Source organism: Apteryx mantelli, chromosome 5, assembly GCF_036417845.1.
Source record: "Apteryx mantelli isolate bAptMan1 chromosome 5, bAptMan1.hap1, whole genome shotgun sequence".
Classification (NCBI taxonomy): Eukaryota; Metazoa; Chordata; class Aves; order Apterygiformes; family Apterygidae; genus Apteryx; species Apteryx mantelli.
Genome location: NC_089982.1, coordinates 17,149,303 through 17,293,481, shown reverse-complemented (window position 1 = coordinate 17,293,481; position 144,179 = coordinate 17,149,303). Strand labels below are relative to the sequence as shown.

Genomic DNA, 144,179 nt, shown 5'->3' with positions numbered 1-144,179 from the left:
ACACTGGAAATTTTCCCAAAGAGAAACAGCTTTCCTTTTTTACTTAGTAAAGCTGATTACCATAGTAATTTTCTCTTTCATCTCAAAGCAGGTTTCTTTTGGAAGTCTTTGATGGCTTCCTCTGAGTGCAGTTATTGTCTTGCTCTGACTTAGTGATTTGCAGCTGGGTCATACTTGGTGTCCTGGGACCTGGAGCAGCGCCTGCCGGCACTTAGGAGCTGGTAAGGGTCCCCTAACCACTCTTCTGCCAAATGTGGAGGCCAAAAGCATTTTTTCCAGGTTATCCTCAGGGCAAAAATCTAAACTTGAACTGGGCGTAGCTTTCACATATGGAAAATAAACAGTGAGCTTTTGCATCCAATCTGATGTGATGAGAAGAAATACATAATTAAGACAGTACTCATTACTCCGAAATCTGTATTCCCCCTATCTTAATGACTCTCTTCTCACAACATTTCTTTTAAATGTCACAGCAGTATTAGCCCAAACTTACAAATGGAAAAATGGAGGGACATAAAGACATTTATTTTATATGTATATTTATTTATTTATTTATTTATATTTTGCTCTTGGTCTAAACAGAAATACACTTTTCCCCCTCTATGTTCAGATATAAATGTTTAAAAAAAACCCACAATATAGCTATGTTTAATCAATATTGTTTCAGTGTTGTGTGTGCCAATAGCAGATATACTACTCTAGATGCTCATACCTCATAAATATGAAGGGAATATTAATTTGGAAATGAGTTTTTCTAACATCTTGTGATATTTCAAGTATGTACTGAAGCAGCACTTACAGGTTCACTATTAATATTTTTATCCTCAGTTCTTCAGTGTGTAAGTCCTTCTCCTTTTATTATTAAGCAGCCTATTAGTCACATAAGATCAATACTTTCTGCACTTCTACCTATTATCTTAATGTCACTGAAATCTGGCTAGAACTTTCATACCACAGTTCTTGCTAGTACTTTAATTTCATTATAATGACATGTTTACACTGGTAACAGCTTAATCAAAATCGGATGTGTTTATAACACTTACTGCAGTTTAGATTAACAGTTTAGTTTAACAGTTTAGTTCTGCTTTACTGTAAGGAAACGATTAAATTGACTATAATTCCTAATCAATATAGCTATAATTCCTAGCATTTAAGTAGGTTTTTAAATGGTCTTGCCCATGCTGCTAAAGGTTACCTGGCTGTCCTGTAATTTGTCATCTAGTTACTACAGAACCCATTTGTTTCATTCTATTTCCAATTATCAAACCCAGCAAGACTTAATTACAGGCTCTTTTTTTCCATTTCTCACTCCCCCTTTTTTTTTTTTCACCTGGGCCTGGTTTAATGAATGGTGATGTTCTATCCTTTGTCCCTGAGAGCAATTTTTGAAACATCTCATGACGCATGCATGCCTACTGCAAAGAAGGAGATGCTGGTGCGGTACGTCTGATCGACTCTTTCTTTAACCTCTGGTCATGTTCTTTTGTACGCACCCTTTGAGGACTCACTAACCTTTCTCTCTACATCTTACCATCCTACCTGGATTAGTATAACTATTAACTCCACTCCAGACTTCAAATATGTTTCCTATTCCAAACCTGTCTCTACCAGTTCACAGTCATTTTTCTCAAAATCAAGAACAATTCACTGTGAATATCTTCAGTTCAAACTCAGCTCAGCACTGAAATTTAAGATCATAGCTCTCTCAGAGTGGCAAAATCAGTGCTCTGACCTCACTGGACATACCTGAAGACCCTTAAACGGTTCTTGTGATCACAATTTAATCTCCCTGTTCCCCTTTCTGTAGGAATAAAACCTAGCTACAGGAGACCAGGACATCGTTTGGACAGGTCACAGATCTAGACAACCAAGAGATTTCTGGATATACCTTTCGACTCACCCACTGCTCAGCTCACATGCACCCAAAGACACTTGGTCAGCTTCTCTTACTCTTACTTCACTGCAGTTACATGAAAGAAAGAATTTGGCATTGTATGCTCGAGCAAAATTCAGGCAGACAAATCTTGACTGACTGATCAGTATTACTATGGTTATCCTGATGCAGACTGGCACTTTGCAGGCTATACAAAAGTTCCCAGTGAAACAGGTACCTAACTCCAAGTGACATCACTTCTGTGGCCCCTCAGCTTTGTAGCAATGGAAGCTTTAAAGGATGTTTTGGGTCAGACCCTGCCAGATGTACTTGTGTTTTGGATATAGCTCCAGTGGAACAAACTGCTGAAGACAGGAGAAAAAAAGCTTCTAGACAGATAACCCAAGTCCAGAATGTTATAGCATTATGCTCATTATTTGCCTGGGGTATTTTTATTATTCCACAGCTTACCCTTTCTGAACAGAATGAAAGGAGATTCAGGAAAGCTTTTTAACAGCCTAGATACTTCCACAACTTGTTTTCCCAGATTTCCTAACAAAAAGGAGCTACAAAACCTCTTTCCTGAAACAGCTGGAACTAAACTTATTTCAAGGCCCTGTGATCCTCCCTGGAAAGATTGCTGCCCTCAGACTTTGGCTCTGAATTGCACAGTGAAAAGCCTAGAAACTGGAGCCCTGTTTTGCCAGTGCTTCTGGGTATTTAAGAGCTCTTTCATCAAGGAGATATGACAGCTTTCTTATCAAATCAGCTCATTTAAAAAAAAAAAAAAGGAGGAAGGGAAGGAAAAGCTCTCACTTCACACAGCATGAAACTCATTATACCTTTCATTGGAGACAGGCAAGATTTTTAATCCATTTCTCACAAGTGAGTCTGAGTTCAGTAAACCTGCAATCCTCTTCCACTGACAGAGAAGTGGTTAATCAAAAGCAGGTTTACAACAGATCCTGAATGTATCGAGCTGTACCCCAGCCACCTAACTTTAACTCTCACTTAAACTCTTAAGTACCTTAGGTGCACCAGTGCAGGCAGATAGATCCCTTCCCACAGGCCTGCAAAGGCACCTGCCTCTCTCTGCCGCCTCACTGCTTCCTTAGGCACCTACCGCATGGGTGTAAATGGGTGCTCAAGCTGGCTGGCTGGGTCCTATATCATCTTCTAAATAGCTTTTTTTGCATCTAATGATGGAAAAATCTTTTGCAGGTTCAATTTTTTCCTGGGTTCTGTGGCATCAAGATGGCTCTGGTTACTGTGAATGCCTTCTGCTTGGGACTGGAAATGTGAGGCCTTTTCCCAGTCAAGAAGCTTGACAGGTTAGCAATGGCAGGTTATTAATACTTATGATGACTTCAAGTATGATATCAGATTTGTTGTCTGGCTTGAGGTTTGTCTAGACGGGTTGTTTTATTAGATAGCAGATGGTTTGGAAATTGTTTGCGGTGACAGGGCTAACTGACTGGAATTTGAATTCTCTGTTCCCAGATCAAAAAGGGGTGGGGCAGAGAAAGAGGAGTGAAAAACTCCCATGCTTCCTATTCAGACTGAAAAATGCATATATATTTTATTGAGGGAAATGAGCTTAACTGTGCTGATCACAGATCCTCAAGCAACTCCGATCAACTGCAAAATGAATTTCCCTAACACACCATCAGTGCCAATATTAGGAAAGTAAATTTATGATCTTTGAGCATTTAATTTTTGCAATTTTGATCTAGATAAATGAGCAACAGCAGGGCATATTGGCTGGGCAAAAAAAATTGCATTGATTCAGATTCTGGTATCAGGTAATTGGATCTATTCTGTTTATTTGGACCTGTGTGGGCAGAAGTTTAGACTGCCTCCTTTGCAGAGAGTCTTACTGGCAATGATTTTGGATTTCTATTTAGTTCTAGGCCAATCTTTATGCATTCGAATGAATTCATTTGCAGGGGAGGCAGCAGTTCTCTCCCCTCAGAGATAGCACAAGGCTCTGCAGATGGTCTTTATATGTCAATATGGACTTAAGCGTGAAGTTTTAAACTATTTCCCCTCTGTCTTTCCTGACATAAAGGTCTCCTGGGGAGGAACTGGTTAGTGAGTCGAAAAACTCTAAATTTCCTGAAGTAATGCATGTTCTCTGAAGAGATCCTGAGCTTTTGTTTCTGGCTGCTCAGGAATGAAAAGCTGTGTTTTGAGCAGAAGCTGGGCCATCTGCGCCTTGAAGTATTTCAGATTTTATCCCAGGAGCCAGAGTATGTGCTGATAGAAAAAGGCAATGACAGTTTAAAATTGACAGCCCACAGCCTTGGTTAGTATAACTGTGGTAGCATACATCAACATTTTAGGGTTAGGATTCATGGCTGAATGCTGCTTTTTATTTCCCAATGCTTCCTGTCCGTATTATGAGTAACAACATGGAGTGCGTCTTGGAGCAAAATAGCTGTTTGAGCAGCAGGGAATTGAGGGACAAAGTCTGGGTGCCTTAGCTTCCCTTTCATGCCATATGCCAGCCAGCAAAGCTCAAAGCCTTGCCAGATAAGGCGTGATAAGAAATCCCTCATATTGCTTTCTTCACCATCTAGAGCAAGGGGAGAAGCAGCAGCTCTGAATGTGGTTCTTAATCTCTCAGGGGATGGCACAACTGCACACCAGCCTGTTTTACATTTTAGTGGACAATCACATTTTCAAAGAGGATTATGCATTCATTTGGCTATATCTGACTTTGTTTAATCACAGTGTCTGCTGAAATGTAACTTTAAAATGTTTGGGAACTCTCAAAGGTCACATCTGGTTCAGGTAGGCAAAAACTAACAGTTTTTGTATCATCATTTTATACTAGATGTTGGCAAACAAACCTCTAACTCCACTACAGGTGCATCCATTTAGAGAAAGAGCCACCTAAATGCAGGGCCTGTAGTTCTGGATTCTTTCTGGATTCATTTTTCATCCCAGGATGATCCTGAAGTGTAAGGTTTTGGATTGGATCTTGTGGGCACTGAGCTATCTGCCATATTATCTTCACTCAGCACCCAGCTATTAACAGTCTTTTTAATATAAAATAATGCATATCATTTATCTAATTAGTGATAATTCTTGTTATTATTTTTCGTGCAGAATTATGCCAGTGGCAAGCTGCTTATTCAGAGTATAAGAGATGCCAAATTTTGTAGTGATGTGCTAAGCAAATATTTGCTGACACTGACTGATATCTGCCTTGCTGTTGAGGACATGCAAACTATGTGTCACTTCAGTCTTCCAAATAGTTTTAAGGAGAATATAAGCCTTGTGCTAGTTTTTTTTCTGTACAAGAATGACTTTACCTTGCTTGACATCGCTTCACCAATCTATGGTTGCTACTCATCAAATAACTGAGTGGCAACACTCAAATTTAGCAAATGGTTCAGTTCTCAAATATCTGGCTGCATTTTTGACTGGTGTTAGCTCTGACATGAATGCATGTACATGATGAAGGGATTTAAGGTATATCAGTAAACAATACAGTGGCATCAGGATGTCTGGAGTTAGTACTGTTAATTTATTTAGTGCTATTCCCCAGGATGCGTAAATGCATTTTTTTCTGCACACTAGAAGCTAATGCCCAATGATAGCTGCACATTGCCATAGAAACCAGGACAGGTTCAGCTGTAAGTCAAAGGTTAATTTATAATTATTTTTAAAATCATCTCACTAACATGCATCAGTTTAGACAGAACTTGTTCAAAATCTGATTCCTTACAAAAACCCTATCGTTCTATTCAAGCACTTCTAAAAATATATTAACATAGTTCCTGTTTGCTTAAGGCAGATCCTCCATAAGGTGTTATACAAGATAACTGTCTGGTTTTGAGTGTTTGTAGCTATGTTTGCAAATGACAGAGTGACTGACAGCACAAGCTCTCTGTGGGATGGCTGTGGACCAGAGCACTGATGACTCATTGTGTATGATGTTGTTTCACACCAAAGTGTTTGCTCTATATACTGAACATGTGTGCGAGTCAACAGCAAAAAGTTCAAGAGCAAACACAGCTTAGGTGGAAATAAATTCACAATGACTGAAATCATTGTACCCAACTCAGAATGCTAATTTCATCGAGGGTAGATGACAAGCAAAGGAGCCATTTAAACTCCTTCTTAAAACAGGAAGTTTACTTGGGATGTTTCCCATGTCCTCTGCAAATGTTTGAGGGTCAGGCAGAGTGTGAACAGAGGCTCTCGACATTTCCTTGTAACAAAAGCCTTTTTGTTCCAGGGATGGGCAGGAGGGAGATCTGGTCCCTACTTGGATGTCCCAGATACAACAGCACTACCCAATAATTGGATACTATTTTTCTCTTGGAAACACAGACTTTTGCCAAAGAGTAGCTTTCTCTCCCACCTGTCTCTCCAACTGCCATTTCCAGAGTTCAGCAGAGATATAAATGGCTGATTTTTATATCAGGAGCTATTCATTTGCTTTGTTGCCAATTAACCCTTCTCTCCACACCTCCAAGTCTATAGGGCATAGTTTTAAAAAACTCTTTTTCGTTTGATGATGCTCTTAATGTCCTCTAGGGAACAGTTCCAGTCTCAGGTTAGCTCAGTGATGAGGAGGTGCCCCCCTCAGTTGGTTTGCCACTTCCCAACTGATATAATAAGGATCTGTGAGAACAACATTATGCTATTTCAGTCCTTCAGGGGCTCTTGACTATACCTCTGGGTTACCTCTTCTTTCATTAGGAAAACCCACCACAACATTTGTTGGAAGATTTCAAATCCTGAGGGACATTTTACAGAACATATGAAGGCAATTTCAACTACTGTCATGCTCCCTTTGTGACTGTGGGGTAGAGGAACACAGTAATGTTCCTTTTATCTGACTAACAAATAACACATTGCTTTTCTGTTCATATGGGAGATTAAACTGTACAACTTACTTTTTAAGTCAGGTTTTTCAAGGGATGGGGGTGTGAGCCGACACAGACATTACGAGTCTTTACTGGACTTGGAACTGTGTCTGTAAAAAACCTGTTTTAGTTGAGGGACTTGTTCAGACAGCACTGTCCAAAAGGGAGCAGAGTGGTGAATCACCAGTGCTTGCGTGGAGGCTCTTATGCATGATAATGTGCACAGAGAGCTGCTTTGGGGGAATACACATGTACCTGGAAGACACCTTTAATCAGAAATCCCCGAACTCATTCCCCAAAGCCTCTTGCAAAGTCTCTTCTGCAAAGCATTCCACAGCCCAGACCAATGGGTCATTTCTTGCAACCCTGGTGTTTCTGGAATCTGATAAAGCTGAGGAGTGAGGTACCCTTACAGAGTGACTTAAGATGCAGCTGAACCATTTGATCAGGACTCTGAGCAAGAAGGGAATTCCCATATATTCATGCCACAGAGAGGCCATGAGGTTGCAGTACAGCTCCTCAGTTCTGCTCTCCCAGACTCTAAGCTGAAGCAGTGGCAGCATCTGCCCCAGGCAAGCCACCTCCTGGGAAGTTGTGGCCAGCCTGAGGGACAGGTTCAACCTTGAGAAATTACCAGCAGAGTGTCATTGTGATCAAAGGGATATTACAGAGCTCAGCTAAGAGAGATCCCTTAGTTACTTTTAAAGCAATTTTGTTCACCCTTAACTTCCTTAAAATGGAGCATGGGTTCGCCCTGTGAAGACAGAAGAATAAAATAAAAGCAGAAGTTGGGACAGGTCCTGAGAAGCATGAGCACCTCTGAAACATTGCCATCTTTTGAACCGCTGTCCTCTCAGTGACTGTGTACTACTACTCACAAGAGGTTTATTATCGCTTTTATATTTTTTGAAATACAATACTGCAAAACTCTGAGGCTGGAAGTACTGCTTTGTGATTACATTTAAACATTTTAAATGTGGTGTGCATGTATCCAATTTCCCATGAGGTGTGCATGTAATGTATATGGGTGTGAATGAGGGAGTGAAAGAGACTACTTAAGAGCAAGAGGTTGAGCAGTTACTTTAGCATTTCATGTGTCTTGTTCAATTTGTTTTTAATGAGAGGGAGAATGTTTTTTCAGTTTCCATTCTCTGTACTGATTTATCAGTCTGTCAGTGGACACAGACATAAGTGCGTGTAAGTATTTGCATGTCAGTGAAGATTTCAAAAAATGTACAAGCCACAGTGAGCCATCATATTTCACAGTAAAATTTCATGTCTCTGATGGATTTCCCTACACTGTTGCTAGGAGATGAAGGCACTGCCTAACAAAGGATATATTGACAAAAAATTTTCCAGAACAAATCTATCTTGTTATGGTAAATACAGCCTCACATAAAATGGATATAGCAGGATTTATTTCCCTCGTGGTGGCACTGGCAAAATTGCACACATCAAGATAAGGTAAAATTTTTCCACATGAATGTGTTTTTGTTTTGTTTTGTTCACATGAGGACTTTTAGTGTGTTTAATGCCGAAAGCACTGTTGCCTTCCAGTATGTTTTGTTGCTAGGTTAATGGAATGAACACATCCTACGTTAGTATTTTTCCCCTCTTTCCTTCTCTGTTACTTCTCCCTTGCAGGAACAAATGTGACTTACTATAAAGGTTTCCTTTTTTTCATGACTATTCTGGGAAACATGGATTCCTTTGCTTATTTTAAAGCAGAAAAGAAGTGTGCATGATTCTGGACATGCTAGGATTTGGCATAGAAGTAGCATAGGGAATGCAATGGAAAAGCAGACCAGCCTCTTGCTTTACAGCTCTGGGCACCTCTACATAAAAAACAAAGTTGAATGGAAATCTAATGAGAAGACGAACTTCAGGAATTCTCATGGAAAGATTTAATTTCTAGATAATCACAAGCTTTCTCTCTTTCTTATGGTGAATAATGAACACACACACACACACACACACACACACACACACACACCAGATTTGAACAGCAAAACCAAATATGGCCTAAGTCACATAAAATAAATCTCTTTCCTGGAAAACAAGTTTAGCTCTGGTGTGGCAATTATATTCACTCATCCACTGCCATCCCAGCAGTTGATTAATGCCTATGCCACACTAAATGTCTTTGGCCCTAAACTCATGTAAGTAAACAGCCCACTGTCCAGAAAGATTTGCAGACTGAAAATGAGATTGCCTCTTACCTTGCAGGGGTGGAAAGGAGTCAGAGGGAAATAGAGTCCCTTTTGTTTTCCTACATGCATCACTGCCCAGTGGGAAGAGACAATCTAAACTTTTTCTGTTAGCAGCTAGTACTCCCCTTCCTCCACAGCTGTGCAAATGTTAGGCTGGTTTCATCTCCCTCATGAATCAGCCCGCCTGGCTGAGCTGCCATAGATGAGTTTGTCTGCAGACGTGTCCTGTCCTCCTCCATTTGAGGAGTGGTGTGGCAGGGGAGTTAGAAAGGCAATAGGCACTTCTTAACATCTCAGCTGCTTGGCTAGTCTCCTGGGACACATTGTTAGAAGATGCCTCTTACTCCATAGTAAAGGTGAGCACACCACCCAGACAGAAAAATGTGGGTGGGGAAGGATATGACATGTTAAGCCCGGAGCTGCTCTATTATCATCTATCAGGGCCATTCCTCTTTTCGTGGTGAGAGAAAGAAATGCTATTTTTGTGGTTTTGATGTGAATGCTTTTGAGAAGTGCTCTTTCCACCACGGTCCTGGTTGTCTGTGTGAACTTTTGCAGCACTGACAATCGCAAATAAAACCTACTAGAAGTCAGAAGCCTGTATTTAATTTCTCTATTAACTTGCATAGGATTTTAACTGGACACAAATGCACTCAGATTTTATCTCTATTTGTTTTGACGGGTCAGGGAGGGGAAACAACTGGGGAGGGCCTTGCAGCTCCCACTGTTACTGAACTCATCCGGTTTTCTGCTATAATATCCTGGTTTTAGATGCTTCCAGTTTATCCAAACATTAACCATTTAGGATTAGACTGACCATGCTGGGGTGGCAAAATGTGAGCCAAAATAAAGCAATGTCTTTTTTCCCAGATTAAAGCCAAGCAATGGCAATATTTTAGTCCATATTAAAAGATCACTGCAATCTCTTTGCTTTGAAATACAGCATGGCAGTACCATTTAGGTGACAGTGGTGCTGTTTGCTGAACATATGGCAAACCAAGCACATTTAGCCAAAATAAAAAATAGCAACAATAAACCCTTAAAGAACTGTAGCATGCTCAAGTTCAGCAGAGACTTTGACTTTCATGACTGCATTTCCTAAGGATTTGCTCTTGCCAGACATGCCCTGAGGGGGAACTAGGGAGAGTTTCTTGCTCTCGAAGCTCTGCAGGGTGGGCATCCCCTCCTGCTGGGCCTGTCCAGCGAGCCACCAGCGGGGTGTAGGATGCACCTCTCCTGACAAGGCAGAGGTCGCAACAAGAGACACAGCTAGAGGGTGGATAACAGAGCAGAGCTGGGAGATCAGGCACCCTCCAGTTGAGCTAAAATGAAACTCCAGTCTCTGCTAAAGAGCAGTGTCTTTGCTGGACTGGGGTCTGTCTGCAGTGGAATGACATAATCCAAACAAAGAGACACAGCCCGTACATTACGCTAGGCAACCTGGAGTGGGAGGTTTGGGAAACAATCTGTTTGATGGGAAAAGAAAGAGAGCCAAGGAAGAAGAAAAGATAGCCACGATGACAAAGGAGATTTTGGAAGGAGGGGAAATTTACTGGGTAAAAGCTAAAGGCAAATTGTGAAAAACAGGGACTTGAGGAGTGGGAACAAGTTGCATATTGAAAGAGGACTGTGGCACAGGAATGGTGACTATCAGGAGACAGTGAAGTAACAACATGAAGAAATGAATAAAATGGGAAAGGGAAAGGAAAAATAGAGGAGATCTTTTTTTCCTTCTTTTACATTTATGCCAAGTGCTTATTTTTTTTATCCAGCAAAGTGAAGTTCCTATCCAAGGGTGATTCATGTGGGTGGTTAAAAAAACAGTGTGAAGTTGTCTTCAGCTCTTTCCAGCTTTAGGCTGGGCACAAGAGTTACTCTCTTTCCCAGACTCTGTGGTCCATGCCATCTCGGCAGCACTGGTGACTTCTCTTTTGAAACATCAATAGGGAGGTGTTTGTAAAGCTCCCATTTTCTACTGCCTCTCCTAAGCTGCTCCTGAGAGCCATACCCACACCACTGCTAAACTTTAGAGAGCTCCCAGTATTGTGAAGGGCAGTGCTCCAGGCCCTGTTCGGCACAGTTGCCTATGTCTTTTGGGTGTCAGCCAAAGCTGAAGGAGGACTTTTAAAGCAATTGAGTCTCTGTTAGTTTAAATGGAGCTTAGACTAGAGCATCAGGTGGCATAACCACAAAGCATCATGGAAATTTTAGTGACTAGGGTGCATTCCTAATGGAAAAATTTTGCTTACCAAAGAGCTCATCTGAAAGATGCTTGCACATAGCAATGACTCTGCATAGCCGTCATGTGTCAGGTACTTACTGAACTTCAACAAATTGTCTTCAGAAGGCTTGAATCAGCTTGTGGTGAGTTGGTCAAATGTGGCTGAACTCTGTGGCCCCTTAACTGTAAGTTAAATATATTTTTTGTTCCACTGAGTGCTATTTGAACAAACATATTTTCCAGTGTGCTCCCTCTAGGATAGGGACTGCCATCGCCCACATATTTATTTAGCTCATTCATTGGAAAGTTAAAGTGGAAAAATGTCTTTTCACAGAATCTGCAAATAGAAGAAAATCCTAGCTAAATGCAAAATCCTATATCCTCTGTGATCTTGCACTTACAAGGAACAACCACAATTCTTTTTCTCATCAGCTATCAACTGCAGTCCCCATTTTTCATATTTGTACCAAATTAGATATTTTTCAGTACCAGAATATAGTGTTCATCTGCCATGAGTAGCTCCTGCCTTTGTGAAGAACAGGCACTATTGATACTACTGAGATACTCCACTGACCTTCTCACAGCTAGCTACAGAATGAGTCTACTTTAATTCTTCCTGCATTCCTACTGCTGCTCTTCCTACATTTTAGTTTATTAAGTTTGCCTTGGGCTACAGTGTTGTCTCCTTCTCTTCTGTTTCTCTTCCTCCTTGGCTCTCCTAAGTGCCATAATCCTGCACAGGTACAACAAAGCTAGGGATATATCCTGTCATAAACCAGAAACCTGATAGGTCATTCTCCTATCTCCAGCCACACGGGATAAGTACTCAGCTAGCTAGTTCTGCTAAAATGATCAGCTGTGAAACAGTGCTTGCTTAAACTATGACCAGTAACCTTTTGCATTAATATTCCTCTTAAAAGAAGAGTTGCCACCTGAACTATATAATTAGTATGTTTTCTTGGACAAAAGTAAGGGACAACCACATGAAAAGTAAGAGCTAATACTGTTTGTTTTATGGGACATTTTAAAGAAATGCATTTCACATAAACTTGTATGTATTTTTTTTCTGAAAAAAATACACTCTCCTCTAATATACAACCCAAGATAAAAATCTTCAATGCATTATTGAATATGAGAGTAACTAATCTGAATACGTTTTGGATACCTTTGTTAACTGAAATCAATTCATAGGGTTCTTTACATATACAGTTAGAGTTTAGTTGAGTTTTCCGCTCAACTCGCAAAAAATAAATGTTCAGAAGATTTCTGTGATCTGTTCAGGTATGTTGACATGAGGAAAATATTCCTTAAATTGCTATGTACGAGATGGGAAATCTCCAGAAACAGAGAAAACTAGAGTGGTGCACAATATTCTTCATACAAACAATTCTTGGCTCTTAAAAGGTATTACAATTTCCTAACAAGACAACTTTTTTTCAGAAAAAAATCTCTCTGTCAAGTTATGGTAACTTTTTTTCTGCTAGTCAGACAGTAAGAGCTAATTTCATTGGAAAAAAATCATTTCTATTTTTCTTTCTTTGCTGTGATGCATTTTTTTCAAATAAAGTATATTTATGAGGAAGTAATTAGTCATTAGTCGTAGATTTGTTGTAATCACCTTGGTCAATCTACTAGCATGAACTTCAGCATATATGAGATCAGTCTCTTCTGGTTTTTAAAGTCATACTATAAAATCCTTAAAGCACATTTTGAAAGAAGTATTAGTTGTGTTCAGTCACTAAAAAAGTTTCTCTATCATCCCTACTTCAATATTCTGAATAATTTAGAAACTGCAATTGCACAACCTTTATAAAATGTAAGAAACTAATTTCTAATAGCAGGAAAATAATTAATTCCTTTCCAAGAGAAGAATACAAAGTCAACCAGATTGTAGAATGTGTTCAAAGTAGACAGAATGGGATTTCAAATGCAGTTCTGAAATTCCTTTGAGAAGTAAGGAAAAGTATTCAAAAGATTTTGTTACACACTTCCACAATCAAAAAATGACTTATCTGTGACCTACTATCTGTATCACTGTGTATGAGCTGAGAATTAGCTAGAGGCAAATATTCATTCTTGTTTATCATTCATTTGTAGACATACTGGTGGTTACTAAAGTTAGTATTAGCAGTATCAACTGCAAATGATTATACATTGGTAAAGTTCAAACCCTTTTCTTGCATTGCACTTTAAAAATTTCCAATATTCCTAATGTGTTTTCACTTGCTCTTCATCAAAATAATCAAGCAGACAATGGATTTTTCTCCTTTCAATTATGTACTAATAAACCCAGTACATCTAATATACTAATAACAAATAATATTCCCATAAATTAAGGCATTATTGCCCATGACAGACTTTGCTTTTGCAAGCAAATCTTTACTTTAAAGGCGACCAAACATATTGCTGACATACACATTTCTACTTCTACTATCATTTTAGCTACAGAGAGCCCTCAGAAAGATCATTTAACTTGTTACAGACAAATGCTATACATGAGTGGGACTAAGAAAACTTTAATAGTTCTGCAAAGCTGCCTTGTCATTTTCTGTTTTTTCACTTTTCCTAGAACAAAAAATATTCTCAGTAGTTTTGTTCTGAGATGTTATATTTAAACCACTTCTCTGGTCCTCTCCACTTGCATACTGTCTTATATCTGACAATCCATTTTCATGAACAATGGAGAAACTTCTGCACTGACTACAGTAAACCTTTGGCAATTGTTCCTGTTTTGACCGATTCTGTACAAAATCATCCCTCTAGGCATTCTAGAAAAAACAAAATGTCTTCCTTAGCAGAGTGTCTTGAATTCTTAATGGGGCATTACTGGGATAGCATTGTTGTGGTCTTGATCCAAAAGGGATGTTACAATTAATTAAGAATTCACAAAGTGTAATATTTATAATTATTACACTGCATTATTATTATTAGATCAGTCTTTTTCTCTGCTTTGCATTTGTGTTATCCTCCTATATAACCACTGTTTAACTTATAATAATATACAGGATAAAATCATCTTTGGATACCAAAAAGTGTGGCATGCAGAGTAATCTAGCTGCAGTGCTTTTAATTAGGCTACAGCTATTTTGCATATCAAATATATCTGTTTGAATTTCAGCAGGAGGTGATGTAATTTAGATACAAAGACTATAAAGAAATGTGGAGTCCTTTGTGTTTAAAGATACTGCTTAAATGTAAACCATTGTCCTTTGATATCAAGTACACAAGGTTTGATCAACAAAGTGGTCTGGGAAACATCAACAGCCTTCGGTTGAGATGCAATCATTCAAGTCCTGACTTAGAGGTAAGTATCCCCTCTCCCTTTCTCAGCAGGCCCCTGTTTAGGGGCCCCTTGTTCAGGTCAGGTTCTTCAGTTTTCGAGTAAGAGCCTGGGAGAAGGACCTGAGGGAGTATCTAGTCTCTTTTTAATGAATTTTATATCTTCGTTCCTTTCTTTACTTCCCACCCAGTCTTTGCTGTAATATGAATGAACTGGTTTTCTAGCATGCTTCAAAGCATAATGCTGGATGTAGTACTTAATGAGCCTGTGCAAGAAAAACATACTGGTGCAGCTACGTGGCAAACATTTGCTGTTTACACAACCATTAATTATGAGAAGTTTTCTTTCTCATTTGCTATTTCCTTGCCAGGTTTGCAAGTGCAAAGACAAAGATCTAGGGAAATGTCATGCTTAAATAGGCAAAAACTCGAAAGATGAAGACACGTCTATGTTTTCAGGTGTGCAGTTCATTAGGGCAACACAAAGGGAGAAGATATCTTTTTCACTGGCTTCTGTTTTTTGCAATTAGTTTAATTAACTCAATTGGGTGATTTAATTAACAGCTAACTGCTTAGGTTTATTCTAAAAGGATTTGGGTGAGGCAAGTCTTCCCTTTCTTTTTGCAGCAAATCAATAAAATAAGGACCATTATTTAAGTAAGAGGGAGCTAATCATTCTAAGTGACAGATTAAGACAAAAAGGGACATGAACCCCTAAAAGTAGGAACCCATAGCAACAGTTAGCTACTATTTTTGGCTCCCTGCACTTTGTAAGAGAGAAAGCACCATGTAGCGTAAAAACAGAGGCCTTTCTAAGCACTGACAGGGCGCATACTTTTGTTTTTTAAATGATACCTTTACTTTTGCAAAAAGGCCTTTCCATTCAGCTTAGCAGTCTTGCCCACTCTAGCAGTTTAGCATTCAGTTTAGCAGTCTTGCCGCTCTTAGCAGTCTCTTACAAGCAAAAAAAGCAGAAAAAGCACCCCTGTAATCTTAACTAAATGTTAGTGCCATCTGGTGTGGACTGTAGGAATTAGCGGGAATGACGGAGTCTGTTCTGTCTCACTTTACTTTTCCTCTGTGTGTTGTTGTGGGGGACTAACTGGTTTATCTGAGAAGAGAAATAACCTCCTACAATTTTATAATCACGTTTCAGCCTAGGGATCTCAAAATGATTCCTGATTCGTTCTTCAGGGAATGTTAACTGAGTGATTTTTTGGCAACCCACATAAACCCACAGGTATCAAATAGGCAATTGCTTGTAGAGTCATTGTATGTTGACCTCCCTAGATGTATCTGGAACATGTATCAGGCAGCCCCACTCTGTTGCTAAAATTTACTCTCACTAGCCACCATCTAATTCCTTCACTGGCAGGTGTACAGCAAGTATACTCTGCCCTCTCTTTACTGTATTTATCTTTCATGAGGGTGGTTAGGCACCGATCTGCCCCTTATGTCCAGATCGAACATGGTATTTCAAACTGATATTGCATCCTGGCAACAAGAAGGGCACTGATGAACAGGCCAGAATATGATTTGTCTTTGGGAAATCAAAAGGGAATCAACATAATCTATTGTTTCCTGCAGAGACAGACATCACAGAAAATACTACATTTATCAGTGGTTGATGCCTTAGCCATATGACAGTGAGTGCTACCAAACAACTGCAGCTTCTCTTTCCAGAGAAATATCTTGGACTGTGTAAATTACATTACCAACTTGCCGTGTTTTTATTTCCTGCTGTTGAGCTATCTAGTGAGCACTGAGGCTTCTGCACTTGATTAGGTAAAAAATCAATCCTCCTCCTCTTTATCTGTGTATGTGTAAATATACATAACACTTCCTTCCTTCTCTTTTCTGTCTCTCCTTCTTCCCTACTGACTCTTGTCTGCAAGTGTGATCTCTCTAAGGCAGGGATGGCCTTTGTGTTTTATGCTGACGCATAGGGTTACTGGAGGTTTCTGGGCCTCACAACAAAACATAGATAAGGTGCACACGTGTGTGTAATGTGCTCAGAGAGACACCCCCTGCATAATTCTGGTGCCTGTGTATCCCACAATTTCATAATTATTAAAAAGCAATGATCTATGGTGTGACCGCCCATGCTAAAATCTGGCAAAAGAATGCTAACTTGAATCATTGATATATATACAGGGATTTTGGTTTGAAGAAATTATGGCATAGGAGAATTCCAAATACATCCAATTCCTGAGCTGAACAGAAATCAAAGCATGAGAAGGGACTGCATAGAGCATTTGTTATGGGAACGGAAGTGACAGGAGAGTCATGAGACTGCTGTGAGCCTGTAAATTACTGAACCTTCCTGGTAGTGCTGGTCACTTGGCATCCAGAAATGGAAAGGGTGAGGTGTGCTGAGAGCCTAAATAAGGGGTAGAAAAGAGTGCAAGAAAGTAGTCAAAACAGAGAAGAAAGAATCTTTCTGTTGATACTAGGAGAAATGTTATTTTATAGTTGAGCTGATGATTTTCTTTATTAGAATTACAGCATGTTCCCAGCTATCATGTTACTGAATCGTGACTTCTCAGATCTCAGGAGAAGCATCATTAACAAAGTTTAGATAGATTCATCTCTTTATCCTTCAAGGTGGTAGTTAAAGGTCTTTGCTGTATAGAGAGGTTTAAAGAGAAAGGCCAGAGGAGATGTGCATTACAATGTGGAGGTGGCATGGGCTAGAGGGTTGTGGGTTTTCTTGTTTGTTTTTTTGCAAAACAGTGTCTCAAAGGCACAGTGTTGAACCAAGGAGCTGCTTCAGCTTTCTATGCAGTGTTTAAAAATCCTTTGCATGGGATGACAGCAGTCATTATGGGGTAACACCACTGCAAATTGGGGGGATACCAGGCAACAAGGATGCTTCCTTTCCGTATGGTATGTTTTGGAGGTATATTTTGGAGGACTCTGAGGGGGAATGGATGACTCTTGTGGTACCTGAACTGTCTGATCATGTGGTTTTCGGCACTGACATTATTTTGGGCTGGAGCTCCCTGCCGTTACTGCCTGCTCCAAAGTCTGAGATGAACAGGGCTGTTCCCCCCTCCCCTTTCAAATTTCCCTTTTCTCATCCCCACCCATTACACACCCTCCCCTGCCATTTTCGGTGCTGTGTGCTTTTTCCCTCAGGACATTTCCTCTCCTCCAGTCTCTCCAGCTCAACGTTTTGCCCCTCTGCAGCAGCTGGCAGGAGCAGGCGGTGATGGCAGAAATGCAACTTCTTTTACACTCAGGTCTTTCACCTTTTTACCCGAAGTTTGCACACTGGGAAGGGAACTCGATTTAGGTTGTGCGAAACACGTTGTGAAGGGAAATTGCAGACTTCTTTTACAGCGCAGAGTTAAGAAAATGAAATGGGACTACCCAGAGAGACATTTTTAAACACCACTAATTACAGCTTGACCTCAAACCTCAATCTTTGATCTCTGAACCAGTTTTCCTCACGTATCTTTAACCAACAGGTGGGCTGGCGGTTTCACTGCCGGAGCCCTGTGAGTTGTGGCAAAGGGGAAAATCCAAACAACCAAACTTTCGGCTGCACTCTGACAGGATTTTCTGTGAAAACCTGCCCTTTGGCCTGGCCTGCCCTCTCCTTGAAACACACAGGATGTGAGACGGTGTGGGAAAGGGGGAAAAATATATATATATTTGTCAGTACCTGAGTCTGCCAATCGGGCGTTGGTGGCGCGGGCCCCGAATGGCAGTTGAGACCCGAATGACAGTTGAGACCCAAATGACAGTTGAGGCACCTGTTGCTGTCCATAACAGCCACGCCCCGGGGCAGCTTCTCCACACAGGCCACCCCGCTCGCCTCAGACTTTAAACACAGGAAGCCTTTTCTCTTTTCTCCCCCACATTTTGCCGAGCTAGCAAACTTTGGGGACGGAGGGGACCAAATGTCGGTGAGGGGGAAGCTGTCAATGCCGAAATCCTGTTTCTGAGCAAGCCCAGAGCGGAGCAGCGATTCGGAGGGGAGCTCGAACCCTGCAACAGCCGCGTGGCTTGGGTCCAAGCGGCGTGAGGGAAAAATCAACACCGGCCTCCAATGTAGCCTCTCACGGAGATCATCGGCAAAGCCTGGGGTCCGTTTCTGTTCAAGCAGTGTGGGAATAACTCATCCAGGTACTCTGTAAGCATGAAATGGTGTTTCGGTGGGAACAGAAACCTCAAATACTGCATGGAGGGATGCAAAGCGGCTCTGAGCTGCAGCTCGTCCTCGCTTGGTGTCGGCGGTTTCTCAAGGAGAGCGGACACGCGCCAGTCCCTTTGTGTGCTTTTCGTGTCTCTCTATTCACCCAGTAACTTTTGAGTTCATTGACTGACTTAGAATTTAACAGCTAGGTGAGGAACCTTAAAGATACAAAGTTCTCCTTGCATTTTAAATTGGAACATAACTGCATTTCTATAATTGCAAAAATTGGTTATTGCCATCCTGTCTAAAAATTTACTGGTATATCCACATATTACAGATTGTTTGTTTGTTTGTTTTTAGGAATTGTTCTTACTATCCAGACATTTTGGGATGTACCAGGGAGGCAGGCAGTGGCATTGCTTTTATTTGCCGACAGTTGTCATGATGGGTGGTGACAGCAGAGTTTACATCCTCTGTGTAGATACAGTAGTTATTTGAGTGTGACACGACCTTCAGATTAGATAATCATGGACTGTTATTTTTATCAGATCAGTCAAGAAAAAAAAATTACTTCCTTCAAAAACAAAATAGAATTCATGATTTTCCCAAGGAAACTGCATACTATTTTATATTAACTGGGAGGTGGTTTTGTGACTAAAATTATTCTTCTCTTATGTATACAAAGAGAGTAGAGTAAAATACGGCCTTGACATTCTTAATGAGGCAGCATATGTGATGCTGTGCAAGACAGCCATTCCTGGGATCCTGGAGCTTTAGCTAATATAGACGCAGGCTTGTATTTTATTTGTCTTTTAATCCACTGGGCAATGTTATACAAAGAAAATAGTTATTTCGCAAAATAGTCAAAAGCCTGTCTTCATTCAGGGGTTTTTGCAATTCATTTGTATGTGAGGAAATTAATCCAATAGGTGCTGTAACTCAGCCCACAATTTTTGCGTTCTGTGTCTAAGCCTTCTCTCTTTCACATTGCATATTTTGGTGTAAATTTTATCAAAAAATAGGAGTTTAGCAAGCTCGTCTGAACATTGTAGACCTTCGCATACTGTGTTCAAGCTATGCCATGATTTTCTTCAGGGAGTATGTGTTAAGTGCCAAATATTATGTTGACATCAGGAAGTGAGCCTTCCGCTACTGGAAACATGTGCTGCCAAGTATAGCATTCCTAAGTAAATATGGAAACAGAGATCATTGTTTATGATCCACCTATTCAGCCATCCGAGCCTCTGTGCCCTGATGTCCAAAAGCAAAAGGGAGTTTCAAGGTTAAAAGTACACAAGATCACTTTTCTCCTCAGTTGACTTGAGGCCTGATCAGGCTCCTCTTGAAATCAATATGCAGAGACTCTACCCCTCAGTGGCAGGAACCACTTCCAGAGGTTTCATTCCTTGTTTGGAAGTGTGATGCAGTTTAATGACCAGCTCAGGGTGACTGACCTGAATAAGTGGCAATTTTCAGCCTTATCCTAACTCTGATCACACGCTCACATGGGTGCTGTTTGAAGCATTTGGTTCATTGGTCCAAACGGACCCAAACGTGGCTTTAGTAGCCAAGGAGTCCTGTTTTAACATCTGGTGATGAGAAAGATGCCATTCTTATATCCAGATGGATCCTTGCTCTTGTTCTGGCCCGGGAGGACAGTGGGCATTTGGCATAGTGCAGAGTAATGTCAGAATCACTCAGCTACTACCAGCCAGCTCCAATAGAAGGAAACTGGGTTAGTGCCAGATTTGCTTGCCTTTCCTAGTGTGATATGCACCCAGCACAGCTCAACCAGTCTGAAAGAACTGAGACATTATTTCAGTTCATATCAGTCTCTTACAATTGTTAGCTAACATCATTTGTTTATTTGAGGAGATAGAACGCTTCATTGTGGTTGCTATGTTGTTTATATCCTATTTGGGGATGTTGCAGAATGTTCTTTAAACAAAAGACTGTGACCTTTTCTTTTTTGAAAGTCTTAGTGCAAAATAAGCTGTCATATATTTACATCTTGTGCTCATCCTTATTGCCATTGCTTTCACACCTGCATATACGTCTTTGTAGAAGGTTTTTCATTATATGTTTATATCATATGTTTATATAACGTTTCTATTATATATGTATAAAGTATATGGGGGCAACTATGGCATCCATTTCAATAGACATTTAATACATTTTAAATGTCCAGTTAACAAGCTTTAAAAGTCACAGAACTTCACACCTCAGCTCTGCCGAGCTTTATATACCAAGTTTTGTGAGGTAACTATTATTGTATTGTATGACTTGTTAAGTGCAGTTGAGTGCAATGGGAGCCAGGGAGGCTGCACTTTGATCATTATATTTTAATAGTGTCTGCTTTTTTTATGGAACTCTCATATACAGAGCCCCTTCTACTATACATCATGTACCCCTGTAGTCTGAGTTTTGGCTTAACATGCTTAAATATCAAATCTCTGTTTAATGGCATGATAAAGAGTGATATTTTTCTGTCTGTCCTAGGCAGAAAGCATATCAAAGGTATTGTTTTTGGTGGCAGCATGTGTACTATAGACACTTTCCATCTTAGAAATGGCTTGAGAGAATTATTAACTATGGTTTGTACTTGTATGACTGGAAAGAAAGAAAATCAATTAGTATTGGCCATTACATAGCCCTGAGCTAGTAATATATAGGCGACAGATCCTATCAGTTCTTTTGGGATTGCCAGTTATCCAACTTGGAAGATACTATTAATATTTGGGAGAAAATACTGTCAGGAAAAATCCTTCAGGAGGAAGCCTGGCGTCTTTTATTTCAGAATGGAAGGGCTGCAACAGGAAAAGGAAAGAATGAAGCTTAACCACATTTTAACTAAAAGAATACCTTTGAAAGTGAAAAATAACAGTGTTTCTATATTTAATCATTTGTCTATTTAAAAATATGAATACACTTTAATGTACACTGGCTAAAAAATCAGTGATGACACCCATCCTCTGTACATGTAATATCAGATCCAGCTACTTGGAATGAGGGTTATCAGAGGGATTTGGAAATGAGTGAGAACTGAGGTGTAACACAGGAGTTTAACCTGTAGGAACTGACAATGTTGTTGCTTGTACCCTTAACAAGTGTTTGGGAGGGCAATATCAAGCAACCAACCTAAATATATGAGAAGCTTCTCACTGTTTAAAATAACAAGTAGCCAATCTTTACTCTGTGTATAAAATCTCTAAGTGATGAGACTGGAGCAGACAGTTATTATGTTATTTCCGTTCAAGATGTGTCAGTCTGGAACAAGAATAAAACAAGGCTCTGCCCAGGAATTAGGAGTTGCAAAATTCAAAGTACCATACAGACTGCAGTCAGGGCTCTATGTCCCCTTCAAGAGCTCCAGTGGCATCCTCTTGATCCCTGCTGCTCTGCTGGACCTGGAATGGAAAACATGTTTTAGTGTCAGGGCTGTGAGTCTTGCTGAGAAAGGAGCCCAAAATGTGGGTGATTCTGTGGTGGTGGTGATGGAAAAGCTACAGCTTCCTGGTTCCCTTTCACCTATAAGGGAGACCCAGAGTAACAGTCAGCCCCAAATTAGCAAGCAGAGAAAAATGCTTGATCAAGGAAGAAGTGGGCTATGGGCTGAGCAAGCAGTCAAAAGAATTAAAAAAAGAAATCTCTGTTCTGCTATTCCGATAAACCAGCTGTGAATCTTAACACTGGTTTCATCATCCTGTGACAGCTGTGTTTTGAAACCCATGGTTATGTGGTTCTGCCTTGCCCCCTGCTCTTCTGTTCAGGCCATGGCTATAGCTACCCTTCACTTTCACATGCATAGCCAGTTCCAGTATCTAAGATAATTTAAATGTAAATGTCTGGAAATAATCCTTGATAATCAGGTGTGATTCATAATCCACAGAATTATGAAGGACCAGAGATACCTCTGGCTTGGCAGTTCCTATCTTATTCACGGTATCACTTCTGAGACCTCTATTTACAGAACATTATGCTAAGTGTTGTCTGTTTCATTCACTGATTGCTCAGGCTAAGAAACCTTGAAGAGCTGCAGGGAGAGAAATCATTTTATCAATTTTGTTTTTAAAGCTTTGGAAGAGCAAGCAGAGAGAATTCCTGAGAGAGTGCAGAAATTCAAGTCTAAGGAGCAGAGGAGTTGTAGAGGAAGGTATGAACCTGACAGTTATGGATCTGCATCCTGTTCACGTGGCTGGGATCTCAAAGGTAACATTTTACTGATTTTGTTGACAGCTGAGCCATATCCTTCTACTAGATAGGGTAGCATTATGCCACTGCAAATGGGGAAATAAGACTCTGAAATTAAATATACAGAACTGGATAGAGGGCGCAGTCTAGACAGGAACAGATGATGGATTCTGTTCAAGAAAGGGAAAATATAACAGGCAGTTGGATCATTCTTACAATGCAAATAAAGGATGTAGGAACCTGAGAGTAATCTAGGTTTCATTAAACTCAGTAGCTGTTTTGCCATGGATCTTAACAACACAAGTGTTATAGTAATTAAAGGCTACATATTGCCCCTTTCAACATTATTGGGAATATTCTCATTGACTTTAGATAGTGAGGAATCATGGCACTCATTTTGTAATGCAGAAATAATGTTTAGTCAATTTGTTTTGTGTAAAAGCTTCTAAAAGAAAAGAGCCAAGATATAAAAGGAATAATGAATTGTAAAGCAGCTGTGGAATGTTTTTTGTTATTCATATGTTAAAACTTTCTTTTGAAATAGTCTCACTGAGCTTGCATGGATTGTTTGAAGATAAAAGGAAAACTTAGGGTGGCATTTTCAGCAGGGACCTATCCTTGTTCCCTCTCAAGTCAGTTGGATTTCCACACTGACAGGTCAGGATAGTGCTGTATAGAGAGAGTTTAATCTAAGCCAAAGCCCGCTTAAAGTCGCCAGTCCAGTGGGAATCTTTCCACAATGTCAGTTGCTTTAGACAAGAATTTTAAAGATGGTTACCTTTTCTGTAATTTTCTACAGCTGACTGTAGAGATACTTGTAACAGTCCTCTGACCAGTAATAAAAACACACTGATAGTTAGAGCTTAGTGCTCAAGAAGGCTGAAAAAGTTAATCCAGACACCTTGAACTCTTTCTGATCTTGTTTGTTAAAATTACCCCATAAATAATCAGCTTTCTCCAAAGACACAGGCCAAGGCACAATTCAATTCCAGTCTATAGGTGACTGAGCTCACAGCTGGAGTATCAGGCAACCTTTCAGTTGGGGCACCAGGGTGCTGGTGTGTTTCCAGGTCATGAAATACCATATGAACATAAGCTTGGCTGATTTTCTAAGCAGGCAGTTAGGTGCAGTTGGAGAAATCAGCTCATCACAGGACCTGAAAAGAACAATTTGAAATGCTAGTTCAGGTACACCCTTATAAACATCACAAGCTCGTTTAAGCAGTGTACATTTTTGGGTTTTCCTAGACTGATGAATTGGGGGGGGGGGGAGAAAAAAAGGAGAAATCAGGGTTCAAGAGCTGCTTTGAAGATTAACTTTCGCACAGTAACACCCTAATGAGCACTTCTGATATAACTGGAATAGGAAAAACCTCTTTGGAAGCCAGGGCTCAGTGGGGGGATTCTAAGAGACACCTCAGAGTCATCCTGTATGACAGCTCAGAGAAAAGAATCACTTCAGATGTATTTTAAACTCATATTTTCTTATGCTTTTGCAGTAGTGTTCCTAAGTTGGTAATCAATCACCTTGTTTCTCAGAAATGAGGTACAGAGAGGTCTGGCAGACAGGCCATGCAAAGCAAGACAAGGCTGGCAACCACATGGTTGCGGTATGCTTATTTGTTGCAGAGTCCATTTTAGGGGATTACTGAATACCACTTAAAATGAGAAATATTCCCTAGAAAGCCTTACAGATCGCCAGGAGGCACTGGAGTCTCTGTGGGGTATAGCGCTGCTCTCTTGTGGAAGACGGGTAACAGGGTGGTGGCTCTATCTTGCAGGCATTCCATGACTGCAGCACTCGACACACTGCCATGAGGCTCATCCGGTAAAGCTGTAGTTGTGGATGGAAGGAAGGAAATCAATGAATCACCAAGAATCAGTGCACAGCCCTTCCTGCATTCTTTAGAGAGGTTTTGCTAGGCCTCTGACTAATCTAAGTACTGAAGACACACGTTAAGACTGGTAGTTACTGTGGGGCTCTGTTTTAAGCAAATCATAGATAGGGTGTTTTCTCTGTTCTAACAACGTTTGCTCATATAGCCTCCTTTGTTGCAATATCAAAGTGCTCTCTAATCTCCTCCAAAGCAGCCACATTAGCTAAGAACAAGCTCAATCACATTTTAGCTACTTAAGTTACCTTCCACTAAATAGTTCTCATGAATATACTAGGTGATGCTTGGTAGCTATCTTTATTTTACCAGCAAGGTCAGTGGAACCAAAGCCAGGATGTGACCGTCCCTGAATTCATGATACAGGTCTTGCATACATGGCATTATACCAGCTCCAAGGGGAAGCCCTTGAAAATTGGTCTGCAAAGTTTCTGAACTTTGTACTTAGGCACTGTGTACTGAAACCTATGGAGCAGTTGTGTATTGAAGAACTCTTGAAAATACAGCTTTGACAGTTCATTCTTTTTTTCCTTACATTATCTTTATCATCACTATACTACTAGCTCTTTGCTGCACTGGATTTCAGAGGATAAACAATTCTAGGAGATAAAACCCAAAGCCATTCTACAAAGTTGGAGCTCCACTTTCCTGTGAAAATGTTTTTTCCTTCTATCTGAGGGATATTTAAAGATTTCCCAGTCCTACAGCCTACATCAGATGTCTTTTAATCCCTATTTTGTAATCTTTTTAAGGCCTGTCAACACAGGCATTCGCCACCTTGCTCTACTCACTGAGTGGGGTGGCTACAGTCCCAAGGAAGCTTCCTCCTCATGCTATTTTCAGAGTCCCTTTGAATTAATTCCCTACCTCCTTGTAACCAGCCAAAACTATTATCCCACAGTCCACATTGCAATCCTGTAGACGCTGACTTACATGAATTCCTTTAGACATACAAGTCTTACACTGAATTCAATTAAGAAACTCAGAAAGATTCTTCCTCTTTGTAAAATTATTCAACTGTAGTTACTGAAAAAAATCTGGACAGAAAAATATATAGTATATTCACTCTGAGGACTCCAGAGACAAAAGCTGCTCTGTCTGTAAGGAATGAATTAAGACAAATCTGTGCAAGGTGTTCTGAGAATGACCTAAAAGGACGTGAAAAGACTATCCTAATCAAAATAAAACCAGGTTCTAAAAGGGGTTAGTGAAATGATTACAGCTTTTGTGTATAGGTGAGGCTTAAGAAAATAAGAACATAATTCCATTTTTGTTTGAAAAGAGGACTTTCTAGGAATAGAATTACACATTTAGTTTTGATTTGTACTTCTGGTTTGGATTTGGCTTCTGCTTAATACTGAGCCTAGGTTTTAGTTTCAAGTGTAACTGTACCCTGCTATACTAGTACTGTACCAGCTGTACCAGTACTGTACCAGCTGTACCAGTTATGCTTTCTATGTTCCAGAGACTCTTGACAAGAAAAACAAAGCATCTTTAAAAGTAACCAATTAAAATGGCTTATTTTTATTTTTATCTTCCAATCCCCCGTGAGGCATCCTGCTACCAGTTAGATAGTGGAAATTTATCCACCTCTTCATCAGAAAGGGGCAGGTTGTTCAGGCTGCTGGAGTATATGGGACCTCTGGGGAAGGTGGCAGGGCTGGAGCACCCTGGACTCCCTTGCCTTTTGCTGAATGGGTGATGAAGGGAGAAGCAGCAGCTGCAGAACAGGGCCAAGAAGGAGAGGAAGCCCTCAAGCAGGGGAGCTGCAGTAAGGGAGGTAGGAAAGCTGTGAGGTCTGAAAGCCCTATGAGAGCCTGTGGAGCTGTACTGAAGGCTGGGAAGACAAATAGGCCAGATGGCTTTTGGATAGATAATAGGAAGAAGGAAAGAAGGAAGGAAGGAAGGAGCTGGGGGAAACGCCGTGAGACCTGCAACAACTTTCGCAAGCAGCTAGTGGGAGGAAAGGAGGCAAGGCTGCGGCAGTTGTATTGTTCTGCTTCTTCAGGCCCTACCATCCTTCTCCATCCTCCACCTTGCAGTGCTAACCACTCTGCTGGATGTGCCAGAGGACAGACCACAAATGGCATTTACTGTTCAGCACAGAATCGTGCAGAGTAAATACAACAACAATGAAATTCTGGGTTGCATCTAAAATGGAGCACAATAATTAGACTCTCTCTGGTCTTGTATTTGACCTGGAAGTAGAACTCTAATAAGTTAAAATCCAGGCATTTTGCTTTGTCTGTGGTTGTGAATGCAAGGCCAAGATTTCAGGCTTGAATAACTAAATTTAGGTTCCTTAAACCCACATTTAGGTACCTAAATAAGCTACTTTCCCAGAACCTGCTGGGCAATTACCGGTAGCAAAGATCAAACTACTAATCTAGGTAGCTAAAAAGCATTAAGGAGCCTAGCATTAGACACCCATTTCTGAAACATGCTGACGTTGAGTTTTAGGCCATTTCTGATTTATTTATTTTTATTTTTACAAAGTTTTTTTTCCAAGTGCAAGCACTAGACACCTAGGTTTTCTTGATATCTTTTGTTAATAGACACTGCAAAAATTTGCCCTCAGCCTGCAGCCCAAGCCATAGCTGAACATTACAGGAGTTCTGACATTGGCCAAAGACTGCCAGCAGCTGTCCCTGCTTTTACTGACCAAGGAAATGCATTTGGCAAAAAGGTAATAACTGCATTAAACTGAAGGAAGATTTATTTAGTAAAATAGCCCCAGCTTTTCCACATCTGAAGTAATTTTCCATAGTAACTTGAGAAGGAATGTCAGCCAGCTACAGAAGTGTGAGCATTATCTTCGTTTTTTTCTCCTGGCCAATTATTTCTTTTGTTTTTATGATCTCCAAGAGAATAATTTGGCTAGTGAGTTCTTAACTGTGTAGGTTTGCCAGATAGTCATACGGTCAGAACCCACTCCAACTGAGTATATACTGCATTGCCTGTTGTATAAATAAGGAAAAATAGTCATTGTTCATGATGCAGGTAGGAAGGAGAGAAATGAGATTTGAACAACAACAAAAAAAAGCAGCAACATAGGAAAATAAGCAAAACAGAAGCAGTGCTCCATGCAGGGAAGTGGAAGACATAGCAAAACTCCTATCAAAGAGACCTGAGAAGCAAAATGTTAGAGGGGAACAATTATAAACCTGCAATACTGAAAGCAAGAAAAGGAAAAAAGAGTTCAGCTGAGTCCTTAGCTAGAAGGTGTTATGGGAGGTATACAGACCAGGAAGAACTAGCCACACTTGCCTAAGTGCCTTCTCTATTAATTACTGTGACAAGTCTATATTCCTTGGGATAATGTTTCATTACTCTAACAGTTGGGTATTCAGGTACCTGAAGGTCACATTAGTTAAGTCGTGTGTGATTGTGACAGCTGATTCCTGTGTAAGGAGCAGCTGAATCAGAGAAGGCAAATATCAGGTACTTTGATTTGACATGCAGATCACATCTACCTTACCTTTTGAAGCAAATGTGATGTGCGCTTCTTGTTCCACGTACTGCTTCTTAGTGTTGCCTATACTCACTTGTTTTCATGCACAGTGAATGTCACAATCCAATCATTCAGCAAGTCCATAACTAATTAAATCTAAGACCTAATGCGATGGAAACTTTCTGTTGTTGGTGGTATCTCTTCTAACTTGCAAGTTCCGTTATGCCACATAAATTGGCCTAATGCCCAGTGAAAATAAAGATAATCCCTATTTCATGTAACTCACGCTCTGAGTGTGGCCAAACATGGCCTCACATGGCCATGGGAATAGCCTCACATAGACATGGGAATGCAAGGCCAGTGTAGGATGCAGGAGGTTCACAAAAAATAAAAATACAGGACTTCTATTCACATGCCATAATTCCTTCTCTAGGCCTGATTCTGTAAACACTTGCACACATAACTTTGAATGTCGACATGTGTTTAATGGCAGCTGAGTTTAACAGGAGTAACAATTTAAATACTTGTGCACTCAATGTACAGAGTTGTTAATCTGTCACTAAAATAGGTGTTATGAGCAGAATTTTCCTAAGTGATCAGCCCTAATGCTTCTCACTGAAATCAGTGGAAGGGTGGGTTTTTTATTATTATTTTACTGACATCAGTGGGAGCAGAGTTAGGCCAGTTTGGAGGGGTCAGAAGAATCTGCCCTGTAAGGTTGGCTCGAGAGCAGATCTGCCCTGGCCGAATACCAGAAAACATTATTTTCAGTTAATTCAGTTAAATTCCTCAGCAAATATTGCTACTTACTCTCCAAGACATGTACTAAAAGAACAGCTCTGAAGATGATCAAATGCTCAAAAAATTTTGTATCAAATAAATCTTTCAGCAAGAAGTAGCAAAACTCACTAAATAGTCATCTTGACAAATAGTATTCCATCAGCTCTACTGTGACTCAGTGTTTGAAAGATTTGGGGAAAAAATCCATTTCAGAAAAGGGGATAAAATAAAAATATGGCCCGAATGAAGCATATTTCCAATGCAGTTGCAAATGTTGTCAGTAACCAGCAGACTATCCTGGATAAAGTCACCTCCCATTCATTGTTATTCTTGAAGGATTTTGTGACTCTTCCTGTTGTTTTGCAGAGGGTGGCTCAGTGACTCACCCCAGGGCCTCCCAGCCAAACAGCAGAATCCCAGGGAAATGAAAGTGTTTCTAACTCCAACTGCTATTAAAGGACTGAAGTGCAGGAGCACCCAACACCAAAAGTAAGGAGTGGTTGCTATGTACTACTTGATCAAAGTGAGGAGAGCACAGAGGAAGGGGTTGGCTGTGGGTTCTTGACGTATAACTCCTCGCATCCCTTGCTCCTTGGTATTCTGCTGGAGCAGTACTAATGTCTTAGCTAGTCCTTCCTGAAACCCTTGCATACTTCCCAATGCTTTTTTCTTTCAAGTACTGATCTGATCCCAGCAGTCTTGGTTGCATAGCAGATCCAAGAATCAGGTTCTACAGTGATTTCCAGCAGCCATAAGCTATGTTGAAGCAGTCACTTCCTGTAAAGCTCAGCTGTGCAATGAAGGTGATAGAAAATGGTTGTATCTATTAAATTGAATAAAATCCTAGGTTTTCTCAGTGAATACTTGAACAATTGCAATCACTTTACATTCTCCTAATGTGGATGAAGCTATTTGGCAAAACTGAACTTTCTCTCCATACAGTAATACCCCTACCATCTCACCTGGAAAGGAAGTTTTGTTCTGTAATTGCTTCTACTTTAGTAAACATGATGGTATAATTATATGCTGCTTCCCACGTCTTGGCTGTAACTGCCCATCTTTCATTAACGCATGGATTTGGTAGTCTGTATATAAGGAACTGCCAGCTCAACAAGCTCTTGATGGACCTACTTCATGTTGTTACTTGAATGGACTAACCCTCAGATTCCTCAGCTGTGATTTACACATACAAGCTGAGCAGAGGTCTGAAAATGGGCCTCCACATCTGTGGGTGATGACAAAATTTAAATAACCACTGTATTGATAAATTGACAAATGATAAATTTTCTAGACTGAAATTCTACCTCATAGTTTCTCAGGGCAGGAAGGACCTAGCAGAAGTGCAGGCCAGATCTCTGCCCTAAACCATCGTGCATAATTCTCATGTCATCTTTGACAGATATTTAACCTATTTTTAAACATTACCCATGATGGAGATACTCCCTCTCTCCAGCCAAACTATTCTTAGTGCCCAGCCAGGCCAAACAGGAGAAAGTTAGTTGAAAACAATATGCAGTAGTTTTACTAAGTGCTTACTTTCTTCATGGATATGCTTAGGGTACTCAGCCTGAAACTATAGTTTTGTGGATTGTATTGTCCTAGCCTCATTATTATTTCTCCCTTCTTTTCCCGTCCCTCAGGAAACAAAAATAACTAGTTTGTGGAAGCAGTTAATGTACACCTGCTATTCCTAGCACGGAACAAAAATGAAAACAAAGTAACGTCAGTATTTGAAATGTTGAACTTCAGACTGTGACTCCAGTTGAGTTGCCAGAGCTCACTGGGATTTTTGCTTTTCAGCTGAGACCTGAGAATTAACAGTGTGTAGTCTCCTAACGTGACCCAACACTAAAGGAAAATATGCTGTCTTAACTTGTCAGCGCATAATATGTAGGCTGTATGTGTTCTTGTTCTCCACGGAGAAACGCAGGGGAGAAGCAATTTTTTAATACCATTCTTTGTCTCGCTGTCTTCTGAAGATACCCTGAACCTATTTTGGTAGGGCTTGACTCCAGATCAGCATTTTTTTTCTGTTAAATTGAGATGTGTTGCTGTTGCTGCAAATACATGGGAGCTAGTATCCCTAAGCGTAGGTTCATAACTCAGAATATATGACAAACAGAGTATACGATAAAGTGAATTAAAAAAGGTGATTGGCATAATATATTGTAGTCTAATAACAGCTTTTTGTTACTGCAAGCATTTTCCATTGCTACTGGACAGTCGTAAATACAGTATTTGACAGCACAGAATGCTGGTAGTACATTTTAGGCTGTTTTTCTTCTCAGACCAGTTTTTAAAAAGTTGCAGATGAGTGTAAGCAGAGATGGATGTGACTAGGTACATTCCTGATGACAAACTGTCCAGCAATATAACAAATTACCAAAAGCATGTGCATGTGTGAAAAATTTTGTGCACTTTCCAGCTCTCTGTGGATAATCTAAACCTGCTTTTAGCAGGTGCCCAAGGTGCTTTTATTTTCAGTTGACTACTTACTGCCGTGGAAAACATTTCATCTCTTTTACATCTGTGAATAAATTGGAAAGTGGAAATTCAGGGAACAGGAAAATGTTTATGATATCTGCAAAGGGGCAGATATGAAATCTGCTAGGCAGCTGAAATACTGGGGGTATATTTTGGCTCACAGTACGGGGATTTTACCCACCTTTCTTGGCGATGTCATTTCCTTATTATCAGATTGGACCTCAGACCGGACATGCATTGTATTTTGCATGTGTCAAAAAGTGCCTGCCAGCAGGACTCATTCTGATAGCGAACAACAGGAAGTCTGAAATACACCAAAGGAACGAAAGCTTGGGAAGCCAGACACTGAGGAGCAGCAGTAATAGCTATTCTGGATAAGCAGTTTAAGCCACAAAGAGTTCAAGCCTATTAATGCTGGAAGTTGGATTGGAGTAGATGGTAGAGAACTGCAAAAAAAGCATGAAGAAAAATGCCAAGCAGAGCAAAGCTGTTTTAAGTTCAAGAGTGGCTCTGTGCAACAAAATGTCTCTTAGACATTTTGTTTTGGAGCATAACTTAGTCTCACATTCATAATTTGTGAATTCTGTGTTCTTGATAAAAGTTCCTGAAAAAGCTACTCATTATGAATCTTCTTGTCACCTCACTTTCATGACAGAGTAAGAGAAGTAGGAAATGAGTGTGCTGGCCTAGCACTTCCTCTATATTCTGTTTCTGTCCTATATTAAGTTCCTCCCAGCTCCCAAACCTCCTGTAACTCTCCCTTTTCCTGCTTCATGTCCTGCAGCTTAGAAGCTCCCAGAGTCTTATAAGAAGTGGCCCAAGCCTCTCACAACTCAAGATATTGATAAACAAACAAAAAGAGAGAGAAGGAAGCTGGACACATTTTTTCCAGTGACTCCCTTTATGAGTGGATGAAAACATAGTTTTATAATGGATGTTGGGATACTAATATAACCATAGTGTTGGCTCCTGAGAAAGTTTTAATACTGCGTTGTATTTATGTATAATGGGCTCTTTATAATCAGATATTCTGTAATATTCTAAGATGTACTTTTCTGGCATTAGTGGTCTGAAAACAAAGCTGACAGTTAAAAACTATAGCTTACACAGACCAACACACAGAGTATTCCCTCATGGGACTGACAAGAGACCTGATACTTCTTTCCTCTGCTTGTGCAGAGGAAGCCAAATGGAAAAGGGAAGCCACAGAAACTCAGCTCAGCAGAAGCTTAATATCCTTCAGCATCATGCCCAGGAAAACTGACATGTACTATTGGAAGAGAAAGTACATGTCACTCTGCAGTACTGAGCTCCACTGCAGGAATCTGTCCTGTGTGTTTTTTAACCAGGACCAAGAAGAATGAGCTCATTGCAGCTTAACACAACAAAGATGAGATATGTGTCTGGATAGATAGTGATTGGATTTATTCAGACTTTTGGAAAATTAAGGCATGGTTCAAACACATACTTCTGTTTTGTTTCCTCTGAGACAGCCAACAGTATAATCATTCCATGCGTTTCAAACAACACAAGAAACTAAGACTGACTCACTGTTTCCCATTTCATTAGCTCAGGACAGGATGCAAAGCTTATAAACACATTCTGTGAGTCTTTACATGACATGAAATTACTTGCACAAGTTTGCAAGCCCCCACTGTTTTATATTCTTAGAATGACTGTTTACGGTCTCTCCTCCAGCTCTGCCAACTCCCCATAAGCATGAGCTATGACTTGGGGCAATAGTATCTTTCCCTCCATGTCTCTCTCCTCTCTACCACTGTAGTCATGCCTAAGCTTCTCTGACCAGTAAGATAGAAATATCCACACATCAGCAACTCACAGATAGAGAGAGTGAACCTAGAAGTGTGTCCTTAGAAAGTTTAGATGGATGTTTGCTGGAAAGGAGCACATTGCAACTCCAAACTAGAAGCTCACAAAGTCAAGAGACAACCACAGTGTGAATTGTCAACAAAAACAGCCAAGTTCATCTTTCAAATACATAATCGAGATCTGAGCAGCTCCTGAAGCCAGTAAACCAGGTCATCAGCTAGGGGAAACTGGTGTCCTTCCATTAAAATATATTGTCTATTGGCTTAGGAAAATAAGGACTGGGCACAAATATTAGACTATCTTCAGTGATATCCAGGATTTATGAGACTGTGAAATAAATTGTGGGTCAGGCTGGAAAGACAGTTTGGGGGAACAGGAGCATGAAACTTGTAAGTACAAAGCCCTCTTTCTGTGTAATGTTTTGCTAGCAGCAGAATAGGGAATGGACAGTGAGAGAGATTCAGAGGTAGCTCTGGAGCACAAATCTGCTGTGTCCTTTTGACAGCGATGTGTATTCTACCGAATGCTTCAAACATAGGACATCCTTTGCAATCTGGCAATCTAGCAGAGTGGCAGCTGCGTTTCCTACAGATATGCTCCTGACTTGTATCAGTTGCTAAACAACTAGTTCCTTCGAGTGTATTTTCACTCCCTATAGTACATCAGTAGAGTTCCAGGTATGAAAGAATAGGGAAAGCATGCTCTTCAGTAACAGGTAGCCTTACAGAGTCTGTTGGCATGACAGAAAAGCAATACTCAAGTCTGATAGCTAGTGTTGCAGTAATTGTATTAGATATTAGATCTGGCCTTGAAAATAACTTTTGTAATGAGAGTACTGAATGCAAACTAACACATTTTGGTCTTTAGTGCCTACATAAAGGCATCTAGGCACTTACAGATTTAGTGGAATTTTTCACACTAGTGGCTGGCTCTGAATCAAATCAGTGACATTTAAACATTTCTGTGCTACAAACAAAAGGGGGCTATCTTGGTTTTCAGGCACTTAAATATATTTGCAAGTCTGATCTTTAATATTTTTAATATTATTGTGTGCAGAGGCATTTGGGCATTGACATTTCCATTCCCTGAGATGTTCCAACACTTCCATAAAAAATTCAGAACAAAATATCTACATTTTAAAATTTCCTTCAGCATGAATTTTCAGAGTAACTTCTAGGCATGACCGTCAAAATATCTTGTTTTAGCACTGCTGTATTCAATTTTTTGGCATTCTAGTTTATATTAAAATTTTAATATATGTAATAGATTAAAAGAAGTACTTTCTAAAACAGTGAAAAAAGGAATGGAAAATATAAACTAAACAATACATTTCTACACTATTTACAACTGCATATTTCAATGGAAATTTATTTTGTCTATGGGAGTATAACCAAGTCTACAAGTAAGTAATAGGTAAGTAATAGGTAAAAAAACAATAAAACAAAGATTGAGATTAACTTACTCTTTTTCTGTCATACTGCTATGAGAGTAAAATAACCATCAATGGAAGAGATAGTACACATCAATGGAGAAGGCTAGTACATTTAGTCATTGCTTTTGTTCTTTCACTTTAGAAAGTCATCAAAGACTCTGTATCTTTTGGGTTTTGCTTTTGTAAAGATTTTGACAAATGTAACTTTGGCACTGACACACGAAATTGCCTGTAGCCCAAAGCAAGGCAGCATGGCTGTCCCTATTATTTCCTGTTTTCTGCAGTGGTGCTTCAAGAATATTGAATGATACATTAAATTTTTACATTCTCTAAATCTGAAGGGGATTCTTTGAACCTCATAGGAGAACTGTGCAGAAGGAGGCAATGTTTTGCTCCAAGCAACGTGAACTAAGAAAAAAATATATAAATACAGCCTGAGACCAGTAAATCTGTAACTGCAAATCTGCTTTGGCAATAAGTGGTTTCCCTTTAATAACGAAATACCACATTGGCAAAAATAAATATATAACTCAGGCCTACCCCAACCATTATTGGACTACAAAATAACGAGATTTTAGAACAGAATGTCCTTTCATTCTCTAGTGTGCTCTTTGGTCATATTTCACATTTTCTTCTGCAACTATGAGGGCTAAAATCTTGTCATGAAAAAACATGGAAACTAACACTGTCACACAGTCACTTGTTCTGAGGCTCTAAGTGAAACTCCAGATATTCCAGAACTGGCAGTAATACCACGGTTGGCAGCATTACCAATGACCGAATTTCTCTTTATAAAACAAAGCACACGTTGGCACTGAAGCTAAATTTCTTAGTTTGAGAGAAGAAAGAAAAACATTTATTCAATAAAGGAAAACTTATTTGACAGTAGGGAGGAAAAGCGAAGAGGTTTTTTTTAGTGAACACGTAGAGGAATAATCTTTTGCTACAAGGATCTTAAAAGCTTATATAATTTCTTTTTAGGGAAGAAAATGTATCTGTTGACAAGAGTTGTGAGGATTTGCTTCTTCAGCTGACACTGTGATCTGCACATCAAATACGCTAAGTCAGAAGCTGCAGCTCAACTTTGGCCATAGTTTTTCTTTCAGTGACTTATTTGATTTGTTCCCTTTTATTCCTATTATTCCTTACTGTGTGTGCTGCTGCTGTTCATATCACGTTTGATCTAGCAAAAGTTAGCTGCCTTTGATGTAGATGTTAGGGGGTCTTATAGTGGGGCAGTTTTCTCGCTGCTCCAAGGAGGCAATAAATTGCCATAGGACTCTCTGAGGTACAACTTAAGTTGCCTGACATTGCAAGGCACAGAGGCTTGGCCTTCTCTTTTCCCTTCCTTCCCATCCACTTGCATGAAGTTGGAGAGCCTATTCTGCTTACACTCCTGTACCTGTGATATGGATAACTGCAACATCTTGTGCCCTTCTGCCCTCAGTGACTTACAAGTAACCACCACACTCAGCAGCAGCAGCAGCTCACTGGGGACTCCTTGCGATGCTGCTACTCACATCAATAGCACTGAATCAAGTCAAGTACTCTTGGACATTCAAATAGTTTCTCTGGGTCTCTACAAAACCCAAAGAAGGGTTCCAGTCCTCAGGCCTCTTAGATTTTGCAGAAATTTCACTTCAGTCAGCAAAATAATATTAACATTTCCTTTCTGAATCATTCTTCAGAATTAACGGTTCAGGTCATGGCTTGGCAGTGCTGCAGATCTAAGGTTAGAGCTCGTCTTATCACATCGGAAACAGCACTAACCTGGAATGAATTCACTCTCCAAGTTAAAAATCATCTTTTTTGTTGAAGGCTTTCTGCTGCAGCAGTTACTGCTTTTCTAGGCCTCTCTAAGTTTATGCCCTATGTTGGCACAAAACTAGCATAAAAACAGAATGCCGACACAAAATCCCTACCATATGCTGTGATCAACTTGACAGAAGTGTCATTGTATGGCCTACCTCTGACCTGAGTCAAATTTGTATTACTGTGTGATTCTTTCCAATGATCATGAATCACAGTCTCACTGTGGAGAACTTCATATTTGCATCTCTCATGCACCTACTGTTTTGAGTTTCTCCAGATGAAGTCCTAGAATTTTTTTTTCTGCCATCAGATTTCTGTTGAGCACTATCTTCTGCCATCTGCAATAGGCAGAGGATTTGTCACAACCTTAAGATGTGGAAATTAATTTATTTTAACTAAACAAAAGCTATTCCATACACGACGCTAATCTGATACTGTTTTCCTCATCAGGTTAATAAAACAGCAGTTTTGCTGGAAGTGCTGTGGCTTAGATCCTGGGAGTTCCTGTGTGTAAAAACATTCCAAAATGTTACTTCCCCTTACAGTAAGTGACATTCATGAGGAAAAAAATCTTAATTACTGCCATAAGTAGGGTTGACTATTTAATGCGTTGGGCTATTTGTGAGGTCAGTTTTTCCTCTTAATCTTCCTGAGAGTTGACAGAGAGGCAGATGAGCAAACATATTGTACCTTGTTCTCATTGTATTTGAACTCTTGTGATTAATTGTCATCAGCTGCATAAAATCATTAAGGCACAAAGCATGAGAATCTGACAAGATCGTGTTTTCATAGCCTCTAGCTCTAGAGCTCTACTTGGGTCTCTTCCACATAAGCCAGAGAAATGACTGTGAGAAGGAGAGATATCAAAGTTTCCCAGATCAATTGGGCCTGAGGAGAAGAGAGAGATTTTGTTCTGGTTCATCAGACAATCCATTTGAGAGCCTCACTCTGAGGCCTGTGTTCTTATTACATGGCACAGCAAATTAACATTGCAAGTACCTATACAGAAGAATAAAGATATGCTTTCTGTTCCTAATGGACCAGACCACAGTTAAAGCTAGTTGAAACTTTTCAAATTTTAAAAATAAAAAGTCTGTTTTTCATTTAGAAACAATGCTTGCTTAAAAAACTCTGCACTGCCAGCCCTAACCCTGTGGTATTAATTGAGCAAAAGTGGTTTGATTCCCTCTGGTTTTGATACAGAATGAGACTAGTCCATCCCCATCAGAAAGCTTTTTTCAGAAACACTCCATAAATTTTAAATGGTTGGCCGTTTTCTATCAAATGCAGACCAGAACTTGCATCATGTCTCTGCTTTCTTCTAGGACACCAGACTAACCAGCTTGAACTCTAACACGGCTAGGCCATGCCATCCATCACGTGCAGCGCCGTACCTCTTGGCGTACCGTCATGCTTGTGCAAACTGGTGGTTTGCAAGGTATGTGCAGGGCAGTTGTGTGTATGGAGATGGAGCATCTTGTGCTCTCAATGGAGCAGGAAGCTTTTCTCTCACAGCGGGAATGATATAGTCATGCGTAATTCATTTCAAAAGTGTATCTTGTGCTGGGACATGGCCTAAAGTTTGGGAAAGGCTGTCACGGATCTGGCTGCATAATCTGCCTCTGTGTTCGCTGTATATCCACACAACATGTGATGGCTGGCCGAAGTCTCTCTGCCCAGGGGTTTGGATCCCCATCAGTCAAAGTTGCTGCTTTAATGTTGTATGACTAGACTCTATTGTATTAAAAACAGATAGCAGAGCCCCTTCCTAAATGAAGCCATGAGGTATGGCATCTCCTCAAAAGAAGTTCATGGACAGAGGACGATGTGGGCTACTAGGTGGGGTGCAGAACACTGCTCATATTCCTGGCTCTGTCCTTTATCTGCTGGGTGACGCTGTGCAGGGCACTTCCTCTCTCCATGCCGGTTTCCCCTTGGGTCCTTTCTCAGCTATCCTGCGATGGCCAGCTCTCCCACTGACTTTAGCATGAAACAGCTGTGATTTTCACCAAAGGCTGCAGCCACCTTATCTAACAGAAAGAAGAGCCAGGGTGAGAGCTCCATTCCCAGCTGTGTTATCCCCCACTACCCAGGCTCTGTCACTATTAAATGTTCCCTTTAAAAGTATCCCCAGATACAGTATGAAAGTTGGTGATGTATAGCCTATTCTAAAGAAGGATTTGCCTCTGTTCGAAAACTTTCCTGACCTCTTGGCTGAAGAAGAACAAAATAACGTATTAACAAAAACACAGTTGGCTGCCAAAGAAAAGGAGTTCCTGTAAGGACTGAAACAATAAATCTCCTCCGTACTGAACTCCCAGAGGGAGTATGTTGTGTTTCCTCCTGTTCTTTATCAAAGTCCCCAAAATAAGCAGGAATGGGCAGTGACTAGGCACAGTCTCTACACACCTTTTTCCATGGAGTAATTAAGGCCTGCCTCAGAGTGAGAGAGCACTCCCTGCCCAGCTGTGCAAGGGAAAGCTGACACCACCACCACCACCACCACTACCAAGCATGAAGCTATTGGGGATTGCCTTTTTCCTAACTGTATGCTGTGTTTGCACTTTGGGAAGTAAGTTCTTTGGCTTTTTTTTTTGGGGGGGGGGGGGGGGAGGAAAGGGTAGACTTGTCACATCTGTAGGGCATTTTGTGAGCAAAAGCTTAGCTGTCAGTAGCTGGATGGTTTTTTTTTTCTTTTTCAGTGCAGTGATTGAAAGACTGTGTGTTGGAGGAGAAGAAGGTAGTAGTTGATAGTTGAGTTATATGTGTTCTGTGAAAGACTTTATGCCATTGTATTTTTGTGACAGCTCTTTTTCTAGGTATCATGAATTTCCTCAATCTGAGAGGAGTTAAAAACAGAGGTGTATTTACAAAGGTTTTCTGTTCTGTTTTTCTTCTTTAAAATAAAGCATGTTTTGGAGAGGTGTTTTTAAGGGAGAATTTAAAAAATCTGTCAGATTTTGCAAATACTACTCTTGCAAGTCAGATCTATCCTGATGTGTTCCCATGGATTTCCTTGGCACTGTGCCAGCAATAATTTTGGCCAAGGATGTTTCTCAGAAATAAGTTTGATTTTGGTCCCAAATATATAGGGACTTACAGTATTTATCAAATATCATATAATGAGGGATGCAAACCCAGGGGCAATATTAGTTACTGAGTGCAATACCTCCTTAAAGTCATTCTCAGATGCATAGATTTAATCACATTTTATGGTGTTCAGATGGGCACTGAATTGCTGTTTTCATTATTCTTCAGCTTGAAAGATGGTGCACTTTTATAGTAGAAGTAATTACTAAATCCTGAGAGGGTGAGCGAAACTGTAACAAGGACCAGTGTGTCATCACCTTTGTCAAAAGATACATTTGAAGCCAAGTCTGCTTTTATCTGTGGTATTCATTTGCTGGCCCTTTGAGCTGAGAACTCATAGCTAAAGCTTCCACAAATGCTTATAGATTGCCTGTGGGTGGGGTGTTTTTTTTGAATCAGATGTAGAAAATCTATAATACTAGATTAATTGATCAGTTAATGAACTTTTGCAGAGATTATGTGTTAAAATCAAAAAAAATGTCTTCTGTGGTGCAGCTTATGCTATTGCTTGGGCTCATTGCTGTTAGAAAAAAATCAGTAAGGAAGTTTGAAAATAACATTGTGCTATAGAAAGAACTGTTCTTCGTACTTACTTAGTAACACTTACTATGTTAAGTAAGTACAAGCTCTGAAAGTCTGTGTTGAGGTACTGTTTATTCTCTGTTTGCTACTCATAGTAAAAATAGTCTTCCTGTCATTGTTAAACCTTTAATTTCACAGCTTCTGAAAAGCAAGGTGGAATTGGATCAAAGGGGCAGAATCAACAGAACAGTCCATAAAGCTTATCGGAAGGGAACATGCAAAGGCAAGAGGACAATCCTTCCTTTAAAAAGGATTTTCCCTCCTCTGCATGATGTGAACAGGGCAGAACTGGTGACCCTGAATAAGATAATTTCATATAGGAGATATTTGCTCTGAACAATTTCTGTCCTGTAAAAATAATTTTTAAAAAATGCTTTATTGCAGGGTAGACAGGGTAGTGAATTTCTGTTGGTAAAATCAGATTAGAAAAATAAGACCATGTGTGGGGAAATCTGGATTATGTGTCTCCAGTGTCCAAATAAAATAACATAATCTGATCAACTCTCCTTCCTTCTTCTGCGCTATCATTAGCAATGAGCAGTGAAAAGTGGGCTACTGTGACTTTTCTGGTGTGTCCAAAAAATTATAAACCACCCGTTAAGATAAAGCAGTTTTATTCAGTTTTATTGTTTCTTGTATGAGGTTGGACCAAAGTCTTTAGGTTCCCATTATTTCTGGTCACTAAAGTATCCTGGTCATCTGAGCTGTAACAGCGGGATTTTATAATCTGAGGAGGGGGATGGATCCTAAGGAAGCTGACACACGTCTCCCTCATCTTGAGTCTCCCTGTTTTGAGCATTGGAGATGGTACACTCCTCTCTGGCTGCTTAGAAACACTTTTAGTATTTTAAAATTACGCTCAGTAAAATTGAGAAAGGGTCAAATTATACTCAGCATTTTAATATTGACCATCAAATCTTGGAGTAGTTTGCTCTGTCTTCAGTTTACCAAAACAAGTAATATGTGGGTTTGTAGCCTCTTCACATAATATACACTGTCTGTCTTTGAAGGTTTTGTAAATCTTGCAGAAGTGGACTAGGATGTTTGCATTGCGGTTTGTAGAGAACATGCCAGATCTTCTGCAGGACCTCAGATTTTTATGCCCTGCCTTCAACCTGTAAGCTGGCTGCTCTTTCTTGCTAATTTTCTAATTCATCTTGGGATCTTGCATCCTTGGAAGTCCCTTGTGTTTTGATGGGATCCACCCTTTGTCAGCAAATTACTAGAGGCTCTTTTACACAGAGATGTTGAGGCTGATAGTCCCCTGACAACTTGTCTCTGTTATTGAGGCTTTTCTTCACTCCTTCAGGAGCTCAATGACATGCTGAAGGCAGAAATTCCTCATCTCAAGGTGTTCAGTCCTGTCATCTTGCCCTCTATTTTTACCTTCTCCAAAATATATTTCAAATAGAAATGCTTTCTGAATTGGTTCGTAGCACTTCCAAGCTTTAAAGAACAGACAATGGTGGAGTAGGTCAAAGAACCTCTGGCCAAAGCATAAGAATCTAATAATGATGCTCCTGAGTCATCATTAGGGTGTATTACTCTTTAAAATGGATTAAGATGGAGCTTGTTTATAAAAAAACATTAGAGAATAGGAATTAGCATGTGCTTATAATTTAAGTGCTTAGAAGATACATCTTCGTGTGCCTCAGCCTTACGATACAGCACGGCTATGGCTACACTGCATAGCAGCTGAACTCCACAGAGGCCTCACAGAGCTGTTTTTTCGCTTGTCCGTCTTTGTAATGTGCTCGTAGCACGCCACAGCTTCCTTCTTGCCCCAACAGCCAGGTTTTTCTCCTGCAGAAATGATTGCACAAAAGAGTGGGTTTGTATTCCTCTTTGCATCAGTCTGGATGTGTTCAGGTTATGCGCTCAAAGTTAGAAGCTGGAATGTATTGGTCTCACATTTCAGCTGTACCTTGAACGTGTTTATTAATGTCTGATTAGTGACCCCTATTGACAGTTAGCAGTACTTTTCTCCAGGAGTGCTTTTGCAGAAATTGGTGGGACTGCACACAAAGACGGGCATTTTTCATTTTGAAAAGGTGGGAGCAAACCTTGGCATTGAGAGCGTGGTCCAAAAGCCACTGAAGCAATTTGAAGCTGTTCTGTTACACTTTGGATTAACCCTAACTGAGGCATTTCCCAAATGCCTTCCCCATTACGTGGGTATCGTGGAACCTGGGGTGTCATCCCATCCCTGTAACATGGCAAACTCAATCCCAGGTCTCAGCCCAATAGCTTGAGTTGGGCTCCACTAAACCCAGCTTCCCAGAGTGATTATGTAGATTTGTAGTTGCTTGAACTCTGGTACCATTGTCAATGTTAACCAGATGAGACAGATAAATAGCGTTTTCCATTTCCACCTCCTGTCCTCTCAGCTCACAATTTTAAAATGAGATACTAACAAAACCATTTCTGAGCGCTTAAAACTTTTGAGCATGATCTCCCCTCTTTCTAGGTCATTATTCATGGCTGTGTCCTGGGAGAGACACAAATATACAAGCTGTCACAGTCAGATCCCTGTTTCACCTCTGAAAATTTGAGAAATGTGAATAGGCTTTAGATAACCAGTTGCCTTTTTACGCCTTTAGCTTGCTTGAACTGAAACTTTGAATATTCTGGGAGTTTGCCTGTTGTTAAAAAATGTGTTCCAGACGTTTCCAACACTCCTGGCAATTTGCAAGACCAGCTTTCTCAAAAATCAAATTGCAGTGCTGGAGCTTACCGTAGCCTTTAATTGAGTTCTTGTTCCTGTGCAGAGCTTTTTTTCCCTGCTGCCACATTCCTTTAATTCATTATAGTTGCCTCACGTTGGGCCAGTTTTGCCTAATGGATTTTAAGGGTCTATTTACTACAGGACGAAAGGAAATCATTTGTCCTAGCCCCAAACCCAAATGCAAGTTTACTCTGTTTACTAAGGATAGAAATAGGCAGCTTGATACTTGCTTGATGAAAAGATTATGATTTACAGCCAAAACAAATAGAAGCTGACTCCTAAGGGCAAGTTGTCTGCAGTGTTCAGCATCAAACCCAAGAATACGTACTGCCATATAACATGCCTAACAAGTGGTTGTCTTGTCTGAAAATTTACCAGAATATTTTTTCTAGTTTAGCTATCTCTTTTATCTGGGTTAAAGACTAGAGTTATTATTAATCTTTACTGCTTTAAGTTAGGAAGAATGATCCACAGAGACTTATGCTTCAGTTTGTTTGTTTGTTTGCTTTTTCTGAATAAGAAAGGAGTAAGAACCTTACATTTGGTCTCTGATTGTGTACATAGCTATCTGTGTCCTGTGTGAAAACCTGCAAAAACACAAATGAAAAACAATCTTTAAGAAACTCTCATCCTGGAGGAGAGAAAGAAATTTTAACTTGTACCGTTCAGTAGCCAGGTTAACATCACAGTCTAAAGATGAGTCAGGCTGCATGGTAAAATCAAATGGGAAAGATGTCCCTATTTCTGCTCCTTAAGAAAGTTGGGGGGTGTTTTTTGTCTGTTTGTTTGTTTTCAGTGCAACAAATTCAAGAAAGACCCTTTAATGGTTTATTTTGCAATTTTGTAGATAGAGACAGAACTTGGCCTGTTGGATTTGTATGTGCAGCAGCCGTTATTTCCAAGTATAAGTCAAGAATTAAAGACCTGGCTCCAGTAGAAGATAAACATTTACTTTTGGTTTCAGCTAGCACTCTGAAAATAGGTGTCCCAGATTTAAACAGAGGATTCAACACACTGGGTTGTACCATGCCCTGCCATGCAAACCATTTGCATTGTTCAGTACCATGCTTGAGCTATCAGGGATACCTTAGGATTCATCTCTTGTAAGTGAGTTCTTGGATGCTGTAAAACCAGTGCATTGTATCAGACAACCTACCCGCCAGGAAAAATGGTTCAACACAATTTAATATGATGCTGTCTCTACATTGTGTCGTCTTAACCTGTCTCCTAGTGTGAGAAAGCTGCGCGTTGATGGTCGCTTGCTAGTATAATGGCTCTTAGGGATCAAACTCAGCAGACGTGATTTGTTGGGGTGCTGTCCCACTATAGAGGAGGGAGAAAGGGAGGAGGAAGCCCCCTTCTGCCACCCCACTTTCTACCAAAGGCTAGTCTGGAAGGGTCCAAACTCTCAGTTTTTTCCTCGGCAGCCAGGCTAGACAGTAGCCCCTTTCAGGCAAGACTAACTAGCTAATGCTGTAAAGATTACATTTTGAACTAGTAACAGGGCAAGAATTTTCTAACTGCTTTTCAGTGGAGAGTGGATGCTTGCCTGGCTTTGGTACAGGTGAAACTCCTAGCCTATTTGTCAATAAAGTATTTTTAAAACAATTTTTAATCTCCTTTTCCAATGGCACTAACATGCCCCCGGTGTTAGCTGCATGTTGTAGACAGCATCACATCTCAGATTGCTGAAACCACAGAGCAAGGGGTACATAGTTTTGCATCATATTTATCTGCTGTAACCTTTCTGCCTTGTCTTATCACTCTAATGAAATTGTGTGTTTTGCCGGGATGGGAGTGATACTCCAGCTTTGCTGTCCAAACATTTCTACAAGATATGTTATCATTTTTAAAAGCACGTTCAGCTTGTATTAATGCCCTGCGTTCACAGTTTGTTTGAGGAATGTCAGTGTAATTAAAACTTAAATTAATTTAAAAAATTAATTAATTAAATTAATTTAATTAATTAAATTAATTAAATCCCTGATTGAATTAGTCAGTTGTTTAGGCTTCCTGGATATTTCTTCTTTTATAATCTTTAGCAGAAGATTAATATCATATTTGGGCTTGACAGATTTGGCTATTGAGGCAACAACTGGTCAGCATGGCAAAATCTTTGGGTTTTAGTTAGTCCGAGGAAAACAACGTCAATAGATTTAGTAAGCTTCCTGCCAGAGCAGTTGCATTATTTTCTTTGTAAAGTATATTATCTATTTGCGTGACTCTGTATTCTTTGCATAATAATTATTTGAAGTCTTTAGAGCTCCGTATATTCCTCCATTTTTGACTAGTTTGCCACATTTTCTAACTTGTTTACATGCCCAACAGTGAGCCTAGGCTTTTACTTAAAAGACAGTATCGATAACCTTCTAAATGTAAATATGTGTGGTGCTATCTATCCAAGCACAAGGACAGTCTGAAATCATCTGTCTTTGATAGATGAATTACCCCTCCTCATCTCGGCATGGATTATATATCACACCAATGTAGATGATGTAAATGTCAGTGTTTGCAATCTCCTTCAAAGGCCTCTAAAGCCGAAGTGTTTCCAAACCTGGTTAGATGAGGTGCGGGAAATGCTGAGGATTGCTCTGGCAAGAAGTGAGAAACCCACATGTCTTCACCCCCAAATTGCTGCCACATCTAGAAGCGAGAGGTGACTCTGGTTATGGGGTCATGTATAATGCTCCTACTGCCTTTCCAAGTCCCCGAAAGCCAAAATACTGCCCAAGAATCACAAGTTCTCTGAAATTTCCATCCAGTTGTCCAATCCTTGACTCCTGCAGATGGTTGTTAAGGCAGAAGTCTGTGGCACACTAAAAAAAAATGTTTTGGGGCAGCATGAAATTTAATTGTAGCTACTCTTTTTTGCATGGGATTATTAACATTTGTTTCTGGAAGACTATTGAATTCTTTGAATTATGGAGCTTTCTGGACATTCTGCAGAATTTAGCTCAGCTTTGCCACAAAACACATGGGCTTTGGAAATTACAGAAGTTCAACTCTGAAAGGATGGCTGCCCAGGAAAGCTATTATAGTAAAGCAGCTTTAGGTTCTCTTTAGGAAGGTTATTCTTATAACAGCAGGTTGCTACATTGTATTAATATATTTGCTGTGGTTCAGAAGGCAGCAAATATGTTTACCAAACTGCTGGACTTCATTTGGAACAGCTCACTGGAGTGGTTTCCAGTGTGTAACCAGAGGAAGAACTTATTAAAAATATATGCCAAATAACCTAATACTTGAAATGTGCTGATGACAGAAAGGGAAACACAGCACAGGTATTAGAGGTGAAAGCCTCCCAGTGCAGGACTGTTTTTTGATCTCAGCAATGTTTTATCCGGTCTCATTCAAATGGCTTCAGAGGAATCCATTACTTTCCTTTGCAGGCTATTCTGTGCGCTAATGGAGTCATGCGGTTAGCACATCTTAATGCTATTGAATTTAAGTGGACTAGTGCACAATTTTATTTCATTGGCTTACCGATACTTTCTTATAGTGCACTGTCTGCTTCCTCCCTAATTGCTTTCACCTTACATTTCCCAGAATTGGCAGAAAATACTGTTTTCAAGTGAAAACACTCGGAAATGAGGATTGGTCATAAATGGAAAGAAATTGCCATGGGAGAAGATCAGAAGGATTTGAGTAGGAATGCAACAACTGATTCACAAATACTTGTGATTGTCATGGGGAATGAAATTATACTACTTGCACATAAAAGTGACAGCTAAATCTGTTGCATGACATGAGATCTTCAGTTCTCAGAAACACCAAGCTTTGCTCCCAGCTCACCATAACTTCCCAGTGCACCGACAGGCACCCAGAGTTTTGTCTAGCCTCACTGTCTTGATTTTGATCCACTTTCTGCTCACTAGGAAGTTGGTTATCAGCTTGGGTGCTGATGTGGCTATTGCATCAATCCCACTGCTCTTTGCTAGCATAACTTCTCATTGTTGACCCTCTGCCTGAAGTGCTCTGCTAGTAACCACTTAATTTCTTAATTTCCACTTTGCAATAAAAAGCTTGTGAGAAAAACATTTTGGTTTAACTTCTGAGCTCAGCTGCTGTATCAGATTGGTAGAAATTAAAAATAACATGAGTATTCAATCAGCTTTTCAGGATACTCACAGTTGGGGAGGACTTCCTCAGGTATGTGTTCCAGTTACAGAAACCAGACATTTTCAAAGTGCATCCTTCATCCTTGTATATAACATAACTCAAATGATCCTGTACTCCAGTCTCTTTTGGGCTTCACTTACGGGATATTCTATACCATTTAGCCTTTGTTTTAGGCATTGTAGAAAAGAGGAAAAGGAACTCAACTCAGTGTGGAATTACATTAATTATAGAAGCAATTTACAATGTTTCCACAGAAGTTTTCTGGTGGGAATAGGTTTTTGATGCTCCAGATGCTTTCAGAGCTTTGTCAGCAGCAGAGTGGCATGGGCTAGTGCGGCTGAAATGAGTGTATAGGCTGATCCAGGATATGCTAAAAATGAACACATCATAGCAGCCACTGCAGTGACCATTTCCTGAATTATACAATTAGTCATGTTGCTTGAGATGCATTTTGATCACAAACATAGAGCTAAACAAACACAGAGCAGTAAAACTATGATTTTACCAACAGCTGCAGCACCAGCACATCAAAAAAGATAATTTCTGACAGACCTGTGTTCAGCTTCTCCGTAGTTCTTTTATTTTTTTGTCCTACCCAAACACGCTCATTTCTGAGAAGCAAAAATATGCTTGAAAATAGTGTGTTAAGGAAAAAACATTGTAGGCATTACCCAGAGAACTACACAGTCTTCTCTCCACTTTCTGGGTGGGGGTGACTTACACCAACGCTCCTGCTCTTTCCTGTTGCAGGGGAAGGGACTCTACTTTTATTCTTTTTCTTGCTCTACTCAACAATGCACAATATGTAAAAAGCTGTTTCTATATAAAACTGCACCCATTCAAAGACATTTTGAAACTGATTTAACATGACTAACGCAAGGGGGGTGGTGGTTTGTTTTTCATACTATAAAATAACCTTTAGTAACTCCTACTTTTTATCTTATACGTGGACACAGAAATACATCACCATCAAAGGGTGACAATCTGGTGCCTTTAATAGCTTTAAAGGGTTTAATTAAAACCTATTAAATAGATTTAACAGGTTTAAATAAAGCGAAGTACAGAGCTTGGAGCCTTTGTCCCAGGCAGGCTGGAGTGGTGATGAGCATGTTGAGCACAGCTTTATTGCTTTATGGAGAGCAAACAATGTCCTCATCACTCTGTAGTACACAGTAATAAAGATATCCACCACACTTAATGTAGGAGCAGAAAGTGCAGAGAGAAAGCTTGAGATTAAGAGTCGCTAGTAGGCAGGTTTGCATTTCTTCTGAGTCTATAAGACAAACCATGAAACTGGCTAGTAAGTGCCCGGATTTCTCTGTCCACACATGCAGAGCGGTAAACCGTGCTTCGCTTGCTTTGCTTCAGATGCTAGATAAAACGTGTGGGCATTTAGCCCAGTCCTTTTTAGTATTGTTTTCAGTTGAGGGGGAGCCCTTAGCAACCTAAAGCCACATTAGCTGAGGCCAGCTTTTTTTCACTATTTCTCTGTGATGACTCCTTATGTAGGAAATCTTTGCTGCGTGCCCTGAGTGTGCTTTGTGGAAACTGTGCTGTTTGCTCAGGTAATAAATAATTCTCAGCAGTTGCCTGCTGCCATGGTGTGCCCAGTGTTTGGCGTGGGGTCGTGCTAGCCACTCGTTTGGGCGAGCAGGAGAAGCAGCTGGGGCAGTGCTGGCACCAAAGTTTTGTTTCCTGGCTTTTCCCTGTTCCCTTTTAGAGAAATTGCAAGGCTCCCTCCCTTTCCTTCCTCTCCTCAGTGGCTGCTGCTGTTGGGTTCCTCTGGGCAGCCCTGCTTGGGTTTCCTCTGCGGAGCATGAGTCCCACATTGCCCCATCTCCCGCTATCAGTTTCCAGGGGCAGCATTGCCCTTGCTTCCCTTTCCTGCTATGGAGGTTCACACTGACGCTCCCTCTTAACTAATTTCTTTCTCCCCACCACATTCACAGATGCTTCTGCTTTCCACACCTCCCACGAGGGAGCAGGGAGGGACCTGTGCCCCTCTGGCCCAGGACCTTCTCCTTCCTGTCTTGTTTTCTTCCTCCAGGCCTGCATTTTTTCCCCACTCTTTTATAGCGCATGGTTTTTGTTCTGCGCTACCACTCTGCAAACCAGAATCAGGAGCTCCAGTGGAGAAGTAAAAAGGGTACCTAAATGTAAGATCTCAGCATGCTGGATTTTTATATTATGTTTTTAGTTTGCTGTTTAAGAGAGATTTGACTGAAGGGAAGGTAACAGCTTGGCAAAGTGGAGGTGGTTTCCCACCTCCATAGGCAGTGGAGTATCACAGGCTTCCAGCTGATTGGCATTAGGCAGCAAAGAATGTGGCATCTCTCCCTGGCTTATATTTTTTTTAGCATTGCCTGTATTATCTGACTTAAGCTCACAGGGGTTCACCTGAAACATGATCGGTGTAAATTTGTTCAGGGTCCACATAGACCTTCCAGTCATTACTATGAGATATTAACAATATAGAAAATACTGAGGAAGAAAATGACATACATATATTGCAGAAGGCCCCATTAAGAACATTTTCAGAAGTGCAAAAGCATTGTGAGACCACGCTGGAAAGATACTTTGCAATTTTTACTCATGAATGTATTGCAGCAGTGGTGATCAGCATAGGATCACTATTAGGGATGCAGTTTTCTTTTCAGCAGCTGCTATTTCAGTGCAGATACTTGTGCTTAGATACTACTGCAAACACATCTGAATGTGTGTGTGAGGCATGCCACGTGCTGTGTATGCTTTAACACCCACAGAAGAAATGTGAAGACATGCAGGCTGTGTATTTCTCTATGAGTTTTCTTCAACTTCATGAAATTTGCAAGTGACTGGTTTAATTTATCACCATTGCTCCACGTTATAAGCGCCAGCCAGTGGTTTCACTGGATTACATCAGAACCCCAATTTCCACTTAAATTCTAGCTGATACAACTATAGAGGAAAGATTTGCAATGTGAGTTCTAAAAGATTGTCTATAGTAGAAAGACAATTACTTCTATCAAATTCTTTTAAAACACAATTTCTACAGAGTTTAATATTTTATTAGTTAATTTTGAGAGGATTGATTTATAGATTTTGCATTATTGATTATCTTGTTTGGTTTTAAACAATACTGCTAACATTGGGCTTAAACTTCTTCTAACAGTACATCCCAAATGGAAGGTTTTGCAGTTTGGGAATACCTATGCTTCTTCTAAGATTTTTGTATAGCCTGCTGATGTTTTAGATAGTCTGCCTAGTGTCGGTTAGTCATTTTTTGCCAACCAGCAATTAACTGTGACCACAGTTGAATACTGTTGTTTGAATTTTTTGGGAGTTTCATGCCGTGATTTCAATCTTAACAAAATAGCTCAGATGAAATTGGATGTACTGTAGGGAAAACTGTTCTTAGGTTTTATGCAAACATTATAGTTAAAAAAATACCCTTAAAACATGCCTGGAAGTCTTGAACCTGCATATTTCCTGGGAACACATTTCTCTTGATGCTGGGTAGCTTTTATTTGTGCTATTTTAATGAGGGGTAAAAGAGCTGCATCTAGTGGAAATAAAACTAGCTGCAGAAGTGCAGAGGGAGGACTGAAATAGCAACAGCTATCTAAAATGAATCCCATTCCTTGCTCTGGCCTAAATTACAGCTTTGTGCAGTATTTTCAGAGGGTTGGTTCTTCACTAACACATGCTCCAAACAAAGCAAAATATTGAGAAAGCTGAGATCAGTTGCAAATGCAAACTTTGCAGCTTGTATCCATATTATTATTCTTATTGTGGAAGATCTAAATGATAAAAAATGCAGACACAGCTGAGATCTTGAACTGTGAGTTTCTCTGTTCTTATGCAACTCCATTAATGATAGTGTGGTGCCGTTGTATGTTGCAGTTTGTAGTCTTCTAGGAAATAAGAACATACTATTATCCCTCTTTTGTGGATGGGAAAATGGGACACAGGGAGTGTCTACATGGCACAATATACCCAAGCTGATCTGAACAAGACAGAGTAAGTACCAGAAGCTCCATCTAACCTAATTAAACTGTATTGTTCTACATAGACATACCAAAGAGGCTGGAGTAATGTCTACTCTGCAGTCATAGCTGTTTATCTTATTTGGGATGATATATCTAGGACAGCTGTAAACTAGCAAGCTCGCACATTAATTATGGTAGTGCAATAATGCAGCACGGACTCCGGAGCCATGCAAGAAGTTGGGTCGATCCTTGGAGAACTAGCCAGGGCAGTGTCATTACTAAACAGCTGTGAGCATTGGTGCCAGCTACTGGAAAGCTAACTCATGTGTCTTGACAGCATATTACCCTGAAGCTCCATGGGAAACTGAGCTTGGGTTTGCTGAACCCTGCTTACAACACTCTGCCCTCTCCTCCTTGGCTGGAAAGGGAACCTGGGACTCCCTAAACTTTACTGAGGATGAAACCCCAAAAGCATGCAACTGCTAAACCTCACCAGAGGGAAACAGGCCTTCTACATTGACCTTCTACATCAGGAACTAAATCTCAAGTTTAATCCCTAGATGAATGCATTCAGGCACACTTGAGTTCTGTTTGGAGGGCCTGAATAGAGTTTGAGTGGTACCTGAAACTCATGTTGGGCCTCTGCACCTGGGAGAGATGTTTGTGCAGTGAATGTTGATGGGAGATGAACTGCTTGTCTAGGTAAATCATTTTTTTCTTTGGAGGATGTGCAGCCCTTTAGGCAAAAAATGCATTAAAAAGAAGAAAGAAATTTATCTCAAGATTTAGGTTAGAAGGCAATGAACCAGTACTGAGAGGTAAGTGAGGAGTAAAAACAAAAAATAAGGGAAGTGCAAGAACAACACTGGGCCAGGGAAAGATCAGATAAGAGAATAAAGAGATGAAGCAGCAATAAATGAAAATAAATGAGAAATCATAATAGACGTAGAGCTCCCAGCTAAGAATAAATGGATTGTGTGCATTGTCAGGCAACAGTTATTTATTGGGAATCCCGAGAATATCTACTAGCTTTTCTTATAAGGATAATTATACCTTTCCCCACAGAGGACAAAACAGTGGACAGTCTGCCACAGATACTGCTGGAGCAGCTGCTACAGGAGTCTCTCCTGTGGTCGTGGCAGGGAGCAGAATTATCATCTGCTTCCTGGAAAAGGATCACAGTTTATTTCTGATGCTGTGGTAAGACAGAAAGCAAGAAGGAGGAAACTTTGACCTCTCCATGTCTTGCATATAGTTGCAAAGGTCCAGGGTCACACACACGCATATAATATGGGAAATGCCACCTGCGGATTCCGCTTTATAACCTTGAAGCAGGGAAATAACATGTACAGAAGTGTGGGATCAGGTTTCCTCAGGACATGTCTTTGATATTTGCTCCCGTCTAAAGCCATTTGGGTATTGGTCTGATTTAAAGGGGATATCTTACATCCTCAGCGAGAAAATGGTAGTTTGTGATTAAAACACTAGGTTGTGGTTGATATGCCATCAACCCGATACAGGCATTGAAAAACCTGGAAAATTTCCTTAGTGTCTAATTCAAATTTCCCTTGTCTGTTACCTCTAGTTTTGTCCTCAGTGGACATAACGAGAAGTTTATTCCTTTCTCTTTATAGCAGCCCTTTACCTACTTGAGTGCCATTATCCCTCCTCCTGCTAATCTTTTCCTCTCCAGACTAAACAAATGCAATTCTTGTAATCCTTCCTGTGGGGTCATTTTTTTTTCCTAGACTCCTGATGATTTTTATTGTTCTCCATTAACCCCCCTCCAGGCATCCCACACTCTTCTCAACAGGCCTCCCCAGGTGGGACAGCGTGCTTCCACTGTGCCCTCACTAGTACTGATCTGAATGGAAGGATTTTAATATGAACATACACTCCTGTCTGGTTAGTGCAAGGTCAAATTAGAAAAAATCTAACAGGTCATTTCACTCACTATTTCTGTAGTGATAATGACTTCTCCAATATTTCTTTTCAAAATTAGATATTGATGCCAAAGCAGACAGCTTTTAAATACAGTAACTGATATAATGAATATCATCAATATATATTCAAAATAGTCTATTCATGTTTAGAAATGTTTTTGTTTTAATTTTGGTTTTTTTTTCATTCACTTTAATATTAGTTGTTTCATGTAATGTTTTAAACTTACTCATTGCCCAAATGAAGAAGGAAAAAAAGCAGAAATGACAGCCTGGTGTTGCATCAGCAATTCTGCTCATATGCTACAGCATACGAGAGGGCACAAAGCACTAATAAGCACCTAATTAACACAAGCTCAAGACCTGCTTATCTTAGTCTTCCCAGTGTAAAGGTAAAGACAGTGAGAGATGGAAGAGATGACAGCTCCAAGCTCAGACCTTGGAGGCTGAAGCCTACATCAAAAGCTAAAGTTTGAGGTCAACTGCAGCCACTGGTCTTTTCTAGCTGAATTTAGGGACTCCTGAATTTTAGAAAAGAAAGAAAATTCAGTGTTTAGGTTAGTTCACTTTGAAATCATGTCTCAAGACCAATTTTAAATGATTTTACTATTGTTTTAATTTTAGAACATATGAACCATTTCAGTCCAAGCCCCAAAAAATAATTTTTTGCACAACAAAGGCAAATTCTGTGAACCTGAAAAAAAAAAAAAGCAATTGACCTTTATTTTTTTTATTTTGGCCTCCTGACCATGGGTCAAATATTGGTCAAGCTCTTGTCTTCATTCTTTCACATCCTTCCCTGCCACAATTATTGTCTTACTGTCTCTGTGCCTTCCTGCCCTTCCGCTCTCACCTTCTTCCTGTCCTGTTATCTTCCCCTGCTTTGTGATTTCTTCTCTCTTTCCTATCTAGTTTTAGACATGTTTTTCCTTTTTGGATCTCCCACCCAGTAGCACCACCTCTGCCATCCTTAATTCAGTCCACTGTAGTGTCTTAGCACCTTTTAGCAACACGTATGTTCTCCAGACACAAGGACTCTGTATCACAGGCACATACACTCATTTGGCTGTGTTTATTGCCGGGGACACAGCAAATAAGAGAGGTTTATGTGAGGGAGCAGTTGCCAAATAGATTTGGGCTGCTCCCACAGCAGAGTACATCAGGACTCTCTTGTATCAAAGGAATCACTATCTCTGAATTCCCCCCAAACAGTGCAGCTGTAACTTAACTTGATTGCCCTTCGTCTACGACTGCAGCCAACCTGACATGATCAGAAAAATAAATCTTTCTGTCTGTGTCTCTCTCTCTTTGTCTAGCTAACAGTCTCTAATAGGCCAAAGATCTTTTCTCAATCATTTTTAATCTCTTGCTTTTATCCCCATAGGATTCTCCTTAGTCACAACTTAACTTCACAAATAAGAACATAATAAGCCACCAGCTGCATTACTTCTTTGAACCAACCAATTCCACCCCAAATCTTGGCTAGTTGTAAGCATGTTTTCATGTTGCTTTCAACTTGTTTTTAAAATAACTTAATTTTCCATCCTTTCTTAAGTATACAATTGATTCATTCATAAAACTCCATTTTTATTCTATTCTGCTAATCCAGTTTTTCTTAATTTCTCTAGATAAAATCCACAAATTGCGATTCGCGAAACGGCATAGCGAAAGCTTTAGGAAGTGGCAGCTGTATCTGCTTTCCCCTGCCTTTGACGCTGCTAAGGGAGAAGCAAAGGGACAGAGGCACTTGTGCAGCGATGGTATCCTACTGCAGGAGTGCACTGGGGCACTGCAGTTGCCTCTGAGGGGAATTCATGGAGTTAGTTAATAGCATTATGACCAGACATAACTAATATTAATAAAATGACCCAAATCATAACTGTGGCTTAAATTCTCTCTCTCTCTCTCTCTTTTTTTTTTTAATTTTTGAAGAAATCTTGCTCCATCATCATGGATATTAAATGCAGCATGTCTTTAAAAGATGAATACTCTAAAAATTACAATGGGCTTTTCACAAAGTCATGTTGAGTTAGACAATGAGCTAATTGGCCAGCTAGTATGTTTAGCTGGTGTTACAGACATGGTAGTTACTGAGAAATGTTATAATAAACCATATGAAATGTAGGCACTGTTGAACAAACATTCTGTCTTAGTGCTATGGCCCTGTGGCATGGGGAATTAGAAAAGCTTTGTCACTAGCTCTTAATGAGAATTAAGAGGCAGAAAACTGTTCCTTGTTTGGGAAACCCCTGACAAATACTTGCTTTTTGGTCTGTTTGGGTATAAATTGTTTCCAAAGTATAGGGTTACGAAATATTTTTCTGACTGGGTGACTAAATAGCAGGAAAACTAGATTTAAAATGTATTGATCAAGGGCTTAGCATAGCCTGACTGTATTCACATAACCTGGGGAGTAAAGCTGAGGCAGCAGCAGGTCCATAAGGAAAAGATTTAATATTCATCTTGTGTGAATGGTAAGGTTTCCATAGACAGTAGATCTCTATACTGCTGTGCCCTTTTGGTAATGCAGTGACAAAACTTAGTCTGGCTTTTGGTGAGAAGGGCTACAAATTTTCTGCTGAAGCTGCAGAAGGTAATGAGAACGGCGTGAACTTGGGCAAGATGCCCTTCCAGCCAAGCTGAAATCACTGCAACCTGCTCCCGTGGGGACAGAAAGGCTCGCCAGGGCCAGCCCTGCAGCCCAGCACATGTTGGGCTGAAGTCAGTGGGGGGGCAGGGGTGTACTCCAAACAAACTGGGCCAGTTTGGTGCGTGCTGGGACGTGACATGATGAAGGCAGCAGAATACCTAGCAGAGATATCCCATGGGGAGACACTGGTGTAGGGGCAACCTCCCAGCCAAGACCCATTAGAAATGTGTGGGGTGCCATCACCATGTCGCAGCTGAGAGGACTGGTATCACCTTAAATTCCTTAAACAGCAGTTGTAAGGGCTTATCTGACGAGGTCCTGTCCTGAATATGTGCCTGCAGAATTCCTGCAATTGTATTATGTATTTTTTTCCTGAATCTCCAGGTTAGGTCACTGACTCTGGCAGGCCTCAGATGGAGCTCGTGAAATGCTAATTAGACTGCAGCACGCTAAGCAGAGGGAACAAAGCTGACTGTTCTGCCCTGTAGCCAGAAAAAGAGAGCATGCCAGCAGATATTACCATGAATGGAGTCACACCAGACTAGTGACATCCTGTCCTGACTCAGTTTTGCAATGTCTATATTATGGCATTTTAATGCAACATGACAGGATGTCGCAGAACAAACCTGTAAGCACTGTGGGATTAATCTGTGCCATTCTGCTCTCCCATTCAGTAGCAGAGCTGATCTCTTCCTCCCCAAATGTAACTATCCTTGTCTTACAGCAGTGTACAAGGGTTGTTTCTGACTCAGTACAATTTTGCATCCCCTTCATCAGCCTCTAGTGTTAATAGAAAATAAAAGGACACCCCAGAAATGGGGCTGAAAATCTTCTTATTTGAAGTCAAAACTCTAGTTGAGTCATGCTTTTAGAATTTTTCTGCACAGCCAGGAGATGTAGAAATTGTTTTGCTTTTCTTTTTTTTTTTTTTAATAAAATTGCAGATTTTTACCTACTAACTTGACCTAGGATTTTTAAGATTGCTATCATTTACTGCAGTAAAATCCCAACAGCTGGAGCACTGTCTCTAGGGCAATGTGGAATGCCCATTGTTAGTCAACCTGATGTTTCCTGGACCATGTTCTGTAAATTCTCCTCTCTTCCTCACACAGAGGGATAAAGGTGAGGCTGAAAGCATCTCCTGTCAGAAAACAACCCACAGTCCTAGAGGTGAGGCTATGAAAGATGCTCCCCATTAGGAGCAGTGAGGGCATAGCTAACAGATTTAGGATACAGCTTGAAAAAGTTGCTAGCAGAGTTGTATGTCTTGGTTGCTTCTGGACTTGATTTTCTAGGAAGGTCCTTGCTATTCTCTGCCTTATATGCCTGCCTTATCTATACCATAATGCTAAATAGATCTGGAAGATGGCTGAACTAATGTATTTTTTTCTGTGTTTATTTCAGAAAATGATACTACAGGCACTACCACCAAGGCATCCTCTACCATATTAACATCAACATCAGGTAAGAGCTCAAATTCACTGTTATCTGGTACTCTGAAGTTCCCATCACCTTTTTAACTTTCAGCTTTTCTAACCACTGAGAGAAATCAGGTGAATTATTTCATCTAAGGTGACTGTAGTACACTCTATGTCTTTGCCCGAGATTCTCATATAAGTCTGTTGAGAAGAATAAAAGATTGAGGGTTCTTAGTGTGGAAAGGCTTAATTTGAGCAAGCTGGGGGGGGGGGGGGGTTGGTTGGTTGTTTTCGTTTTTTTTTCCAGATGAAAAAGGCTTAAATTCTTTGAGTTTATAGGCTCTCAAGGAGTGGTTAAAGTGTGATCAGGTACTAGCAAAGTTAGCTGAGACTCAGTTCAAGAGGTTGTCAGACTGAGAACCTGGAAAATGGCGCCAGCTATCCATCTAGGGATATGGCAGCAGAGAGTAACTGATCTTGATAGGGCTTAAAGAATAAAGAGTTATATATTTGACAGCACTGGGTTTCAATTAATGTAAGAGTATACATGTGCATAAAGCTGTCACTTGCAGAAATGCTACTGATAACTTCTTAAAACTATTGGTGTCGTGGTTTACATTTTATTGATTATTGATGTTTTTATGTGCACCAGTGCTTTCTGTTTCAGAAGATGCACTCTCTCTCTTTTGTTTGTGATTGTTTTAACTAAGTCAAACTTAAATTCCTAATACTATGAAGAGTTAACAGAGAAGCTCTCTGGCTCAGATGGTGAAAGTCTGTGCTTCTGGCTTATATCTTCAACTGACGCATTCAGTTCCCCTTATTCTGTACCTTTGTACTTATTAAAAATCAATGTTGATTACATTTCATACATGTGAGCTAATTATCAACTCCTTTAGTAGTTTGAATGTTGAAGACACTGCTGCATTTAATAAATGATGCATGTGACACGAGAAAACTTGGAAATAGACTGTATTTTCTGATAATCAAAGGCACCAATGAATCTGTTGCAGAGCTGGGAGCACTGAGATTATAATGATGTATACAGCTGTAGTGCTAGTAATGGAGGTGAATAAGATGCAGCCAAGTGAAGTAAGCATATGTTATGGTTACTATAGCACAAGAATTAGTCCTTTCCAAATTGTGTTGCAGTTCTTTTATGCTTCAAAAACCCAGATGTTTACCTCTGTTTCGAACATGTAATGAAGGTCAAACACAGCACGGTGGATGAGCTCTTCAAATGTTTTGCTGAAATTTGCCTGATAGCCTTTTGTCTCACAAGGGAATGCATTATTGTTACTTATGCCTATGAGAAAAGTCTCAGAAGTAACCTATGAGAATAAACATTTTGTGGGAGTGGAACAAGCTCTCAGGAAGCTCCAGGCCATTCTTCAAGATGTTGCTCTTCTAGGTGAACAGCCAAGAAACCGAGAATAGAGGAAGAGAGTATGATCAAGTATGTTTTAAAAGTTCTGGTGCAAATATTACGTTTAGAAGTACTAAATTCATATGAGGGAAAACATTTTCCCCATCTATGAAAAGGCAGCATGATATATGTTGGATTGTTGACAAGGACTGAAATGAGCGTCTATAGCTGACTGTAGCATTTTCTGTTTATAATAGATTACAGAATTGAAAGCTGGGCTGTTAAAATAATTTTGTTATGTGTTTCCATCCTGGCCACTTCAACAGCAGGTTGGCCAGTCCATTCCCTTGGCCATATGCAAGGGGCACGTAGGAGCTGCGGTATGCCACCCATGCACTGTGAGACACACCAACATAAAACTTTCCAAAACCTTAGTGATGTCTGCTCCCCTCCTTCTGCACCAGCAGCAGCTAGAAGTGATCCCTGCTGCCCTAGGGAGTCCTTTCTCCTCCTGTCAGCCTCCAAATCTTGCCACTCTGGAGGAGAAAACAGAAAACTACGATGAGCCTCAGTATAAAGGGCACAGAGTTCACTGCTGGGAATATCACTCAATAGCAAATATTCCTCTCATCAAGGATTTCCTACACTTTTCTGCACACCCTAGAGAAAAGCCTGCTAGGGGCTCTTTTTTCCCAAAAATCTGAGTACAGAGGAGGAGAATAGAAGACACAGGGAAAGTGGGTCTGGGAAAGCTAGCTAGCAGAAAAACTTAACCAGAGCTTGACATAATCAGCACAGACAAAAGGAAAAAGCTCCAGCAAGGTTAGACAGAGTCTCTTTCCCCTCAGTCCTTTACCTGTAATATGAAAGCTGTGTTCCTGCTTGTCACTCATACTTTTTTCTGTGGAGTTTACATCCTTCCTCCTTCTAAATGCGACAAAGCTCTGGTCAGAAATCCAGTCCAGCAGCTCAGCTAACCCTTCCACCCATGCCAGGCTCCTTTCCCCACGCCTCTCCCCTTGGCCCTGTCATGCCAAGCCCCTTCCCCTACCCACCAAACAGCATACGCCCCTTCCCTAGGGCATGGCTTGAGCATACAGCTGCTTATTTTCAGTGAGCAACTTGCTGGTTGTTTACAGGCCAGGTCTTCTCTGTGATACAAACAGTATGTGCTTTGCATCATCTTTAAAAATATATGGTTAAGAAAACTCTCTTAAGGGCCAGACTACAAAGAGACATTCATTACCTTTTTGCAAGAAAGCAGCTAGAGCTATGTGATATTTATTTATGCATGATAAAATAAATCAATAAACATGTGCATGTCTTTCTTACTGTAATGGAAGCTGTGAACACATTCACTCCACAAGTGAAAACATTGCCATCATCAGTACTGACAACAACTGCAAGAGAAGCTAGAAATGAATCCATCACAAGCAGTAAGTGAAAATTTCTTTGAGCCAATTGTTGATACATTTCTGAAGAACTGTGTGGAGGGGGAAATAAAAAAGAAGGAATCAGATGCTGATCAGAAATTTAAGAAGCAGAGCCTCTTGCCCTGGAAATTTGTTTTACAGATAGTGAATTCTATGGTGAAACCTTTCGGGTATACACAGTGGCTCTCTTCTGTCCGATTCAAGACAGCTCCAAAGCAAAGTCTTATAACTGCATTACCATAGGCTTGTCTTCAGTAGAATGACCTATCTGTGGGATGTGGGAGTGGTTTCTCTGCAGTGGAGGGAGCCCTTTTCATTTTGATCTTCAGTTTAAATTAAATATTCATCTGATAATTTAAAATTAGACTGCAAGCAGGCCAATAGGTATTTTGCACATACATGTGTATGCAAAAATTAATCAAATAACTTTAATGTCCTTCCTTTATTAGGCTCAACCCTTTCTTCAGCTAATGCTACACAACAAACAACACAAGGTACAACAACACAACCACCAGCAAAAACGTCCCCTGCAGCGGAAGATAAAAGTAACAGCACAACAAACAGTAAGTCATAATTTCATTGAACCATTTCTGATTCATTAGAAGCTATAGCTCTGAAAAACGGTGTGGAGCAATAAGAAGAGATCAAAGAGAGTAGTTTGGGTAACAGATTCAGAGGTTTTGAGAAACAGAGCTCTTCATCCTACAGTACTACATGTCCTTAATGAATCTTGCCCGAGAATCTGACGCAAGGAATATTATATCTTTAATTTGCAGAGGAGGTGATCTGGAGCCATTACATAGGATTTGAGTCTCCCTGTAACTGGAGAGATGAATTTGGAAGGGTTTTAACTTTTCATTTCTTCTGCTTTTTTTATTTAATAAGTATTTAATTAAAAGAAAATGATTCTATATGATCAGAATGGTGTCAAAACAGCCCCCTTTGTTATATATATATTCAATGCTAGAGTTAATTATATTCTGTATTATACTGAGTCATAGTACTGAAAGCACAGATGTGGTACTAATTACCCTGCAGCAATCTTAGGAAATACTTTTGTTCCCCATAAATCTTCAGAATAACATGTGTGTTGGCCCAGTGCATCAAAATCAATTTCATCTTAAATTTATTGTACGCCTTTGGGATATTTACATTGTTTACTTGTGTACATTAATCCAACTAGTTAATACAGTGCATTTCTTTAATTTTCTTTTCCTAGAATCTGATCTCTTTGTTGTCTGTGAACTACAAGATAAATGTTTGCTTAAGCCTTTTTCTGAACCAGAGCTTTCAAATACTCCATTTTTTGTATGTAATTGACTCAAAAAATTAAGAAAGAAATGCTGTAGATACTTCACTCAGCAGTCAGTGGTATACTGACATTCTCCAAATTGACATTTAGAGCATACGTAAATGTGACAAATGATTAGAACTTGGTTTTTCTTTCCTTGGTTCTCTTGTCTGAAAAGTGAGTTCTGTTAGTAGGCTGCATGCATGCTTACTCTGTCCAAATACTCTTTTAAAACCGTCCCTCATGGACCTGCCCCTGTTATGCTGCCTATGGAGCAATTTCTCTCTCACATAGTGGTTACATCTTCTATTGACACAGCTTTCCTGCTGTGATTGTCATAGGAATAGTCTGATCATTAGTCTGCGCTCTTTTGCATTTTGGCTTGCCTTTTAAATGCTAGTATTGGTGAATCACAGGATACAATTTGGCCAGTGCGCAAGCTGGTGAAGTGATACTGAAGGCCACAAAGAATCTTTTTAAGTTTGTACTTGTGATCGCATAGGCCTGTCAGGAGTCCACAGAGCATCACATCATGAGTGCAGTTTCTAGTCCTTTAGGTTTGACAGAGGTTCCTGACTTGCGGGTATCAGATTGGCACAGCCACCTGGAACTAAATCTTACTGACAGGTAGAGCTCTGAGCATGGGGAAAAATGCTAATAAGGAACGGCATGCCTGTCTGTGCAGCTTAGTTCCAGGCGCTGCTCTGAACCGATACCCTGAAAAAGTCGAGAGTAGGTCAAATTACAAACCTCCTGAACATTATAAGAAAGGGTTTTCCTGTGGGTGGTATAGTCCACCATGAAAATATGCATTTGTGTGGAGATACAAGCTTCAGTTGCAAATGGCCACAGGTGTAGATTCTGCAAGTAGGATGGCTCTGGGTATGAAGTTTTAATCAAAGCCCTTTTTTTCTGTTCCTGTTGTTTTCCCTTTCCACCATCCGTCATTTAGTCTGTCTCTGGCTGCTTGTATCGTGACTTACTTTTAAAGCCCCTCATTTATACCAGAAAATAAAAACTTTGAATAAAAATAGTTGATAAATGAACCTAAAACAGAAGGTTGTGTCTGCACAACCTACACCTCTTGAGTAAACAGGAACATTGAATAAGACCTTGAAAACTGGCCCAGGTTAAAAGACTTTATAATATTTTCATTCAGTTTTAAGAAATATTTGGAAAAACTGTGTGAGTGAAAACAAGTTTTAGTGTTTTAAGACAAAAATTTGGCCTGCCTTGCAAGAAGGTCATGGCTTGGCTTCAGTGCAGGGGCTTTGGGACAGGACACAGTGCAGGGGCTTTGCAGATGTATGGCCAGCCCTTGTGGAATACAGACAGGTCCCAGGACTGCTATATGGCTGGCTTGGCTACAGAAATCTGTCTGTTTTCACAGGCCAATTCGCCCCACACATTGGCACTTTGAAATATTATTGACTTTGCTGTCCAGTTCCGGGCTGTGTGTACATCCGCGATAGCAGTGCAGGGCAGGGAGGAAAGTTTCTCCCTGAAGACAACACAGGCCTGGCAAGACTTCTGCTCTTAAAAGCAGAAGAGAGAACATGAAAGTTGGCCACTATCTCATTTTTTTCACTAGCACTCAGCTTCTCCCCTTTTTTTTGTTGGCCTTATTGAACTGAGGCAGAAATTGAAGGTGCCTTCACTACACCCAATTTTTAGTAAAAGTCAGGTATTTCTGTTGTTTTCTAATGGAGGCTGTCACTTTCCCTACTTCAATCCTTGCTAAGAGCTTCAGTGAATGATCACATTGACACAGCAGAGGTTTGACAGGGCTTCCTGTCTCTGCTACTATTTCTGTGGCTGCTGTCACCATTCATTACAGATTCAGAAAGAGCCCCCAGTGCTCCATACTCTGTGAAATCATGCAAAGGACTTTTTTTTTATATATATATATATATATTCAGTATTCTTTCCTTCTGCAGGCCATAAGCACAGTCTCTCCCTCTTTCTGTTCATGCCCTGTTTGTTAGCTTGGAAGCCAATAATTAGACTTAGAGGGGTGAAATCCACTAGTTCACAACTGGTCAGAAGAGTGACATCACTTGTGCAGTCTAGACCCCAAAGCAAGAATTTTAAATAGTTTCACTCCACAGCAAGTTGCATCTGCAAACAAGAATGCCTAACCTGGGATATTTGGAGTTATCAAAGAGAACAGAAACCGAGATGCAACAAAACATATCTATGGAAATGCCAAAATATATGTGGATTATATGTAGGTTAAGTAGGAAATTGTACTAAGATCAAGTGAGGACGTGTGTTGAATTTCAACTGGTTAAAAAAAGTGAAGGACTCTCAGATCACAAATAGTAAGGAAAAACCTGAGACTCAGACAGCGGCTTTGCAGAGCAGCTTCAGGTTCCCCCTTGTTGATTATCCCTTTGACAAATATGTGTTGAGAACAGTGGTTAACACGCTGTCATTTATCTTATCAAAATATCAGCAGGGAGAGCTGCATCACCACCAGGGAGTTCTGCGACTGCAGCAATCAGCCGCATTCGGACAGCTATTCTACAGTCTTTACAGCTTTACAATTTTATTCATAATCAGCTGTTGACAACAAGCCCATTAAACGATGATGTGACTGCTTCTGCAGCAGCAGCCATCCTCTGCTGTGCTGCTTTTCTGCGAATCCAGGCCTCCCCCTGTCAGGCAGGCAGAAATCTCTGCTGCAGCTGGCTGAGCCGGAGCATGATGAATTACTGCAGGGATGTGTCAGTGGGGACAGCAGAAGTGAGTCACCGTGTGCCCGCACAGAGTCCCCCGCCTATTCCAGCACAGAATGCGGGCACCGCAGTAAGGGCTTATGCCATCTCCTACTTTTGAAATCAAATTAAACCTTGCATAGATATGAGTTAGGGGATTTACCAAAAAGGCAGATTTCTAGCAGGCGCACTGTGCTTTCAGTGCTGCTATTGCATATATGAGCAATGGCTGGATATGGACGCCTCTGTTCCCATAGGCTTTTGGCACAGAAGCTATTCGATCTACTAAATGTGTTGTTGGTAGAGCCTCTACTGTGTATGAGGCATAAGGTCTGGATACTGCTTAAGTGCCACTTCAAAGCCACAAGTCAGCAGAGAATTATGTTGCTAGGATTTAATCTTACAGTTGTATAGTGGAATTAAGGGAACTTTCCCTGTGAGGCTGCATTTTTCATCTCAGGAGTGGTGAAAACTTGCACACAGAATTTTGTACAACAGCATGTCCGCTTCACCCCTTGACATCAGGAGTGGAGCCTGATCTACAGTCCACTGAAATAAGTGTAAAAAGCTTCACACCAAGCTGTAGGTAGACGTAAGTCATATCTGGTGCTATCCATGAGTAGCAGGAAGAATTTCACCCAAACTGAATTAAAAAATGAAATGAAAATGAGATCATCCCTCCCCTCCCCTCCTGATCCCCTACTGAGGAATATACAGCGTACAGCACATGTTCCTGAGAACAATCTGTTCTCACAGCTCCTAAACACAAGCAGAGTGCTTAGAGCTGGGCTGCTGCCAGGATTGACAGGACGTGGAGAATGTGTGATCCCGATGGGAAAACAGCTCTCCGTGGGGTTACAAGAAAACTGGCTGCCTCCCTCCTCATTTCTCCCACACACCTGATTATTTTGTGCAGTTTGCAAGGCATATTTGTGTTTGAATGTCTCTGTGCATGAAGAATTGCTGCTAGCGTGGTTTTCTCTTCATTTTCTTATCACAAGCTTTTACTGACTTGCTCCTATGATAAGGGAGCCATAAGAGGGTTTCTGTTACTACTTTTACAAGCCTGCACATGTTGGGGGGTGGGGGAACTTTTTTTTTAATTGATGTAAGGTTAAAATTCAACATTTAAAGTTTGAGTCTGAAATAACTGCAGTAAGAACCAAAAGTGAAAAGTTTGTATTTAAAGATTCATTCATCACTTCCATGATGAGAAATCTACAGGTGTATCTGACCTGATTGTCTCATTTCCAGCTACACAAGCAAATGAAACACAATCAGCACAAAATAGGACTTTGGGTGATTCATCTACTAAGGGACCCTCCTTGCCTCCTACAACTGTTCTACAAAAAGCAACTTCTGCTCCTGAAACCTCAAGTAAGTCTTGGAAACATACATGCTATTTCCTTATCCAAATGGTTGAAAAGATGCAAATAATTTTGAATCCCTTCTTCATTTGTCATGTATTGTCCTGGAATAATGGCTCCTCCTTATTTATGCGTGATGTGATGATGGATCCATGTCATCTAGTTACGCAGTTACAATTAGTGATGGGCAAACTTCAAAAGATTCAGTTTGGATACTTAATGTCATTACAGGAGGATATAAATTATAGAAGATAATAGAAATCCTTATACGTGCTGCATGTGGTCATTGCGTAACATTCACTGCCACAGGAGGTCATTGAAATAAATCCTCTGGCTGCAAAGCAAAGAGGAAAACAGCTATAATTTTTATGACTGTTAATAAATCTGGAGGGCAAGCTAATGCATATTACCAATTAAATGACATTGTTCAAAGTACAACATGGTCACATGCAAGGTCAAAAAATATCAATCCTTCTCAACTCCCGTCTAACTTTGTTTTGCTGGGTGTGTTTATCCACTAAGCGACTTTGTGGCAAAGGTAGATGCCAGGTCATAAGAGTGATAATTTGTTATGCTTCTATCTGGCTTAGCTTTGCTAGATTTTGAAGAATAACAAATCACTTAGGTTTTCTTAAGGTCTCTTGAGCCCTCACTCAGTGCTTGCTCTCAGCTACACGTGCTCTCAGCTAAACCCAATGAGGACACTGATTTTGTTTGTGTATCCCAATTATTATCACGCAACATCCTCCAAGAGAGATGAGACCCTGTACAACTGTCTAGACTGCTGTGTGTGGGAGCTAAGCATGGAAGACAAGAATGAGTCCTCCATAACATTTTGTGGTGGTTAAACTGAGCGTGGCAAATGTGTGTGTACTGTGATTTTCTCATGGAGGATGGGACTGGATATAAAACAGCAGTAATATCATATGCTCAGTACATACTGAAACAGTTAGAAGAACACAGAAAGTTAATAATAACAAGCATTTTAGGAAAGTTGGGTTTTGTTCATTTTTTTAATCTAATGACACTGATTTAGGTATCTTCATAATTATTTCAATAAGTCTGTGCCCCATAATACATATGTTGTGAGCTGTAGTTACCTGAATATCCTGTTATGTTTGGTGTCTTTTGGCAGACACACACACAGTATGGAAACCATACCCTTGGTACATTGCAGTAACACAATAACTTAAAATATTTTTAATGGAAGTTTCTTCCCCCTCACACAGGTAAATTCTCCAGGTTAAAATGAATTTGTAATACATATATACCTATGGATCATGTGTATTGAATTACCTATTATATTATTTGTACAATTATATTCTACATTTAAAATTTCCCCAGAAAGCTTTACATCCTTCCATGGGTCTGTTTGTGAAAGTCATCATCTTACTCAGCTCACTTTGCTGTAAAACCAATAAATTTTCATTAGCTCAGGGACTATCCAAGAAGCCAGAACTCTAATTGCCTGTCTGGAAAGAAAGGGACCATCTATCCTGGGCCACTCAGTCTAGGTCCTTGGCATAGCCAATACTTCGAGTCCCCATAAAACTGCTGTTTCAAAATCACTTCCTCACTCACCAAGGCTTCCACATTTATACATTCCCTGTCTCCTGGCAGAACTAGCTCCAGGCTTCTCTCTTTCATCTTAAATATGCAAGAAATCCCTTTACTCACCTTGATGAGTTAGGTAGCTTATCCCTAATGGGTGTACCTTTAGACCACCCCCTTATTCCCTGTGCAAGTTAAAGACTTAAAAATATTTGGCTCGCTCTAAACAAGTTTCACCTCACATGTGCAATTGCTCAGGGCCCGAGAAAGCCACAGACAGCACCCTAATAACTTTAAAAATATTGCCAGTTGTTTTGTTTTGCACTAAGACTAGAAGAAATGCTGCATATCTCACTGAGATTAGATTTTTTCTCCACAGCCCTGTAAAATTTCACGTTCAGGTGCTTCTCTAGGGACATGGATACCTTTTTGTTCACAGGAGCAGAGGCTGGTATGCAAAAGGGGCTCATGCTGCAGCCTGTAGGGGATAGCAGAGCTTGGAAGCTGAAGGCGCAGCTTCTGTGTGGGAGCTCAGGGGAACACAAATTAGTGCGAAATTGGTCCAAAACGGAACATTTCTGTTTGGTTCGCTCAACCAAAATATTTCAGCTGGCTAACCTCAATCCAAAAGAATATATTTAGTTTTGAGGCCATTTTCCACAAAAAAATGCCATTTTTTGTGAAAATTTCCTTTCTTGCTGGGGAAAGGTAAAAAGCACGTTTAGAGGAGAAATTTCCAGCCAGCCATATCAGGGTGTGGGAGGAGTGCCACAGAGAGCTGGAGAGCAACTGAAATGAGTGGGGTAGCCTAGGAAAGAACTTGGAGAAACATCAGAGAACGGTATTGCTATATTAAAAAGACTGAACCAGCCAGCCCCAGAGGAGGGGCTGCATAGTGCTCACCCAGGCTACAGAAGGAAATAAGGACTGTTTTTAGTGGAGGGCAACCTGCATGCATGCCCTTGACATGTACACATCTTTGACTTTAGCTGTGTCTGTCATGTATAATATACCTCCTGCTCATTCTCTGCCTCCACAAAGGAATGCTTGCTAATATTTAATTTTCTCCTTTTGTTTAATTAATGAAAAATTGGAGATTTAATGGATCCCTCAGAGTCTAAATACACCTGAGAAACAGCCACTATTGTATCTTTTCATTGTGACCTAAACAACAAAAAATCCATAAAGCAGTATTAGAGTAAGTTCACCCAGCAGGGTGTTAAGATCAAATGATCTATTATAATAAACTGTCAGATGAATCAACCTGCTGCATCTATTGATATCTTTATTGCACTCCTCAAATTATAAATCCTACTCACTTGATTCACAGGAGGCATCTCCCTAAGAAAAATTCTTATGAGTAAGACAAGGAGGATTTGACTCTTTCTGTGCATAAACTGTATAGGAATTCTGGATAGTGATATCAGGTAAAAATTATTTGCCCTAGCTTCAGTGTCCTCACGAAGAGAGACACATGAGAATCAAAGAGCTTGGGACATGGAAAATGTAGCAAAGCTTCAGTTAATGCAGTTACAGATCTATAGCATGGTTAGGATAAGGAGGAGTTTTTAAGGTTCTTAATTTTGCTTTGATTTATATTACGGTATCCCCTCTGAGTAATCAGCCAAATTTATTCATTTGTTTTGCCAGTGAACACAATTTCATGTGGCTGCCCTCCAAAAACAGAAGCAGCAAACTGCAGGATATCAAGGCTGTTTAGGTAGCAGATCTCTAAGGATAGAGCGGGGAGAGGTTAGTTACCGGTCTCTTTCTCCATCTGTCAAGCTTCTAACCAGCTCCGAGTTGACTCAGGCAGGTATTTTCAAATCAAACCACAGTCATTGCCAAATTTTTATCCTTGTCCTCCTTACTGCACAACAAGGACTCGGCACAGCCAGTGTTGTACACCTCACTTTTCATGATGAATCTGGAAACCTTCCCAGATTATTTATGCAGAGCATCTGCCCCTCTAACTCCCAGCCCCAAAGATGTGGTAAGCTACAAACAGACAGCTAGAACAACTATAGTAAATATGTTAGCAGCAAAATGTTGCCTTTCTTTCTGTCTTTCTCTTTCTGTAGAACAGTAGTGCATGACCCCACCACCAAGAAGGGCACTAGATGGTTATTTAGAAAATGCAAGCTGAAAACACCTACTGACGTGCTCTGATAAGTGCACTTTGTTTATGTGGCAGGGCTGAGCAATCTCTGGAGCAGAGTGTGAGCTAACAGCTTGCCTGCATACTGGAGATGGTGGGGGGAGACAGGGAAGGGGGCAAAAGGTTTTTCTTCATTGCCTGCTTAATTTTTCATGCTCTAACAGAATCCAGATGAGATATCTTTGGGTAAGATGTTTGTAGTTCTATTGTGTATAGATGCATGTAGTTTTTAAGAATAATAAGGGTCAGGAGGCTTCTACAGTCCCTGAACTAAGGGAAAGGGACTGTAGTCATGCTGTCATGTTTACTACCTCCGATCCGCTCTGCCTTCTGGGTTTATTGAAGTGGTGAAAGCCTGGCCAGGATAGCAGCATGAATTCTGGATGCGCCCATGTGTACTGACTGTCCTAAGGTCACCTGATACTTCCCATTCAAAGATCGTAATATCATCTGCATACAATTTTGACAAACCTTAAGTCTTTCAGCTGAAATTGGATATCAGCCTCAGTCTTGATAGACTTTTTCTATTTATTTATTTATTCTGATTTCAGGCAAGATGGTTCATTTTGTTTGCAATACTGAAATCAAAGGAAAATGTGTTATTACATTAGAATCTTGAGAACTTTCCTTAGGAAAGCTCAACTCTCCTCAGACTTTGGAGAAAAGACTTGAAGTTTCATAGAGAAGTGACCTACTTCTAAGACTTGACAAGGTCTTCTCCCCATCTCCATGACTACATGTGTGCGTGCAGGTGCGCGTGTGCGCACACACACACACACACACACACACACACACAGAGTTTCAGAGTTTTAGAGTTTGCTTGATCAACCATTGCTACATGATCTACATGATCACATTATATTTTTTCCATGCAACCCCACTCTTACAGGGTGCAGGAAAGGCAGTATTCAGGTAACGAACAATCATTTCATATTTCAGTGTTTCCTTAATGCTGGCTATGTGTCCTGTTCCTTTCTGTACTGTGTGTTATTCCAAATCTCCTTTGACAATAGAGTTATTAACTTCCTCAAGCTCTTCTTTAGATCTTGTCATTAATATTGCCCAAACATGTTATAAGTGATACCTAATGAATCATCACAAATTTCCTCTACGAGCAAGGTGGCACTACTTTTTGCAGATGGATTGCTGAGATGATAAAAAGCTTATGCAAAAAATATCCACTGAGTTTTAGGAAGCCAGCATGAAATATAGTGTACCTCCAGAGTACTTAGTATTACTAATATTTAGTATGTTCAAGAAGAGCTCTCACTGCAGACTTTTGAGTGCTTGACTTTTCAACTTGAACAGGCTTTTCATGCATTCTTCTGATTAAAGTGCAGTTAAAGCTCTGTCACATATGTCATTAGCAGAAATGGTTATTTAGACCCCAGTGGCTCAAGTGATTCCTGTTTTTAATTGTGCATTGAGAGGAGGAAACACAATGGCACCCATTCTAGTTTGCAAAGAGTATATTCACAGTAGTAGAATAATGTGTTTAACTCATATTACAGCTCCTATTGTAAGAGCTGTCTTTGTACAGAGCATCAGTTCACAGCACTGAAAGTGCAGCAAGGGTGTAAAAGTGAATTTGTACTCCCTTGGGATCCCAGTCTGATATGGAATTGTGTAACCCTGGGCACACAGAGGAGATGCTCGATGCCTGCTCTGAGTTATGGCAACTTTCACACCATTACCTTTGCTGTCTCCCAACCTGGCACAGCTGCAATGCAGAGGATGTCATGGTTGGACATGTCCTTCCTAGGAGCTCTCAGTATAAGATCAGTTAAGCTATGTTTCCCCACAGTCACCTGGGCAGAAGCAAACACTGAAAAGATCCAGCGATGGGGTTTTTATGGTGATATTCAACCTAGAGGAAGCAAACCAAACACCCTGATTTACACCTCAGAATAGCAAGCAACTGCTGAGGATATAGTGCCTAAGGGTTGGGGGGTTTTTCCATGGTAACTTCAGCAATCCAGTGTGAGAGACCTCACCAGCCAGGCAGAGAGCCAGTCACTAGCCTCTGGCAAGAGACAGTCTGTCTCGTACAAACAGATAAATGTTTTGCTGCCAGTTCACACAGGTGGATATTTTCAAAGACACAGATGAGTTAGGTGCCCAGCTTCCTTTGACTATAGAGTGATCGTGGAAGAGATTTAATGTAAAATAATAAAAATCACAGTGGGAGTGATGGTTGTTTGTGGCTAGCCTCCAAATGTGAAATATTCACAACCTTCTTAATTTCCAAGCATGCTACAGTCTAGACACATGAAAGCAGCAGCATACTAACAAAAGCAGGAAATAGTGTTCTGCACCAAAAATATCTGAAGTGAATGGAGCAGCTGACAGTGGTGGGCCAGTAAGCATTATGCAGAGAGCAGTGTAAGGTCCATTTCCTCCTCATTAACAATGCCTCTTACTCCTGCTGCTAGGCAGTCTGCTAGCCAAGAACACTAAGATAATTAATGAAGATTCATTTTTAAAAGGTTTTGTGACACTTGAAGGTGTGTCTCAGGCATTTGAGTTTCTTTTATTAAAATGCTCATAATATTTGTCAGTTAAATGCCAGCTGTTCAAAGTACCTATTTGGTTTTGGCAGGAGAAATTTTTTAGGAACGTATCAATTAATTCAGGATTTTCTTCTCTTGAGTGGAATAGCAACCCAGTGTTGGCTGCGCTTTGGATTCCAGTTCCATTTATAAGCGACTTCTGCAGACTTTGATAGCTTTGATTTTCTGAGCTCAGGAACAGTGTCAGCAGGGCTGCCGCAGGCAGCTGCCGTTCCAGGACAGTGTTTCTTGTGCGGTTACAGAGCACATTGCTAGAGTCTGCCAATTTGCATGATATTGAAGACTCACCTTGCTTTCTCCTCCTATAAGCAAGGACATCTAATCTTAAAACAGTTACTAATAAAGCTGTTCCTTCTGTTTTATTACAGGCCTTCCTGTGAGCTCCACAGCAGAACCAACAAGTAAGAGTGACAGAAGGGCTTGATCTTTGCACACTTACTAAAAGGGCTGGCTTGAGGTGAGAGGGAGGCAGACTGAGAAGAGGAAATGCTGAGGGAACTAAGAGGCTCCAAGGGAAGAATGAATTGAAGTGTTATGTTGAGAGGCAAATGAGTGATGCTCAAGTTGTAACAGTGAGCAACTTTTCTGTGAACTCAACTGAATGGCATGTTGGACCAGGAGATACTGAAAAGAAAACAGGGCATGAGCACAAAAAAATCAGGCCCGGTGGATCACATGATGCAATGGGAAATTGATATAAAAGTACAGTGTTTACCAAGGAGCTTGTTCTTTCTGGTGGCTCTCATTGCTTGTGCTGTAGTTAGAACCAGCAGTAAGAATTGCCCAGAGTAAGTCAGCAGTTTCCTGTGCTAGTGAACCAGTATTGTGCTATTTCCCTTTCTTTGGGCTTATCAGGAAGCAGTCTCTTCTGTACTGGTCCCTGCCGTTCCTGCTGCTGCTAACGGTTTGTCCCTCCTGTTACCATGATGAATCTATTACTCTAATTAATTGCTGTTCTGATCCCACATCATTCCATAGCTGGAAAATATCTTCCAGATTCACTCTGCAGATCTAGAGAGTACAGACAGGATGGGCTGGCTTGTGAGAGAATTTTAACTAGTAAAGTGGATAACTGAATTAAAGGTTTTAATTCCTTAATCCATTTTATTAATTCAGTAGTGTTTCTTTTTAGCCATTGTATTTCTCATTGATAGTCTCATATAGTTAAAACACTGACATATGGATTCCTCTTTTCTGCATTACTCACAACTTGGTCATTTAACAGAGAGAGAGCTAGGAAAATAATCTGTGGATTTGAATCCTCAGTTGTTTCCTGAGGAGATGTTGGACAAATATGGAGGATACACATCATGTTTTTCAGTGTAATTTTTTCTGTTCCTATTTTCTGTCAGTATCCATGATAAGTCATTGCTGTGATAGTTGTCTGCTTGTCCTATATATCCTGTAGTATAGCAGGTAAGGTAAGGAATGGGGCAGTAGTATTCCCCTGGGAAATCTGAAGCAATCATATGGAATTATCAAAGCATAAGAATTACTTACATCACCTCCTGATGGTTCACACGTTCCATCCCTGCATTATCATCTCCCAGCAGATAGGCACCATGGGGGAGGTGACTTCTACTTTAAAGAAACATAGTGCTTTTTCAGAGATAAGGGCTCAGGCAATGATTGTTTCCTATACTACAGCATCAAAAGGTCTCAGCTAAGACTGTATTGTTTTGGCACCTTACAAACACATAGTAGGTGATCATTTCTCCCCAAGAGGTTTCACAACCTTAGACCAGACAAACCCAAAAAAAGGAAACAAAACAGAAAAAATAAACAACCTGCCCCAAATTCACATGGCTACACAACAGCAGAACAAATTTTAGAACACAGTTCTCACAAATCCTTACCTTTGCAGTACCAGCCAATCCATGTTACATTTTAAGCAGGACCATGTGGCTCCAGTTATCTGGAAAATCCAATGTACTTGCATATCCAGCAAACCTGTGGAGAAACTAGCCCCTGGCTCTTCTCTGCTTTACTCCTCTTGTATCAAGCAACAACATGCTGTTATGTATTTGAACGGACCAGTATGTTGTGAGAATGGAAATAGGGGTGAAAGAAGAAGAATGGAGAAAAACAATCTCCAAAACATTCATTGATACTGGACCTGAGTTTAGAATTAGTGCAGCAAGCAGAGAGAGTATTGGCTTGGCATTGTTTCTTACAATAATTCAGTAGACTAGAATTACAAGTACTGCCTATACAAAGGCTTCCATAGAAAAGATGGGCCTGTAATTCAGAGGTTCAGCAGCATGGAATTGAATCCTGGCTCTCCAAATGGCCCTGGAAATTGATTTTAATGACTCAGTTAATTTCATGACTCAGTTTCCACCCATCAAGTTGAACTGTCTTCTGTTCTTAGGAGGAGAACTGTGCATCCCTACCTGTGCACAGGGCATGTATGTACACCCTAGCAATGGGTCAGTGACTGGGACAAAGCCTCAGTGGGTGCTTCCCCGTTATAATTACTTATATACAAAGAGCTATACTCTCTGCTACTATCTCTTTTTAACAGACCTTCTCCCCCAAGCACTGTTTGAGAGCCACGTTTGATATTATAATGAGCAATAGAAATGTTTGGCCTTACTTTATGATGTTGATGCTAGGCATCTAGCTGTCCATTTATCCAGTTGATTGGCTTTTTCAATGGCAGTAAACACAGGTATACTCAAGCCTCCTTTCGATATGGAATATAATCCTGTGTGCTGTATAATGTTACTAGGGAAGCTTTTTCCTTTTTCTCTCTTGAAGCTCAGTGATTCTGTTTTTCTTCAGACTGTTTGCAACAAAGTGATAAACATCTTGTGATAAAGTGATAAACCTGACTGAAATTCAGATTGGCACGTGAAGATAGAAACACATTCCTTAAAATCTTGCCCTAAAAATGTCCCAGAGGCTTCCAACAATCATTGCTCTCTCCAACTATGGCAGAGAGAGAGCATACACATGCCTTTATAACACTTGACTCTCAAGAAAATTGCTAGCTACTAATATTTCGCCTCTGAATGCCTTCATTTACTATTAGCATTTTTTACTGTTAATAGTGAATTATTTTAGTCTTTCTTCTTTTGGAGGCAGGTCTAATTTTCACTCTCTTGCTTATTTATTTGTGTGTCAAGAGATCTCTCTAAAGTCAAACAGTATCTTAACCTCCTAAAATTGAAAGTTGGTAGCTCGTGATCTGTAGGTGAGTAAGCAGATGATCCTAGGGGAGACAATCCAAGTGAAGTGCTTTTTTCTCCTAGGCCACACTAGAGAAACTCTTCTATCTGCTTGCCAAATTATTCAGGTATTATTAAGAACACATTTATTAGTGGAGCACACAATGGCTCCAGAATTGGAAACACAACAATTGTATGAAAGGGTAAGGAAAGAGAGGGGAAGATGAGCTCTGACAATTATATATTAACCTGGCAGGCAATGTTTCTTTTGCAAATCTAGATTTTGGCAGTCCTGGAAGCAGTTCTGGAAACGAGAAACTGCCAGAGGATACCATCCATTATTCTAGTGAGTGTTCCTGCTTTATTGTCCATCTCTTGAGTTTTCAGTAGATCTGTTTGGCTCTAGGTGAGTGATCAGATTAGCAGAGAAATAAAACTGGCAGTTTTTCTTAGTCTTTACCAGACAGTAGACCCTATTACAAACCCATTTTAACTGCCTGTTATAAAACTCCTCTCAAAGAGAAACAGAGCTTAACAAGTTGACACCACTCTCACTGGAGAACAGCACAATTATTCCTAAGGACTGAGGTCAAAGTGATACAATTGGAAAAAATCTGAACAGTCATCTCCTGTGAAAGAAGACACAAGGAAACATAAGAAAATATTGTTCATATATTGTTAAGGGTATCTATTGTTATGGATATATTGTAATGAATGTATTATATGAATATATCATTCATATTGTCATGGGAGTATGGAGAGGGGGCTAGGAGGGAGTCTTCTGCAAACTCTCCAAGCAGTAAATATTTGGATGGTGCATATTATTTTAAAATATTGATTTTAAAAGTACACATCTCCAGAGTGAGAGTGTTATGGCAGGTCTGCTATCTAATACCCAGAGTACTGGCTTAGCAAATTACGTGGCATCAAGAGCCATTGAAGATGCCATTTCTAAATATCCTTTGCCTTGCTAGACCAGTCATAGTAATGTGCATCTTTCAGCCTCAATCCCCACCTCCTTTGACAACAGATCACATTACATTTAAGACTTCCTAAATCCTTCAGGGAAAAAGCCAACAGGCTGCCATACGTGCCCCCACTCTGCATGGGTGCTCGGGGCGAGTGCAGCCCAGCGAGGCGGGAGCTGGGGGGCTGCAAGGAAGGCTGCCGGGGGGCTCTGCCTCCTGGGGCCAGCAGCGAAAGGGCCGGCGCCTGCCCGGGACTCCCACTGCAGCCCCTGCACCCAGGGCAGACTGGCCCTTGCAGGCCAGCAGACTACAGCCTGCTAAATTTGAATGTGGCAGGGCACTGCCAGGAAAAAAAGATAAATGGAGAGAAACTGGGCCTGTATGTTTCCTGCAGCAAAGCTTCTCTTCATTACATAATTCTTTCCTTTTTACTTCTTGGCTGGGAAACACCTGTCAGGAAATGGCAGATGGTGGGAAATAATAAAAGGAAAGAAATGTCCTCATTTGAAAAAGAGAGCCTTGCATTTTCTATCCCTGCTTATAAGTGCTGTGGGGAATATTGCTGAATTATGTAACTCCTTGGTGTCTTTCGGCACTTACAACGTTAAAAGAGAAATAATTACTTTAGTCACTGAATTTCAGATGAGTCTTGTTTTCCAAAAAAAAAAAAAAAAAATCACATGCAGCAAAAATTTGGTCCTGAAACACAACTGTTTTGTAAAACCTTTGGGGGCCATCAGCACTGGGGTGAATCATGAGTATTTTGATTAAGATTACAGTGGTCCCCCCAGGGAAGATGTTAAAACCTCGCTCTCCTACAGAAACATAGGTGCAAGCTGGCTCTGAAGGGCTGTGCGACTGCTGGGGACGCCAGGCTGGGGAATGACTAAAGATGGGGGAAGGAAGGGGCCTAAATCTTCCCTTCAAAAAGGCTGCAAGCCTGACACTCGGTGGGTGTGTGAGGAATAACAGGAGCAGCAGGTTACTCCGCTCCCGAGAAATTCGTAGTGTTTGACAAAGTTGCTATGGAAGGAGAAGCTAGAGATTCCTCTTGCATTTGTGCATGTGAGTGCCTGTATAGGGAAATAATGCAAGAGGCAGCAGGCAAAATGATGTTCACCCTCTTTTGCAGGTGTTATCTTGCCGATTGTGATCACCTTGATAGTAATTACCCTTTCCGTCTTCTCTCTGGTGGCTTTGTACAGAATGTGCCAGAAGAAAACACCAGGTATTTTGCTTTCTCTGGGCGGGGGGGAATGAGAATCACTATGCTTTTTATTATTAAAAGAGCTCTGGTTTTTTTAGATTGCTGTAGCCATAAATGTTGCTGTAGTCTGATAAGAAATCTTCCTGATTTAAAAGTGTTTTGCCTAAAGTAGGAAAGTAACACTTCATTTTCAAAATCAGTGTGAAGAATAGAGGGAGTAAAAATGACTGTAATTTTTGAAGAACATATAATGCCATAAAGCTTTTTGTTTCCCCTTTTGCAGCTACAAAGAGGTAACAAACAGCTGTGCTAACACAGTCAGTCAACTTAGTGGAAAACAAAGATGCAAAATAAGTTTGGAGAGATTGTTTAAGAAAATCACCTGTATTCATTTCATCTCTGCTCCAAATGCAGGCAAAGGAAAACCAATGCTTTTTTTAAGGAAATACCCAATATTTATGTATGTATATTATTTTCCAGTTACAGTATACACATGGGCATGAAATCCCTGAACAAACACTATTTTTATAAATAGAGAGTCATTTTGTCAGATCAGCCAAAGCCAGTACCTGGCTGTCTATGAAATACTTAAGATAATGGAGATATAACTCCATTAAATTCTATTTGCCAGGTATTTTACAGAGTTGCCAGAGTGGGCCATAGGCAAATGTAATTCTCCATTAAATGGATACGTGTATCTGGATCCAGACTGTGTTTTTTCTCTCCCTATGAGCTGACATTAGTTAAGAGATCTGTGCAGAACTTTAACTGTGAAATCTCTGGGCCTCGGAAATGTAAACTCACAACAGGGTGTTGAAGCTGTAGATCAAGGAAAATAGTGCGTCACAACCAATTTAGCAAATGTCTTGCAAAACCAGAACTAAATAAAAAGAGGATAGTGATCCCTGCTTAGGAAATTACTGAATATTCAGAGTCAAGAGGTAAAGATATTGGTTGAAGAAAGTTTCTTTGCCAGGCCCCCCTCTCCCACATACAAATGCCTGCACACAGAGTACTAGTAAATTCACTTGGAAACTAGAGTGCACATCTGTGGTCCTTTCTTGCAGGATTTGCTCAGGTCTATCTGGTTTGCTTCCTCTGCAGACTGAAAGCCCTATGACTGGTGCAGTAGAATACGAATTAGTTCCATGTCCCTGATACAACCCCCTAACCGCATCCATCTGTCCACACTTGCACATTAGAATAAAATATGTTCAGTATATGATTCACTTTGGGGGAGAAGTGCATTTCTTGTTGGCTGGGATGACAGGCTACAACTTGGAAAACTTCAGAGTGTGACAACCGTAGCTGGTGAGCAGCATATTACCAGGCCCCTTGCTGCATAGTCTTTGCTCAAGGACTGCTAATCTAGACTCCATTCCCAAATTTCCAAGAACTAGTCCAAAGGTGAAAACTGGGCACTTAACTGCCAGTTTAAGAACCTTGGTCTAAAATTGAGAGCAAGCCTTACAACCACATCTCAGGAACCCCTTAGGCATAGATGTGCATAACCTCCATAGGCTACACTCTCTTATGATAAAATTCTCTGAGTACCTACAGGTCTGATTTGGACAGATAGTCCTGAGCTAGCTTGTGACAGGTCTGGTGGATGTTATGTCAGATTAAACCCCCTAAGTCTAAAGCCTGGCAGTTTGTTCCCTTGCTCCCCTTACCCCTTTATCTTATAGTTCAGTTGTTACATACTCAAGAACTGTTGTATACTCATCTCCTTTGCCCTAGCTAGCAGGGGATTTCGGAGCTGCAGGGAAAAACATGTTTTCACCAACTCCTTCCCCTCTCCCCAAAGTCACTGAACATTTGCGTAGTAACTCTTGGGTACGGGAGTTACAGCACTCAACTGAGCAGGAGAAGAACTAGACCCTAGCCCCTACCCTTATAATAGCATGGCAGAAAATCCTGCCCCAGCTTCCCTCTGGATTATGAGGAACGCTGGCCAAAGCACTGAGGTCAGTTTGGACTGTGTATCCTGAGTGGAAGAAGGCTGCTTTTTGGCTTTTTGCTCTGCTCAGCGTGCAGGCATTAGAGGCTACTGTTCATGGGCTCCTATCTTTCCCCACATGGTCTAGAGGAAAGCCTTGGTGTCCGGCACCACTGTGGGTTACAGCAGGGCAAAAGCACCTAACAGCTAGGTGCTGCGATGCCAAACTGAAGTCTAACCTCAAATGACCTGTGCTGTGCACTTTCACAAGCCGCGTACCTTTCTCCCTAGTTTCCAGAAATACTGGTTTGAACAGTGTCAGTTCACTTACAGAACTGACATGGCGATCTTTTGAGAAGAGGAACCAGAAAAGTGCCAGTTACCATTCCTGCTGGTTGATTGTGTTAAAGTACTTAATGCAATACCATGGAATCGCACCAAGTCTTCTGCTGGAGACAGCAATAGTTATGTCTAAATGTTTTACTTAACTGAGTTCTAGCAGTCAAAATGATATTAACTTTGTTTCTTTTTCCAGAGAGACAAGAAAATGGAACTGAACAGTAGGTTGAATCCTGTCTTTGTGTTTAAGATCTATCACACAGCGCTTGTGAATGCAGCAGATTCTGCATGTACTTTTCTTTGATCTTTCTCTATTTAAACATAATAAGCGCTTGCTGCCCCCAAAAGAACTGCTGTTGAAAGTGATGTGCTTGCAGTTATTGTACACCTGTTACACCTGTAGGCATGATAACCAGCTGTCCCAGCAGGAACAGAAATGTGATGCCTTGAGCTGATTTGCAGGGGATCCTTTTGAAACAGATAAATGGTTTATCATGTGCTGCAGGGCCCATTGGCCAAGTCTTTTTTTTTTTTTGCCCTTTCATTTTTTTTTCCCCATTCATTATTTTTTTCTCTTTTCCTTTCTCTTCTCCTTTCCCATTCCTCTTCTTTTTTTGTAAGTTTTCTCTTTCTTGACTGCTTTTTATTCTGGATTTTTTTTTCTTTTTCTCATATTCACTATTGTTTCATATTCTTATGTCACATTTTCTCTACGCTGTCCCATTTTCTTTACACCTGCCCATTTGCACAGGCTCAGCTAAAATGGTATTAGCATAAGGAGTTTCAAGAGAGTGAAACTGCAACAGATTCATTAGAAATTCTTACTGTGCTTGAGGCCACTGAGTCTGGCTGCGGTCTCTGTGTTTTGTATGACCAAAACCGAAATTTGAGCTGGTGACCAGATTCCCTGGACACCTGAAGAGATCCTTCTTTCATTTCAGCATGACTAGGAGCATTGTATTGACAGAGGGGAAAGATGACCCCCTCTTTCCCCACAGGTGTACTTCTGCTGAGGAGCATTAGATTGCATCTGGAGTCATGCAAGTTGATTTATTACATATTTCAAGAGAAAGGTCTTTTCAGAGATACTGGTATATGGTCTTTTCCAGCAATGAGTCCTACACACGATCCTATGCAAAGCCCAATTCAAGCCCATAGTGCTTTTCAGCATGCCGGAGTGCACTGGCATAGATGCTATCTCCTCATTGTAATCTTAGAGTTTTGTTTAACTGACTGACATACCAGAGCTGCATGCTGACTCTCTGCTTAAATGTCTTTTGACTTCAACAGGGCCCAATCAGATAAAGAAGGTGTAAAACTTCTTTCCGTAAAGACAACTTCTGTTGAGACTGGTGAGTGTTCTGCACGTGCACGTGTGTGTGTGTGTGTGTGTGTGTACCCACAGAGGAGGAGTTTGGAGATGTCAATTCCAATAGTAAAACCATCTTCAGTTCCTGTCAGGTCAAAGTCACTGCAAAGGATTCCTCTACAGTATAAATCCCACGACTGGGAGGATGTGAAGCTGCAGTACAGCTGCACGGTGTGATACTTGGATTAGGGAGTGAGAATTGTGACAGTTTTAGGGAAAATCGTGTTTTTAAATCATTGATTGTAAGTGACCTGCTGCTAGGCACGTTTGGGAGTAACAGTGACCATGATATTTATGAGCTAGATCTGGACAAGCTGCTTGTCTGACTGATAATACTCCACTGGCCAAAACGTCTGGGAGCCAGTGCTGTATGTAAACAGCCGTCTGCTGGAACTGGTGTTTACCACGTTCAGCCAGCTCTGCAGCCAGCCATCCCTTATATTCAAAATCCTCCTCTTTTTACAGATTCCTCTGTTCTGTACTTAGCTGATCTAGTTTCTTGCAAAGTATGTGTGTAATAAAACTAAAGGAAGAAATAGAGGTTATAGATAATGTGCACAAAAGAAATTAAAATCTCATCAATCTAAGCTAAGAGATGGAGGCAGCAATAGGTCCTGCAAGAAATAGGGTAGAACAAAATGGGACTGAAGCAGACCAAAACTCTGCCTAATCTGATTCCCAGCCCTTCAACTAGAAAAGTCAAATGTGCCAAGGCAGATCTTCTTGTGGTGAAACTTCCTCCCTCACCCATTGCAATTCCCTCTCTTAGCCTTGTAGCTTCCACTCTTGTTCCTGCTGCCATCTTTCATCCGTAGAAGTCCTCCAGGAAAAAGGCTTCTTACTTTATCCATCTTTCTAAGGTTTTTGGCTGTCTGCTTCCCCAGTGACATTTCAGAGTTTGTCTGGTAGCTGCTCTCCCCTTCCTCTAAATTCTTGGGAATCCTCTGAAATGCAATAGTTGATTTGAACTATCCTATACATGTAGGAGAAGTACAGTCTGCACTTACAGGCTTCTCTGCAGCTCCCAGAAGCTTTTGCACAATTCAAAAGACCCTCAGGTCAGCTCAGGCAGCCCTTGCAACTGAAGGGTGTCGTCTCCAGTCTCTGCTGCCTTGCTCGCACGGAGCGGCACGCTGTAATGCTAGGGAGGAGGAGAAAGCTGTGGTCCATCACAGGCTGGCTGATTCTTCCCACTGCTGCAGAGCAAATGCAAACTAGACTTTGGCAAGTAAGAGACTGCATTTCAGAGCTTTGTTATTTGGGATGTCTCTGTATATATTTCTTTGGGAATGAACTTGTAGCTCTATTTTAAGGGGTATGGAGTTGTGTGTATGTTTACATTAAAATCACAGTAATTCTTTTAAAAGCTGATTGAAGTTAGAGAGCAGGATTCCTAGGCATTCTTGCATTGATTCTCCCCTCACACAAGTTTCAACAGTAAAGTTACTTCATGGACAGCAGTGGAGTTATTTGTGTTTTGCATCAGCATAAGTGAGAAAAGACTCAGGCGCACTGGTTTTTCACAAGATGAGGTCTGACACCTATTAAACAGCTACTGGTTCACAAATGAATTTCTTCCATCTAGAGGATGCTTGATATTCTTTTTTACTGAAGTATGATGTATGAATGCTATAATTGGAAGATATGAGTCATAACCACTTAGAAGATAAGATTCTTGCCCTCATCTCATTAATACAATTCATATTTAAACCAGCTGTCATTTTCTCTTGAATTTTTACATCTTTATATGTTTCAAAATTAAATTCAATTTCATGGAAATTGAAGTCCATTTTTTTCCCCAGGTTTTTAAAGACACTTTACTTCTTAAATTAAAAGCACTCCGGAAGGAGGGTCTGTTTCCTTACAAAAATACTCCTTACTCATTCAAGTATTTTCAAGTGTTTTAGGATGCCTATCCATTTGAATAAGATTTACTTTTTTTCATTAAAAGTTCAGGCATAAAGGCAAGCATTTCTTAACAGTACAGATACACAGGAACATGGGAAATGTCTGCCTGATGTGATCACTGTTACAGCTACTGAAAACAATTACACTGTGTAAAAAGTTTACATGTGTTCTTTTTTTTCTCTTTTTAGACACATAAAAGCCAACTCAATTAAAAAGTGAATTCATAGTCCAAGCATTTAGAAAGTGTATGTTATAGCCACCTTTGATTATACATACAAACAAAATTACAAAAGGTTTAGGCTAGAACAAGAAAGTTCTTATGAAGAGTCTTAACTTTATGGACCTGCCTACATCATCCTCTCAGTATAAACAGAGCTGCTCAGTTGCTCAGTCAAGCATGCGCATAACAAAAAATTCTGCTTTGACATGCATGCTAATTAAACTTTATTATAAATATACTTCATATTTTCTACTTTTTACTTGTATTATTGCAAACATAAAATGTGGGGATTTTATATCTGCTTCAAAAAATGTGTAAAATATATATACAAAACAAATAAGGATACAATGAACAACTCTGTTAAAGTATGCAACCTAGAAAACCTACCTGTGTCATGATATGCATGACATATCTTGATCAAAGGTTACGGTGGGTTTAATCTCACCTTAATTTATCTATCTAAAAGCTAAGCCAGCCGCATGTAGTCAATTGAAACAGACACATATTTTCAAAGGGCAATTTACCCCATCTATCTTAGACACGTATCTTGAACTGAAAGGAGCTGACCTATGGAGGTGTCTGTTTCTACCTATTGACTACTGAGGATCCTATTTTAGGACTGCTAACATCGGGTTCTGACTATAAATTAAAAGAAAAAGACTGTCCTTTTTTCAGAAGCATAGCTGAATTAAATCTGATGATATAATCAAGAATATTATTACAAAATACCTACAATTAACATGAAAGAACACGGGAAAATAACAGTGTTTGATTAAGGCTGGAGTAACGTGGTAATTACTAATGGAGACATATCACCAAGAACACTAGGTAAAACTGAGTTCTAATATTCTTCAATTTTTAAAACTCTTCTTTGAACGGTGGAGTTGCCAATGGCCATGAGCTCTAGGGCACCACTGGTTAAGAACTGATGTAAAATAAAAAGCAAACAGACAAAACTAAACACTGAATTTCTCGGACATGTTTGCCAGTGAACTGCAACACCTGATGCAAGATAAGCACCCCTTTGTGCAGCTTACAGGGAATACTGAACTTGGATAAAGAACTTGTATACTGAATTGTCTCAAAGGTTTTGCACTAATGTGCAAATGCAGAGCTTACTGCAGCCATTCCATGTTTACTATGTGGGCAAGTTTAGGTGATTCTTCCTAAAAGGAATAAATACTGAGCTCTAGAAAGTCTACCCACAAAAGTATTTCTTATTTGGGATTCAGTATAACCCGCAGAACTGCATGTTTGGCTCTTCAGTGGTAGATATGTTTGCCGAGGATGTATGATGAAGGTTTTTACACAATAACTAAGAGGTCAACACATTCATCAACCGTAATGTTATTGATAAAGTATGCCTAACCTGAAAACATATCTAGCTTTTGCTGTAATGGTTCTTGCATATTTCCCTGGAAAACAGTGTGGGTATTGAGCAGTCTTTCAGTACATAAACAAAATAAATTGAGAGACAGAAATTCCTCAGTAACAGAAAGGTTGAGGAAAAGAAATTGGGGTAAGGCCACTCCATAAATGTGAATGATGAATGATAGAAATATTGACACCTAAATAATAATTTGACAATTTTCTATTATGGTACTTGCCTGGAATACTCGTTCTAGATCAGGTAAAATGTATCAAGGGTCTTCATAGTAGCACACCAGTTCGATATTTGATGTAAAATTTCATAGGAATGTGGCAGATGACATAATATTTCAAAGTTTAGGTGTAATTCTGATACCTAAGTGTGAGGTGATTCATAAGGGTATGTTTTCTAACCAATGTGTGCTCATTTGAGATGACAAGGTGGAATAAGGCTTACTTGGCTTGTACGGGAATTATAGGTTGTGCACTGAATTTGCTGGAAGGATATTAAAAGTGGGTCAAAGCTTATGTGACTTAGATTTTGGTGAGGCATGTGGAGTGGAAGGTGGCTTGAGAGGTGGTCCATGGTACGTGTCTGCATTAGGGCTTCCCAAGACACCCTCTGTGGACACAAATGAAAATTCAAATGTTGCTACTGAACAAAGGTGGGAAAATGTATTAGGCAAACATGGGTATTTGAGAAGAGACCTGTCTTGTCGTGTCTTAGACACCCTTCACTTGCTCTAAGCAAATTGGAGAAAGGGACCAGTGAATCTCTGCACTCTGAGACAGCAGCATAGCACAAACAGTATGAACCAAGGACAGAACAACCAGCATTCCCCATATACCCCCTATTTCTTCCACAAATTGCTTTTCATTAACAGTGGTAATAATCTTAGATCTGTTGTCTGCTGCTTCAATTGAACCTACTTCCAGCCTGTAGATTTTCCTAACATGTTTCTTGGTTGTGTCCCTTGCACAAGACAACCTACCTGCCTTGAAGATAAGTGGAAGTTCATAACATAGATTATTTTGACCCCATAACTTCAGTCACTTTTGAGATGACCTTAGTATGTGCCTGCAGCAGTTCATGACATTCTTCTGCACTCTCTGAATTTCTGAAGCCTTCTCTGCACAGGCTTCGAAGATTTCTAGTACTTGATGTCAGAGCTGATGACAACTGTACAGTACATAGTGACCAAGCACCAAAATCATCACAGAACAGAAAGAACTCTTGTTCTCATTCAGCACAAGAACTTGCCTCGGCCATCGGAGTGCACATGAACTTTAGCACCTTGACAAGAAGATTCGTCTGTGTAGCTGGGTTTTGAACCTGATTAATCCTGTGGTTTTCTGAAGTGATTTGGTTGAATGATGGTACCTTGATCACCACTTTCCATGAATCTCCTGATGCTGAGACTGTTAATTATCCTGTTTCACACATCAAACCATAGCTTTGTCTATGATAGAATAGGACAAATCTGGAGCTGTGACCAAGGATTATTCCCCCTGGTATCAACAGGCCTGGTTTCTATTACACTGAGCACATCTGAGCATGGACAATGGTGTTTAAGGAGGTAAGAAAACTTTGCATTCTTGGCTTATTTTTTTTAACCCATTTGGGGCTCAACCCATGGAAACTTGCTCCTGCCAGAGGGAGTGCAGCTATATAGGGCATGGTTCCACAGTGGGCCATGATGCTTTTCAACATACATTAGTAGTTTCATCTTTTTCTCCTTTGATTTTGTCTAGGATCTGAATGGATGCATCTAGGATCAGGCAAAGAAGCCAGGTCTCTAGGTGAGGCCCTCTGTCACTGAAGATTCCCTTCCCTCCTCCTTTTGCTTGCAGCCGAGAGCAGTCTGCTGTTATGCTATGTGCTTAGAAGTGGTAAGAGCTGATGTTCCTACTAATTTGAGGCTATAGCATTGATTATTTCTTTTTTCTATTATGAGCTGTACTTTCAGTGTCCTATTTTTTTCCCTGCAGGTAGAAAACCTAGAAGCTGCTTCCTAGAAAAGGATCCCCTCGCAACAAAGAGATAGATCAAGTACTTGCTTCGCTTTCATTTTCTTTCTTATTTCTCATCCTCCACTTTTTTTAACCTTTTGTTGTATAATGGCCTGAAGTTGTGGTTTCTTTCTTCATAGAAACTGAAGAATAAATTTTCTCTGCTTTTTGCAGTCCATGGCTGGATTCTGTTTTGTGTTTATTTGCACCACAAAGATCTGACTGTACACACTTGTGACTGAGACTTTTTGGTCAAAACTGTAGTCAAAATATTAAATAGCACATGCTGCCTTCTGTCCCTGCGGTTATATTTCTAATTCAGTTTGTGAGCTGTGTATATTTGCAAGAGTTTTTAAAGCAGCCTCTTAAAATCAGAGACTGCTGAGGGTCAGATGAAGTTTGCGTCAGTGGAGCATTAGCAGACTTCCCAGCCTGCTGCTTTCTGAGATATCCCCCCCTGGGGAGGATCACCTCCTATCTTCCTGCTGGCCATTCAGCAGCAATTGTCTTCCTATCCTTCATCTGAGCATTTCTTTATGCCCTCTCTCTGACGTGGTGAGCTGTACAGATCCCTCTGTCCTGCTGGTGGTGGTAAGAAGCTATTTGCAGGCATCTCACAGGGGTCACAGGTGGCTGGTGTGGCAGGGGAGCGCTGCAGCGCATCACCAGTTCGGGACCCCACGGATCACACTAACCTCAGCCAATGCGTGCAGGTGTTGGGTCCTGCTCACTGCTGCTTTCGAGCATCTCTAATGCTCCCCTCCTTCTTTTATTTCAGTATTGTAAAAGATAAACCTTTAGATCCCATCTGTCTACAGAGGTAGTTTTATACTTTTATAAAACCCAAGTCTCTGCAATCATTTTCTTCAGAGTGAAAGACTTATGGTAATTCTTTGTTCCAAACCAGATTGGCACTTATGAGCAATTTCTCAGCAGCAGATATTACCGTGAAGTAACAGTACAACTTATTTTTTGTTATAGACACTGTAATCTGAGATGCAGTACAACCTACTTTTATGTCAAAGCCAATTTCTTATGTCCTCCTTCTTCCAGCTTTCCCACTAAACTCAGAGAGGCCTTTGTCCAGGTCAAAGACTTTCTGTACTTATAACAATATGACCTGTTAACTCTCGTATTTTTATTGTCATGCTCTGCGGTGTATGTGTATTCTGAATAATACATTCAGCTTCTGAATCAAATGGGAAAAATAACAATTTTTAAAAAGTGAGATTAATTCAACAGCCTGCTACAAAGGTGAGACAAAAAAATGTTTGTTTCAGAGTTTCAGAATTCCTCTTATTCAGTCTCTAATTTCAGCTGGTTATAAGCCCCTTAGTTAATCACATAGACTAGCACTGGGATGCAACATTAATATTCAGAAATTAGTATATTTGTGAGTGCAATGTATACCACTCTCCAAGTCCATTACTGCACAAGTGAAAGTTTAATTTATCATTAAGTCTTGCATTTTCATTAATGTACTATTGCTTTCCCAGTTAACCCTTGTAACTTTGCAGAGTCCTCTGTGTACTCAGTCTACTTCCCAGGCCCTTTAAACAAGTATGTTGAAGGATCAAGAGCTATGAATACAAAATTTTCCTATTACAACTTCCCCATCCTCATCCTCTTAAAGGATGACAACTTCTCACAGGAGGATGCATGCGGTGTGTATCAGATTGTGTCCAGTGCCAGACTGCCAACTAACTTTGGTGGTGAGCCTGGTATCAGGCTCCAAAAGAAGTGTTTAATGAGTGCCACAATCAGATGCTGTTCAAATGAAAGACCAATGCTGTACTACAGGAGTTGCTAGAGCACTGTCTCTTTTCAAATTGAAACTAAGGAGGTATACTGACAATGGCCAGCAGGAGATGTCAAGGGAAGAATAAAAACTAGGGAAGATGTACAGGAATACATCCTCCACTGTACCCTTCCAGCAATCTATGCCTTGGAGACTTCCTGAATCCAAGGCTGTAGCTCTTGTGCTTAATAGTCCTCAGTGGTTTTTACTTCCATGAATTTGTTTTATCCCTTCTGGCATCTACAACATCCTGTGGCAGTAAGATAGTTTAACTATAGATCTGTCTGTGCTGTATTACAGTAATGTTCAGAGACTTCGTTGTGCCTGTGTCTTTGTGTTTACAATCCAATTTCAGACAAAAATCAACAGATAGATGCAACATTGGGGGATGAGAGGAACAATAAAAGGTTAATAGAAGGGTTTACAACCACTTGTCAAATATAATTTCCATGTCAGTATTAGTATAATTTCATTTTCCAAATACTCTACCTAAGGCCTCTTTCTCAAACTGTGCATCATTTCTTTCAGTTTTTGTAGAAGTGCGTGATTTATATGAGGTTGGCTTCTCACTGCCCTCTGCTAATCTATATGAGCTCACAACTCCTAATCCAACAGGAGAGGTGTCACAAGGCAGGACCACAGGTAAAAGGGGTCACATTGCACTTACAGCTGCGCAGTTGTCAGCGCTTGGTTAACTGTGCCAAATAATTTTTACCAGTTCCCTAATCTCCCACTTTTCACAGTTTACTCAATTACTTTAACAGAGTAGAGAGGCTCGCAATGAGTTTTCCACATATTATCAGAAAATTATTGCAGTAGTACCTATAAAATTGAATCAACTGACACTAGGCTACCTTTATGCTAGATGCTGTACAACTAGATTGGGAGAAGCTGATGGTTCCAGTCTGTCTTGATATCTTTCATCTACTAGTGTGCACTGCTAGAGTTTTAGGTGTTCATCCTCCCCTGAATGCACAATCCAGAATCAACAAAAGACAAATTTTCACGGATTTTGCTGTCCAGTTCTTTTGCTATTGTTAGTATATTTTATGTAACTATACCCTTTCTCCCTCAACTGCAGTCTTCAAAGTGTGCAGGTAATCTGTCTAGACTGGTTGAGTACCACCACTGCATGTGGAAATATTGGAAATTTAGAGATTTTAGGCAAGGCACGTTTTCTCCATTGGTCACACAGTTCAGTGCTAAAGAATTCCTTCAGTCAATTAAAATATCACCTGTTCTAACAAAACACTAAACACAAGTATTTGTTTTTAGTTTCCCGTATGGGAAACAATCTCTAATCCATTGTTTTTAGGGAATGATGGTTTGAGGGAGGGGTGTGTGTTTTTTTACAGTCTTGGAATTTGTTTGTGTCAGTTAAGGCTATTTTGAAATTGATAAAAATGTCTTCACACTTGCAACTAACCTGAATGTTCTGAATTTGCTCTGTGTTTTGCAGCTGGATATTTAGCACAGCATCAAACTGCTGAGCCATCAGATTTTAAAACTGATCTAGACAACTCTGTGCAGTTTCAAGGTGTACTGCAGTTCTGTACCTAAAGCAATTCATTACCCTCTTTACTCCTGATCAGAGAGCGCCTGTGTGCCCATTTCTTCTCCGGAATATAAACATTTTGTCTTCATCACTGAACTGTTAGTTGGCACTAATGACTATAGACTCTGTAATGCTAATGTCTTCAAATGCATTAGCAATCATAGAGCAGCAATAACTTTGTTTTATTCCAGAGTTCTTGCCACACGCCTGCTCTCTTGGGAGCACAGGCAACAGTGACAAAACAGCATAGAGCTATTTAACCCTTTACATCAAGCTCTCATCAGACAGTCACTGATATTACTAGGGGACATTGACACCCAGCAATATTTTAAGGCAGTTTGATATTTCCATGGGTTATGTATATAGCACCAGGAACTCCTGGCAGGGAGCGTGACTATCTATCGGTGTATGCTGTGTTCTCTGGTCCGGCAATAAGGCAAATTCACCACTATTATAACACCACAGCTGCCGGTAGGTATGGACCAAGCAGTCTGCTCTCTGTAGCAAGCATGACCTCATCCATTTTATAATCTGATCCCAAGCCTGTTGGCTTTGGGAAGTCAATGGGAAGTTATCCAGGGAGCTGCACTGGCTTTGGAGCGTGTCCTTGGAAGTGTTATTTTTCTGTGGTAAAAAGTATGGATCTTGTATGCAAGTCTGCCTCCTTTCTAGCTCAGAGTTACCCACTGAGAGTGGAACAGATAACAAAATATTGGTATTTTCTGCAATTATCGAAGTTTTCTCTTCTTCACAGTAATATATTTTTCAGTAAATTTCTCCTACATTTTTTAAAATTTCCCCCCTTTACATCCCATTGAAGCACTTATTTCTTTATATTGAACAAGTATCTAGAAGCAAGGAGGGTTAAAATATGCAGAGGAAAGAAAAGGAAAATAAAAAATGAGGACGATTGTTGAAAATCGAATTGGTTTGTTAATATAAAATTATACAAGAATTTGAACTGGTTGACTTTTTTTACCTTTTAAAAACAAAATTTTTATCTAACAAAAACTTACCAAAAATGTGTCAATCTTGTTGAAATATTTCATTTTTTTCTGCCAGAAAAAGTTGCTTTCCTTTTCTCTCTAAATTTATATAGTGAATTGTTGAAGTAATTGCTGAGGGGTTTTTCAGCTGAAATTTAACATCATCAAAACTTCTCAAGCACTAAGTTGGCAACATTTTTATAATGTTTCTGAAATAATTTTATCCAAATTGAACACTTGGAAGTGAAAACAATTTCAGCACATTATTGTTAAACCATTTTCAGTGTTTCTCATAGAATCCCATTGGATACAAAGTTTTCTACTCATCTCTGAAAGGCTGCACTAAATTAAAGAGCACGGATTGCTGCCAAGAAAAGCTGCCTGAAAATCACTGACTACTCTTTTCTATTTTCTTCTAAGTGGAGTGCAACTATTTAATATGACTGCTAATTAGTTAAATGCCTAATCAGTGAATTTGTTGTAATCCTAATTTGTTTTACAATTTTTCAACCCCAGGCTATGTATCATATGCAAGCTATTTATTACAAATTCACTTCTACTAGAATTTAGTACATCTCTTCACTTTCTTGCATCTCTTGTATGTACTGGGAATTAAATTATTTTTCACAGGTGAGCAGAGGGGCAGCAGGCTTTTTCCTGAGTGTATTTGGGTTTCACTAAGCTAATGTCTGTTTAAATGGGGCTCTGTCCCATCTGGGGCCGTAATTCCCTTTTCATCTCTGTGCCAGAATCTATGATGCAAAGCAATCCCACTGATGTTACTGGTACGTAGGCTTGGAAACAGGACAACTGTAAACATGTCCTCATCTGGAGGCGTATTTGTCTGCGTGTATTTGCTGGCAGTAGCTCAGCTTCTCCAGGGAAGGAGGAGTGAGAGCTGTCTGCAATTACTTACTGAAGTTGTTAAATGGTCATTTTCCTACTTTGGAGGAACTGAGCTACTGTCAGTGATATCAGAAAAATTTGATTTTATAGATGTATCTTCTTCTTTTTATAATTTAATGCTATAATCATAGCTTAAAATTAATTTAAAAGTCTTAGGCTTTTTCTAACCTTTTCAGAACCCACTTGGAAGTAATTCTTGGTAGTACCCCACCGTCTGAGAGCAAATTACACAGGGAATAAGCTATAAACTACAAGAGAGTAGTGAAAATCTTTTGTGTGGATAGATTTTGCCTGTTAAGTAGGTCTGACAAGGAGACTGGCTAGTTTGTACAGTGGTCTGTGATGTGTTCCTGCTAGACTCATTTGTCTTCTCTTTATATATTTAACTGACCCAAAATGTATTTTCTGTTTCTTAGGAGAGCACTCATCTCAGGGGAAGAATAAAACTCGACAACGTGATGATTCTTCTTCACACGTCAGCAATAAATACGTAAGTTTATTATTTTCATCTTGCTTCCTGTAAAGTTAATATTTGTTAATCTCAGTATTTTGCCATGTAACTAAAGAAAAGACCTAAAAATACTCAAACAAAAAAGCCCTATAAGAGAAAACAGTGACTTCAGTTGGTGGCAGCCTCAAGTGGCAATGGCTTAAAAAAAGTTCGGCTTGAGCAAACCATCACGAACAAGAATTCCAGATAAACTGAGGCTAATGAAGTCAGCAGCAACTGAAGAACCTGTCACCTTGCAGAGGCAGACCTTTATGGACATAGCTTTTTAGCTTTGACTCCTAAGCATTCATTTCCTGGTTGTAATTCCTGAGGTCATTTACCTTTTGTATGCGCAAGAAGTAACAGATTTTTTTAAGGCCGTTGCCCATAAAAAGAAACTTGATACCCAGAAGTATTCAGCCTTCTTTGGTTTCCTGAAAAGTCTGTGTTCATTCCACATTATGCAAATTCAAGCACTTTTATTGGGGTGCTTTCTTATAGCTTAAAATTCTTGATTGCTAGCATGCAGAACTGGCAGGTGTTGGCCTATATTTTTACGTGTGCGAGGGCAGGGACTGTCAGAGCACCTACGAAGGCCGCTGTTTGAAAAGTAGGTTTTGCATCTTCCTTCATGTATGAAGCTTTCCCAGCAAATGGGGTCCTTTGTTGAAGGAGGGAGAAGGAAGATGAGGAGGCAGTGACTCTGGGAAAGGGCTGGTCTGCAGGAAGGGTCCTGCCTGAGCAGGGTAAAGGGGAAAAGCAGACAAGAAGGATGGCCTGAGGAAGGAGGTGTCAGAGCATATGTTGGGGTGGGCCTGGGCATGAGCTGAGGCAGCTGTGTTGGGCCCAGGCTAAGCACAACCTTGTACCATCATTTTAGGATGAAGCCCTCCTAGAATGGGTCCCATCAGCCTCCACTGAGAGAGATCTGGTTGACCATAAATGTGGAAAGTCCCTTTTGCAAAACATCTCTGACCTTTTCAGCCCGTTCTTGTTTCCCCTAGAACACACGCTGCCCTTGTCCCCAGACTGAGTTTTCCTGATGCCAACAGTAAGGACAAAATAAGCTACTTTGCCCCTTGAACCGGAGCAGCAAAATGCAATTTTACCCTACATTACTCAAAACCTCGGAGCTGGCTCTGGTTCTGTGAATGTAGGACATTGTCCTGGACAATGGATTTACTCCTTGATGTCTATTCCATGTTGGATTTACTCTGTTATTCATTTCAACTTACTATTATGGTCCTAAATAACCTTTCCTGGAACAATAATCTTGAGATGTTGTTGTCATTTCAGATGTGAAGCAGCCTGTTTTATGACTGTGTGCAAGAACTTCCCAGCAAAGCTGCAGTTTCACAGGAAATGTGGAGCAGCTGAAGCTTCTAACCAGACAGGACACTTGTGTTAATTACCAGCTCTTAACTTCCAAACCTTAAGTGCCTCCTGTTCCTTCTGGAATGACATGTGCTTTTTTGATGGCTTAGTAACTGGTGTATCTTATGTATTTATTACTTCCACATATAGTAAAAGCAGGAAAACTTTCAAGAAGGATGAAGATAATGTAAAAAACAGGTGAAGTTTGGCTAGTAATTATTAAAAATATTTTCTACACATACAGAAGGTAATACATTAACATACTTTCTTGAACTTTTGGTAGATAGGGTTCTTTTAATTGTATGTAGCAAAATGCAAACAGGGCCTGACCCTTGAAACAGTACTGGGCAAATTGCCATTACAAAAATTAATTCAGTGATTTCCATGAGACTTCTCACTGTAGCACATACTTTGCTTGTCATAAATGTTTACAGGAGGGGATACCTGGATGAAATGCTGAAGTGTGTGCTTTTTTCTGTGAAGGGGAGGAATATACCTTGCACTGAGATTCTTTGAAGTTCTATGAATTGCTGAATATGGTCCTTGTAATGTAGCAGGCAATATAGTTTATTTTCACCTGTTCCTTGGCTAATCCCTGCAGTATGTGTGCTATATATACATATAGTCTCCTCTATAACCTGTGGTGCACAGTGGGAATCAATGGGATAAACAGCTTTACAGACGAACTTTCTTCCCTGTGATCTGAGTAATGCATGGGATTCCTGTTCATTATCTAACAACTCTGGAAGTTTAAAGAATGCTTCAAATGATAATTACAGACTATCCTAATTTATACAGAGCTGGCACTTCAAAAATATCAAGTAGTGCTTCTACCTGCATGTATCCTGCTTTTCTAGAAGTATAAATGTTTGAAAATTATATTAACATGAGCATCTGCTCAGTCTCAATCCCCTGACTCTGGTAGTCTGTTGAGAAGCTCCATTGATTTATTGGGAAATGAAAAGGAGACAATTAGTGGTGTAAGCACAGGACCAAGAGCCAGGAATTCCTGAACAATAATCTAAGGTTTTGCTACTACGTTTTTGAGGAACCTCTCATCTTCTTTCTCCAATTACCCTCTCTTAACTAATAAAACTTACCTAGCTGTCTGGTAAGAGATTGAGCAGATCTGTTCATGTTTATACACAAGGATGAAAAGAGTTCATGTCCCTATGCTGGACCATTGCTCTAATTTCCATTTTCATGGGTCTAATCCTCTGTCTTAGAGGCACCGAGAAAAACTTTTGATGAAGCTCTGTGAAAGATGGGGAACCAACAATTGTGCTACGTGCTGCAGCTGCACTTTTATGGTTCATTCAGGTATTCCTGGATCACTTGCATTGCTCAGGAGCAGAGGAGTCTTTGATGCCTACTTTGGAAAGGTCAGGACATCTAAAATATATTAGTTAGCATCTATACCTATTCAGATTCCTGATTGCTGAAGTTCCCCATGAAGAAAAGCAATCACTGTGGATTTTCATAACAATTAAAAAAATATATATATCTATATATATATTGTAGCATGTTGAATCCTACTGAAAGGACAGTAGAAAAGAGCAGAGAAACATTATGAAAATAAATATATTTGTTTGTGTAAAGTTTGTTTGGAAACTACCAGTGTGTGTCAAGAAAAATTAACTGCCTATTAAAAGTTACTCTCTTTATTAAGAAGCTCTTATTTTTCTCTTTGCACAAATGCAGTTCCTTGCCCATACCCAATACAAATATCAGACATTACTCTGCATTCCTGTTGCACTGGGTGAACTCATTATGGTAAGCCTTGAGGCCAGACATTAGATATTCTGGGTATTGTGGTAGCAGAGGGAGCATTAGGCCTTGCAGAAGACAAGCTGCGGATGGAAAATGGAGGACAGAAAACTCTTCTTCAGTACAAGAGATGACAGGGAGAGAGCAGGGCTTGCTGCAAATCTTGGTACTGGAAGAATGAAAAACACCATGATAAGGAAAGATGTTTGGGCTTTTCATGATAAAGGGCACGACAGACAACCAAGTTCTCCTCAGAAAGCTGAGAAATGTACCAAAAAGTGACTGGCGGGTGAGTGTGTGCTGTGCAAAGAGGTAGCTTTAGTGGTGAACAGAAATGCAGAACTTGTCATCTTTTTAACCCTTGAGGCAACAGAGTTTGTGGTAAAGGAAACATATGATGTCCTCTGTCCTTCTGAAGGATCAGGAGGGAACTGATGTTTATATGAAGGACAGAAGACTGAGATATGCTTGAGGGATGTCTGTAAAGCAAAGAAAGTTTTGGAAGAATATTTGGGACTTGCTATTCCGCAAAGCTAGAGAGGCTGGAATTAGATTTAATAGGAGGTAACAAACTGACTGTAGAGAGAACTCAGTTATTACACCAGAAAAATTGCACTACACACAATGGCTTGAGTAGATGAAAAAATGAAAAAGAAAAATCAACTCCAACTATCCGGCTCAACTGCCCTTGTGTCATACTTGCCTGCAAGATGCAGTTGAGTTTTTCTAGTCACTAGCATGGCCAAAGTAGAAACCAAAAGCAAAAGTTGGTCCTCCACATGTGAGGCTTGTCTAGTTGGGGATACCTAGGAAAGTGAAAGTACATTTGTAAAACACTTGCCACTAGAGTTTAACTAAATCTAAATTTAGTGGTCTTTGGTTTCTGTCATAGTTCACTGTAGAAGTGAATGATGTCCACTTTAATTTAGAATGAGAATGCCCACACTGAAGTAATTTTACTGGATCTGCTTAGAAGTTCATGATTTACTAGGTAAACAAGTTTTTAGGTCAAACATATGGTTCTGATCTATATGTTATAATTCAAGAATAAAGAACTTAATTGGCTAGCAAAGACTTTGTTTTGGATATCATTAATTACTACCAGTAAAGCCTGAGGGGCTCAGGTTTATCAGGAGAAAGGAGGTTTTTTCACTGTTCATCTCAGTCAGACTTGGCTTAGGGGAAAAAAAAATCTATATCTGAGTCAGATGTTCAAGCGTAACAGAGACATTAATAGAAGTACTGCAATACTGCCATGAAGTGTATCTGTCTCTTGAAATACAGTAAAAACCTTGGATGTTTTGGTATTTCATAAAAGATCTGAAGTCAGTGGGATTAGCTAATAATGCATTAAAAACTATTGATTTTGCATTTCAGAATGAATATTTTGCATGTGACCATTACCTTGCTTGGTGAAAGTGTTCCCAAACAGCAAGCTACTTTAAATTCAAACAATCATTTTCTGTCTGTTTATAATTTAGCATATCTTTTTCTTTTTTTTTCTTGAAATGAGCTTTTCCTCCTTTTTTCCTTCTTAAATTATCAGATACTGCTGTTTTTTGGAGACATATTTTGGTCCAGAAGTTGCAGCATCCTGCTGGTAGAGTTTGTTGTATCATCAAGTACTTTGGCATCCTTAAGGGTGAACAGCAGCCATGTAAGCAGCAGTAATTGGTTATTATTATTTTGCTTTACTATACCAGAAGTCTTCCCTTCTCTATAAGGCAGAGGGCATCACTATTAACATAGTAATATCGTTAAGATACCTGTGGTAATTGCATACCCTGGCATAGCTGGAGCAGCCTGTGGCGAAGGCCCAGAGACAGTTCCACATCCAGATGTGAACTCAAGAACTGTACTAGTTTAAAATCATTATTTCCTTTAATCTTCTGCAGCAGCCATACCCGCTCATTTAGGGTTAGAAGTATCCTATAGCAATGGTTTGAATTGTTTTTAAAGGGCAGTGGGGCAGATGTGTTCCTAAATAGGAGCAATTGGCCAGAAGCCCTCTAGGTCCTCTGGGCAAAACCTCTTGCTCCAGTTTTTCAAGTGGGCAGGAGAAAGGGAACATTTGGTCCTAAAGTAAGTGTGAGCTAGCCTGCTGATCACGATGGAGTGCTATCTGCAGGGCCTGTAATGTCGCTGTAAAACGTTAGCATTATTATTATTAAATTACAGATTATTTCAGTGGAAAGGCAGTAACCGCGAGAATAGCCTGGAGAGAGATTTTCAGCCCTTCTGCTCCGAGCCTGATTGCTGATCAGTATGGCATGCAAGCTCTGGGAGGAATATGGTAAGGCTGATCACTGTCTTTAAGGGCAGAAAAGGTCCCTTGAATTCTTCCTAGATACTACCTAACCCTTTTCAATTAAAAGGTTTGCAATATTTTGTGAGTGACCAAATGCAGGCAGTACACTGGGATTTTGGACCCAGTCCAAAAAAAAAAAAAAAAAGCTGTGATGCCATGTATTGACATTTGACTTTCTGCTCTGAGATACTATATCCAGCAACCTATTTGCCTCACATAAAAGAAAAAGTACCAGAAGGAAAAATACTTCAATCGTTATTCACAGGAAAAAGATACAGAAATGAGAAAATAGCATAGAAAAATATAAGTCTATTTCTAAAAAGTAGGGGCTGAAGAGGTAGGCATCAGGTGCCTTTAAAAATCCTGCTAGCTGCCTATTAATTTTTGTAACTACTTCAATATTTTTGCCCGTTTGGCTGATGGTCTCATGTAAATTGTCCATGAGCCAGTCATTCTTTTATCCATTATTCTGATTATTTGACCGCAGATATCATTCCGATCATTATTTCCCTCACAGTGATGGTAAGTTCCTCTGTCTACCTTAGTGTCCTGCCCCAGAAACACTTTAGGCCCAGTGCAATCCCCCTTTTGTGTCTGCGCTGGTGTATCACCCCTCATGACAGGGCTGCGACCTACCGCCACAGTTCTGGGCTCTCCTGTAATGTTTGACAAATGGTTCGATCTGTGGGTGTCCATGATTTTCTTACCGTATGTATGCAGCCTTCGAAGTCCCCTGGGCTCGTAGTTCCCTAAACAATTGTCAGTAATGAGCAGTGGTGGCATATGATTGTTCACACAGGAATGCCCTATATTCATGATATAACATTTGTGCTAAAATTGGGCTTTGCCGCATTGTCGTGAGTTCAGAAAGGACTTGGCAGTGACTGAAACAAACTCTCCCTGCAGGAGACCCTGCCACTGGCAGCAGGGCCAGGAGTCTGTGGGCAAGACTATTTACAGGCTGCTTATGGCACCACTCATAAAGGTGCTTAAATAATAATAATAATAAATCCTCAAAGGACCTTTGTTCACCATGGGAAAACTGTATAGCCTGCTGTTGATGACACTGTCTGGGAAGCTGTAATATTGTCTGGATTCTTCATCCTCCAAAATCCCCAAATTTAGGATAGACTCCACTCCACTGAAGAGGGAGGAACCATTTGCTGAACTGCCCGTAGATGCACGGTGGACTGAAAGAAGGGCCTAAAGCATACACGTTTAATGGGCTCCAAAGCAGGGTGGGCATGTGAAATATCTCCAGGATGCCTCGGTTACAGACAGCTCTCTGCTGACCTCAGGACTTGGCTTTTCTGTTGTGATACCAGGTCAGGCTCCTTTGCAGCATAGCTGCTATTTGCAGCCTGCCCTTAAATTTTGCCAGGAGTGAGTAATAAAGCACACTAGCTATTGAATTGCCTTTCAATTTTTGTAGCTCCGGAGAGGTCCCTGGAGTTCGCTCATCAGAGTATTGATCTGACCTGACTGCTCAGCTGCTAATGCACAGCAGACTTCTAGCATATTATGCGGGCTGGCTACAGGCAAAATGCTCTGAGGAGGCTCTAAACATACATCTCAGGACCTTTCTAGCACCATTAATTATGGCTCCTCAATTTCTTCAAATTAGGACTCTATATCTAATAAAATAAACGAGCTTAAAGATTATTCTATTGATTCCCAATTGAAGCTTTTTTTTCAGTTTATAGCTGAGGGCAATCTATAAAACATAGGCTTTAATTAACCCCAGTGAATGCAGCTAATGTGAAACACCAATCCTCTGGAAATATTCAGCGAGCATAGCTGAAAGGATCTCCTCAGCTTGCTCTCATCAGCCCCCATGAGCTGCCCTCTGCAAAGGGCCGCAGCAGAGGCTCATCCCCTGTCCGACTGATGCCCAGCACGGGTGCTGACTACAGACCATTCCTGCACGCGGGAGCTTTTGTCACAGCTGCCCCAAGGCTTGGGTTGTCCCAAGCCACCCAGGTAGTGCCACAGGGAGGAGTTTGGTTTTCTCAGGCTTCTCTTTAGAGGAGATCACAATTATTTTTCCCCCCTTCTGTTGGCTTGGAGAACCTGCAAAAACCTGTCTGCTCCCACAAGTGTCTTCATTGCTAGCAGCCCTGGCTAGTCTTAAAGCACCCATGTCCCACTTCATCTCATCCACCACAGCTTTGCAGGCAGCCCAAAGATGACTTCTGCTACGGTTTCCTGGTGCAGCAAGACAGAGTTGAGCCCTGCAGTTTCCTTCAAAACCTGCTGCAGAGATTTGAACTTGCAGCCTGAGCTCAGGATCTCGGGCTGTCTGAGGGCAAACTACAAACCTGTCTGCAGGAAAAGATCCCTCGCTGCTTCGAATTGCAGGGTTTCTGTGACAGAGCTAATGCAGTGGCTTCAATATTTGTAGTGCCTTGGTGTATCAATGTCCTCCACCTGCAGAGATCAGCATTTGGAGCCCTAGTGTAGATCTCAGGGGAAGAGCACTGAACAGCGCAACCACAAAACTCAAGGTATCAGCAGGCAAAAACTTTCCCCCATCCAAAAAAAAATAGAAATGGGAGGGAAAACAGGGCTCTGCAGGCAAGGAGCATTTTACTGTTTTTCATCTCTGCTTTCAACAGTGCTTTAAATTCTTCCAGATGTGGTGCTTTTTGATGGAAGAGCAACTGGGTTATTGTGCTCATTATTATTAACAACTTTCAGCTTTCTTATTACATCAGTAGGACACTTCTCTGTTCAGGATTGCTGCTTTTTTAATCAATGTAGTTCATTTGTCTTCCTCCCTCCCCATTCTGCTTTTTGTTTGGTTGCTCTTTTGGTAGTAATTTGACGTGTACTGCTATCAACACCTCCACTGCCCCCGCGGCTGACACTCTGATGATGCAAAACAATTAAAATGCAATGCAATTACAGGCAGTACAAAACAGCAGAGAATAAGACAGCAGAAATTCAGCAGTGCGTAACACTATGGAGACTACGTGACTGTCAGTCTCCAACTCCAGGAGATAATTTGGTATTTCTAAGAAACAGTAATTGAGCATTTTGCATGTGCCATGGTTATGAACTAGTCAGAAGCATGTTTGCTATTCACACAGGAGCACCAGATGGGCTGGATAGTCCCTGCAGTTCTTTAGGGGCTGCCAGCTTTACAGTTCAAGTCATTTCTAGCTCCTGTACTTCTAAGTAATTCTTTTGACAGCTTTTATGCATGAGACAGGGTTCTCTGAATTTAGCTGGTGAAGTGAAAGAGGAAAGATTAGGAGGAGCATGCCAAGTGAAATCAATATAATTGGGGAAAGTTCAAATCCAGCGCTGAACTCTACTACTCAGCTCCATCCCAAGAAAAACCTATAGGAGAGGCAAAACAGCCTCCAATCTTGAGCCTTCAGATTACTCAAAAGCATCATTTTCCATGGTTCAGCCCCGCGGCCAGAGGTACAACGTGCCAGCTTCTTCCTCTGTCCATGCCCCCTCCCATCACAGCCCAAAGTGCTATATACAGGCATTTATTCTGATCACACTCACATGCATTCATCCTATTTTCACAAACCCCATGAGTACATTACTGTAATCCCCACAGCTTCACCTTTCAAAAGGAGGCTTCCTGTGAGGGAGTTCAGCAGAAGAGCTGTCACTCTCAAAAAAAAAAAAAAAAAAAGTAATAATAATTGGAAAGAGTCTTTACACCTGAGACTTAATGGATTGCCTCAATGAAATGCTCATCTGATACAAAAGAGAGATGATGAGGTGATACTGAGTACCATTAACCACTTAAGGACTGATCTCAATACATCTCAGGTTCAGTTTGCTCTTGTGTGTGAGGAGAGTTGAGCAGCAGAGGTGCTCAGACTTGCAGGCCTGACCCTGAAGGTGAGCTAAAGAAAACTCTTCCCTAAGTGCTCGCCCCTGCTAAGGCCTTGTCTGGGTCGCTGGGCCTGGCAGTGGCTTGAGCCCACGAGCGAGCAGCCCCCCAGCAGCCCTGTGTGTGGGGCCAGGTGTGTTGGTGCTCTGCTGCCTGCCCAGGTCCCTCCTGCACACCTCTGTGAAATGCATCCCTAAATTTGTGGGTGCTCATTGCGAGCACAGACTGTAATGGCTTAATCTGATTATGCTGCAGTGATTTAATCTGTGCTTAATGTGCTGGACAAGGGTGCTGACCTAGACCTCCTGGAGACAGAGATAAAATGGGACCTGGATGTCAACCATGCCATATTTTCACACTGATTAATTCTGGTGATTTACAAGCCATTCCAAGTGTTAACTTTGTATTGCAATACTCTGCTTTGCTGAGGGGCTAAAGCTGACAGCCAAGACACTGAGTCCTGCTAAGGAGCTTGCCATGAGGCATACAGGAGTCCCCTTACCCCATTTATTTTATTCAGGTGCTGATGCTGCCAGCTCACCATGGAAACTCAGCACCTGGGAAGCAATGCATTAGGCACCATGCCTCATGCTCACTCTCTGTGCTTCCTCTGCCGTCTCCTTTTCCCAGGTGGGTTCTCTATTTCTATGGGTTCTTCATTTCTGCTTGGCAATGAAGCATGTTTGTGTGTGAGGGCAGGTAAAGCAGCAAGGTGAGAGATGGCTCCTCGCTCTCAGGAGTCCTGCATCAGCCCTGCAGAGGAGCCCCTCTGTGGGTGACCTTGCAGCAGCCCGGGGGAGAAGCACATGGTCACAGGGGCTTTGGGATTAACCCCCTGCTTGGCTGGGGGCTTCCAGCCTGGCCAGTGAGAAGTCACCCAGCCTAACTGGGCCCCTGCTCCCACTGAGATGTTGTGGGAAGAATAACCTTGCCTCACCCTGAGGGGGAGAAGGGCCCTCTGCATTTAGATCCCCAGTGGTGGGGAAATAAAAAGAAATGCCCCTGTGTTGCTCAGCAGCTTTTCCGATAGAAGTCTTTACTAAGCACAGAGATGCCAGGCTTGCTTTCAGGGTTTGTTTTTAATGCAACTTTTGAAGGCATAAGTTGCTGGTGCTGGGGAGGGTAGGTGGCCATGGGGCTGGGGGCTTTGGGGCTTCTCTCCCCCCACCTCCAAACCTGGACACACTCAGGCCCACAGCTGCACCCAAATGTGGCAGCTAACTTAGGAGCGAGAAGGCTGAGCACACAGAAGAGGCGTTTGCTGTTTGTCTGCCTGATATTTGAGTATATCTCATCCCAGACTTGCGTCGCCTTTCGTGCCTACAATGACTCCCTGGAGGAGCTGCAAGAGTTGGGCAAGACTGTGGCCAAATGGCATTTCTGAGCCTGGCGGTAGCATTAGGCAGCAAGAGCCATTGCTTCCCATTCAAAGGGCTTTTGAGGCAGCAACATAACAGTATTAGTCTTGCAGCCTTGATGCAAAGCAGAAAGGAGGGGGGTGCCATGAGTTGCCTGCTCAACCTGTCCCACCACCTCCTCTCCTCCCTCTTCCCTGCCCTTAGCTCCAGCCAGCATGCACCTTCCCTACACTGTCCCCACATGGGCTAGTGCAGATAAAAATGCTTATTTCTGAGAAGAAAGAATTTATTGCCCTCCCCACTGCTTACCTTCTAGTTGAGCAAAGCACCCTGAGTCTGCTTTATCATGTTTCTAAGACTACCCTTTCCATTTGGTTCCTAGCATCATGCAACAAAGATACATACCAGTGTCTGTGTGCGAGAGCAGCAGTGGATATCTCTTTTTTAATGACTTCAGCAGAGGATGACAAATTGTATTATTGCACTGTATCCATGGCTCTTCTCTCTGGAGGGCTGCTGTTTTCCACTGCTCCGTCTAGTGGTGAGCTTTTGCTCTTTTGTGAAATAGTAACCGCGTCGTGAAGGGGAAAGGTACCCTTGTCTCTCGGGATAGCCCAGCTTCCCTTTAAAATCCGTTAAAGGATCCATGCACTCAAAAGAGCTATTTGTGATCAACACCACCTGGTCTTTTCCACACAGACCATTATCAGGATTTATACCTAACAAATACAGTTAAAAGCTTGCTGTCGACTCCATTTATAAACTTAAAATTTGGAGTCTGACTCTTTTTGCTGTGTCCAGTCTTAAAATCTGTAAAAGATACAATCTCGAAGGATGCTTGCTCCCTTAAAATGGTTTCTCAAAGGTGAGCAAAAGTGTTCGTCATCATTTCTTAAACTTTTTTTAAAGGCATTTTAAAAGCTCCTTGCAAGTTTGCTAGTGTGAAGCAGTCGCATTGCGTATGAACGTGGCAAGCAGAGATGATGATTCTTGTTCAGCAAAACTACTTTTCTTCTTGCCATTTTTATATACCATTTATATATACCATTTTTAGGACCCCACCCTATTCCCCTAAAGACACCCCCCCCAGGCCTTCCTTGTGCCCCAGAGCCTCTTTTTTGGCCTCCTAATCCCCTTAAGACCCCTCTAGTCTGCTCTGGATCCCTCTTTACTTCTCTGTTGTACCCCGGATCCCTCTTTTGGCTCTCTACACACCTTAGGACCTTTCTGGTTCTTGATAACCACTCTTGAAGCCTGTATTGTGCCCCAAAGCCTTTTTTGGTGCCTCAGCCCTGGGGGTGGTTCTTGGGGCACCCAACACCACCCCAGGTGCCACAACCCCAGGGGCGGTGAGGGGGACTAGAGCTGGTTTCAGCCCAGGTATTCTTACCCAGCGACTGGGGATGCCCAGTGTCATGTTGGCAAGCATATCGTAGAGACCGGTAATGGGAGGCACACCTGTACTGTGATCGAACTGTGCATTGCAATTGCTGTATCTTGCTCAGTGTAATTAAACTTGTGTTGTGATTTCTATCACCCGCTTAAATCAAAAATCTTATGCAGCATCAGATATATGCAAATAAGTGAAATGTGATATTAAATATTACACCTTCCATGCATGGAATAACTAAAAGAATGTGGCCAGAGTGTATTGCTCTCTGACAGGGTCCCAGCAGCCACCCCCAGGGCCAAGCTGCCTCGGGTGGCATCAGGGGTCCTGGGAGACTGTTATCAAACATCCCCCTGCTTTATCAGAAATAACGGGGTTAGCTAAAGTTCAAATTCTAAAAATTACACATTTCTATTCCAGTCCTGCTAAATACTGAAACCACAACTGGATAATGCCTAGAATAAAAGATGACTTGTGAGGTTGTTTATCTTTACACCTGCAAGGCTTTTGCTTCATGGAGCTATTGATCTCTGTGCAGAAGAGACTCTCATTTAAGCCTCAGTTCAGGCTTGTGTATAGAGGAAATTTTCTGAAATCTGGTGATCCAGATATTTTTCAGTTAGTTCTCAAGCTTGTAGTTTCTAGCCAGCTTTATCCTAAAGGTGACCATGACTCTGTGTCATGAATATCTTCTACGCAGGTCCGTCTATGAAAAATCTCAATCAAGTGTCAGCTCTTCCCTTGGTGAATGGAAAGTGCTTCCAGGAATCAGCAGCATGCTGTGAATATGTTTTCACAGGGATATTGTTGGGTCTATTAACAGCATAGATCTTAGGGTCTTACTTCAAGATGACTAGCAAATATTTCAACAAAGATTCAGTAAATATGTTGTGCCAAAATATATCAGTTTGTTCAAAAGAAAAAATAAGCATGTTAAAGGAAAATTGCTCCTGGAGAATCAATCTCTTTTCAGCTTTGCACAAAAGTAATCGGCTAGATGCTAGCTTTGCTCTCGTGTTGGTAATTTCTAGTCTTAATGCCTTCAAGAGAACTAGTAAGAAGTGGTCTCTGATGGCTTCTGTGCACTTGCATGGAGAAAAGACTTCCTCATCAGCTCCTTAATAGCAAAGGCACAGTGTCCCTAACAGAGGAGCCTACGGCATGCCGGGTCTGGGCTTGCAGTCACTCTGTTTACTGCACAAAAAAGCATAACTAATCAAAAAATTAACCTCAGTCAGTTCGTACAAATACAAAAGCTAATTGGGCATGAGATGATCTTGGGCCAGCTTAGCTGGAAACTCTGGAATTGCTTTGCCTGCTAAAATCAGCTAGGAGCTGGAGAGGCGCCCTGGCTCGGGAGCCATGGGGAGGATACAGACCCTGCGGGGCAAAAGTTTGCCCTGGGGGGCACACTGGTCTCTGGGCAGCATGGCAGGTACTGGTGCACTTACTGGTAGCACAGATTCACTCGGAAATAAACTGTTCGTTTTCGGGTAGGCTGTGTCCTAGGCCTGGATTATTGTGAGGTGTCTGTGTTGCGAATGCATTTTGCCTAGGATGAAAGTTTTGCTTAAGTGAGTGGTACCTGATCTTTCTTTGTCTCTGTGATATAACCAAATTCTGATTCAAGGCCCCATAATTATATAAGTGGCTCAATTTCATGCTGAACTGTGGAGCAGCATTGTGAAAAATGGAGAATATCTCTTGTAATGGGCGCAATGCACCAAAATAGTGCAATGTCCCTTATGTGTCCGCACCTGGGTGGGGAGGGTTGGATTCACTTGTGAACCCAGCACCACGTTATGAAGCCATAGCTACCTTGGCAAACCAATGCCTTTTATTAATGTACTTTATTAAGTGGATTGGCACTGATTATAAAGAGAATTACATCTGGTTATGTTACAGTCTCTTTTCTGTACCAAACTCCCCAACCAGATTTATAGTCAGTCAACATCCCAACAGTTTTCTTGCCTTTGTTTCAGTGCACTATAGGGAATAAAGGGTGGCAACTTTAAATAGCATCAGCCTTCTTGTACTTGCTGCTAAGTCCTCCTGTAATTTCTCCCAAGGATGGATGATGGCTGACTACTTTGACGATCTCACACGCTTCTTATTACCTTCCAAGATCTTAAGTTTTGCCTTTTGGTATGGAGCATATGTACAGTCCATGCCTCCAGGGCAGTATTTCATCTTTGCAGGTGGAGACCAACAGGAGGCTGACAACAATCACGTATCAATTTGCTGTCAGGTTGTGCACTACTGTAAAAATAGCGTGGTTAATTTTGGCAATAAGAGGCATGTGTTACAGCAGGTGGATTCAGTTCTTTCCAGCCTGTAAGCTGCTTTAGAAAGGCTTTAGGAAAGACTCTGAAATATGAACCACCAGGACGCCCAGCTCGCTCTCACCTTGCGGTGAGCATCAGCAAGGAGTAAACAGCAGCGCTGCTGGCAGAAGCAGCCGAGCAACCCAGTTTTCTCTTTACCCTGTCGCTTGCACAATGCTCGGGTACAAAGCCCAAGCACAATTTTCAACATGCAACACAAAGTAAAGAGGATAGCAGCTCAGCGCAATGCATTAATGAACATTAAGCCAAGAGCAGATGCAGGAAGCAAGCTAATATCTCTGTGTGCTTTGCCCTGTAGAGGCGCTGGTGCCTTCAGTGCCTGGTCAAGCTGGTTGCATTGCGCAGTGTAGATGTTCCCAAAGTTTCCCGCAGGTGCTGACTGTGTGGTGCCCCTGGCTAGGAAGCCGCTGGCCGTTATTTCTTATGCGAAATAAAATTCCCTGTGGTTTTTTTTCTTGAACTTAAGGCTTTGACACAAGTGAATGCAGTTAAGTAATCACAAGCACAGTCTGCGCACTAAGTTATGAAGGAATTGAAAATTTGTTCTAACTCTAGGTACAACAAAACTTGGATCTCGGTGTGTTTCTTAGTGGACTGTTTAACTTATTTGCAAGCGGCTCTAGTTACTTTGGGTCTAAAATCAAAAAATAAAGACAATGTCTTGAATACACTCTCTTAAAAGTCCTGTCTAGATCAGTTTATAAGGGGGGAAAAAAAAGGGGGGGGGGGTTGGGGGGAGCCAGTATCATTTCTGTTGGAAGAGATATTCATCCCCCTATCATTAACTAGGTCATTAGCTGGCATTTCTGAGCTGCTCAGAGGCATTCAGAGCATCAGGCTTCCAGATCTGCAAATAAAACAGCCCATAGCATCCCTCACTTTCCTTAAAGCTTTCTAGCGCCAGCCGAGCAGTTCGCCAGGGCTTGCGTTTCAGGACAGGCAAAGTGCAATGCCCTGGGGTAGGTGCGGGGGGCCCTGTGGAGCACCCCAGGGCAGGGACCCCCACCGTGGCCTGGCTCATGGTGTACAAAGGCTGGAGCAAGGCTTCTGCTGAGCTCCTGTCAGAAATATATTATTGAAGCAGAACTGAAATATTTCATTTTTCAGGTCATTTATTCAGTGGGCCTGGAGAAGGGGAGGGAGCGCTTGTTTATTTGGGATGGATTTTGCAGTACGGACGTGGTGACAAAAGGAATAGTTGAAAGTTCTCAGATTTTCTGAAATGATTTGACATCTTGACAGGAGGGAAAGAAACAGCCCAATGTGTTAATTGAGTTCAGCCCAGACTGATAGAGAGCTTCAGTCTTCCTGAGAGTGCATTTTTAAAATTAACTTACTGTTCACTAAAAATAATATTAAAAGAAATCACTTAGCTCTGGGCTGGGCTGGGATCCTGAGTGTGTAAGGAAAAATAAGTTTTATGAGATCCAGGGGATTTTTCTGAGGACTGAGTGTAATGGGAAGGAAGAGCTCAAGTTATATAGCTCTTTGGAGAACAAGTTAAGAAGCAGTTTAACAATAGCATTGAAGTACCCAAAAATGTAGAAAATACCTAACACTAGAACCTTTCCCAGGCAATCTGTCAAAAGTATGACAATATCCAGGGAGCCAAAAGGAGAAATGGAAACTAATCCACAGGGTTATTTGGGCCAAGCTGCCCAGGGATAGCAGACCTCTGGCACCGGGAGACTTTATATCTCTCAGGATAGTTTCCTAAAAAGAAGTGGGGCAGGAGGAAAAACCTCTGAATCCTGCTAATAAATAAGCACAAGGCTTGCAAAACAGAGTATCTTTCTGGATGTCACCTGCTCTTATTTTCTTTATGTATTTTTTCAGTGCAAGTTTGAGCCCATCATAAGTATTTTGGGAGAGCTCTCCAGCAGAGCACACGGACGCTGAGCTGAACAGGAAGGTATTGCCCTAGAATAGAAACAGAGGAACTAGCTGTGTGATGAGAAAGGTCAGTTCTGAAAAGCATGAATGTTTTCCCCCAAAATTCAAACCAGATATGCTGAGCTTTTTTTTCTTTCTTTCTTTTTTTTTCCACAAGGAAATTATTAGTGTTTTTTAATAGCCTTTGTAAATCTACTGCTGTGAAGATAATCTTCCCAAAGATAACTGGGCTTAACTAAAATGTTAAAATGATCCATTTTATGGTAGCTACTTGATAACAATTGTGAAATGAGTTAGGTAGCAACTATTCATATTCACAATAATATAGAAACATAAAACATATGTTTTCATCTTTTGATGTCCTTCAAAAGGTAGTTTGCTGTTTGGTTTCCATGCCACTTTTTTTTTTTTTCCTTATGTCCTTCCACCTGCAAGATGCTCTGGGTTCTAGCTCTCAGCCTGAATTTCATGACATAGATATCCAGGGTGTCCACATCCCGCAGCTGGCACCGCAAGAGCTGCAGTCACAGGTTGTGGGCTGAAATGGCTCTTAAGAGGCCGCCTCTTAATTCTCCAGGTGTGTGGGTGTCAAACCAGCAAAATAGCTGCTGCGGATGGGGCATGTAGGAATCTAGAGAAGAAGCAACAGGTCAGTCCTACGAGCTGCTTGGGGTGCACCCAGGATGGAAAAGAGCATGAGGGAGGGGATAGGGAAATAACCCCAAGTTAAACACTACAGGTGAGGTTAGTCCAAACCTTCATCTCCGCTTCTGGGCTCCACACAGGCTGGGACGATTCACAATTCAAATGGGGACTCTTTCTCGTACCTGTTCTTTTATCGGTATTTGGGCTGCACCGAGGTGATGCCACCCAGGGTCTGTCATCTCTGACGCCCTGCGGGGCTTCTGCAGAGAATTCCCTTTCCGTGTTATATCACAGTCGGACATAAATAGTCCCCAGACTATATACTCTCTGCGAGAGTCCGGAGCAGGTTTTACTGGCGCATATGATCAATGTGTCTATAATGAATTTACCAGAGTTACTAAACTCAAACTGCAAAGGTTTTTGCAGGTACTTCGTCTTGTATGTTGTGTGTCCTGGGAACATGGGGAGCGATGGGAGACCCTGCCCCCCTTGGGCAGTGGCAGGCTGTCAAAGTGACTTTTGCTTGTCTGTTTTATGTTTGGTTTAACAGTTTTGGCAAACACTGGTTTGCATTGCAAGCTGTTAATGAAACAGTTTTGAATTAAGCAAGCAGAAGAGAAGCAGCAGTTTGGATTTAATTTCCATGACATCTATTGGAACAAGTAAACGTGTAACATACTAAACATATGAGCTACAAAATCCATGAACTGTAATAAAGAGCACCAAATAATTCCTATCCCCAAAATATCTATTAAAAAGTCTAAGTAACACAAATGCTTTATAAAAGAAAACAGTACTTTCCATATAGGACAACTTGCACCCTTTAATTCAAATTACACTGACATTTCCAATCTACTACTAATGATATAACCGCCTTTCATTTCACTTTTGTTTATATCCAAGCAAAGAGAAATTTGGCATTCTGACTGCAAATGCCCTTTAGATCAATACTCAGTGTGTTGTATCCAGAAATGATGGATAGGAACCAGCTTGTGAAGTCCATGTCAGTTTATTTTTCCACGGGAGCAGATAAGTTTCCATCCCCAGAAACTGAAAAACTCTACTGACAAAATAGAAAAAAATTTCAAGGAAAAATAAAACATGTAAAGTACCTATGAAGTGTTTTTAACAGGCGAAGACGTCCGTAACAGCTAAACCAAATCCTGTGAAATGTGCAGGTCTCACATAATCTGCAGGCCATTAAAGACAAGACCTGTGTTTTGAGCAGGATGTTTTTCTGCCAGAATTATGAGACAGTGGATGCCACTGGCACCTGTACTTGCAGTGCGGTGTCCCTCCTTGCGAGGGCAGGCACTGGTTGCTGCCGGCCCACATCAGCCCATCAGAGGCAGGAGCTGCTGTTGACTGCTTGTTCCCAGCATGATCCTGGCCCCTTTCCCTCACTGGTTCCTACCATGGGCTCCATTTCTGCTTGCCTCTACTGAAAAGCATCCATGCTCTGTCCTATGTATGCCTAGTAATCATATGCAATGCACACCGCAGTCCTCATACAAATCATATGTTAACCAGGAATTTGCTGTTTGCTATTTCCCTGCCAGGTATCAGTATTTTATTGCTCCTGTACTTGTCAAAAAACCCAGACCACACATCTGGCACTGCGGGAGGATGCTCCCAGCTTCCCCCCCCCATACACATTTGGTGCCAGTTACAAGTAGCCTGAATTCCTGTGTTTTACACTCCAAAAGGGAGGATGTCAAGACTTTGAGATAAGGCCTGCTTGGGCTCCAGGACCTTGAGAAACAAAAGCCTCCTCTCACTGCTGTGGTCAGGACTGTCTCCTCCTCATCAGGACCCTGAGAGATAACACCTGCTTCCACTGCTGGGGCCTCATTGCAGACTGGAATTAACTCCTCCTTAGTCCAGCTATGGGATCTCTCCTTGGGACCCCCACTGCAAAAGTCAAGCAGTCATTCACAGTCACTCAAACTCCTTTCTTCAGTGCTGAAGAGTGCGCGAGGCAGCCAGCCTGCCGTTGGGGGTGTTCGGCCACCCCCCCAACCCATGGCTGCGGGTGCGATGGTCATAACGACGGAGGAGAGTTGAACCCTGCAGCAGCCAAGAGCCAGGGACTGCGCCTGCGTCAAGAGAACTGCAACTGGCCTAGCGACTCCACCGCCACCTTCCCCTGAAGGGTATAAATAGGTTGGCCCCGGAGGCCGTCCTCGGCTCTTCATGGGTGACAGCGGGTCTGCCAACTTGCGGAACCCCTCAAGACGGGGACGCCCTCCCACAGTTACTTCCCTGGGATTGAGTGTACGTTGGCCGCTGAGGCAACGCGTGGGTAAGACTGATCAGTATTGGTTTGCCTAGTTCATTCATTTGGGTATTTACCGTTAGTATAAGTTAGCTATCTTTTTCTGTTTACTAAGTAGTTACTGTTAGCATAACTTTTAGTGTAATTAGAAATAAGTATTGTAGTTGAGCTAAGTTTCTGTTAACAAGAATTCTTGCTTTGTACCTTTGCAGCTTCTGTAGTAAATGTTGGTCTTTGAAACAAGTTGTGGAGTCATGCAGTAAATCTCTCCCCCTCCTCCCCTCCCTCGCGCCACATGAAACCCACACGGTCCAGGACTGTAAGATAGTCGGTCGTCCCGCGACAGGCACTGTCAAAACAAACCACCCGTGATGGAAAATTGTTCCCATTAGCAATTTGGGGAATGGCAAATACAAATACAATTGCAGAAATTAGGAACAACTCAAAATGTTTCCAAACGGGAATGTGAGCTAAATTTGCAATTGAGGTTGCTTAAAATTAAAATGTTGCTAGCTCTAAGCAAGGCCTTTGAACGCCCAAGCTAGAAAGCTTTGTGCTACCCGCTGGGGGAGGTCACATATGCAGTATGCAATAAATGCAAGCGTTGGACCCACCCCCAAGCGCATCTTGTCGTCTTTGCCTCTGGCACGTGGAGGTTGTCTGTCATCGCCTCACTGACTTGTGTTTTGCAATTTGGTCTGTCTTGGCTGCTGTAACCCTTGCAAGCTCCCAAAGAGAGAAGGAGCACCCTACCTGCGCTGCGCCGGGGCGATTCAATAAGTAGGGAATAGCGAAGGCCGTGCTGACCCTAATCCTGCAGCTCTGCCCCGGGTGGGTACGCTGCAAAGATGCAGAGATTTTTGCACGCTTTCTCTGCTTCAGCAGAGAGCTGCTCTCTCCTGTGCTGTCAGCTTGGAGTCTTTTGACAAGTGATGAGCTCACTGGAAACAAACATTTTTATAAACAGTAAAAAAAGAGAGAGGAAAGAAAAAAGGCAGGAAGATGTGTTGTGAAAGTCTTCATATGGTTACTTGTGATGTGCAATAATTTCGTTCACTAGGACAAAGACTTAAAATTTTAATATATTTACTTATAATTATTTCTCACTGGTTTTAGGAGCTCATTTCAAGCTCCGGTAGTTGATTAGCAGCAAACGGAGCTCCTAACACGGCAGTGTGCAGTCAGCCCCTAGCCAGACTGCCTCAAGAGAGCCTTTGAAGTCTTTCCAAAAGAGACTTTCAGCCCCCTCCCACAAACTGTACGGGGATTGTATTCTACTTTAAGTGCTGAGAAATGCACTTTCTTTCACAGGATCTCATCTGTGATGCTTTTGTATGTTACATGTATTGGCAAAAAGCTATCCGAATCACCAGAGCACACTCCTGCAAGTAGCCTGCAGATATCATCTTTTGTGGTGAAATTTTTGGAGGAAGTATAGAGAATTTTTGATGCCTCATTGTCCTTCTTCCCTTCCCCCCTTCAGGTTGCACGAGGGTTATCCCCAGGTGAGAGCTCTGGCAGCTCAGGTAAAACGCCATAATCATGAGGCACTGGCAAGTTACCTCTCACTACTGAGGGCTCGGACAGTGACACATCACATGAAGACCTGCCTAAGGTTATTTTGAGCTTGTGCTATACGTGAGGAGGATAGTTTCTCACAGGCTCCTCCATTATTATGACTCTTGGTTTTAGTTAATCGGTGAAGTACTGAGTGTTTAAGGATGGGTTGAACTCGCCCTCCTGCTTTCCTCACTCCTATGTCTGGAAATCTAAACTCATTTTGGCTGTAATATTTGCACCTTTCATTTCTCAGTCTCAGTGCCTGGAGACTTTGAGGCAGAGCCAGGCTTTCCAGGCGCTCTCTGCGTCTTCTTTATTTCAATCAGCAGTGCTCTTTCCCTTTAAAACATGGATAAGTCTTCACCAGCAGTGGCAGCAAGCTGTGGTATTTTTTTTTTTATCCTTCTGGAGTAAGGATCAAAATACTGGGATGCTAAGAAAGATATTTTAAGGAAACTAAATGAGATGGAGGGATCTTACTTTGCATTTGGAGAGAGATTTGGTCAGCATGTTTCTACTGGAGCATTTCTCCTGTCTGCCCTTCTTGCTCCCTTTCCAATCTGTTCTCGGCAATGCAAGGCTGGTTAGTGTCTTCAGATTTGGACCACCCTTATTCTAAGTTGTGCTATTATTGTTGGTTTTAAACATGGCGTGTGTTGCCTTGGAGGAAATTAGATGAAAATGTCTTGCTTGGAGATAAACTGCCATAAGGGACTTTGCTTGCATCTGCTATTCAAAGGTGAAGCAAGAGCAATTGCCAAAACTTTTGGGCTCTTAGGACAGGCAAGGAAAACTACCAGGGAAACGATGCAGATGCTGTCCAACCCCAAATCTTTGGCAAGTAAGGCAGAGATTTTACATAAATCTCTCTTTAAAAAAAAAAAAATCCAGCGGTGTCTCTGATTGCTAGAGTAGATATAGTCTAAGAAAGCTTGTTCAAGCTTTGAAATCTTAGCGAGCCTGACCTCTGGCCAGCTGAATATCCACAGCTTCTTGGAGCCTGGCTTTTGGTGAACCCCATCAGCCCTGAAGAGCAAGTTATAAGGCACTTTCCTCCTCCTTTGCCCCATTGGGCTCTGGGTCACCGTTGTTTTTGCCAGGTAGCATGGGCATGCCAATCTGCAAGTGGCTCAAGTGAGGAATCTGGGTTAAATTCTGGCCTGATTTATGTAGGTTGAAAATAAAGCAGAAGCATGTGGCTAGCCTAACTGCAGACAGGAACACAGAGCCAATCTCAGCTGAAAAATTGCCAGAGCAGCAGAGGAGAAAGTCCACCCAAACAGAAGATTGGTTACAGTCCCCCAGTAATGCAGGGGGGAGCAAATGTCAAACAACACACGAAAAAGAGCAGAGCAAGACTACTGCAGACTGAATTTGACTAGCAAAAGAGCATAAGAAAGACTTCAGAGTTTTTTTAAGTTTAATATTGAATTATACAACTTGCTGCTCTTAATGCAGGAGCACCTTCTAATGTACATCTGTTGCTGTTTCCTCCTAATCCTTCTCCCTGCTGCAGTGCCAAAACAAGACGTGCTTTCAGCTGCACTTAGCCACCTGCCTAGGGCTGTGAGTAATTTCAAGCTGAAAAAATAGTGCAATGGGACTTTCTTTAAGTGCCATAGCCATTGTGCTTGTGTAGAAAAAGGGAAATGGCCGGTGCAGTGGTCTAAATTTTCAAATTAAAGTTGCAGGATTTCTTTGCACGTAGAGACACATTTTGCTTTCCATTTTGGAGCGCCTCCCATCGTGAGCTGTTGGCAGTAGCTTTACCTCCGTGCGCAGGCAGCCCCATCTTTTAATTTTCTGACGTCGCTGCGCTGAAAACCCAACCTTTTGTTTCATGTCGGGGGGGTTGCGCTTCTCCCCCCCACCAAGTGGGGAGGCTAAATCAGTGGTGCCAGGGCCCCAAGCCACTGGGCTTTGAGGATGAGGAAGGGCACATGGTAAGCCGTCCTGCCGGGTGACTCCCACCATCCCTTCACAGGGAAGGGTCTCAGCCTGTAATTAAAATCAGTCGTGGGTAAAGGTTTAGGAGAGCACATCCAGAAACCTCCTGGTTATTCCTCCTTACTTCCGACTTGGCCCTGGCAAACATACTAGAGTGAGGGTTAAAAAAAAAAACTTGTGACACCCCACAGAAATAAAATGTTTCCATGCAAACACTTCTTTTGGAACTTGCTAGCTTGAGCAGTGACCGTATGTAAAATGAAAACCATACATTTTTGTTAGGACTTAATTTCCCCATGAAATTAATTGCAGTCGTCTAAATAGGCAATACGCTAGGTTGCCAAGTGCTACATTTATGCTACTGAATCTCACACTGTGGAAAAGAACTATATTAAAAGATCTTATATTATCTTATATAACACAGAGGGAGAGAACTGTCTCCATTACCATTATGTTAAGAAGAGGGCAGCTTCATTAACCATACCAGGAGAGGAGCAAATGTATTTAAAAGCTCTCTCTCGTGTAATTTGAGCTAAAGAGAATGCAATTTTCATTTTCAATTGCTCTGTACAGTGCCTCTTGTAAGACTATTTTGAATCTAAATAACACATGAGCCTGACGACAGAGGGGTCTCGTTGCATAGTTGAAAGGTGGTTTTGGCTCCCCAGGGAGGTGTGAAGGCCGCTGCCTCGCACAGGCCTGTGTTAGGGGACTCAACCCCGGCGACGTCGCTGCCCTCCGCATAAAAAGATCATAGGCAAAAGGATAATCCTTCCCAAAACTTTTTATTTTTTGTAAATAAAAATGTGTGTTTAGCCACTCCTTTTCCATTGTTGCTTTCTACAAGCATTTAAGAGCTCAAATCTGAAAGTCATTTTTTAGCTCAAATTTTACCATGTTCAGATTGGATTTCCGTATCCTCTTTGCAATTTGGCTTAGGCATGTGGCCAGCTCTAAGCAGCACGGTGCAAGCTGCAAAAGTTAGTTGAGTCTCAACTTGCAAAATTTGCAGTGGTGTTGGCTTAGATAGTTTGTCATTTAATTTATCATAGGTAATTTCCCTGAAGATCATCAGGAATGATCTTCGGGTTTTAGTGGCTAGAAAAAAAAATCGGTGAATAATTTTGTATCAAAAATAAAAGCTCTTCATAGGCTGTGATCAATCCAGAAAGGGATTAAAAGGTGGAAAATCATCAGACTAAATCATCAGACTATAGCAATAATTCTCCGCGATCTTTCCAGGGCAATGCTACGGTGCAGAGCTAACAGCAGCTCACAAGGTTGTAGAGATCCTGTGGAAATTAGACTTGTTTTAACATGCCTGTAGAGGGCTACCCTGTATAGGCTCCTAGGGTAAAAGCTGGGTGCCATTTTGAAGTGTCCAGTGACCCTGGAGGGTGTATCTCCCTATAGAAACACCTGTTTTAGAGAAACATTGTCAGGATGCTGCTTTTGGGTTTGGATGGCCCCTAGGCTAATTTTTATGATTAAGCAATTGTAGGAAATTTCAATAGGCAATTTTTACATCACCGTTAACAACTAATAGTGCTGCTGAGGAGCCCTGTGCAGCAGCCGGGTTTGCACTAGCAGTATCATCTCCACAACCGCCCCTGCAGTAAGGGTCAGTGAAATAACAGTGATTAGAGTGTGTCTGGTACCTTCAGAGGTGAGGATTGCTGACAGGTCTGGTTCTGGCCTCTGTCCTTGGAGACAAATGGGGACATGGTGGGGAGATGCTCAGAGGAGAGGCACAGAAATGATCTGGGGACGGAAACACAAGCCTCAGATCCAGGGCTCGGAGAGTTTAGCAAAGCATGTGCCTGGCAAGATGCTCACTGTGTGTAAATAGTTACCAACAGCAGCGATAGCTGGTGGTAACAGAGACTTTTCAGACCTGCTGATCAAGGCAGAATGAGACTCAATATGTATATATAAATGTATATAAATTCAATGTGTATAAATTCAAGCGTGAATTATTACAAATGGGTTATTCCATGTCATGGTTGTTCTAAAAGCTAAGTTTTCCCTGCTCTCAGCCCCAGCCCATGCCGGGCGGGGCCGAAATATCCATGTTGCACACACTGTGTGAAATATGGATGGGACACCTCTGCTACCCAGCGATTTAACTAATAGTGCTGTGAGCATGAAAAACAAAATACAAAAAACGTAGCCCCAGCCAACTGTATTTGGGTATGTTGGTTGTGGTTTATTTCTTCACAAGCGCTACGCTTAGGATCCTAAACTTCATGAAAATGGTTAGTTCCTCACATAAAATGGGTATAGTTCACCTAAACTGTAGATAAGAGGGAAAAAGAAATACTGGAGGAGTTCTAGTCAAAAAGTAGAGACTTAAGGGATGGGAGGTAGGGGAGAGTTATGCTATGTATAAACATGGTAGGGCAGGTGTAAAAGGGAATAGCTCAGCAGCTGGAGCTCAGCTTGCACTGACCACTATGGGCCTGTGACCCTGTGGTGGACTCAAACCAGCAGCCATGAGCTCGTCCCAGCTTGCTGCCAATGCATTAAACTGGTGATGGTTCAAAATTGCCAGATTACGGATTCCCTAACCAACCAGCCCAACTTTTGTCTGTCTTTCCACTGCAGTACCCATGTTTGTATACTAGTTCCAAGACTTATTTTACTATCTTGAAATGTAAGCTTTATTCTGTGTCCACCAGAGAGCCTCTTTGCAACAAAACCTAAATCTAGCAAACAATGGTAAAGGGTAAGAGCTAATGCTTTATCTGCATATGGAATTAGCCTGTTACCATAGTAATGGAATTACCATAGTATTGGATTTACCAATTATTATAGTATTGGAATTACCATAGTATTGGAATTGCCAATATGCAATTGCAAGTGTTATCTGGCAAGCCAGCTTCACCTAATCTATCCCCGACTATTTCTAAAGCACTGCACATTTCATATGTCAGGTGATGTTGTACGTAAATGGCAAGTATGGATTGCCAGACAACAGCCTGGGAGTTTAGGTCGGGAAATGAGCCCAAAAGGTCCACAAGCACTAATCTACCCACAACAGTGCCGTAGAGTTTGTGTATTGATTCTGGCTGCTTTTCAGTATAATTCTTCACTTCTCCACAGGAAAAGGCTTGATTCTCCAAAAATGTCAGTCTCCTAACCAGGCAAGGATGAAAATACAAACTTCAGACAAGAGCTCTCCATCCTTCCCTTTTGTGCATCTTGCTACCTTGAACACTCAGGGTAGGATTTCTCTAGACCAATTTTGTCTTCATCTTCCATAATAGAAATCTGTTTGTCATTCAACTATAGAACTCTTCCAAAATTGGGCTGCTTCTCCTGTTCCCTCTGGCACTGCATGAGAGCTCGAGAAGTCTGATGATTTGCTTTTTTAGGGGCAAGCGAGAGGGAGAAGGGAGCATTGAGGGAAAGGAGGGGTACCTTTTAGTAAGTTAGGCATTTTAAGGCAATCTGGTTTGATCTTTCTTACTATTGCTAGGGGATCCCAGTAGGGGACCAGGAGATGTTTATTGTAAGACCCAACACTTTTTAATTAAAGTCTCTATTGAAAATATTAATCATTCAGGGGTGGTGGGGGAGGGAAACCTTCTGCACCATCTCTGCACATGGTAAGGAAGCTGAAAAGGGTACACACCTGTTTTATCTCCTCCTATGCAGGCCAGCTTTGAAGCAAGGTGGTGAAAGCTCCTCTGAAGCACCTACCCCTTGCAGTTTTTCAGGAAGAAAGAACTTTGCACCTATTAACTTCCAAAAATAAAAGGTTAATTAAAGTCAACAGCCTAAACTAAGCCTAGGTTGAGCTGACTTGGTATTTTAGTCTATTGGAGCTACAGCATCAGGTTTTTCACGCAATGGCTAAGATTCGGCAGGATTTTTTGAAAGGAGAAGACACCTCAGAAAGTGAGAATCCCATGTTTCATGCACCAGTGAATGCCAGCTCAGCACTTTCCCAAATCTGGGATACTCCTGGGATCAGAGCAAGTGTCATAAGGTAATTTAAGCAGGGATAAATGTAATATAGGATGTCATATACTAAAGTAACCTGCTTTAGGGTTGTTACCAGTGACAAGAAATTCTATAACAACATGAGAAAATCCATTTGTCTCCCCAGTTGGGTTTGTGCTGCCCCTGTATCTTTGATTACTGGCAGCTCACTATCCTTCATAATGAAAATTATCAGAGTTGCGTGTAAGCAAATGATTTGACTCCACCAGGCTGCAGAGATTCAATTAATTAGTCCAGTTCTTCAGCCTGACAGCATGAGCTATGATTGCCCACAGGGAGCCTGGCCAACATTAAGTTGGTTTTCCCACAAGCAAGACCTAAGCAAAAGAACATCACATGCCCCTCGCTTGTCACAGTGACGAGCAGCAAGTGATGACACCCGTTATTAACTGGAGAGAGTACGACGCTGGGCTTCCTGTCCAAATTGGACTGGGGAGAAGTCTCAGGTGTAAACCTTGAGTCCAGCCACATGCGGACAAGGACCCAACAGTTCTTGCACTAGCACAGGGATCTTTCAGTAAATGCCAATTATGTTTAATAACATTCTCCAGGTTATTTATATGTTATTCTCAAGGTTATTTATATATAAATGTAAATATATTTATTACAAATATAACTTTTATATTTATTTATTTATATGTGCCTTCATGAAACCTTGCGCATAGTCTGTACATGGCCATGTGGAACAGGAATGAGCTTTCCTTCTGTCAGTGCGTCCATGCTGTTATGTAGATGGATTAAAGTCCAGAAGGTAAAACCCTACCCCACTAAAGTCTGTAGGAGTTTTGTGATTAGCTTCAGCGAGGCCAGTATTTTCCTGCTATTCCTTTGCCCGGGGGCAGCAAAGTAACATCCTCCTGGTTGACTTTTACAGTTATTAAATTGCAGGAAATTCTGAAATGTGTTCTTATCTCTAAAGAGAAAAATATATGTATATAGATAATTTCCCATGAAATATGATTTCCTATGTCACTTTATAAATTTTCAAAATGTTTTTTGCAATATTATTTAATTTTTCTATTTGATGTTCTTCACACATATCTATTAAGCAGCACTTCCTCACGGCACCTCTCTAAAGACTGGAGCTGTGACCTCTAGCGACGCTGGTCAGGTTCAGACTTTGGCCTTTAAATCCACAAGAGAGAAACAGGAAGACACACAATGATTACCACAAGAAGCCATTGATGGTAAGGTATTATCGATTAATAATAATTTATATGAGCCTCCTTGAAGATTATGTTTTGCTTGCTGCATCAAATCTTGTGTTTGTTCAAACATTAGTGGAGGGTTGTGACTTCAGAATATTTTTCCCTAAATCTTCACAGGGAAATGCTGGTAACTGTACTAGTAGATAAATATACACTAAGACTGGCCAAAGTAAAATAGAAAACATTTTTTTTAACCCAGCATGGCAAGAAATAGTGGCCGATTTGTTCTATAAGACAAATATGCTCTCTGATTTCTTCTCTCCGCTTTTTCTGATTTTCCATGGGGGAGGGTGGGGAGATTAAAATTCTGTCACAGATTCTCTATGGACTTGAAAGGTTTGCAAGACTTTTTGTATGCACCACATCTGAGATAACTTCCATAAGTATACTTGCAGGTAAACATTCATATAAGGATCTTCAGGCAGTAACCAAAAGGGTATTAATTTTCATACATGGCCTATATTACTTTTTATACACAAAGCCTAACACTTGCAAAATTCATCTTCTCAAATTTCTTTCTGTGAAGGCAAATATCTTGTAGTGTTTTATACAGCACCGGGCAAAAATTATTTTTAAGGAATGAGTCACTATGGTAACCACTGTTTATCTGAGAATCAAAAAGCAGTTGTAATTGTAATTAACAAATGTATGCTTTCTACTAAGAATTATTCTGAATTATAACTCACTATCTTTTGCATAGTAGGGTTACTTTTATTGCCCCCAAAGCCTTCAAAATTTATTATAATTCAGCAGTGCAACACCTCATATAGAGAGACTATAACCTGCTTTGAATATACTGTCAGAAACTGTGGTCAGTGACTTCAACCACTTAAATACTTCAACAGTCCCCAAAAAAACCGCCTGGAACGCTTTTTCTTCTTATGAAGGAGAAACTATTAGATAAGAAAGGCCCCCGAAAGCTCATGTTTCGTCCCAGCTGGCCGCGTATCCCAGTATCGGTGATGCACAGCAGGGGCTGCTGTAGGCAGGTGTAATTACCATGAATTCAGCAGAGCGGGATTTACCCAGATTGCTAGTCAAGGTGCTGTGTGGCGTTTTTCACTGTTTAGAAACAAGTAATTAGAAACATATCTCTAGCTCACACAGAACACATGGATTTCAGAAGCAGTGTTTAACTACGTACAAATATATAGTCTTTCATGGCAGGGAAGAGTTACGTAAGTGAAGCCTATGAACTAATAGCTACAACTAATTATTAATTTCTCCTGTCACTGGCAGCTGATGGAGATTTTCCTTCAGCTTACGCAGAAGAGTTTTCTGATAAAACTGAAAATCCTCTGCTGTTCTTCTGTGAGCATTTTTGCCCATCACCCCTGTCCCCAGGATCAGGGCCATCTGCGGAAACTTTTGTCGGCTGCGAGGACACAACGGGGACTCGCAGCAAAATAATTGCAGCTGCAATTTAAAAATCGTGCCATAAGTAACAGAAGCATAACGCTCCCAGTGGTCCCCATGTAGCCGCTTGGTAGTCAATGGCAAAGCGCATTTTGAATTCAACAGGAATAAAATTGGGCTTGTGATCATGAACTGCTGCAGCTGGCTCTCATTGAAGTATGTCCACGTGTATGGCCTTCACGGAGGACAAAAGACCCCGCTGCTAATATTAACCATTTTCAAGCCAGTAGCACAACAGTGGCTTTACTGCTTCCTCCTGGTTCGGGTCTGTTCAGAGCCAGAATGCAAAGAACTTTTTAGCAGAAATTCTGGTGCTTTCCCATGCAGTTTCATATTTTTCAACTATTTTTTCAACATATATTTCAACTATTTTCACCTACTCATTTTTCAGCTAACATATTACGGAGCAAATACCCATCTATGTTTTATGTAAATAGTAATAGACTTGTTTGCCTAAACATTTCTTTTCTTCACTCTTTCCAAGAGGGAAGCAGAACAAATGTTTATTTTCCTAGAACCTGTAACTTTCAAAAAAAAAAATTTTTTTTGGCTCATTTCTCCGTAATGCAGTTGTGAATCCCCACGGACTACTGAGCTTTTTCTCTTGGAAATGGATTTACTGCTCAGCGGCTGCAATTACAGTAGCAGAACACTCTGTAAAGACTTTTCAGTGCCTAAAATGAGGGGTTTATTCTTCCCGGTGTGAGGAAGCAGACTCCCGTGCAGAGGTGGCTGCCAGATTAACAGTAATCAATCAGGTTAATGAGCCACGGACTAATAATTTTTATTCCTTTGGCACTGTTCCAGTCACCCATTGACTGAAGTGACTCCAGGTGAATGAGAAGTGTTAATTAATGAACCGCTGACCCAATCAGCCAGCTGAAGGCTTTTTAAAAAGGATGCTGTAAAAATCCTGACTCTGAACCTCCCGCAGGGGTATTTGCCCCACTGCATGGAAGGATGTGCTGAAAAATCTCTGTATCATTTTTGTATTTCCTGACTGGTTTTCTGTGAGAAATACCCTTGCTAGCACATAGGGCTGCCAAGAGAGGATGCAGAAGCATTTTGGAGGAGCAACTTGCTTTGGTCTCACCTTGTAACGTGCTCCCTCTTGTTGGAGAGAAGATAGAGCAACGCAAGGCTATTAGCAAGAGGCCAAAATTATTTGCAGCCCTGTAGTAAATGTGTCAGACTGAGCTCTTCCCAAAAAGCAGCATAAATGCACACCCATGACAGCTTCAATACGAATGACCAAGCGTCGCTTGGCAAGGTACGTGTTTGTGGTGGCCACGATGCTGCGGAGCTGCATACCGAGCAGTTTACCCCTAGGGCCAGGGGAGGCTGTTTTAATAGCATAACTCCTCACTGGGAACATCGTAAGGCTCAAGGTGCCATTTTGCCCCACATGCAGCTCGTTTCCTCCAGGGCTGTCCCGCACCCCGAAGCCTCACCTTGGGAAACACCAAAGGCAGCAAAATAATTGCACCCCAGGGCTAGCCCTGGCTGGTTGCTATTTTTTGCGGGCTTGTTCAGTTTTTTTTTTTCTCTTTTCTTTTTTTTTTTTATTGTTTAAAGTGGTTTGCTTTCAGTGAAACTAAAGGAAGCTGTTTAAAATCTCTGATCTGTAGCGGTACTCCTGCAAAGTTTTTTCTTTAGCAGGTAAGGTGAAATCACATGGCTTGTCTGGGCTGAACTCTCTCTCTCTAATCTGCTTCTTAAGGTCTGTTTTTGTAAAGTGTGTTTTCCCTTAAAAAAAATAAAAATAAAAAAATAAAAGCAGCCTTCCTTGGTGGGCTGAAAATAGTTTGTGCAAGTCTGCTTTAGGTGGTGAGACTGAATCGAGAGACAACTCCTCTCTTCCTCAAGAGTTACTCTAAGCTAGTACAGCCCCTCTTTTGCTGGCTTTTGAAATGTGTGATATATGCTTTCTTTTCAGTAATCCAGAAGAGCACAAAAATCTGTCTGGAGCCCGAGCGCTGCACTTGCCATGGTTGCCACTGCCAGCCTAAGCAGTAAAAGCCCCACACGTGTTTCGGAGCAGATACAGGGAGGGTTTCCACAGCCAGACGTAGCGGGTGAGTATTGCAGCCCTTTGCGGTGCCTCTCCCACCTCCCTCCTTCCCTCTGCTTTTATCTGTATTTTAAAAACAGGACTGTAATAAGGGGGTCTTTGGACGCCTGTGGTAATGCTGCACCTTGCGATGCACTGGCAGGGTGCAAGCCTGCGGGCAGGAGGAGACCTTGCTTTAATGAGCTGCTAAATGGCTTTGAAGGGGGAGATACTTGAAGCAAAACACTGTAGTGCTGTAGGTGGCTAGTGCTTCAAGGCTGCTACAGCTTCCTCGAGGAAAACAGGATAATTCCTGCAAGGGCCGTTGGACGTGCTGAGGGTCAGGAGGAGCTGGCTGGATTTCCACTGTTCTGCACTGGAGCCTCGGAGCCGTTTCTAAGTGAACTCTTTTAAAAAAAAAAAAAAAAAAAGTTCGAGTCCTGTGCCGCACAACTCTGCTATGTCAATACACTTGCCGTGTGTTTCGGATTTCAACAGCTTGCAAAGATGAACAGGTGACTTCTGTTCCATGCATGTAGCAAGCAATGAGCGGGGAACGCGACAGCCGGCCAGGGGGCTGCAATCGGATTAGGAAGCTGGTGACCAAGTGCAGGGCTATGGCTTTTCCTTTAAGCAGACTAACTTTGTGGTTTTTTCAGGTGAGCTTCTTACCATTTAGAGAAGACAAATAGTTAATAATGGCTATAAAGTCTTATGTCAAGTGGTGAATGACTTCATTAAGCCTGTAGTAATAATTAGTTTAATCAGCTGAAGTGTGGCGCAGTAAAGTGTGCTCCAGAAGTACTTGGCGTGACCGTAGGCTGCTGTTGCTGCTGTGCATGAAATACACCTCGCTCTAATGCTCGCTAATGAGCCGCAGTACAAGAGCGCTGCTAGCGGGCTGCCTCGCCGATTAACCTCCAGTTAGGATGCTGGGAAAATAACTGGTGGGCGCGAGTCTGCTTCTTGACACTGACCGACATTCACGTCGCTTTTCTTCCTTCTTCTCATGTGATCTTTGCAATTAATTCCCTTGCAGACATTGGCTCCTGGGAGTAGACTGGGCCCGAACCCAGCCGTGTTTGAGGAGGCAGCCTGTCACACTTTAGTTAAAGTGCTGGAGAAGTGTCGGTCCAGGTCAAAGCAGACCAAACTTTGCTGCTCAAAGGTTTTGGTCTCAAAGAAACTAAGTGAGGAAATAGCTCAAGATGTGCTGTGGCTTTCCTCCACCGAGCCCTGTGGCTTGGGAGGCTGCTTATCCGTGTCGATTTAGAAACTGGAAATGCCTATAAAAAGCTAGACAGGATTGCCTGTGACCCCGGTGTTGTTCCCACCTTTGAGTCCTAGGCTTGGCCTAGTAATTCAAGCATGCAGGGTGTCCAGTTTCTCTGAACAGATTGAAAGGGCTCTCGCCTAACAAAAAGGAGCAGCTTGGTGCATCTGGGGTTAACAGGAATGTTTTACCGTTTATTAGGGGAACATGGAAAAATGCTGGTAGTTGGGTTGTCTTTTTGCTGCCATGCCACCAGGCCGGTCTGGGTACCTGCGCTCTTCTGAGTGAAGGCTAATTGGGCCCTTTTGTGGGGATATTCAGGTTTCTTAGAAAATTATTTCTGTACCAGATGTCAAAACTGCCTTAACATGTATATGCAAATGTTTCAGCCATCTTGTTGGACTTTACTTGCCATTAGTCAGTGCGTGCAAAATGATTGCATTGCTGTTTGGCTGAGCTGGGTGCAGAGGGATGGAAACAGTGTATGCCCCACTAAGCAGTACAAGGCAGGGAGGGAGGTATAGTGCAAATGGGCCTAGATGGCTTACAGCACTGTGCACTTGCGGTGTTGGAAAGACAGCCCCTCTTCCTAGCTGCCGAATCTGGCTTACTGGGATTGGACCACTGTGAACTGTCTTGGGTTTTGCATTTGTGATGATTTTGGTGTTGAACAGGGCCTTAAAGTATGGTGTCACTCGTACAAGTTGGATCTCTTGCACTGCCTCCCTGCTGCCCCTCGTCTTTCTAGTTTCAAGATGGCAATTGCTTGCTGGTATAACACTGCCCTTAAATACAGAGGTTTGGTAAAAGGCAATGAGCTTGTCTGTGCTGTGAATAAAGATTATATTTTTGGTTGTCGGTGTAGGGTGTCTGTGGTGTGCAGTCCTGTCCAACACGGAGGACGTGCATGGCCATCCAGGCCAGCGAGGATCCCAGCTCTTCCCTTGGTAAACTGCACAATGAATAAAAGCGCTGAGACATGAGGCAATGGGGCAGAGCAAACTCCTGCCCTCACGCTACAGTGCTCAGGGCCTCCATGGAGGAGTCACTCGGTGACAGCCCCTGCTCTGCCGGTACCCCCAGCATCTGGGGGTGTCTCTGAGCCGGCACCAGCACGCGCTGCCTCCTGGTCACCAGCAGCAGGGAGATTTGGGGGAACGAGGATGGACAGGCAACTTTCATTGCTCCTGAACAAACTAGCGTGATAACACTTGTGCTGTCTCGCACCCAACAAACGCACCGACTCTAGCAGCTCAGCTCCTTCCTCCAGCAACTGCGGGCACCCATCTGTGGCAAATTTTCCTGGTCAGAAATAGGATGGCTCTGAAGCAGCTCCGTCAGGTCAGTGCACTGTTATGTAGCTCCTGGACGGTGTTCGGAGATGCGCAGATTTCTCCACCCCCTCTCTTCTTCACAGGGAAGATTGTGTAGCACTGCAGTCTTCAGCAATTCTTGTGCTAAGCTCTAAGGAGCACTTGCGAATAATAATTACTGAAGATTATAGAGGCTACTGTAATCAGAGTGAGGCCAAGCTTAGAAGAGCCTACTTCAAGCTGAAGTATATTAACATATCTTATACAGGAGAGTAGAAATCTGAATAAAGAAGCCTCATTTTGGAACACAAGAAACAAATTCTGCCATTTGTGCTGGTTATTGTGATAATAAGGCCCTCCATCTACTTTCTCAGCTTGAATTCATTTCCTTCTCCTCTTGAAGAGAGTGAGCCTCTCTTCTGAGGCTCATGATCTTCCTCACCCATGGAGCCTTAAAATGAAAATGCCTTTGCAAGAAAGGAAAGGGATTCAACTGCAAGACAAAAATAGCATGTTGCTAAGGTAGTACCAACACTCTCTGAAACCCGTCTGTTCTCCTCTTGCAAACAAAACAAATACACACACACCAAAAAAAAAAACGAACCCAGAGCTCCAACATCAACTGATCCCCTCCTCCATGAATTGCTCTAAAGCTGAGCTGGTATTTTTAAAAAGAGTCTCTCTGCAGGAGAGCCTACCCTGCAAAGCAACTTAAGGGGCCCAAGACCCTCCCTGCTCTGACTTCTCAAAGTAATGCTCTGCCATGCTACCGTTCTTGAGTTTTTCCACTATATACGCCAGCAAGCCATTTAACGGAGGCAGGGGAGAGGAACAGGGCTGAAATAGGTGCCTAGGAAATGCAAGCAATAAAGTGTAATATCAGCAAGGTCCCTGCCTCGTAGCAGAGCTTCTTTAAACACAAATACTTGTGGATGAGAAAGGAGGTGTGGAAGTGTCAGTGGCTATTGCCTTCAGCAGATGCTTCATGTGAATAAATTATTTATGCTGAAAGGCAATCACTTGAAAAATAAGAAATAGCAGTTTATGGTTCCCTGTACAAGCTTAATTCTTCATCCTTGTAAATCTACTCTATGAACCAAATGAGGCAGAGACCCTGTAAGTAAAATAAAAGGTATCATGTACTATACTTGCCTGAGGGGGCGGAATTACAACTGCACCGGCAGCTGCGATGCTGCATGTCCTCCCTTCCAGCTCCAAGATAAAGAATATTCTTCTCGTACAGGAAAAAAACTCCCAGCAGCTTTTCAGGTGTAAAAGCCAAACTTACTAAATTGCAAGTTCCTTCGTCTCAGCTTTGCAAGTCGAATTTGGATGCAGATGCTGCCCACGCAACTGTGAGGTGGTGACAAGGGCAGGAAAGCTGGGCTTGGTCCTGCGTCTCCCCTTTTCTGTCCTCCTCCTTTCTGTGCCAGTCTCGCAGTGAAGGTGGGTGCAGGTTTCTAGGCTGATAGGTGCGGGCACCCCTCCCCGAGGAGCATGAGCGTGGAAGAGCAAGGTTTTCTGAAGCTCAGTCAAATGCGCACGAAAAATAAGTGCTCTGCGCCGCATGTTGCCAACTGCAAGCGTTCTCTCTCCTGTGACCCCGAGGTGCGCTGGGCACTGGGAAGACTGACGCATCTCAAATAAGTATGTCAGGTGACTAAGATACAGGCTACTCTATTCCTCCATCTTACAAATATGGGTAATTCTCTAAATATTTCAGGCCAAAACAGGGTAGTGATTATCTGGGCTTGAATTTGGGACAAGAGCGAAAAGAAACTCTCCCCTGAAGGAAAATCACGTGACAATCTTAAACTATTTGCACATTGTGTTTTTGACACCCTGCCTGATACGGGGAAAAACAAGATAGGATTTCTCCAAGATGAGTGCAAGAAAGGTGTGCTGTGGGCATGATTCCTTCCTGAAAGAAAGAAAGAAAGAAAAAGATCACTCCTTTCCTTTCCATTGAGTCACAGACTGGAGCAGGCACCGAAAGCCTTTTCCTTTTCCCGTTCCTTAGGAAGCAAGCACAGCCGCTTGGCTGGGGGGACCAGGCTGTTTTCCTCACTTGGCCTTGGGGCAAATCTCTGCAGAGGGCTCAGTTAGGGGCTCCCTGCGTGATGTTTAGCAGAAATTGGGCTGGTGGAGGGGGCGAAAGCTGTCAGCCGTTGTACGGGACAAAAGCTACTTCTGCCCTGTGAGATGTATTTCAATGCAATTATATTCTTGCCTCCCCAAAGAAGGTCTTAGCTCTGCTCGTGGATCGGGACCTTTTATGGCAGAACAGAAAGCTGATTGCTGCTTCTTTAAATTTGCAGTCTTGCAGCAATATTTTTCTTGATATCTACTGCAGTTTAAATGTTTGTTTGCCTACAAATGTCCAGAAAAGCCCAGCCCCCCCCCCCAATACATGCATATGCCAGGATGAAGCATACGATTTACTGCTGCGTCAGAAGCTGAGGGCTTGAGATTTACTTTGGGGAGGCATCTTTGCTCTGCCTCATTTCAACAACCAAGTGCCTCACGAAAACACCCCCCTCCTCCGTAAGTTATGCAAAACTATACATGTAAAACGAGATAAAAGGCCAAGGGAAAGCATCCCGAGGCACCCCATTCCCCGCTTGCAGGGGCGGCAGGAGGAGGAGGAGAAGGAGGTATCTTGGGGCTGTTGGGGGAGGAAGGCTGGACGAGGAGGGTCCCCGCTGCGCATGGCGCCGAGGCGGTGTTTTGCTGCTGGGCGGTAGGGCACTACAGAGGATGTTTTGTGGAGGTTTTGTTATTTTTACATATTATTTGACTGCTGTGGTGAGTTTAAAGCTCCCTCCGCCTGCGTGGTATTGATTCCTCCTGCTCCGCGGTGCTCAGGTTTCAGAGGTAACGACTCATGGGGGAATTAATCTTCTGCGTTTTTATAGCGTGACATTTTCACTCTCTGCCATGTTAGAAACATAAAAACCCACAAAGGTGAAAGGTGAAGCCTGGAGAGTGATGCAGGGAGTTACTGCATGCACATATTCCTTCCCGGATTTAACCATCATCCAGACCGTCTCATTCCTGGTTTGTTGTAATCCAATTTGGGAGAGTACCAAAAAACTCATTGTTCCTGCCCACAAGCAGAAAAAGAAATCACAGCTTCAAAAATGAACAGCCAAAAACAAGTATGTGTTTTACCTTTCTAAGCTGGGGGCAAGTAAGCCTTGAAATCAAAGTAAATAGGCAAAAGTCCCTCCATTTTGCTCCGAAGTTTTTTGCACGCCCAGCCAGGTACTAGCAAGGCAGGCAGGCAGCCCCGACGCTACCTCTGCACCTAAGCTACTTCCTCTGTGATGGGAGTTGGTTTGTACCGTGTTTTGCCAGGCAAATTAAAATGGGATATAAACATCTCCTTTCCCTGCGCTACACAGGAAGGCAGCAGACGTTGCTGGGGAGGTCACGGACGTGGCCGGGCATGCAAAGCTACTGGAAATACATGACCGTCACAAAAAGGTTTCTCTATAGAAGGCCAGGGAGAGAAATGAAGCCATTTTCTCTAATATTTACCTTCCCTCAGGCTAAGGCCAGGTCACAGTCAGGCAACAGAGTGGCAAAATTGGCAGTAATATTCTGTGCACGCGACAGCCAAAGTTTTTAACCAAGTCCAACTCTGGGAACTTGGTGCGATGATGAGGATGCTCAAGTCATTTGGGTGTACAGTTACGAGTGCACGTCCCTCTGCTGCTTTTCTCTGCTGTATTTTTAGAGAGATCAGTGTATTGACGCCGGCTCTATCAGGCTGTCCAGCTTCTTTACGTGTACTGCTTGTCATCCCGTTGTAATAGATGTATTAATTCTGTGCAAAGAGCATGTGGGCTTTTGGGAACGCTCAGTCAATAGAGCTGTATAAAGAGGAACTTGAGAGGAAAATGTGTCTTTTCAAATTCTTTTAATAGTGTTGATTTTACAGCGGGAATATACTGTGCAGGTTTTAATAAGCCTGGTACAACTTCAGTGTTGTGTGCTCAGGTAATGGAAATGCAGCTGTTTGAGAATAATTTAAAATCCTCAAATGCGCAAGCATTACGTGGTATAAACAGGGCTTGGGCTTGAGAGATTTTGCCTTGAGAGTAAGCCAGACCCTTCAGAAATGTTGGCAGAAAACCCATTTGGTACCTTCTTCAGACCAAAGAGCAAAGGAGTAAACAAGCCCATCCATCACCAGCAGCTGTGGCGCACTCAGGGGGATACGTTTCAGCTGTCGGTGCGGGAAAAAATTGATAAATCGCAGCCCCTTGCCCCCTTCTAGAGCCACATATGCGCACAAGCTTTCCCTTACCTGGGCAGCGGGGCAGGAGTAGGAGGCACAGGGCTAGCTTTGAATAGGAGAGAGGCTGAATTTTTTAAGTAACTTTTGCAACTTAGAGGTGCTTCCTGGTAAAACCCCTCGAGGGAAGTGGGATGCCCTGGGCCAGCCGGGAGCTTGCCAGCACCCAAGCAGGTTACTGGGCGATGCATGTGCAGCACCGAGTCAGGACGAGAGAGGTCCTATTTTTAAGAAAGATGTCGGAAAGCAAACCAGGGCTACGTTATTTCATTTATTTGATCTGTGGCGGTTCCTGAAGTCCTCGGGCCTTCACTGGGTAAGGTGTTCAAATCTCAATTTCTGTGTATCCTGGAGCCATATTTTCTCCAAAAGCATTAGGGTCATTTCCTTATCCTAGCCTAGTTCTGCCCACAAATGTAGAGCTCTGGCCTAGTACTTACCCTGTTTTTCTCACCCTGGGGAGAGGTTTTAGTTGCCCTTACTGGATTACCCCAATATTTCATGCTAAAAATGGAAGAGTAAGAAACATCTGTGCCTCTGGGTTTTTTCTCTCCTCCCACCACTCTTTGCAGCCTCGCAAGGACTGGCCCTGTTTAATGCCTGCCTGGCTTTTTTTGCAATGGTGGTTTTGACTCAGCAAGTTAGAGCAAGAAAGCTTTGAAAAGAATTTCCAGCAGGTGTCGCGCCAAACGCCAGGGACGTAGATTTAGCTCTGCTCATCTGCTGCAACATGCTCTCGCTATTAGGCCAGGTGACCTAAGTGTGAGAGCTGTGACTATGATGTATATAGATAGATAGATATAAAAGATTTCCGTGCTCTAGAGCCAAGATGAGCAGGTAAGAAATATCTGAAAAGATATTTTGCACAATCCGAGCTACCCATTTATAAGGTAGTAATGAGCTGGTATTTTTGGGTAGCGGAGCACTTGCCAATTTCCAGGCAAGCCACTTTTACAAATGGATCTAAGGATAGCAAAGGCAAGTGCTATCATAATATGTGGGCAGCAAACCCAGGAATCTGAAAGATCTTTGTATTTATGTTTGAGTGACAACTTGTCGCTGCTCCAGTAAAGTTCAAATAGAAACCCATCACAGCAGACTTCATATTTACGTAACCATCGGGAGGAGTCTGCTCTTTGGTTTGAATTTTATTAGTTATTAAATGCCATTTGCAGAACATAGGACTGCACTCCCAACAGGTTGTGAACACGTGTTTTTTGCTGCCTGCAAACTCCTTGCTCTAGCAAACTGCAGTTATTCCATTCTCCATGGATCTAATCTCGCCAGTTAGAAATGGATATCATCCTTGGCTGAGGCCTTCGCCTCTCTGATCTTGTCATTCTTCCAGGCAGGAGAGTGACTCCTGAATTTGGCAGCTGCTCCTCCATACCCTTGCACACAAGAACCCCCATGTATCCAGGCTTTGGAGAATAAGGGAATTATTATGTTCATTGCTCAATGCATTAGCAGACTGTTAGCAAGGCACTACCCTGCAACCCCCTCCCCGAAACCAGCCTCACCATTGGCTTCTGACCAAGGTGGTTGGTGATCCCAGGCAAAACACAAGAACAAGCTACAGCTCTGAGCACTTCTCATTTGTGCTTGACTGTAGATATTAAAATGTTTTTGGAGGGATTTACCACTGCTAAGTGCTGGAAGAGAGCACAGTACGTAGCTATATTTGGCAGCCTCCTAGCTCTGTGAAAGATCAGCACGGACACGGATGTGCAAGAAGATCTTAGTGTCTACCAGTGCTCTCTTCTCCCGGGAAGACGTTAATTTACCTGGGCACAACTATGACTCTGACGTTTCAGCATGGAAACCATGACCCTGTCCTTCTCTAATGCCAGAAACACCAGTTCTGCGAGGAAAATGCTGACGCCTTCAGCTGGCAAGACTGGCGCGAGCTGGGACCAAGCAGATGAAGCGCTCCACCTGCCTGGCACATATGCAGTATTCTTTTTAATTAACTCCATGCTTGGTAAATGTACCATCTTCTTCTGATGGCCTTCTTTCACCATGAACCACAGCTTATCCTAGGTATTTAGGACTGTTAACTTGAGCCTGTGGACATGCCGGGCAGCAGAGCTCCCCTTATATAGCAGACTTGCCACCCGAGGCACTGGGGGATGTGAATCTGGGCAGCTTTGCAGAGGGTTGGGTGGTTTGAAACTCTTCAGTTGCATGTTTATATTTCTTGCAAACAAGCACTTTCTGCAGTTGGCAGACGATGTGTCGCAGACCGTCTTGCTTGCGGTGCTGTCTTAGCAGAGCTGTTTCTGAAGAGCTAGAGCCGTAGCTCCAGCCAAGCAGCTAATCCTTTGGAAAGGCCCCCTGCGTGGCCTCCATCCACAGCCCTTTAGGAAACTTGGCTCCATGTGGTGAAAGCATTTCAGAGGTGGGATTATCTGCCAACATGGAACAATTCCTTTTTTCTTAGGAATTAGAAAAAATGTTTCTTAATTAGCACTCATTAAGGGCATCTCTAGGGTTACCCAAGAGGTGTGGGTATGGGGTAATCTTAAAAAAAAATACAAGCAAGGGCCGTGCAGGTGGTGCATCCTGCCCAGCTCCTGCGCGGCGGTACTTGTCGCGGGTGGTGGGCTTTGGCACTTCCCTCCAGTGTGCCATTAAATCCAAGCCATTTTGCTACCGTCCATACGGGATGTAGAGAAACTCATGAAATGTATGATGAGGGCTAACGAGCAGGAGCACAGAGACCTTGCAAGCCCTCTCCAAAGACACCCTTTTGAGATGCGCTGTGTAACTTTGGCAGAGCTATGCCGGTCCTCGGCAGCTGGCGACGCCGTCCTCAACTCCTTTGCGGTTTCTCTCAGTAGAGCACTCATCCTTTAGGTGATGGGAATATATTTTAGCTGGCTTTTTATAATTGATAGAGCATCCCCCAGAGGCTTTTTGTTCTGCAGTTTTTCGGCCAGTATGTATATTTTAAAAAAGTCCTACATCACATCTTGCAAATGGTCTCAGGAAACTGCTTACTGGTATGGTTCCCATGTATGTGCTTGGGTTTTCTTCCTCTGAAAAAGTGAGTTATATTACAGTTGTTACTGCTATTTTGTGAACAGGCTTTGGGCAGATAACAGGGGAACTGATAAACATGTCACAGACCCAAGGCCCGGATTCAGTAGTGCATCCAGCTTTATAAAATAATTTAAGCATGTACTAAAGTCCTTTGCTGATCCGGGGCTTTTGGGCAAAACCTGCTAGATTCAGTTCTTGCCTGCCTCAGTGTCAGCAATCAAATTTCTCTTATCACCTTAAACAGATATTTATCAGTGCTCAGGCAAAAATGCTGATGTTTTGCGCAGAAATATTTCATTAAGATCCTGTTGATGATAAGTCGAAAGCCAGTGAGTGGGCATTTGGGGAAACAAATGAGAATAAACCTGTGTTGTGCTGGATGAGTCATCTTTTTAATTTGCGAAGAGGGAGGGGGAGGAGAGGCAGTGGGTTTATTTAGTTATATTTTCGGCTGGCAGCAGTACCAATGCAAGCCGTAAATTGAAAACCAGCGCAAAGGCTGCCAGGCCCCTGCCCACTGCCAGGAGCTCCCATTCGCGCTCAGCCCCAAAACCCAGCCATGGGCAAGGCTTTGGTGGCGAGCTACTCATTTCAGAACAAAATCAGCAGGAAAAAGGATCCGGTCAGCTTTAAGCTTCAACAGCATTTATTCTAATTTTGTCCAAATGACTTGTCGCTGTAGCTCAGTTAGGCGACCAGTTATCAAAAGCCTGGTGAGAAACGGGAGGCGCAAAGCACTCCAGGGAGCGGGAGAAATGCCATCTGCGTGGTAGGGAAAGGTGGAGGCAGACATGCCGGTTTATGTATTTTTCAAAGACTGAGAAAATTTTTTCCATTCCTGGGAGGTCACTCCCAGTTCCCAGCTTCTTCAGCCCGCGTTTTTTAGCGATTCGGGGAAGGAGTTTGTCCAGCAGCCATGGGGTTTGTTCCTTGCAGCTGCTCACTGCTATTTCAATAGCCTGCAAACGCATCCAGCCTGATTTCTCTAGCAGTGAGCTGCTTTTACAGGAAAAAAAAAAAATCACTTTGGTTTGGGCCAAAAGACCTGTTTCTGACAATTGTGGATGCTCAGGGAAAGTGAGCCAAGAGTGCTCTTCCCCGCCTACGCCTGCCCAGGAATTAGCAAATTAACCAACCTCCTGAGCCAACGGCTGCCTCCAGAGTGTCGGGTTCAATAGCACCCAGACACTTGCCTTTCATTAAGTAACGACTTAATTCCCTTTCTGGACCTGTTTGGGGGCTGTGGAAGATCTCACAGCCAAGACCTCCTCGGCTGAACTCCACGCTGTGTGGAAAAAATTTTGTTTGCCTGCAAATCTGCTGCCTAATTATTTCGTTGCACACTCCTTGCTTCAATGAGAAATACTTATCACTTCAGAGCACAGGCTAAGCTCATCTTTTCAAATATAGGTGATAAAGAATGTGTTGTATGTCTACCCATTTATGAAGGAGACGTCGACAATGTGTTTTTATTTCAATGCTTGTTATTAACCCAGTACCAAATGACAAATGGCTGCATCACTATAAAACTCAAAAAAAAAAAAAAAAAAGAGGCTGAAGGAAAACTATTTTTTAATTGAAATGTTCCAGTTAGTCTGCTGTTATTCTATACAGGCTTTAGTGTGAATAATTTTGTCCTTTCAAACAAACCGCATACATACGCTAAAGCCAGAGTATTCTCCTTTCACTGCCACCTTCCCTCCCCCCCCCCAGCCTGAGCACAGAATAGGGCTGATCACACCAAATAGTGCAGTAAACCACAGCACAGCCTAAACTGCAGCTATGGGCAGGTGAAAACCTATAACTGGCTATTATTGCCCCGTATTGTAAGTGAGATGTTTCAACCGGGATGAAGCCTTAACAGGTAGAAAGATGTAGAAAAAGGCAGTGCTTGTTCTGCACACCACTGAACCAACATTAGCTGTTTTCTAGAGAAAAAGGAAGTTCGTTTTGACTGAACTACTCCCTACATTTTAATACATGTACTCAGGGTTAAACAAAAGAAGCTACTACCATTTTCAGAAATGCTGCCCGTCTTTCCCGGCACGTGGGTGGTGGGATGAGTAGCTTTAAGGATAAAGAGCCAAGCTGCCACTTACCTGAAGTATATTCTGTCTCCCAGCGCAATTCCCCCATTTAAGATGTTTTTTATGTCAAGAAAACCTTAAATATTAGTCCTTCAACCCGTGATCTTCTCCACACAGCTCTGTAACTGTTTCTGTAAATACAGGTGGAAAATGCTATCATCTTTGACACACGGCCTTTGGGTGATTTTGAAAGGCAAGTCTCCTGCAGCCCCGGCCGCCCTAAATGCTTTGTGCCAAAGGTTCGTAAGGCAGCGGGGCCCCCAGCTGCTTCACTGCGCGTTTTGCAGGGGGGGCAGCAAAAGTCTGAGGCTATTTCTGATCATTCCCACCTCTAGGCTACACTGGCTTGAATGACATCTGATTCTTATGGAGAAAAAAAACTACGTGTCTGGAAACTCGCTTGGTTTCTGCTGAAGGGAAGATGCATGCGTATAACGGCTGTGCAGTCAGTTCAGTGGCTGATACAATTTCTAATGTGCGTCACTGGTTCTTCTTGCTGGTGTCTGGATGGAAAGCAGTATTCTTGGGGACAGAAAGCCAGGTTTGCAAGCAGGTCTGTGGCAGGTATTGCAGGTGCTGGAGCCGGAAGGGTATCCAAGAGGAGAGTAGGTTAACAGCTACATGTGAATACAGGGACAGCACTGAGAGCTATTTTGGATCTTGCATTTGGCTTCTGTCTTAAAATAAATTAAATATCTCTTTATCATGTCTGGCAGTCGGCCAAGGAAGGCTCAGATGTTATATTCTCTGGGCAAAGCCTCGTGTGTAGTATGTGGATTTTTTTGTTCAATAACCCCTAGACAGGGAAAGAAAAATTACCCAAGCCTGGAAGAACTGGATGTGGCAATTCTGAGGTCCCTGAGCTGAAGCATTACCTGACCTCAGCAGAGTTATCCAGGCTCAGCAGAGGAGACTAATTTTTTAAAAACAATCATCTCCTCTGTCTTAGACTTGATATTGCTGCATTATTCTAAGCCAAAACATGTGATATATTAAATGGTGTGTGGTGAAGGGAAGTCACCAATGTATAATTCTGATGGCTCTTGACAACTTTTTGCTACATGCAAAATGCCCACGTTGGAAAATGAAAGCCAAATGTTAGCAAGGATTGGAAGGAAATTCTGCAATATTCACTTGGTTGAGACTTCGGGAAAGCTCTTCCTCATTGTAGTGCCAGCCCCATAAATATCCATATGTGCATTTAACTTGGACGCTGTTTTTGCAGAGTCTTTACCTCAATTCTAATATATGCTTCTTCAGCATTTTGCTTCATATGCCTCCAGCGTTCCTGTTGGGGGTCAGCTGGTGATGAATGCCATTTTGACATGCGGGAAAGTGGAGTGTGAGCTGTGTCCTTCAATCTTCACCTCCGTCTGTCCTGTCTTTTCTCGCACTATTCTGTAACCATTCAGAAATGGTTTTCAAGAGCAGTTTCTGAGTCGCTCTTGCACAGCAGCATGAAGGAAAAGGCCTTATCGCAGAGGCACTAAGACACGAGTTAGCCGTGGACTGGCAGGTAGGGTGAATAAAGACCATGCTGTTCTGAGACAGTTTGCTGCATGTGTTTTTTGCTCTTTATTGCTCCGTATTGCTCTGTATGGCTCTTTATCAAGCCAGTGGAGCCCAGGCTTTTTGGCATCTCACAGAATGGCATGTATCACATACAAAAAAAGCGAAAAACGGGTTCTGTCTTTGTTTCCTACTGACTGCTGCAGAGCTGTCGTGTTTATTTGGTTAGTTGTGGACTGTCTCTCTAGCGCGGCCTCCCCACAAGGGACTTCTGGCCAGCAAACGTCAAAGATTGATCTTCAAGCGCCACAAATGACCCCAAACCCTTCCCTGCAACCCGCCAGTCCCAAGCCTTTTCATCACCGATCAAGACAAGTGCTGCCTTCCCCCCATCTGCTCCTGAATGCATGGCACTGTCTGACTTAATTAGATTATAATAAGATCCCCTGAGCATGGGCTTTTTTTGTCTTGCGTGTTTATAAAGTGCCACGGGCTCCGGTCTCAAACTGTTAGGGCAAATCAAGGAAAATAAAAGCTTCTTCCAGCTAAGAGTCTTGCACTGCCGACAGGGGAAGGAGTTCACTCCCAGACTGGCTGCAGACGCTGTTTTATCCAGCACTGCGCTGTTTCTCTAGCGTGACATATTTCTTGCCGCTTTTATGCAGTGCAATTGGTAATGACTACTGTAGTGACTTTTTGTCATGGGATTACTTTATTGAGATGCTTAATCCTCTGCAGGTGCCATGCAATATGACATGTGGTTATGCCTTAGAGGTAATAACATTGTATTGATGTTTTACTACACTGTTAACCCTCGGCTTGATGAGGTATTACAAACATCATTTATCTTGTATTCTGCTACTGATAATGTGCACTCTTGCTCAGAGCCGTCTTGCCAAAGCGATGATTGATATGAAGTAGAAAGCAGCATACTTCTGGCTGGGTGTTTCTATTGCTCTTATTTTCCATTTCTGTGGTTTCTTCTCTATTTCAATGCTGCAAGTTCCCTCAGGATAAAATGGGGGATCTCGCTACGGGACATGGCATGGCCTTCTCCTATAAACATGCCTTGCTGCATGGACTTTGTAAGGTCTCTAATTTTTGTAGCTCCTTCTGCCTCTGTTCTTTATTAGGCTTAAGATAACATAATGATAAGAAATGTAACATAAGAAACATAAAATACTGTGCAGTTCCCTAAGAATCTACTATTAACCTGTGCCAGACATGATACAGGGATAGAGCCATATCTGAATTGATCTATCAGGCAGTTCTGTGTTACAAGTCATCTTTTAATACTGTACATATTGTATCTACTTTGTTCTTCTTGGCCAGTGAAAATGATGGGGCTTTGGCTAAATTTCTGTGGAGGAATAGGATCAAATGCATTCGGATAATGAATTCTAAGTACATTAAATATTTTTGTGATCATGATTTTGGATAATCAGGGAAATTTTCAAAGTAATTAGAAGACACCAAAGGGACATGATCCTGTTTTATGAAATAGGAAGTTCTGGTTAACTGAAGTATGGACAATTAAAAGTGAAAAAAAAAAACAGCCAAAAATCTTGAGACATTTAGGGTACTGCTCTTATACTGATTGGGCTACTACAACACTCAGAGCTTAATAACTTACTGATCTAGAGATCATCTCAAAAAGATCCTGATGATGGAAAATCTACCTTTTTTCCAGTCACCAGTATGGTTGAAATTCGCCACCCAACTTCGTGTCCAATTTTTGACTTGCTTCCACCTCTAACAGTTTGATTTTTGTCATGCCTTCATGGCCTGTCAAAGTTTTCTCTTAGTTTTTTGTGGACAGTAATCAAGTGACCTTGAGTCTTTCAGGAAGAAGCTCAGGTGAAATCTGGTAATCTTTCACCATAAGGCTGGTTTTCCAGTTCTTAATTCATGCTTAGGGCTATTCCCTTTACTCCTTTCAATTTCTCTCTTTCCCTTGTGATTTGTAGCTGGTAGAAATGGGGGCTGTTGTGCACCAAGAGATCATTTTGCATGAAGTGCCTTTCACGCTAAAATGTTTTACCAAATGCCTAGACAAGGTGCCGGCGAAACACACACATTTCTGGCTGGATTGCGACCAACAATCGGGTTCCTGTGTATTGCATAGAGGCAACAGAGAGGGAAATATTTAGACATCCTTCTCCCCAGAAGTCCCTGCTGTTATGAAAATAGCAGAATCCCTAACAGACGTTTTGCAAGAGAGGAAGACTGCAAGGTTTCACCAGGAAGGCCGCAGAAATACAGTTTTTCTCAGTAAACCTCAAAGTTTATCTACAAAGCATCCTGCATAGTGTACCTTCTTTGCAGTATCAAGGTGGCTGGCATGCAGGCTGGAGCATAACTTCTGCTCAGGGATTTATGGATGTTTGGATGTCAGCTGATTGCAAAATAGGTGCTAGAGTTGTGAGACTGCTTGTCTACCAGTACAGCAAACGTAGCCTGGTGTAATGTATAATTGCACAGTAATTATACAGCATCTGTAATTATGTAGATGACTGTGTGCTTGTATTTATGATAATAAAAAGGGTAAACAAAATAGGCCCTTGAATTCCTGTAAAATTGGAAAAGCTGCTGTTGCTGCCCCAAATGTCAGTATCTCACCATGCATCCCTTAATAATCAATTAGCCTTCCTGGAGAGCAGCCAGGGAGGCCCCAGAGGCAGCTGAGGGCTGCAGGGAAGGTCCCAGGGGACGCTGCCTGGCTCGGGTAGTGACCGTCTGCCCCTAAGCCAGCAAATACACTCTTGCTACTGCTTCACCAGGTGAAAAACGGGTGGTAGTGGCTGAGATTTGCAGCAAACTCGGTCCCTGGCGATGAGCTCAGGTAAGACATGAAGTAGCCAAAGTGTCCCTGGTGACTCCCCATGAGCCCCTGCCCCAGCACCCATGTGCAGAGGGCCTGGGTGGGGGACATCAGCCTTTGCAGCTGCTGATAACCCCAGGTCCTGGCCTCATTTGGGTCGTGGAGACGGAGGACTCAGCACTTGGCTATAGGAGAAGGCGTCAATCATCTCAAGGAATAGCTGGTTGCTTGCCCTAGCAGGGGAGAAGAAGAAATCCCCTGAGAGACTATGCACCTTGAGAGCATCAGAGAAACTGAAATTATCTGAAGCTGCTCAGATTTTCTTGCTGGCCATAATAAGCACATTATGGAGAACTCCAGGCAGCCAGATTTTCCAAGGGCTTCAGAGAGTTAAAAAAACCAGCATGTGTGAGGCCTTTGAGCTATCGCAAAGGGCCAGCCAAGACCAGGCCATGAGGTGCTGGATGTGGCCAAAGGCAGTGGAGACCTTCTGATTAGGCCAACTGGACTTCTAATGTTACCCCTACACACACAGAAGAGTTTGGGCAAAAGCCCTGTACCCCAGCCACTGGACATAGCTTATTCCTGATCATCATCACAGTCATTGAATTTGCACGTCAAGTGGATTTGCTGCCCGTGTCCTTGTTTTGTTTGTGTGTCTTCTCTGCCAGCTGTCTCCCTTGGGGACCGGAGGAGACATCTGCCGGTGTCTCTGCGTGTCCTCATCCCTCAGGAGGGGCAGCTCAGGGCAAGAGCTGACTCCCAGCGTTAATGTCTTGGTCTGCAGCTTGGCTTCTGTCTCGGATGACTGCTACTGAGCTACACAAGACACAGACTCAAAAGGCAGTTTGGGAAAAAAAATTCAGCGTGGGAAGCAAGTTGCCACAGGTTAACGGAGACCACGTCAGTCTTGGGAAGTCCTTGAGGAGGACGTTGCCCACGGCACATCGCTGCTCAGCCTTGCGCCACAGGCGTTATTCCCAGGGGGACCGCAAGAGCTGTTACCGACCTTTGACTAGGATCACCCCATCCAGCCTTCAGATAATCTTGTTTATTTCAAATGCAGCCCATTTGTTTGGAGAGAGCTACGCAAGATACGAATTGAAAAGAGGATACAGGGTTTTGAAATTGTCTCAGTAGCAGCAGATGTTACAGAGCTCTGAACAACGTAATGCCCGCTTTCTTGCTTGCATCACTAAAAATGGATTTGGAAATGGAAATTGGGGTTTGTTAAGCCTGGTTCTGGCAGTATTCACTGCATAGCAGAGACAATGTCTGCAAAAAATCCTAAGTCCCATTTTGGAGCACCTGCCAGAAAGTGCTTTACACAGAACACTGATAAAGCATAAATGCAATGTTCATTTTGCATCAGTCTAGGAAAACTCTTTCTTAAATACTAAAGATACATCATTATGTTTTTCCTTTTGTAATCTAGTAAGAGAAATGGCATGGGGCATCATATGCTCCGTGCCCTCTGGGAAATGCTGCTTTTTGGGGACAGGCATATACTGCTCAGCGAGTATCCGGTGCTTGGGGACACCTTTGTCAGCATGTGTCTCACTGCTGTAAGCAAAGCAAAGAGCTTTGCAACAGCTCGCCTCAGGCTCTGCCAACAACACTTGCACTTTGCACAAGCGCCCTCCACGATACTGCACTGTCCTCGTGAAAAAGCCAGCAGGACCTCTCCTGAGAGCTGTTCCTGCTTTGGTTGCTCCTAGGTTTTAAGGGGGAGGGTAGGGTGTTTTCCCCAGGTCACGGTGGAGGATGAATGAAAGAAAAGCAGTAACCACAGATTCTGGCTTTGCACATCCATCTGGTGGAAGTCACTGGGAAAAATTATGAATAATATGTATTAATTACATGAGGAGAAAAAGCTCGGCAGTGCCGCCCAGCCACTTTGAACATCTCTCAAGCTAAACCCCTGCTGCACATGGTGCTGCTATTCACCAGAGACACCTGCTGAACGGGTGCTGCAGAGCCCAGGCAGCGCCGACAGTGGCAGAAGGGTTTTGTCGTTTCTCTCCTCAGCCAGCTGGCTTTGCAAAAGCCATTTACGGGCTGCATGATAGTTTTGAAAGGGCAGGCAGAGTGGGAAAATACTGGCACTGTACATTTATTAACCACTCATGCGGCAGGGTGGGAAAGAGAGGGGTCATAATCCCCAAGTGGCACCAGTGTGGCTGAGCTGCGCTGGGGAAGAGCTTGCTTTTTGTGTAAAAGTGCAACAGATTCCTTTCTGCTTGGCTGCTGGTGGGGAAAAAAGGGAAATGCACCTTTTCACCCTGTGAAATGTTGATTTTGCCCTGTTTTGCCCAGTGGTTGTTTGGGCATATCCGTTTCTTTCTGTGCTGCATTTTGCTTTTGCCCTGGTTTGTCTCGTTTCGTTTCTTCCGGGGGCTTATTGCCAGGGTACAGCCCGGGCCAGGCCTCAGGTGAAGCCCAATTCCCCAAATCAGACCTGCCCAGGAGGCTTTTGTTCTCACACAGAAACAGAAAGGCTAGGGCAAGACTAGGGGAAGAAATCCTGCTACAGCCGTGGATCCCATTTTGAGCCGATTGCCCAAAATTTCTGCTCTTTGCCTTCTTAGAAATCCTGCGTGAAGGGCTGGAGAGAGCAAAGTTGCTCAGCCCGAATCAGTACGCAACCTCTGCGTTTTATTACTCCCTGACCGCGAATGTATCTGACTTTCATCCGGGCACGAACGCTTCACCCGTTCTCCCCCATACCACCTTTGCCTGCACCCATCCTTTGCTCATTAGGCTGTCATCTAGAAGGTGAACCATGCTCGTATCAGAAAACCCATGAACAAAGCCTGACATTTTATTACGCTGGAAGGCAGGAGAGATAGATGGCTTAGCAGTCCCCTGCACTTAAGCAATCTGATTGATGTGACAAGTGCAAATGAGCCCGCTAATCCCGCCACCGTCCCGGCTCTTCTCCCCAGCAATCGCAGCCTCCAAAAACCACTGCTTTAGCGCAGCGTTGAGACGGCACGGCAAAGTTTCCACGGGGGCCTGCCTACACTGCGCTGGATCGCAGCCAAGGCCATTACGGCTCTGTTACGCGAAGGCTGAATTCGCTCAGCAAATGAAAGAGAACGTCTCCCAAAGAATAAAAAAAAAAAAGAAATTAAAAGGAAAAATCAAAAGAGCCTTGCACCAAAATAACGCTTGCAATTAAATACAAAAATTGACGAAAAGCTCCGAAGCTTGACTTTGGGCAGAAAGAAAAGGCCCTGCTAGCCAGCCCCCATGTTTCTATAGGCACCGCGCTGTGGTTTCTGCCTTGGCTTTACATCAGCGCGCTAATGCTGTTGTTTTGCCCCTGGTATCAACAGAGCCTGCCTGGTAGGTGGGTGGGGTGTTGGGATTCATATTGTAAAGAAAGTCAGGAACACTCGAGCCTTTTCTTTTTTTTTCTTTTTTTTTTTTTTCTTCCAAAGCTTTTGAAAGTCCACTGGGGACCCCTAATGTTCATCTGATGCAGAGGCACACACTTCAAAGCCAAGGCTGCAAAAGACTCTTTAGAGGTCTACGGTTTTGATAATTTTAATGTGCTTTTATTATTAGCAGTGATGCTCCCTTTTTTCCCCTCTCCCTCTCTAAAGTAGAGTTAAGCGTGTTTCTGGGAAACTCTGAGAAGTCCTCAAAACTTTTGGTAAAATGCCATTTTAGAAGTGTGAAAATACCACATTAATGATAGCACCCCTATAAATGCTTTTGGATGCAGAAATCTTCAGGCTACCCAGGTAACATGCAGCACTTCTTCCTGCCCTCAGCCGTGGTAGGAGAAACATATGACACGGCCAACCAAAAGGTCTGCAAGATAAAAATTACACCTGTTTTACCCCATAGTAATGTATGATCCTGTTTAAACAAACAGTCTTATTAGGGGAAAAAAGGTATTAAAATATGTGACATGGCAACATAAATAGAACTAGTGGTCATTGTAAAAGGTATTGGGAGGAATACTCTTGTTTTATTTAAAGGTATCAGTGACAGACCTGTAGGTATCGAACCCGTTATGAATCCCCACTGCCTACCCCCCCACACACACTTCCCTGTGGCCACCTTGCTTCCCTGAAAAAAAACCTCTGCTGCCCACTGCTTGCAGGGGAAAACGCAGCAAGGCCAAGAACAGGCAGAGAAACTGGGGCTGAGCTGTGCTAAGCCGCCTAAAACTGCAGAAAACCGACAGTGGATGAGCAAAGCATAAAATTCACGTGGCCCAAAGCCCCGTTAACTGCTCTGCGCGCCCTCGGCTTTTTCTCTGCCCCTTCCCCAGGCCGCAGCGAGCTGCACAGCGCCCGCAAGAAACCACCCTGCGCGGGTCGCCCCGCTGATGGGAATCGCTGCAGAAATGCGTCACCTTTCCCAGACCAGAGGGTCTTTCCTTGTCCTCGCTGCCGAAGGCAGTGGCATGGGGGAATCCTGCAGGCACTTACTGGCGGTCGGCAGCCACACCAAACCCACCTGCAGCCTTAAGGCCGAAAAATGTTACAAATGGGGTTGGAATAAAGTGCCCTCTTCTCTTTCGCATCTCTGTCCCCAAATTGAAGTAAATCAGAAAAATCTGTGCGTTCCAAGTGGCTTCTAACATAATGAAAGTCAATTAGAGTGATTAAAATGGAGCTGATAACTGCAGGTTTTCATCACCGACTCTGTGCTAAATGTGTATTCTGTGTGGTTTGCAAGTAAGTAAAAGTGCAGAGAGAGGAAAGGATTTTTTTTAAGCGGTTAAATTGCCTCTAATTAGCAACACAACTGTAGTCAAAACATAATG

At 41.9% G+C, this 144,179-nt stretch overlaps 1 protein-coding gene across 1 annotated transcript; it reads left to right on the top strand.

The window, feature by feature from the left end:
• Positions 1–38,937: 38,937 nt before the first annotated feature.
• On the top strand, positions 38,938–93,482 carry EMCN (endomucin). Its single transcript, XM_013951923.2, has 12 exons — positions 38,938–39,048; positions 56,955–57,014; positions 59,678–59,770; positions 60,217–60,330; positions 65,030–65,152; positions 71,790–71,822; positions 74,872–74,937; positions 76,692–76,787; positions 79,241–79,265; positions 80,335–80,396; positions 91,581–91,654; positions 92,951–93,482. Exons 1-12 carry the CDS (start codon positions 38,991–38,993, stop codon positions 92,954–92,956), a joined length of 810 nt encoding a protein of 269 aa, XP_013807377.1. The 5' UTR covers positions 38,938–38,990; the 3' UTR covers positions 92,957–93,482.
• Positions 93,483–144,179: the final 50,697 nt, after the last annotated feature.

What these genes read in the sequence shown, in the direction of transcription:
- EMCN (XM_013951923.2), top strand. Translation starts at nt 38,991, where the DNA reads ATGAAGCTATTGGGGATTGCCTTTTTCCTAACTGTATGCTGTGTTTGC. An exon ending in CTGTGTTTGCACTTTGGGAA is followed by an intron (nt 39,049 to 56,954) that starts GTAAGTTCTTTG and finishes TGTTTATTTCAG; the next exon opens with AAAATGATACTACAGGCACT. An exon ending in AAATGAATCCATCACAAGCA is followed by an intron (nt 59,771 to 60,216) that starts GTAAGTGAAAAT and finishes TTCCTTTATTAG; the next exon opens with GCTCAACCCTTTCTTCAGCT.